This window comes from Girardinichthys multiradiatus, chromosome 18 (assembly GCF_021462225.1).
Source record: "Girardinichthys multiradiatus isolate DD_20200921_A chromosome 18, DD_fGirMul_XY1, whole genome shotgun sequence".
NCBI classification, from domain to species: Eukaryota; Metazoa; Chordata; class Actinopteri; order Cyprinodontiformes; family Goodeidae; genus Girardinichthys; species Girardinichthys multiradiatus.
In genome coordinates this window covers 6,899,521-7,042,076 of record NC_061810.1, presented here as the reverse complement: position 1 = coordinate 7,042,076, position 142,556 = coordinate 6,899,521, and the positions used below count along the sequence as shown (strand labels likewise).

Below are 142,556 nucleotides of genomic sequence, written 5' to 3'. Positions count from 1 at the left end.
GGAGTTCAAGTATCTCGGGGTCTTGTTCATGAGTGAGGGAAGAATGGAGCGGGAGATTGACAGACGGATCAGTGCGGCTGCCGCAGTAATGGGGGCACTGTGCCGGTCCATTGTGGTGAAGAGAGAGCTGAGCCGAAAAGTGACGCTCTCAATTTACCAGTCGGTCTACTTTCCTACCCTCACCTATGGCCATGAACTTTGGGTCCTGACCAAAAGAACGAGATCCTGGATACAAGCGGCTGAAATGAGCTTCCTCCGTAGGGTGGCCGGGCTCTCCCTTGGAGATAGGGTGAGGAGCTCGGCCATCTGGGAGGAGCTCGGAGTAGAGCCGCTGCTCCTCCACATCGAGAGGAGCCAGTTGAGGTGGCTCGGGCATCTATACTGGATGCCTCCTGGACGCCTTCCTCGGGAGGTGTTCCAGGCACGTCCCACTGGGAGGAGGCCCAGGGGACAGTCCAGGACATGCTGGAGGGACTATGTCTCTCGGCTGGCCTGGGAACACCTTCGGCTCCCCCCGGAGGAACTGGGGGAGGTGTCTAGGGAGAGGGACGTCAGCGTGTCTCTGCTGAGTCTACTTCCCCCGTGACCCTGTCCCGGATAAAGTGGAAGACAACGAGTACGAGTACGAGTAAAAGTCTATGCAATTGGATCTGATCCTGACTTTATGACTGAACTGCATTGGAATTGGATTTTGTATGACTGGATATGAATTGAACCTGTTTGAGTTAAAATTCTGTTTGGCGTTAATCTGGATGACAAAATAAATTGAATTTATTTATACTGTATTTAAGATGTTTTGTCCCCAGTACTGGTCTGTGCCATTTTATATCAGTATCTGTTGAAATCCACATGCTGATTTATATTCTTTGTGTCCCAGTGCCCCTTAATCTGCTGTCACACTCCTTGTTTTCACCATGTATGTTGGTATGTCTAAAAGCATTTTTGACATGGGTTTAAATCTGTGTGCAATTATAAAAGATAAAACTCTCTCTTTTATAGAAAGCATATAAAGTATAGTGCTGTGAAAAAGTATTTGCCCCCTTACAGATTAGTTCTGTTGTGCTTTTTTGTACATCTAAATACTTCAGGTCATAGAACTAATTGTAAAATTAAGCAAATGTAATCTGAGTAAATGTAAAAAGCTATTTTTAAAAACTGATTTTATTTATTAAGGAAAAGGAGCTGTCCAAACTAAATTAGTCTGGGAAAATTGTACCACACCTCCCTAAGGTACATCATTAATTAATTGTAATTATGTATATATTTTTTTACTTTTATTTTGTTCAGTTTGTCTAGGTACACCCAGGTCTGATTACTGCTCACCCAGGAGGAAAACCCAAAAGCAGTGCAGACCTCGTTTGCCTCAGTTAAGGTCAGTGTTGAAGATTCAACAAAAAGAACGAAACTGGGGGAAAATAAGATCGATGGGTGAGTTTCTTGGCCAAAACCACTGTTTTAGTCAAGGGTGTCTTCCGTGGATCTCCAACGTGAGATAGACCAAAAAGAAAACACAGGTCCACTCACATTTGAAAACATCGAAATAAAACTAAAGTTTCAGAAAAAGAACAACATTCTCACAGTGGTGATAGTGTGATGGTCTGGTACTTTACTGCTACAGGACCTGGACAACATGCAATAAATTCTGCTCTTTAGCAGAAAATCCTGAAGCAGAATGCCTGACCAACAGGCCTGGGATGTGCAGCAGGACACAATGATCCAAATCACCAGCACATTCACTTCTGAATGGTTAAAAATATGAATGACTCCTGTGGCAGAAGCTTAAACAGGCAATTCTTGTTTGAGAACCATGCAATGTGTCTGAGAATAAACAGTTATCCAAGAAGGGGGCCAAAATTCCTCTATAGTGATATAAAAGACTCACTCCTAGTTATCCCACATGCTTAATGGCAGTTTCACTTTTTTATTTACTTTAGTTATTTTTGTCTGATATTAAAAAGATCTGGAACATTTAAGGGTGGCAAGACAGTAAATAAGGAATGTATAAGGGGCATCACCACACACATTGCTGGATGTAAATCCATCTTAGTTATAAATAAATAAAAAAATCTATTAACCATATTAAAACACTTAGCATAAAATCAGCAACAAGGATGCTTCCGTACAGAAAAAGGACGTGAACTGTTTTTTTCCGTTTTGTATTTTTGCCATAATCCAAATAAAAAAAATGTTATACATTTATTGCCTTCGTCTTTCAAAAATAGCTTCTTGTGATTCTGTGTTTGTGCTGACTTTCATCCTTGTGCACATGTGCAGTATGCATATCTGTGATAATCTGCATTCTTAATGTTTGTATAATTTGCTCGATGTTTGAGAGGCTGCACGTGTGTTTGTTTGTGTGAGTGTGTGTTTGGTGGCATTGGGATTAGGAATCGATTAAGAGGAAATTGGACTGCAGGCTGAGAGGGGCAAGGATGGGGAGGGAGGAAGAAGGGAGGATGGGGGGGCAAGAGAGGCAGGGGTGGTTGAAAGCCAGGCAGCTCAGGCAACAGCGGCCTGTGGCATGATTACAGTGCGCCTCCAAAGCAGGCCGGCCACCAGCTTGTTTGTTTAGGATTAGGGAGAGGAAAGAAATGAATCATATTTCTAAGTCCTGAGTGTGTCTCTGTCTCTATGCTTCACAGTCCATATGCTGCTACTGGGGATTACAGGAGGACGCTGCATCCATCCATCCATCCATCCATCCATCCATCCATCCATCCATCCATCTATCTTTATGACATCAGGCTGTATCCAGACTGAAGATTCATTGCTGCTGTGCAACTGGAGGAAAGGAGAATTACCATGAGCCAATAAAAATAGATGCGTTTATCCTACTTTAATTAAACCTATATTTGCAGTTTACTTTGATGTTTTAGTTCATTTGTGTTACACATTGTCACGGTCAGTAATCTGTATAATCAGTTTTTAGATCTTTAATGAGTTCATATCTGTGTGTGGTATGTCAGGATTATTGGTAACTCTATTGTCTCTCTTGCAGACCTGTAGAGATCCAGAGTTCCTCAAAAAGGCCTGAAGCATCCTTAAAGACTCATTCTATCCATGTCTCCTGACCTTAGGAAATTACTGTTGGCATGCAGATAAAAAATGACCTAAAGACTAAATAGTGTTTGGTCTTTAAGCAATAACTACATTTATTGCAGAAACATAAATGTTGGATCCAACCATGGGAGGAACAACAAAAAGGCTGAATTACACAGAAAAAAAAGAGACTGGTAAAACTCTGAATCCTAGAATGCACAGTATTAACCAGTTTTCATGACAGCTCCCAGCAAGGAGGGGTTTTACAGTTAGAATCCCAGTGACATCATAGACCTACAAAACTCTGGCATGCAGTAATGTTCTTTCTCTTTGCCCACAGCTCACACAAGTTGCATCAGAGGGACACGTGCGTTAACATCTTGATCTCACTGGCTGAGTAAAAGACTGCATCTTCAATAAAACCTTGGATCCAATGTACTTTCTGCCATCTGATTATCCAGTGATTGTATCCTGGCAAAATTAAGACTGGAGCTTTCTTAACCTGTATGTTTGAGTCCCTGCAGGAAAGAATCTGAAAGAATTATAGATTCCCCAAGAAGAGACAGTGTCTCTAAATTTGTCAATGAAGCAGATTTCCCCACTGCCTAAGGAAAAGGGCTTTGAATCTGCAACACGGCACACCGCTCCCGGTTGCGCCAGTTCGAACTGATGCTTGCCCCAGCCGCCACGTCTTCTCTGTTCATTGGGCCTGCTAAACTCAGTGGCCCATCGGACGTATTTCATTCTTCATCAGAACAGGTCACGGTAAGAAGTTGTGTCTGGGCAGAAAAAATAGGTTTAGGATAAAACAATTTAAATATAGTTTATTTCATTTTGTTGTGTTTTGCTTTGTTTGTGGTGCTTAACTGTTTGAACACTAACAGGCCACCAAGCCTGATGAAGACAGATTTGTTTTGTAAAGTTGATGTATGGTAAAGAGTCCAATTTTTGTCAGTGTTTTCCTTTCACCTTCCCTCATTGACCTGCAAAAAATATGTCCATATAGTGCTTAAAATGTGCTAAATTGAGTCTCCGATTTCTGCTGATACTAAAGCTATAGCTCTACTAATGCTAAAATGGTACCCACCATTAGTTCTGCTGTTTACTACACCTTCAGCCCTCATACCTTGGTTGGGACATTGGTCATGGGTTACAACATTAAAGACCATAGAAATCACATTAACCTAATTCCAGCACAGCCAGGAACAAGAAGGGAATAACATCGGACTTCCCATGACGTCACTGTTTGAATAAACAGAACGAGCCGCCCACCCCACAGAAAGATTTGGTTCTTATTCAAAATAATATTTCCTTAAATACTATTTTACTATTTCCTTAATAATATTTCTTTAAATATTATTTAAAAAAATAAAGGCAGCTTACTAAACACCGTTAATTACGTTTGTCTTAACTTTAAAAACACAGAACCCATAAACTGCAAATTACTGCTGTAGCCACGGTGATGCGGTTCCGTTGTCCTTCCTTCAGACCGGGAAAACTGCTCCACTCGGCGACGTAGAGACATGTTCTCTGCTGGGAACACAGTTTGCTTCTCTAGACCTCAGAGAGAAAGTCAAGCCATGCTTGTACGATAATTACCCCGTTCATGAATGAATACCAGATATACAAACAGCAATTAATTCCAACTTAACTTAGTACATATGATCATGTGATTGTATGACACTCTTGGATCCAGTTTGAAGAGCTATGTCTGTTTGCCAGCAAAGAGACATTAGCGCGCTGTGTCTTTCCTTTCAGTTCCAACGGGGAACTGCGTAGAAGAGGTCAGTTTGTTGGCGCATGGAGTTTTTATTCAAACAGTGACGTCACGGGAAGTCCGCTGTTACTTCTGTTCCTGGCTGTGCTGGAAGTAGGTTGTTGCAATTTATTTTGAAAGTTCCAGAAAAGTTCTTACTACACACCACGCCATCTTGTGGGTCCATGACCGATTCAAGCAGCCATCTTAGTAGTCCACCACTACATTCAATCAAAATCAGTCACTGTGATGGGTAGTTAACACAACATTAAAGTGGAACTAAACCCAATGTAAAAGTATAACCCTGCCCCCAGACAAATTTTGAAAAATGCCACCAAAGTGGGTAGTGCCAAGAGACACTGAGGGTCACGGCGTCATGTGGGGATTAGCGGAGGGGTTTACGTGGGGGGGGTCAGGAGGACGAGGGAAAGTGGCAGCTTAATATGACATATTGAAACATAGAAGTTAACACAGTGATGCTGGTAGTTTTGCCACAGATAGATCTTTGAGGTGGAGGATTTTTCACCCCCCTTGTCACAGGAGGTTGAGGGAAGCTTTGTGGAGACCAGCGGGCCTGAGCTTTATCAGTTGGGGCCACTGCCTCAAGGCACAGCAATACCTGAAACCAATGCTGCTGAGGCAGTGGAGGACATAATTGGTCCAGTTTCTGAGTGGTAATATGATCTTAGCAGGATAATTGCTAACAAGGACTAACATTCAAAGTAGTAACAAACTTTTCAAAAGTTTACATTTAAAATTAGATTTATATTATGTCACGTAAAGCATATGATCTAAGGTATAAAGCATAAAATGCTTTGATCAATGCTCACAGCTCCAACTCCTAACTCGCTGCGGGGGTGTCTGAGTGAAATGGTTTTATACCTGAACATGGGGCTGTGACGTAGACACACCGTTTGAACCAATAGGAAGATTCAATTGCAATAGCCTCCGTTCAATCCAAAGTAGGCTGCACTAAGACGGTTTTAGGACAAGTATTGCAGAATTAAGTGATGTAAAACATTGCACAGTAACATAAATATAGCACCCCTTAAGGCCCAATTTATACAGTTTATCTGAAAAACAAAAGTTGATTTGACGTTTAGTTCCACTTTAAGAAACAATTGTCCAAAAGCACATTTATTTCTAATTTGGCAAATAGTTTTTAAAACAATATTTTATTAAAATAATATTTGATTTACCATTCTGATTTGCATCATGAACTCATTGTTTGAACACATAGGCCTACCAATTATTGCTCTTAATGAGTTTTAAAGCTAATTTAGCCTCAAAACAAACTTTGGTTCTTAAAACAGACACATTTACACATGAACTGTAATATCACTGCATATTTGTATTGGTTCTTTGCATTGGTGGGTACAGTTCCACTAATCTGCTAACAGCTAATAGTGGAACAAATTTTTTTTTTAGCAAATTAGCATTTTTGCTAACTTTGGAAACCGTTAGCAGACCATTTAGCTTCTGTAAAATTATGTTTCTAGAGCTGAAGATAGTTTTTTTCAACTTTAAGTCCACTAACACAGTTCACAAGTTTGTTCCTTTCTGTTGTGGTCTCGAAGAGTCCATTAGGCACACTGTTGGCTTACTACGTGAACACGTGGCAAGACGTGCGCATGTCAGCTAGCTGAAGGCAATTTTTTATTGCAGTTTTAACTGTTTAGCGTTAGCAAAGCTAATATTTTATTTAGTGAAATATGGGCTAGCAAAGCTATTTTTTTAGTTAGCACAATTAGTTGGTTTCAGTTTTATTCCTTTGTGTATTTTTTGTACGACACCTATTGTTGCACAACATGAGCATAAAATGTATTTTTTCAGTGCAAAGGAAAACAACATTTCAACATTTAATTGCTAAAAATAGATATATATAAATGTAGAGATAAGTCTGTTGTTTTAGGTCAGAATTTGTGTGTTGTGTATTTAACAATGTTGCTGGTTTATATGCAAGCCCCCATTTCACCAGCATACATCAACATCCTAAACTGCAATATTTTGTAATAAAACTTCTTGAATGTCTCTTTAGGTGTATGTGCATATATTTATATTTTTATATTCTTGACTTGTCCATTTTAGTCACCTGAAAGGTTGTCTTAGATTTCATTGTTTGTGTGCAATCCCAAAACTGTTACATTCCGTTATAGTTTGCAGCCTCCTAAAGGTTTTCTTTCATTATGCTGCCGCCATCATGTTTTGCCATTGGCATGGTGTGTTCAGGGTGATGAGTGGTGTTAATTTTCTGTTACACATAGCATTTTGCTTATGGGCCAGAAAGCTTATTTTTGGTCTAATCTGACCAGAGCACCTTCTTCTACATTCGCTGTTTCCCCTACATGGCTTGTGGTGAACTGCAAACAGGCTGTTTTTAACAATGGCTTTCATGCTGCCACTCTTTCATAAAAGTTAGAGTATTAGACTTGAAAGAGGGTGTCCTTACTTCTTACCATGATTGTTACTGCCTACACTGGCCTCAGCAACCATGAACAGCACAAGGCAAGTCTGAAAACTGACAAAAAATGTATATTACTTTAAGTAACATAAGTAAAAGAGTAGCAAACACCAGTCATCAGAACAAACATCAGCTGACCAGTCCCATTGTTACAAGCTCGGTTGGTTGTGCTACCTTTAATGCTGTACACTCACTCAGACACAGAGGTCAGGGGCAAACCTTTCAACATTATTGTAATACAGCTCAAATACGTTCCTCCGATAAGAGCATTGTGTCGTGATACAAGACCCACTGCACTGGTGCAAGATATCATCTGAACACACATGAGCTAATGGCGTGCTTAAAACCGTTCATCCAGTCCCCTTCTCAAAACCCCTGTGGAGCTGACCCGACAGCCTATCGGTGGCAGGAAAACACAGACAGAAATCCAAAGTAATCTGCCCATCTTTTAAACTTTAGTTTGGGGCTTGCAGAGTGATGGGACTCAGTTTAATGGTTGCTTCTAATCTTTATTTTGTCCACTCTGCCCTGTTTCCTCTCATTTCTGCCTTATACCCACTGAAACCTTTCTATGGATGAGAAAATCCGCTCCCACACTATGGCAATAGACGTTAGGGAAATTGCCCGCAAAAATACTGCCTTGTACAAAGCCTTGCAAAAGTATTCACACCCCAAAACACCAATTTTGGTTATTTATGTGATGGATCAACACATGGTGGTGCATAATTGTGAAGTTGCCTGTTGTCACCAAGAAAAATCTGAAATATTTGGTAAGTATTTGAATTCAACTCTCTTTACTCTGATCCCGCTAAATAATTTCCAGTATAGCCAGTTGTTGAGTCCAGTCCTACTAGAAATATAGATTTAGCCACAACAACCTCTTATTCCGTACAGATGGGCTAATGAGTCTTAGAATATTGAGGTTTTTATAATCCTGAAGTGTAATGGTCAAAAGCTGAATACCTTCAAATGCATGTTAAAGTATCTCATATGTGAATGATCTTATTTTGCTAATTTTGAAAATCAGAAAGCTATAAAATACCCAAACCAAGTTAAATTTTAATAGTGGTCAATGTGTTAGGTAAACCTGTCCTTTTATTCAGCATTATATTTAGATGTTAGAAACCAGCTGGAAGTAGTTTTTTTTTTTTATCTAAACAAACCATTTGTCTGCAATCTGCTCTTTTCTCTAGTCTTAAGAATGTAGAAGAAAAAAAATTATAGAATTGCTTTTTTATTTGCTGACTAGGTCAGCATTGCCACATGCTGTCTTAAAGTCACCCTCTGATTGGTTAATCAGGCCTTCATGACAATTCCTTCCCCAGACCTGCTAGCTCATGAGGCAGCTGACTTCTGAGATTCACAGAGTGAGAGAATAACCACAGAACCAGCAACAAAAAGCCAGCCAACTCACAATCAAATCTGGTGCACTTTGGTTGCAATAAATTATTTTTTTTCTGCACCAAATGCTTTGCTATATTTATCTATTTTTGTGTGAAGGTCTTGCAAAGTCTTTTTTTGTTTGTTTTTCCTACACAACTTCAGTATCAATCATTGAAAAAAGTGAGAAATCACCACATCCAAAGAACTAGACTAGACTCTTTTCTATTCCAAACTCCTTATAAAAATATCAGGTGTTAGAACTCAGAAATGTTGGCAGTGAATATCTTTCCTCTGTGAGAGCAGTAAACTGTCAATAAAAATTAAACCTTTAATCAGGTTGGGTATTCTAATTGTTTACTTTCTTATTCCAAAAACCTTGTCTCTTAGCTCTAGTTGTACTCTTTAGAATTAGTGCTTGTGTCTTTATTTTGTCTTATTTTTGTTCCTTGTTACTTAACTGAGTCATTAGGGAAAAGACAGGCTGATCGACCATAACCATAATCACTGATTATGTATAAATGATTTGATCAATGGTGAATAAATCTTAATTTGAGAAATATACAGTATCTCCTTGCTTCTTTGTTAGAGGCTGCAAATTGTTTGAGATTGTGATAGAGCTTCAACTGACAGAACATACAACCAGAGCTGCAATGGAGTGATCAAATGGTCAATGATCAAAGCAAATGAATGTGTTGCACTGGTCCAGTCAAAGTCCAGACCAACATTCAATTGAGTAACTGTGGCAGGACTTGATAATTGATGCTCAGAGATGTTCTCCATTTAATCAAACTAAGCTTAAACTGTTTTGCAAGAGCAAACAGGCCCAAATTCAGCCTCTAGATGTTCAACACTGATAGAGACATACCAGAAAAGATGTGCAGCTATAATTGCAGCAAAAGGTGTTTCTACAAACATCATTTTTCTTCCACCTTTTAATTATGCATAATTTTGTTTTGGTCTACTGGAAACAGCTCCAATATATCACACAGTGGTTTGTGATTGGCAACAACCACTACTATTAAGCTCATTCATTTAGTGATTTAGAGACAACAGTAAACCCAAAGCTTTAATTAAGTCATTTAATGTCTCATTAGAAACATCATTGCTATCTAGCATGGTAATGTTGGAAATGCTCAAACACAGGAGACAAATGAAATATTCCATGGCAGAAAAATAGGCAGAGAAGAATACAATGCAGAAGATGAACATACAAATGATTAAGAAGCATAAATAGCATTGTGTGCCATCAGTGCTAGTTTTATTGGACGAACCCCTGAGTTTGAAAAGAAAAAGAAGTATAAACGAGAGAAACATGAACAGTAAAAAGTTGGCATTTTTCTAGATTTTAAGGATGACGAAGAGAGAGACAAAGCCAGTTGGGTGATATCAGATGAGATTGCTTTTTCAAGTTTTAATATTTACAAAACCACAACATAAAAATACTTTTATTAGCAACATCCATGTCGGCTGGAGTCATAGTAGCGATAATGATAGTATTAATACTGATAATACTGGCTCAGAACAAATTACCACATTTTTTTGTACTTCAACAAATTCACATTTTTTTAAAGAAACATAGTATTGTTAAAGTCTAATACAAAGAGATGATCAATTAAAGAAAAAATATCGAACACAAAAAAGAGGTGTCACTTCTTTACAAGTTGGAGCAGAGCGAGGCACCGGACACTGTGCAAAAGGGACAGACTGCCCCTTCCCTTTCTCTGGTGCGGTCTTCTCCCCAATCAAGCTGCCCACCAGAGCAGTGATTTCAAGAACTGCTTATCTCAGGTAGCTGAAGAGAGGGGGCGGAATCGGGTGGGGGGGCACCACAATGTGACCATTGTTGTCCACCTTACGTGAAAGTGATCCTATTAAACGAACAATGTACGAGCCATTGTTGTTGGCGTAGATTACTGCCGTGCTCAAAGGCAGCAGGTTTGTACTGCAGTCTCAGGAGGGACTCTTTCCAGAAGGCTCACTGGAAACATTTATGTCCCTGCTTTGTGTTTCTTCTGGGCTAGGGGTTACTCTAACACTGTCACCATGAGAACTCCACAGCTCCTTTCCTGACCAATGCCAGGCCCAGTTCTTAGATTGTTAATCAGGTGACAAATTAAAAGCTTGAGGGGGTAAAGTTTTTGATAAAATGTAGAACTGCTTCTGCTTTTTTCCATTGAAGTCAGGACCAACAAAGAGATGCTTATTTCAGCTAAATTGTGTCAGATTATATAAACAACCAGTAGAGATGATTTTTTTGTTTTTGGATTTTCAGTGTAAGATTCTCATGAAAGAGTTTTAATCAAAGTCGTTTTAACACTCAGGTCTGAATAATTAAGCCTCTATTTACACGACAACGTTGTCTGCTGAAAACAGACAGGGCCTTATATTACACAATATAAGTCTTGTGTTCCTCACATGTGGCCTCACTTGAAGGCTATCTACGCATCCTAAAAAATAAACATGGAAATCCTACATTCAGAAAACTCAAGCATCAACAGATCATTCAACTTCCACACATTTTTTTTTTCTTTTTCTGCAACATTTATTTGAGCTGATTGGTTCCTCAGCTGACGTCACGAATGTCTCTGTGTCCCCAGCTCTGTCTTCTTCTAAAACACCAACAGTAATATGGGGTTATTCACACTACTTCATTTTTGTTTGATTTCCCACTTTCCCCCTCCTCCTGTTGTTAACCCGCTGTGATTTACAAGACCTGGAACTTCCAGGAGTTCTGGTCTTTGTAGTCCAGACAGTCAGCGGCATTGAAATTGAGCTTCCAGGCAGCTTGGTCTTTGTAGTCTAGACAGTCGACGGCTCCGAACCCCAGCGAGGCGGCCGTGTAGCCCTGTGAGGAGAGCGAGGCGGGGGACTGGCTGAGGGGCCCTCCCATCGAGGAGGCCGTTATGGGGCTCAGGGCCCCTCCGGTGCCCGACAGCTGCGGGTGCATGGGGGACAGGTAGGAGCTGCAGTCCAGGCCGGTAAAGTAGGAGGAGGAGCCTGCGTAGCTCTGGCTGTAGGCCGGAGCCTGGGTGTAGGTCATGGGGTAGGTGGTGGTGCGCTGCATGCAGGGGGTGGTGGAGGCTGACAAGGGATCCGGCAGCGGAGAGATGGAGGCTGGGCTCCAGATGGATACGGTGGCACTGGCGGAGCTTGAGCTGGGGGTGATGGCTGTGCCTGGGGGAGGGGGCGGGGGGCTGTAGGGCCCATTGGTTGGGTTGGCACTGGCCTCGGTGGGTGCCTCTCTGGCAGGGGAAGCCTTCTTCTTAGGAGGTCGGGGTTTTGACTGGCCTGTGCTCTGCTGCTGCTGTTGGCGGCATTTGGCACGGCGGTTTTTAAACCAGACCTGCAGAGCAGCAAAGTGAATCAGAGTGGTCAAACATTAATATTATCTCATCCAAAGAGTAAAAATAGGACAGAAATCACAAAAATCTGAGATTGTGAATGCACGTTTCACACGTTGGCCTAAATTGTCCAGTGATGTTACCTGAACTCTAGATTCAGGCAGGTTGATCTTGAGAGCCACCTCCTCCCTCATGAAGATGTCTGGGTAACGAGTTTTGGCAAATAGAGCCTCCAGGATGTCCAGCTGCGCACGCGTGAAGGTGGTGCGTTCCCGACGCTGCTTACGTGGCGTGCCTGAAAAAGATGATTATTATTACTATTATTATTATTATTATTATTGGTTTAGTATTTTACTATAGCTTCTGTAGAAAGGTGAGCAGAATGCCTATATATGTAAAGGCAATTTATTTGCACCAGCTCTTAACAACAAAGACTTGTTAAATTTTGTTGTATTATTAGGTCGATAGACTCAAACACTAAGAAACATTTATATCATCATTATCTTATATAATTTGTAAAAGTATTTCACTAAAAATGTCATGAATCCAATACAAACGCAGATCGTTTCAGTTATTTTGGGGGTTTTTTTTTCATCTTTTCCCTGTTTTTCTATTCCTGGTTTTCGCGTTTTGTATGATGTCAATTTATTTCAATCTCTAGAACATTTTGACATTTATTTGTAATATTTAAAATAAAAGACCTATTTTTTTTATTTCTGTTTTCTCCGTTCTTCATTTTAATTCGATTTGTTGTCTACTCTGTTTGACTCTTCCTGAGACTAATGTTTCAGTAATTATTATATGTTGTTGTTATTATTATTATTATTATTATGTTGCAATTTTTAACTTCTCGAAAGTGTCGTTGAAATAAAAAAAACCCTCGAAGGCAAGAAAAGTTTAAATTGAAACATCATCCAACTTCCCCGATCTTTTCCTTCTTGCTCTGAGAAGCTTCAGTAAGCGGTTCCAGATATTGTTATTTTGAAACTTGTGCGGAGATGACAGATGTTCGCAGATCATCGGAAAAACAAAAGACGCTCATCCACCGATTAAAAGAAAACAATCGTGGATAATTAAAAGCACGTGTGAGAGTGTGTTTTCAGGAAATAGGTTAGATGATTAGAGCAGCAGATTGGAGGTTGTTTTAATTCTGTGTGAGAACAGGCTGCGTTTCCTTTCACACACAGTTTCATTGTTGTGTTTTTGACTCTGTAATTCTCCGGACTGACAGGTCAGGTGAGCACATTTCATGATGGCCGAGGAATCAGACACATATTCAGGTTTATAAAACGGAATATGAGGAAATCATTTACGCACAGTATTTAATTTGTAAACTCCTCTTCCAGGCCTGCGTGTGCATGTCACTCTAGACAGTAAAGTTGAAATATCAAAAAAGAAAATATTTAGTTAATAGGAAAAAATTTTTTTTACTTACTGGGATATCCGACGGCTGCGGAGTGGAGCAGATCCATGCCCGGGCCGGACAGCGTTAACCCGTTCACGGCGTAATGGGGCTGCTTAATGTAGGACATCATGCCTCCTGCCGGCTTTAAAACACTCCCTCACTCTCTCTCTCCTTCTCTCAGGCCGGGGGCCGGCTCTCTGAACTCTTCTCCAAGGGGTGTCTCTCTCTTTCTCTCTTTTTTTCTCTCTCTCTCTCCTGTTTTCCTGTTTTCCTGTTTTTCTTTTTCTGTTGTTTTTCAGTGGCTTTTTAATTGTTTTCTGCCCCTGCCTAACTCTGTGCAGCAGTGGCTCCAACAGTTCTCACCCGACTCGTAAAAGCGCAGCGGACTGGATACGCTCTATGGCCCTTTTGCTCTGATAAAAATAAAACAACAAAAACAAATATACTAGTTGACTAAAACAAGTCCGACCATCTATGTTTCTCCTTCAAACGTCGTGCGTAATGGCAGTGCGCACCAGAAAAGGAGCGGTTGCTCCGCAGAAATTTTTCTGTGCTCTCCTCGGTGCTGATCAGGGGCCCCACGGTTCCTGGTACCTGACAGGAGGAGGAGGATGCGCTGCAGGGTGGACAAGTGAGGCAAGCGAGTAGAGACTGGCTAATTAGAAGAAACTTCTTAACCAAGTAGACTCACAGAGCCCTCCCCTCTTCCTCCTCCCCTCTTCCTCCTCCCCTCTCTCTGTCTTTCTTTCTCTCTCTCTCACGCAAACGCTCTCGCCCATGTAATTTCCAGTGGGTTTAGTTTGGTTGTCTTTTATTTTATTGTAATAATCATTACACATCATTTGTCATTGTAATTTATGTTCATTTGCCTTCTTAAAATTAAATTAAAAGAAAACAACAGGGTTTTAATCCACACACACATGTTGATATGCTGAACAATTAACGCAGAAACGAACGGAAAAAGAAGGAACAACTTAACCTAATAATGTGTTTGTTTGTTTGTTTTTTTTAATTACTGGGATTTTTAAATTGGCCTCCAAAAATAATTGGGCGACCATTCCCTGAGAGCGGAGGCAGGGGTAGAGCAATCGAGAGGCGGAGAAGTGGGACAGGCCGGATTAAAAAGCAGTACAAAGACCCTGTTGTTCAGCGTTTAAATCCTCTTCTGATCCCCAACATGCTCCTTTTGGCCCCTTCATTCATACATTCACCCTAAGCATTAATAATAATAATAATTTCCCAGAGCCAGCCAAAGGCATGAGCAAACTAGGCTGCAGCTTAGGTTAGAGCCTCCAAGTCACTAAGCCCCTCACCCCCGAAGAGAACCGATGTGGTCATGCTGGATGTATTGACTGTGAGGTCCCAAAATAAAGTTCTGTTTAGGATGTCCGACAGTGTCTTGTACATGCTTTAATTTCTTGCACTACTGGTAACAAAAGATCATGCTATGATGGAGATTGCAAAATAACAAACTATTGGATATTGTCTTGGAAATATTGTTGTATTGAGAATAACGAGCATTTTTGGTTTATTGTTTTTTGCCTGAACTCAATGTGATTTCATGGAAAGTTCGGTGTCAGAATCTGATCAAGGAATTTGACTCGGTACACGCTCATTGTATATATATATATATATATATATATATATATATATATATATATATATAAATGGAGATATATTTCCATATATCTCAATTTCCTCCTCCTTTCCGTGTGTGAGCATTTATATTATAAAAACGGCCACAATTAAAAGGGAATTAATTCAAAACAAATGAATCATAGTCACTTTGCAGGGCTGACCAGCTCTGAGATTTATCTCGTTTTATTTGTTTTTGGCGCTTTTTAACCCGTCCTCTACATTTTTCCTCATTTTGTTTCGGAGTCCATGTTTTTTCCCTCCTCTCCTCGGTGCAGGCCTGTATGGTTTTGCTTGTATCATCCTCTGCGGCCAGACAATTTTCCGAGTGTCCAAATCCGATTCTACGCGCTTGTTAATTGAATCGGATTTCTTATAGTTTAAAATCCACACACAGACACACACCCACATAGGCCCGTGTAGCTAGAGCAGAAACTGTATAAGGGGTTTATCTAGCTGTGTAAAGCCAAAGCGGAGATATAAAGACACACTCAGAGCCGCGGGGAGACTCTACCGGTTTGTTTTGAACGTTTCCAAACCTCGGAGAAAATGTCTAGCTGCTGAAGGATGTGTGTGTTTGTGAGTGGGTGGCTGGGTGAACGTGGAGGCTGCATCCCCCCGACGCTGGGGAACCTCCAGTGGAAGCCTCGCTTCTTTCACAGGTAGGCTGTTCTCTGTTTGTTTTCGGACTAACCTAACTGTCGATGAAGTGTCTGAAAAACTCTAAATGGCAAGAAGACAAGAAACGGCGGGAACAGAGAGACCTCCGAGGTGAGCGCGTGGACCTCTCAAGTGCATGCGCACTACAGTGGTCCGCGCGCACTACAGTGTTTCAGTCTCCTCTGACGTAGTTACAGTATGACACTGTTGTACAGAGGCTGAAAACACCGAGCCTTTAAGTGATCTTCTAAGATCCAACTAAACTGTAAAATTATTGCTAACAGCGTCACTTTGCTGTTAACATCTAAAATAATAACAAGGGCAAAACCCTGCAGGCCTAACATTAGGCCCAGCCAGCCCAAGGCATCAGCAAACTAAGCCTGCGCTTAGCCCCTCTGCATGCAGCTCTCATATTGGTCGATAAAGAATGAACCTACTTTTAAATTTACTTTGAAGGGTTTTTGAAATTATGAATTTGAAATATATAAAATACTTCTCAAGCTTAAAACGTGGAGCAATTAACAAAATGTTCAGATTTAAGCTAAATGACAAGGATATTAGTTGTAAAACTCTAAATAGTTCCAGCCATGTCTATAAATGCTGCTGCTCATGACTGTGCTGGGGTCACATTGCCCGTTAACCTCTGGCAGAAGGTCAGTGAATAATTCCCAATTTATCCGTTACTCGTAAGCAGTGCTTATTAGGCACAACCAATTCAATTTGACCCACCGTAATTTTATTTACTTCTTCTTTCCTAATTCTACCAAGTCTTTACTTAAAAGATGTAAAAATTCACCTCAGGGTTAGTAAAGATCAATTAATCAATCAACATTTTGCAAGCGAGAATCATATCTCCTAGGAATAAGCTTCCTCTTGCTGATCTGCAGCACAAAAACATGACCACACTATTTTCAAAACTTAGCATTCTGTCCTGCAGACCATTGTGACTAAATTAAAACTATTATAACCCCTTATTACAATCTAGAGATGTACTTATTGGGTATTTCCATAAAATTATTTCTCATACTCTCTGCTGGAGACACATTACATGCACGTTGTAAGTGTTTGTAGATACATTCGCAGGGAATCTTTCTGCATGGCCTTTGCTTTTGAGTGTGTACATGCAAGAATTAAGCAGATAAAATGGATGGATACTTTATATGAATAACCAATCCCATTCTGGCCCTTCTTCCTGACTTTACAGTCTCTATTAAAATGCAATTGACAGTCAATTATTTTATTATTTATTTTTCCACAATTAATTTACAGCTGTCACCATTAGATGCATATTAGCCTGATACTCTGAGTGCTAAAGATTTAATAAAAATAAAAGGTCAGAGATGAGCTACGAGAAACACATTCTGGCGTCATTTTAAGGAAATTATTCTGATTCACAACTTAATTATAGTGGTATAAAAAAATGAATGAATGAACCCAGCTATAAAACAAGTCGTGATAAATGTGTAATCCTTAAAGGATCAGAAACGAACAGCATTATTTTCAGAAAAAGAAAACGTCGGCGCTGTGGTGGTTGATGGGAACCAGCCTCCCCAGTCAAATTCTGCTTAGGGCCCGATGCAATTTTGGGCCAGGTCTGATTAGACCCTTGTGTTTATAGACTTTCTGCCACTAATTTAGGAGCTAAAAAGTCTGTTTAAAATTTAAAAAAATTTTTTTTTGTGGAAATAAAAAATGTTGAATTTTAAATGACCTCATCAGCAGTGATGTTTTTTTTTTTTTGTTACATAATTTGATTTTGTAGTTTTTTTAAATTAGTGTAACCAAAGGCCAGTCCACTAGTACTGAAAATGTTCTATCTTCATTATAGATAAAGATGCCAGCAAGCTTAGTTTAAAATGCTTATTATAACAAAAATCACTTTAATATCTGTGAATATTAAAATATTTTTTTTTCTAATAAAGGGATAAATGTCAAATGGAAGGAGTCAGATCGCATACATTTTATGGTAAAATATTACCCAATTTCTAAACACAACAAGCTGCCATCAAGCTCACTTAAAGAAGGAGATGAATAGTGATGAAGTTAATTGAAGATATTGATCAGGTTTTATGCAGTTAAGTAATTTCTTTTAATTTTTTTTTTATTGCTTTTGCAAACTTTAATCTTCCCTCTCAGTTTGGCGTAAGACCAGGGCTGAATATTAATCCTCTTTCATCAAGACAGAGTGTTTGAGGCGACTCCTGTACGACAAGTGTTTCTGGGTTGTTGGGAAGGAAATTGCTCCGACATGAAGATCTGCTGGGTAGTTCAAACGCACTAGGACCCAGAGCAGAAGCAAATTAAGGACAAGCATCACATAAGAGGCTTAGTCCATCTAATCTATATTGCTACACACAGACTCACACACATACACACCCACACAGCATTTCATAAACATCCCATTTTGCATGCATGTCCCAAAGGCGAGCATTGCCATTGTGTTTTCATTTAGTTTTTCATTTTCTCCCAACTCTTTTATTCCCCTTTGTTGACCTAAGCTTCCATCTCCCATTGTTGAAGAACTTTTGCCCAGATGCTGCTCGGTTCCTCTCATCCTATTCCATTAGCAGATGGCCTTCGATAAACTAAGAAGCCAGAAGCAAACTCATTTGTGGTAGACAATTATAGCCAGAAAAGCAAAAACACTCAGGAAAGCTTCATTATCTATCCGATGAGCATCTGAGCGATTCATCTGCCTGTTTCGCTGTTAAATCAGTCAAACAATCACTGCAGGCGGATCAACAAATGAAAAAGAGGATTTCAAACTGAAACGAAAATGAAGTTTGACTAAACTCATGGCTGCTGAACAATCATGCTAATGAAATTATCCATCCATCCAGTCTGAACAGACAACTCAATATTCTTTGTTTTTTAGTGTCCCTGGAGAAGATTTACCCATAATTCCCCTTGCTGAAACTGGCTGCAAACTCACTGTCCTCTCTGATACCTGAGTTTGATGCTGATGGTAAGAATTACAGAAGCAGCTACCATGAGGTGTGCCATTCTGAGTCATCTTCGATCAGAAACTCCATCTGAATCTCATCCTCAAACAGCCATTCCCAGCTGTTTGATAGTGTGTTTTTGCATGTCTGTGTGCGCACTGTGTGCTTATGGTGCCTGTGGGAGTGTGTGAGACAGTTACGCGCTCACACACACACGCACGCACTGAGTTCAGCCGATTTATCATAATATGCTTTATCTGAAAAGTAAGTATCTTACCTCGGGATAAAGGGAGGAAAGAGGGGTTTGTGGCCAGATTGACAGAGGAAGGGTGGACAGAGAGAGCCGAGCAGAGCGCTTGCTGTTCTGGAGCGAAGAGCTGGACTTTCAGTTTGATGGCTGGATTGATCCGAACTGAGAAGGTAACTGGGCATGGTGGGATGGGAGGGAAAGGAGCGGGCCACAGCAGTGTGTGTGCGTGAGAGAGTAGATAGGAGACCAATGCTCAGATCAGGCAGAAGGAATGTGGTCTCAGTGTGGGAGACTGGTGGATGTTAAACTGTTACCTGAAGGAAACTAGCTGGGAAGTTGAGGTAGATGGGGTGGGGCAGAAGGAAGGACAATTGGAGATGTGTGATGATAAATCAGGAGAAATAAGTGGGAGAGGGACAGATGGGAAAGGGGGAGTATGGGAGGGGCATTGGGACAGGAATATTCTGAACTGTCTAAGGGTGTCTGCCTTTAATGTAAAGAATATTCACAAAGAAACTCATTTAAACTGATTAATGTGTTAAACTTATTAATGTGTTTCCCAAAGTTATCCCGCTGTTGAGCTTGTACCAGGTTATAAAAGCTACGTGGTTTGTGTATTGGGGTGCGCATTGAGGTCAGTGTGTGTTAACTCCTCATTTAAGAGATGTGAGGATTACCCAGCATGAGTCCAGGCCTCACCATGTGTCTCTCTACACCCTCTCTAGACCCTACGTCTCTTATAGCTGCAGCAGCACAACAGGCCATATGAAATCGAAGTCTCACGCTGCCTATAGGTTATTCTGCTGTTATGGTGCACAGTGCATGCCTGTAGTGTACGGACGTGCATATGCATGGGCTTTTGTTTACGTGGACGTCCATCTGGAGGGATTTAGGCTGTGGAGCAGTCTGTCATGAGTCATGGCTAAAGATAAACTGCTGGTTGTTTATATAATGATGAACTGCATGTAACAGACTATATACAGTTCACTGTATATATGGAACCTGAAGGATCACTGAGTTTTGAGTCTTGTCTCCATGCACCAGCAGAACTGTTACACATCCTCTACCATCACATGTATTAGCCATCATGCTATCAGTCTGGAACTTAGTAGAAAGAACATTCAATTAGAATTTGCATATCCAGAGATCTGGTATTTTTAATAAGTAAGAATATTAAAGAGCTTATTTTTACTGATATATTTATTGATAATTATTGACATTGATAATGATGCAGCGCCTTGTAAATGGACACATTTTCATATTTTGTCCCATTACAACCACACAATTCATCTTATTTTATTTTGTATCTGACAGACCTATCGATACAAAGTAGAGCATTATCATAAAGTGTAAGGAAAGTAATGTACGAGTTTCAAAATGTGTTACAAAAAAAAATCTGAAAGGTTCGGCATGCATTTTTATTCAGCTCACTTCATTTTGATACCAGACTACAGGAAAATAAGAATCATAGCTAAAATGCCACAATACTACTTGGGATCAAAAGCCTGCCTGAAAATATAAGTCTCAAGCTTAGATTTAAAGATGGGTCAGTGGTGGAGCAAAGGTCTAAAAGAAGTTGAAAAGTGGTGAAACATGGTGGTGGCCGTATCATGCTACGGGGATGCTTTTCTTTCAGAGACAGCAAAGCAGGTTAGAATTCATGGGAAAATGAATGGAGATAATTACAGGCCAATCCTGGAAGAACACCTGATAGAAGCTGCAAAAGACTTGAGACTGGGGTGGAGGTTCATCCTCTTAGCAGGTCAACCACCATAAACGTAGAGCTACGATGGAATCATTTAGTTCAAACCATGTTCATGTGCTGGAAGGACACAGTCAAAGTCCAGACCTAAATCCAGCTGAGAATCTGTAGCCAGAGTGGACAATTTTTGTTCACAGAAGCTTTTTATCCAGTCTGACTGAGCGTGAGCTTTTTTGCAAAGAATTAGCAACAATTTCAGTCTTTAGATGAGCAAAGCTGGTAGAGACAGAACCCCAAAAAACTTGCAGCAAAACATGGTTCCTCAAAGTATTGACTGGATACAGATGTATGCTGCACTTTTCAGATTTATATTTTGAAAACAATTTAATATTTTCCATTCACTTCACAGGTGGTCAGTATGTTTTGTTGCTCCATAGAACATCCTAATCAACTACACTGAGGTTTGTGGTTGTAATGTGACAAAATGTGAGGAAAAGGTTCAAGGTGTGAGATTATCTTTGCAAGACACTATATGATCAGTTTCAATGAATTCTGTGTTTAGTGTGAATGCACTTGCTAAATATGTATAACATACATTTTATGTTTTATCCATCAAATTATTATTATGGAAAGTAGTTGAAAGAATCTTTTGATAATAAAGATGTGCATATTTAGGGATCTAAAAATGACAAGTATAATAGCAATTATATTTAACACATTTATAAAATTAAAGCATATACGTACATGTATGTACATGTACTGTAAATGTATATACTCGCATATATGCTGAAACACAACGGGTTAGAGATATATTAATGACATGGTTGAAGCATAATTTTTGCTTTAGTGCATTAAAATAGGGTTTAATGATTTTATTAATATTGTTTTTGAAATCTTTTTGGCGTGTTTGGAATAAACTAATTTCATGTAATGTTTAATTCGGGTGTTTTAAAACCCCAACAGTGTAATTTTTATGGTGCTTTTTAAAGCTTTTAGTAAAATGTTACCATACCTAAAGTCACAGTAAAGACATTTGTGTTGATTTGTAGCTGGGACAACTGATACATTCCTGTTGTAAATCCAAGCATCCTGTAGCTGCCTGCTTCAACACTTCCCAGACTGCTGAATGAATCCCAGCTAGAATGGAGTTTTGTCCCTTCATGTAACCTAATGATGCGAGATCTTCTGTGAGACTCTTTAAAAGAGGACACCCCATCTTTCCATGTGTCTTCTATAAGTTCTCTCACAGTCCTGAGCGTATCGAACCGAGGTGGGAGCTGGGGATCAGTACCATTATGGCTTTATCTAAATAATGTCTAGCAAGCATCTTGATCAATTTCACAGACTGCAGCCCCCCCGGTGCGTGCATGTGTGTGTCCTGCTGTCTTTTAAGGGTAGACAGATTTCTAATCTGCTGCAGACAGCAGCAGGTGGGGTCTGCATGCTATGTGTGCGTGTGTGTGTGTGTGTGTGTGTGTGTGTGTGTGTGTGTGTGTGTGTGTGTGTTTGTTAACTGACATCATTTAGCCCCCCTCTTGATCAATGTCTGGGGTTTTAGCTTGTTAACACCTGTTCATGCCATCATACTCATACACTGCGATAAGGAAGCTAAATAATAATATAATAACAAAATAAAACCTTCTTGAAAAACATTTGTATTATATAAAAAGCATGTGATTCAACCATTCTGGCTGCAAAACCTGATTATTTCCTTCAATTTAAAAGTGCCAATGAACTTTTCAACTCAGCCTAAATGCTTACATGTAGAAAGTTTTACTACAGGATCTCTAAGGAAAGAATCCTTCTAACATGTGACTGTATAAACAGACTTATATTGCAGAAAAACACAGCCATTAAGTACCTGAGGCCAAAGGTCATGCAGGTACTAATGCATGGGCCTCAATGCATTATGAAGACCTCTGCGTGTTTGCATTTGTGCATACCAGAACTCTAGGGTTTAGGAGCATGTGTGTGTGTTGTGTGGCAGGGAAGAGGAGTATTGCTGTTGTAGTTGAGTTTGGGTGCATAATGTTGTACAATAGTTCGAACTTCACCAGCACCAGCAGCATCAGCCCCCTTCCCCCAACCTGAAACCTCACCACCCCATATGTCGGGAGGCAGCAGTAGTAATCATGGAAGTGGAGCAACAGGCCCTGAGCCTCACTAATCCCCGGCCACACTCCGACACGTGCCACACTGATGCAAACACACCCTGCACACACTCACAAATGGCTATTGAATTGAAGACCTGATTTTAATACACACTCACGCATATAAACAATAGACCTGGCAAGCACACTGCAAATGACTCAAACAGAACAGAGTGTTAACTGCAGCACTTTTTTGTAAGGCAAGGTTTAATTGGCACTTGTTGATGAAGAGGACCAGATTTAAGTTGCCTCAATGAGAACACTTTGCCAAACATGCTTCTTGTGATCTGCAGCCACAATTTGCATAGCTGTCCCCAGATTACTCCCTTATCACTCTGCTAACTGTCATTTTAACCCAATTGTTTTAAATGAATGAAACATAGTACATCCATCAATGAAACATCACAGAGTCCTAATTAACCACGAGAAAGCACCTTGCCCCATTGCACACACAAAGGCGCTTGCACTCATGCACTGACTGCGACACGTACACGCACACACCACCTTTTAACTGTGACGCATAAGGAGACAGGGCCACAATGGCTCTCTTATTGTTAATTGGGTGCTTAATCCCAAGGAATGCTTGTGACTAGAACCCGGTGGTGGGTCAGGATCTTGCTCAACACTCTTGTGCACAATGGGCGAGCTGTAAAAGAGATCTGTGATGGAGCGCGTACACCAGCGCACACACAGTCACACGGAAAGGAAAGACCGTGTACCTGAATATTTGCAACATAGAGAGTGCATAAAGAAACACAGGGTCGAGCATAAATGCATGTGCATGTAGACCTGAAAGTGACAAGAAAGTTGGCCTCAAAAACAGTGACCACCCACATATATATGCCAAGGAACCTACTCAATTACACAGAGAAACCCTAAGTTTCTGTTTGTAACTTGGAAGTCAGGTTTTCCAACTACGACGTCAAATTCCAATATCACTGCCATGAGTATAAAAGGTGTTTATAATATAAAAGGTAAATAGCAGTTTGATTAAATAAGCATTAGATATAAATATACGAATTATGATTTAAAATTGTCACGGTTCTGTCACGGTTTACTTGGAATTGGACCCCACAGTGCAGACGAGCAGGCAGCGTGATGGTAAGTGAAAAAAAACAAAAAAACTCACTCGCTACAGGAGGCAAGAACAAAACAAACGGGCAGGCAAGACAGGCATGGCATGATCAAAAAATAAGACACGAGCATGAGAGTGAAAGATGTTTCCGCGAAGACTAACAGAACAGGTGTGAATATATGGCGTGAAGACCAGGTGGAGCAAGGAGACAGATTAACTTGAAGCAGGTGAACTGAATAAACTTAATTAACAGAACAAAACGTGACTGGAGCAAAACAGAGACTCTTGAACACAAACTAGAAAAACATGAAGCAAAAGCATAACCAGATCCGAAAACCAAACTTGACAAAACATGAACAAGATGACAAAACAAAAGCATGACCAGGAAAATAAACAGAAACATGATTGAACAGTGAAAAACATAAGAAAAAACCCCGAAACCAAAAACCAAACAATCCTACATCATGACAAAAATTAAAAATAATAAAAATGTTATATTAAATTACATACAAACCACAGTGCCTCAATTAATCATACAAATAGTGCTGTATAACCTGTTTTTTCGGGTTGTTGCTATAGTCCTTGAAAGTATGAACCTGTGAGAAATACTTTGTTAATAGCTTATTTAGCAATTAGCTTTACAGTTGGTAGGTTTGATGGTTGCTTTCCATGAATCACAGACTGATCAGACTGTTGTGCAACAATTGTTTGGTTTGGCTGTGAATAACTCTTTATAAGTGCCAAAAGCATTTTTTAACAGTTAGTAATTATGATCAAAATGATCAAGTCAGGGCACCAAGCAGCTTTCAGCATCTGTTAGATATTGTTTTATGAATTTCTGCAGTCTTTCAGAGGTGTGGCATTAAAGAACAATAGATAAAGGAGTAAATTTGGGCTCTGGCTTTCTTAATCAGCAAACACTACACACTATGCACACAGAACAAGCACAAATATTCTCTCCAAAGTACAAGAATGTATTAACAAGATACTTTAAATCCAGTTAAAATAATTAACCCAAGAAACACTTTAATTAGGCTAGTAACATGAAAAGAGTAAGGAAAACAAAATACCTGCAAAAAAAAACTAGTAAAAGGGAACAAATAAGAATAAAACTGAAACCAATGAAAAGATGCAGTGATATCATCGTTCAGTGTTGATATGTATGTTTAAGAACCAAAGTTTGTTCTTGAGGACTTTGAAATTAGGCCAAATTAGCTCTGAAGGCTAACAAAGAACAACAGTTTCTATGTGTTCAAACAACCAGTTGACAATGCAAAGCAGAAGGAAAAATAACACACTATTTTCATAAAATAATGTTTCAAAAAGCGTTTGCTGAATTAGTAATCAATAACCTTTTGGACAATTGATTCTTAATGTTGTGTCAACTAGCCGTCACAGTGACTGATTGAATAGCGTGATGGACTACCATGATGCCGATGTGCTACGGCCAATCACAACGCAGACAGAACAAGCTGCATTGTTAACACAGCAGAACTAATGGTGGATACCGTCTTAGCATTAGCAGCTGAGATAACAGAGACAAAATTTAACACGTTTACAAAGATTATGCTGACACATTTTATGCTTCTTAATTAAAGTGGACGAAGGGAAAACAGACAAAATGGACAAGCTCACGTTACTGGGTCATCAGTGTTTAAACCACTTATTGAAACATCTCTAAATAGTTCACCACCAAACGACTGTGGTTCTGCAGGAAGAATAGATGTCTTGCAATTGGAAAGTTGTGAGTTTCCTCCTCTGCCCCATCTCCATGTTCCCCTGAGCAAGGCACTTCACCCCCAGTTGATTACGTATTTCCAGATCTACTTACTGTATGAATGTGTGCAGGTTTGTGAGTGCAAATGCTACAGCAGTGTAAAGCGCTTTGAGTGGTGGGCAGTGAGTTGACCTTGCGGGTTGACCTTGAGAAACTCCTCCAATTCCCCAGGGAGATAGTAAACACACCACTCTGGCCAGACCTAATTATGTGGTCAGTGTCATATAAAACCATATTGCTGCCGGAGCTCAAGTTCCCTTGGGAAAAGGGGATAAAAGCTGTCAACGAGCGGAAGTGTTCCAAGTACGCAGACCTGGCAGCAGAGCGTAGGGAGGCGGGCTGGAAAGCCATCACATGACCCATCAAAGTGGGATGGAGGGGCTTCGTTGGGGTCTCAACTGTTCGCCTGATCAGGAGCAGCATGTCGGACGCCACTAAAAAATTGGCTTAGGAAGCTGAGAAAGGGAGCTTCTGGCTGTGGCTAAGGAGGAAGTATAGGTGGTGAGGACCACATAACACCTAGGGCATCAGCAGAGGGTGGCAGGGAGAAATCCCTGCCAACGCTCCACCACCATGAGGGCTACTAGGGTAAAAGGAGTGAAACATTTATGACCAGTGGTTCCCAGCTGATGACCCTTTTGAGTTCATAAAGGTGTTTGAGGCAGCACACTTGGAAAGGCCCTGGGGGGCTGCATCAAGCAGCAATGCCCAGCAGATACACTATCAGCCAGTGTCCTCATAAGTTCTTATTGGCTGTCCCAGTCTATCAGGGTTGATGTAAACTTTATCAACCACTGGGCAACTTAACTGGTGTAATCAAGGTCACCAGTGTAATTTGTAGTTTTCTCTGTAGGCTTTAAGGTAGTCCACAGTAATTATGTGGAAGTTAAATGAAAGATTATCAAAAATTTTTTGCCCTAAAAGAACCTTGGGGTTTGTTTTGGAGTCAATCTGCAGTTAACGTGTAGCGTGTGGATTCCTGCCCATGATCCACTCTGCCTCATGTTCTCTATAAACTAACCTGTAGAAACATGAGACAGTGTGACAGAACGACGGTTTAACTGTCCAACCAGAGGGGGGGAAATAAACAAACAGACCAAAGAGAAGAAAATTACAAGACAGACTGGTTACAGGTAGATGGGAATGTAGGGTCTCTCTCTCTCTCTCTCTCTGTGTGTGTGTGTGTGTGTGTGTGTGTGTTCTGTAGGAGGTCCAGCCAGGCTGCATCACTGCTGACACAATGCTGCTGGTAAATCCAGCTTAGTGTGTCTAAAACAGGCCTTCAAAATCTGCCACAGGGCACCTAATGCAAGGGCTGCTGTCACCCTCAATCACTCACACACACCTAATCCCCACGCTGTGACCTGACACACACACACATGCATGGGCACACACACACATGGCCAATGCTCTGGGTGCATTCAGCTTGGCAGGCTTGTCCCAGTACCAGGAGACACCTGCCACAGGGTCGACATTTCATGGGGAGGGGGGGTAGGTGGAGGTAGAGGGTAGAGAGACTGTGCTGTGAGGCGGAGTATTAGGACCAGGAGAGGTTTGGGCAAAGGGTGGAGGAGACATGTTGAGGTAGTGATGGAGGTGGAAGCAGTTAGATGAGTGGAGAGTCTGTGAGGTGTGGAGGTTATAGTGTTGCCAGTGGCAAAAGACAGTGGTTTTGGGGGGGGGGGTCAGAGGTGGTCTATGCAGGGGTAAGGTGGCCCTACAGTGAGGGACTAAAGCAGGACAAAAAAAAACTTGAAAGAAGTTTATAAAAATGCTGCATAAGTGGTATTAATGGCATAATATCAAACTTATTCAAGCAACAAACAGGATGAATTAACGACAGATTCATTCAGGCACTGATTTTCTAGTTGCAAGAGTGTAAAATTACATCAACTTTGCCTGACTGCAAAAACTCACACTGATCAATATTATACTGTAAAAAGAAGGTCAACAAAATAAAAAAAAGTCGATTTGATTTTGATTTGTAAAATTTGTTCTAATTTTGATTATCCCATAATCTGAAAGCTTCTTTCATAATTTCACTGAGGCATGCACAAACTTCCCTGATTTTGAAATAATTCCTGTTATAAGTCCGTAAACATTCCAAATGAATTTCTTGAAAATAATGTTTTTAAATATATAACCAATTTAAAACCATCCAACGCGACAAGGCCTCAGTAACATGTGAGGACTTTAAGGAGAACATGAGATAAACTGTTGATTACACCAGCATAATAACGGGATAATTAAATGTAATTACATAGTAGTTGGTAAAACATCTTCAGATTCCATCTGCTGCATACCAGATAAGCATAATGAAAATAACTTTGAACCTTCTCACTCTCTCTGATACTTACTGGGTTTTTTCCTGCATTTGTCTGCTAACAGAACACCTCTAACAGCTTGTTGTGTGTTTTGTGTTTTTTTTAGGTGAGGATAAAAAGTTCAGAATGGCAAAAACTCCGACATCAAGCTGATCTTTTGGCTAATAGCATGGAAACCAAAGGTTTTAGATGATTGTAATGTTTTTTAGCTTTAAAACTCAAATGCAACTGTTGAGCCATGCTGGGTTAAAGAAGGGCACTTTTATATGACAGACAGTGTCTTTTAAGCTGATTTAGTTTTTAACTAAAAAGTGTGACACAAAATCAAATCGGAAAGTCTTGCACCTTTGCATGTTTAATGAGACCAACAGGTCTTCTAGCTGCAGTAGAAAGTTCACAGAGACAGGGCTCCCAAACTAAATCCCACCCGAGTTTGCAAATAAAATGAAGATCTATCCTTGGAATACACCTCTTTTTATTCTGTGAGCCAGTTCTGACAAGGGATGCAGAGTCTGTGCAACTCTAAGCTGATAATGAGGTTAAATGTAACATTATAGTCTAGTTTTCCAGTTATCATTTAATAATGCCAGAGAAAGTGTGAAATATTCATGTTAACAAAGCCAATCAGGAGGTCTTTTATTGTAACCTTTCACATAAACATCCTCAACAAACCAATGAAATGTTAACAATCTTGTCAGTTTTTTCTCCTCTCTGCTGTTAGCCAGTGATTGTGTATTAGCCAGTATCAATGTTAGTCCAGTGCAGCATCTCTGCATCCCTAACTGTGACTACTTTGACAATTTATATTATTATAATTAGTCTTCTGTGACCCTACATTATGTTAGCAAGTGCAAATGGGCTTTTAAAGGTACTCAAGAGATAATAATATAATAAAGATGTTTACCTTGTATGTTAGCCTGTTTTTTAAAGTCCTGTAAAAAGAAATATATATTTGATATCAATAAATTTATTGACTTTTTTTTAACAAAATAAAAGCTTTCCGACATTGCTGTTTTGTCACTGGATTTGTTCATGTTTAAGAAAAGCAGAGATGTTTACAGGTACAGACTGCTGGGGTCAGGTGGACACAGGTACAAGTTTATTCATCTATCCTTGTTAGCACATTGTATTAAATTCAACCCAAGGTGTGCTTAACCTTGATACTTACCCTAAACATATCCATTACCTGTACACACCTAACTAACCCTAACCTTATCCTAAACTCAGTTCGCGCTTTACCCTTAACCACTAACCCTAAAAATGGTGGTGCACCACATTAGCACTGAGCTTTGGTCCCAATAAGGCCCGTCTGTCGTTTGAAGGTAAGTGATTATACCAGAAAAGGTTCTAAAGGGGTACATAAACACACACACACGTAGAAGACTTAGAAGTGTAATTGTTGGCCAGAGTCAAAATAGATGTCTGTAAATAGGCAAGTAAACAAGAATTATGAAAGTGTCAAGAAGCTGACTTTATGCACAACACTGCCACCTGGTGGTCATGTGAATCAGTTCAGCACCTGCTGCAGTTGAGTGGAAAGAGTGAAAAATAAAAGCCGTTGTTTCTCATAAAATACCCCCAAAAAACTGGTGTTTTTAATGCTGTCCTATGTTTCATCTGAAAACACCTTATACTAACTAGTTAGTGTGTACTTATTGTTTGGTTCATGCCTTCACCAGCAGGTTGACTTTAGGATACACTACAAACATTACATATTTTAATTCATCAGGACATTTTCCCTATTTTTATAATTGACCTTTCCATTAATGCGTCTTAATGATCAAAGAAACACAGGACACAATTTGGTCAGCTATCCAGCCGGTTTTATTATGAAGTGTTGTTACAAAGGTGGAAAAAAGTCCCCTGGTTGCCTGAAGAATTTAGAAGAGTAAAAAGATGCAGGACCAGACAAGCTGTCCAAATGATGGGAGTGTTACTGTGGATTTTATTTTTACAACCTCAACGGAGATGTCAGCTAAATCACAGCCAATCTAACCTGCATCGATCAACCCTTTATAACATCGTTTCATTATCAGATGCACATGATCCAAGTTTTGGGACAGAGGGAAGACTGTTCTTCTTTGTCCTCAGATTGTGGTCAGCAGGGCAGGTACGCTGAACATGAAATGCTGTGAAGAATCGCTGATAACATCTGTGAAGGTGCCTCTACTCTCGCTCTGCTATGGCAACAAGGTGGACTTCAATCTCAGCCTCTGTCAGGGTCCTACAGAATGGAGAAGATAAAACACACTGAAATATGGGAAATACAGAGCCTTCCTTGGGTAGTTTTCCACATTTGGTCACGTTAAAACCTCTTTCTTTGATAAACCAGCAGATAGCGGCACATAATTATGAAGTGAACAGTACACCTCAAACAATTAGAATATCGTTAAAAACATTAAGTGCACTCATATATTATATAGATGTATTACACAGAGTGAAACATGTCAAGCCTTGGTTTCTTGTAATTTTGATAATTATGGCTTACAGATTCAGTGCCTCGAAAAATCAATAAAAAGAATATTTAAAACAGGAATGTCAGGCTTCTGAAAGGCAGGTTTCCATGCACTCAATACTTGGTTGGGGCTCCTTTAGCATGAATTACTGCATCAATGCGGCGTGGCATGGAGGCAATCAGCCTGTGGTTCTGCTGAGCTGTAGTGGAAGCTCAGGTTGCTTTAATAGTGACCTGCAGGTCATCTGCCTTGTTGGCTCTGGTGTCCTTCATCTTCCTCTAGACAATACTCAATAGATTCTCCATGATGGTCCTGGTCAGGCCAGTTTGCTGATCAATCAAGCACCATGGTGACCATGGTCATTGGACTAGCTTTGGTACCTTTGGCAGTGTGGACCAGTACCAAGCCCTGCTGGAAATCAGCATCTCCATAAAACCTGTAAGCAGAAGGAAGCCTAAAGTGCTCTAATGCTTCGTGGCTAATGGATAAGTTCACTGTGGACGTCCAGTGGACCAACACCAGCAGATGACAGGGCACCCCAAATCATCACCGAATGTAGAAACTTCATACTGGACGTCAAGCAACATGGATTCTGTGCCTCTCCACTCTCCCTCCAGACTCTGGGACCTTGATTTCCAATTCAAATCTAAACTTTATTTTAATCTGAAAAGAGAACTTTGGACCAGTGAGCAATATGCCAGTTTCTGGTTCAGGAGTAGCTTGACACGAGGAATGTGATGCTTATAGTCCATGAGAAGGATCCATCTGCATAGTGGTTCTTGATGCACTCACTCCAGCCTCAGTCCACTCCTTGTGAAGCTCGTACAAATTCTTGAATGGATGTTGTTTCACAATCCTCTCAATGCTGCAGTTCTAACTGTTTCTGGTACATCTTTTCCCATAACACGTTTTCCTTCCAGTCAACCGTCTATGAATATGCCCAGCTACAGCACTCTGTGAGCAACCAGCTTCTTTAGCAATGACTTCGTGGCTTACCCTTCTTATGGAGGGTGTCAGTGACTGTCTTCTGGATATCTGTCCAGTCAGCAGTCTTCCCCATGACTGTGTAGCTAGTCATCTAGACTGAGACCATTTAGAGGCTCAGGAAACCTTTGCAGATGTTAATTAGATGGCTAATTAAGATGTGACGCCACACGTTTCCAATATTTGCCTTTTAAACTAAATTCTAATTTTCATGCTGCTCAACCGTAGCCTTAAGTTAGTCACCTAATTAGTTAACAGAGTTGACCTGTGTGTAATCTGACCTCTGTTGAACTCCAGCTGTTCTGTGAAGGCCTCAGAGGTTTGTTAGAGAACATTAGAGAACAACCAGTGCCATGAAAACCAAGGAACACAGCAGGCAGGTCAGAGAAAACAATGTGGAGAACTTTAACGCAGGGTGAGGTTATGAAACAATATCTCAGGTGAGAGTGCACGACTGTTAGCTGTGTGCTGCACAAATCTGTGGAGCAACAAGAGAAGCATTGTTGAAAGAAAGCCATAATAAATTTAGTTTGCAGTTTGCCATGTAGGAGACACAACAAACATGTGGAAGAAGGGGTTTGGGTCTGAGGAGACCATAATAGAACATACTGGCCTAAAGAGCAAAACACTTAATCTGCTGGAAAACTAACATTGCATATCACTCTGAACAAACCACGGACCATGGCCACATTTAAACATAGTGGCAGTATCATGCTATGGGGATGCCTTTCTTAAGTCGGGACTGGGAAACTGGTCAAAGTTGACTGGAAGGTGGATGGGGCTGAATACGGGAAGAAAGCCTGTTAGAGGCTGAACAAGACTGGGACAGAGGTTCACCTTCTAGCAGAACAACCCTAAACATTCAGCCAGAGCTACGATGCAATGGTTTAGATCAGGGTACATATGTTAAAATGTCTCAAAATCTGTGGTAGGACAAAACAGACGTCTACAGATGCTTTCCATCCAATCCGACTGAGCTTCAGACGTACAGGCAGACACTTCAGCCTGTAGGGACATAAACTAACTCACTAAGTATTCACTGAGGGGGGCTGAATACAAATGCAGGTCACCTTTTTTGACTTTTATTTGTAAAAGTCAACTAGTGCACTATTCTGTGTTGATCTATCACAGAAAATCCCAATAAAATACGTCACATTTCTGATCAAAATGTGACAAAATGTGAAAATGTTCAAGGAGAACTTTTGTAAGTCAGCCTAAAGGTTTCAGAAATGAGAACTCGAACCGGGTCAGTCCGTTTTTTGTTGTTGTTTTTTTTTACAGGGATTCTCCATTAAAGCAAAGCGTCAGTTACCTGAACTTAGGTTTGTCTTTGGTCACTACCCCGACCTCCAGCTCTGTGGCTTTGAAGTCCAACGACAGCACAGAGGACAGACAGGATATAGCCATCTGCAACAAGCAACACCATTAAAACCACACCAAACAAAGCCATGAAAATGTTGAGATGAAAACACTGGAAATTATTTGGAAGAAGTCAAAATAAATAAAGCATGAAGAAAAGTTCTGTCTGTCTGGGTCTGCTGCAGAGTGATAGAAACTGCACCACTGTGTGTGTTCTGAGGGCATATATGAAGCAAGAACAAAGAGCAACTTGTCCTGATGTAAGACCCGTGAAGTGATGGACCGGCGAACTGTCCGGGTTGATCTCAGACTGTCGCTCTCTCATGCGTACCTGCACAGCCCTGTCGTGGCTCAATTCTGGCTTCTTCTTGAGTTTCTTCTCTAAGTAGCTGTTGGCCTCTGTCTGTTTGGCCCCAACCGCAGTGGCTCTGAAGCCGCAGTAGTACCCTGCCGGGTCACATTTATACAGGACGGGGCCGAGCTGGGGGTCAATAGCCACCAGGATCATACCTAGAGTGTGTGAGAGGACAGAGAGACGATTTTAGAAACACAACAAAGGGACCGGAGGGATTTTTCTAGATAACGCAGCTTGAGGAGAAATAAAAGCCTTCACTCACAGCAGCCTAGTGGCCTCATCTCTGCGTTTTGTGTGTACACCTGGGAAATATCAGCCAGCCTGCGACACAACACGTCCGCCGTGATGTCATAGCCAAACTTATATTTCCATTCTCCAGCCTCCACCCGGGCCCGGTGAACCTGTGAGCGGCTGTCCGCTGCAAAAAAAAACAACAAGCTTGGCCGTTCAACCTCACATCTTTAAAATAAAAATGGATTCAACTTCAGTAGCGCAGAAGATCACTGGGAAATCTAACTGATATATGAACTAAATGTCCCGTGGTGTTAGACTTGTTCTCAGCTCTATCGCAGACATAGCGGTGCATGCTGGGTGATACACACCGTTGTGGCCCGTCATCACACAGCCAATGCGAGGGGTTAGATGGAACATGTTGGTCACAGTGGAGGAGTCCAGCAGCTTGTCCTACAGTCAGAGCACAGCAGTTAAACCCACTTTATTCAGGTCATTCCTCTGTAGGTGCAGACAGATGCATCACTGCTAAAGAAAGAGTAGGCTGGATAATCTACAGAAGTCAGAATTGAATGAGCAGAAGATGGTTGAGTGGCGTGGTAATGTGAGTGTCAGCCTGTTTGTGGTAGCATCTGCTTCATAGACTAGTGTCTTGTTCCAGCTTTTTGCTGACTTGAGTACTGTTTTAGCTTCACTGGCTCTAACTCATCCACACATCCTGTGTGAATTCGGGTCCGATATCCTACCGGTACTTTCTTTTGCGAGACCACCACGACACTGTCCGCCCCTCTGACTCCGACAGATGTCAGCCCACTCTGAGAGATGGCTTTGAAGGCATACTCTGCATGGAATCACACAAGGACACAGTATGAGGAAAGTAAACAGGGTTTGTACACATTTTCCATTTTACAAATCCAAACCACTCCACGTCTGAATTTTCCAGGTACAGTCATGTGAATAAATTAGAACACCCCAGTAAATATTCATTTGTTTATTAGGAACTGTTCACATTTACAGTAGATCTCTCATCAGTTTTTTCTACCAATAAGAAAGTGATTTATTTGCACTTCAGAAAATACAAATCGACCCAGTTTGATTCATTAAAAAGGGTGTCGATAGCTGAGAAAAGCAGGCGTCGGCTGAAATAACTTCAGTCTTGTAGACATCTAACAGTTTCTGTCATCAGTCTGAGGAACGTTTGCCTAACTCCTTCCTTTCAGCTTTGAGATGTCTGAGGGGTTTGACGTGAACTGCCCCCACAGCATCTCAATGACATCAAAACCTGGACTTTGATTCTGCCCACGACTTCACATTTTATCATTTTCAGCCGATAGTCAGCCGATCCATGGTGGACTCACTGGTATTTTTTGGGTCATTGTCACGTTGAAGGGTCTTGGTCTCACATTTTTCTCAATCCTCCTCTGATATGTGGTCAAATTCATAGAGGATTATGTGATGGTGACCTGGACAGGCCCTGCTGCAGCAAATCATCCCCAAACCATGACACTTCCACCTCCATGCGTGGTGTGAGCTTCTTCTCCTGGAACGCTGTATCTGGTTTATGTCAAACACGTCTTCTGCATTGCAGAAGTCCTACAAAGGTTTCCTCCTTGCAGACCTCTCATGAAAGTTAAACCTGATGGTCTCATGCTGACTGCACCGGCTTGCTCTTTTGTAGCAACAGAGCAATGGGCAGCTGTAGGTCTGGTTATATTGTTTTAGGGTTTTTTGGGGGGACTTCTGTCAGCATCTTACAGATCAGGGTGGACTTGCTTAGACGGCCGGACCTGAGCATGGTGGCAGTTGTTTTGAAGGTTCTTCACTAGGAGACTATCAGGCTTTCTGCGGGCGGATAGTTATTTCCTTTCAGCTCTGACCTGCCAATTCTGGTTTTCTGAAACACTAAAGCACTTTGACATATACAAACCCAAATGACTGTCTAATTTCAGCTAACTGGTGCTTTATTGGTTACTGGTGTTAGATTTGGAAGTGTGTGTCTCTATAGCAGGCTTTGCATTAGTTGTGTTTTGCTGTAATATAACCAAAATGGTGTTGAGTGGTTTATTTAAGAAATTTAGACCGGAAAAGGGTGGCTTGTCCTCTTCAGGTTGGAGGGGAGTTCCTGCCTCAAGTGGAGGAGTTTAAGTATCTCGGGGTCTTGTTCACGAGTGAGGGAAGAATGGAGCGGGAGATCGACAGACGGATCGGTGCGGCTGCCACAGTAATGGGGGCGCTGTGCCGGTCCGTTGTCGTGAAGAGAGAGCTGAGCCGAAAAGCGAAGCTCTCAATTTACCGGTCGGTCTACGTTCCTACCCTCACCTATGGCCATGAACTTTGGGTCATGACTGAAAGAACAAGATCCCGGATACAAGCGGCTGAAATGAGCTTCCTCCGTAGGGTGGCTCCCTTAGAGATAGGGTGAGGAGCTCGGCCATTCAGGAGGAGCTCGGAGTAGAGCTGCTGCTCCTCCACATCGAGAGGAGCCAGTTGAGGTGGCTTGGGCATCTATACCGGATGCCTCCTGGACACCTTCCTTGGGAGGTGTTCCAGGCACGTCCCACGGGGAGGAGGCCCAGGGGACAGCCCAGGACACGCTGGAGGGACTATGTCTCTCGGCTGGCCTGGGAACGCCTTGGGCTCCCCCTGGAGGAACTGGAGGAGGTGTTTGGAGAGAGGGACGTCTGGGCGTCTCTGCTGAGTCTGCTGCCCCCGCGACCCGGTCCCGGATAAGCGGAAGACGACGAGTACGAGTATGAGTACGAGATATTCCAAATTTTAAGATATGCTTTTGTGAAAGTATTCATACACACTTGGTTTGACAGATCAACACAAAGTCGTTGAAATTTCAAATCTTGCCACAGATTCAAGGACAGGATTAAGATCTGGACTTTGACTAGGCCATTCTAAGGTTGTTGATTTCAGCCTCTAACAGGTTTTGTCCTGTATTAAGCTCCATCCATGTTCCAAGAAACGCTGCCCTTTTTCCCTGCTGTAGAAACACATCTGCACAGCATAATCTTGCCACCACTGTGTTTCACTGTGGGGACGATGTGTTCAAGGCGATGTGAAATGTTCGTTTTTCCACCACACATATTGTTTGGATTTTATTTAAGGGTTTTAAAATGGAGGGTTCTAAATACAAATGCACACCACACTTTTCAGAAAAAAAAACCCCATTATAATTAAGACCATGAATGATTTTGAAGGGGTGTGAATATTTTTAAAAGCACCGTATGTAAGATAAATAATTAGCAGCATAGATGTTTTTATGCTCTCATTTGTGTGCTTTGGAAATACTAAAAGTAAATTCTATAAGTAAGCGAGAGAACAAAACAGAGCATCCCAAGTTGAAGCTGAACAATTATTTTATCCCGACCAGGTTCTGTGTGGTTGCCAGATCTGAACAGGTAAAGTTATGTATTTAGATGAACTATGGGTCAGGAGGTCGTACGTGAAACGTCGTTTAGGCTCACAGACGCGTCAGCCTCTGGTTCCTGGGCTGACTGAAGCCTCCATACCGAGATGTCCGGCAAGCAAACCTGGCAACCAATGTGCTTTTATGCGAAATTAAACTATTTTAAACGACACATTTAAAGTTATAGGTGCCGACAATAACTTTAGGGTTAAATGAGCCTTTTTAAACAAATCTGCGCCAACTTCATGATGAAGCAACGAGTAAAAGTTAGATGCTAACAGCATTCTGACCCGGGCTAGCTAACAGATTCGCCGTGTTTCTGTGTTATTAACAGTTAACAGCGACTTTATCGCGAAGCGCAGCCACGACAGTATCTGTCTGACATACTGCAACCAGACACAGGTGTTAGTGTCGGCGCAAACACCGGTGACGGGACCTTACCGACTTGGTAGAGTCGGCCCTCAGGTGAAAAAATGGTGATGTGTCGGTCAAAACCAGCGTTGGAGCCGCGGGACATTTTCCTCCTCCGGTCTCACCTCAGATGAACTCAGCGGGGGCCTGAAATGACCTGCGTGGAGGTGGATGGTCGAGAAATCTGGAGTTTTTAGGAGTCAGCAGGAAGGAAACAGCATGCCAGCGCTGCCGCTGAATGAGAAAAGCAGGATTATGGAGTGGACTTCCCTGAGCCTTTTTCTTTTTACTTTCTCTTTCAGTTACATTTCAGAGCCGTTCTCTCTTATTGGGCGGCAGCAGCCAGGAAACGCGGAAGCTAAACAGCTCCGCAGGGCGGCCCCTCTGCTTTTCACCTGCGCATTTAAACTAAAATGGGGCCTTTTTAGGAGGGCCAAACACGAAAGACGAACATAAGGGGAGGAAATGCGACTGTCACTCCCCACGTGGTCTCCTATCTGTGTTTCTGGGGGTCTCCTCTTATTTACACTCCTTTGTCATTCAGTTGCGTTTCCTTAATTTTCTTACTTTCTACATTGTAGATACATAGAGAAGACACCAAAACTATGAAGCAAATGTTTATTATGTATACTTTGGAGTTCTGTGTTAGAAATAACCCAAGACATGTTTTATTCCTTCTATATTTCCTCCTTCTATTCCTTCTTTATTTCTTTAAATCTAAGACATAAAAGCAAATCCTTTGCATTCATTACAGCTTTGCACAGTTTGGACATTCTCTTGATGAGCTTCATGAGGTCACCTAAAATGGTTCTCCAAATAATAAAGAACAGAAATGAATACAGTAAACTAGAGTTTTGGTTAAAAGGTAAAAAAAAAAATGTCTAGTTATGAATAAATGCCAGGTGTAGATCCTTAAATATATCAAGTGAAATGGTACAAAATGTGTATTTGTGTTCTACAAGAAACATGTTATGTCTAAAGTTCACAGAACTCAAAACCAAACAAAAATTGTCAAATAGCATCTACAATCGGGTCTGATGTCCATTTTTGCTATCTAACTGTCAACATTGTTCTCCTGGAGAAGCTCTTTGCCAGACAGTGTCACGGAGTGACATTTTGGACTTTGTTTTATGGTTTCTTGTGATGGTTTATTTTGCTTAGATGTTTCTATTTTGGTTTTTGTATCATGTTTTCTTTTCTCCCTCTTCCGCCTCCTAGTGTTTACTTCTTAAGTTCTTTTATGGTTGTTTTCTTATTACTATGTATGGTTTATTATTATTATTATTGTAATTATTATAGTTCTTGGTCTTCCCTGGATTCTCTAGTTTTATTTCTCTTTAGTATCTTTGCGTTTAATTGTGTTTTATTATTTGTTCCTTTGCACTCTTCTTGTTTACTAGTTTATTTTCTGTTTCCTTTCCAGTTAATTCACTCAGTGTGGTTAGGTTTGTATTCAGGTTTTCTTTATGGGTTCTTTGTTTGTTCTCAGGTTGTTATTGTTGTTCCTTTGTTCCCTCTAGTTTCTCTGTTTACTTTAGTTCATGATTATTCTAGTTTTCTTATTCCCCATTTGATTATTTATCTTTGTCTATAGGTTTGCTTGGTCTGTGTTGCTGTTTATTAGTTACTTTGCTCATCCTCAGTCTTTGTATTTGTTCTGCCTCCTTGTCGCACCTGTTCCCTGTTTTCTCTGATTACCTGCCCTTTGTTATTCCTCAGTATATCAGTTGGTTTTGTGTCATTGTTTGTTGCTGGTTCCTTGTGTTTGTCATACCCTGTTCTCTTCGTGCTGAGTTTTTTCCATGTGCCTGCAGAACCTCTTGTAAGTTTTTGGATCAGGACTTTGTTTGTATCTGCAGTGCCTTGTTTGGTTTCTTTTGAAAACATCTGGAAATAAAGCTCAAATTTTTTACAACATGCTGCTGCCCAGCTCGTCTGCACTTTGGTCCGCCCTCAAACCCCATCATGTCAGACAGGCTTTGTGACCTGGGGTGTTTTCCTGTCTCACTGCACAACAAGGAGCTGCAGTCAAGGCCGCTGCAACATCTCCAAATAACCAGCTGTGGTTTGATGCCCCTGCAAAACCTCAAGCTACATTGTTCCATTGAAAGAAAAAGTTCCAAGATAATGATGGAGGCTCCTCTGCTGTGTTTCCAAGAAAACATCTCCAGTGGGATCTGCTTATCATGCCAAGAATGTTGGAACACATTGTAGTGATCCACCTTTCAGTATCCCTTCCCAAATGCTCCCCTGTAAAGTGCAAACAGGTCAGTTTGTGGCTTTTGAAGACATTTTGTGTTCTTCGTGCCCTTTGCTGGCAGATACTGTCTTCTAGTTAACGGGCTGCATTAAACCTGCATATAATTAAGAGAATTAATTTGCGTCAAGAATCTGTCTGTGTCTTCATTGAAATCTAACCGGACCCTCTGGCTCAGTGCAGGTGAAATTCTTCAGATCTACCACTTGGTTTTCTTTTTTAATTGGCTCACTGAGAGGCCTTGCTTTTATGAAGCGCAGCAATCGTACCATGTTCAATCACAGAATGCCTTTTTGCCTTTGCCCTAAGGAGATCATGGCAGCGTCATTAATGACGGAAAACTACAGATTTATGTGCAGATTTACCCTTTTTAAGGCTATGATCTTAAGGTTTTGAACAACTGATTAGCAGCCTGTTAGAGTACAAATACAGTTTTCAATATTTGGCCTTTCTATATTAGTTCTGTCTCTTGCTGCCGTTTCTTCTTTTTACCTTTTGAAGCTCTGCTTACAACCCAGTTCTCATCCAGCAGCACAGAAGGAGTACTTGTAATATCCACCCAGTTCTGATTTTGATCAACAGTGTATATTAGGGCAGCTATGGACAAACAAGCACTTATAAGCTCTTCTTGGTCCAACTACAGGTCCTTCTCAAAAAATTAGCATATTGTGATAAAGTTCCTTATTTTCCATAATGTCATGATGAAAATGTAACATTCATATATTTTAGATTCATTGCACACTAACTGAAATATTTCAGGTCTTTTATTGTCTTAATATGGATGATTTTGGCATACAGCTCATAAAAACCCAAAATTCCTATCTCACAAAATTAGCATATCATTAATAGGGTCTCTAAACGAGCTATGAACCTAATCATCTGAATCAACAAGTTAACTCTAAACACCTGCAAAAGATTCCTGAGGCCTTTAAAACTCCAGCCTGGTTCATCACTCAAAACCCCAATCATGGGTAAGACTGCCGACCTGACTGCTGTCCAGAAGGCCACTATTGACACCCTCAAGCAAGAGGGTAAGACACAGAAAGAAATTTCTGAACGAATAGGCTGTTCCCAGAGTGCTGTATCAAGGCACCTCAGTGGGAAGTCTGTGGGAAGGAAAAAGTGGCAGAAAACGCTGCACAACGAGAAGAGGTGACCGGACCCTGAGGAAGATTGTGGAGAAGGGCCGATTCCAGACCTTGGGGGACCTGCGGAAGCAGTGGACTGAGTCTGGAGTAGAAACATCCAGAGCCACCGTGCACAGGCGTGTGCAGGAAATGGGCTACAGGTGCCGCATTCCCCAGGTCAAGCCACTTTTGAACCAGAAACAGCGGCAGAAGCGCCTGACCTGGGCTACAGAGAAGCAGCACTGGACTGTTGCTCAGTGGTCCAAAGTACTTTTTTCGGATGAAAGCAAATTCTGCATGTCATTCGGAAATCAAGGTGCCAGAGTCTGGAGGAAGACTGGGGAGAAGGAAATGCCAAAATGCCAGAAGTCCAGTGTCAAGTACCGACAGTCAGTGATGGTCTGGGGTGCCGTGTCAGCTGCTGGTGTTGGTCCACTGTGTTTTATCAAGGGCAGGGTCAATGCAGCTAGCTATCAGGAGATTTTGGAGCACTTCATGCTTCCATCTGCTGAAAAGCTTTATGGAGATGAAGATTTCATTTTTCAGCACGACCTGGCACCTGCTCACAGTGCCAAAACCACTGGTAAATGGTTTACTGACCATGGTATCACTGTGCTCAATTGGCCTGCCAACTCTCCTGACCTGAACCCCATAGAGAATCTGTGGGATATTGTGAAGAGAACGTTGAGAGACTCAAGACCCAACACTCTGGATGAGCTAAAGGCCGCTATCGAAGCATCCTGGGCCTCCATAAGACCTCAGCAGTGCCACAGGCTGATTGCCTCCATGCCACGCCGCATTGAAGCAGTCATTTCTGCCAAAGGATTCCCGACCAAGTATTGAGTGCATAACTGTACATGATTATTTGAAGGTTGACGTTTTTTGTATTAAAAACACTTTTCTTTTATTGGTCGGATGAAATATGCTAATTGTGTGAGATAGGAATTTAGGGTTTTCATGAGCTGTATGCCAAAATCATCCGTATTAAGACAATAAAAGACCTGAAATATTTCAGTTAGTGTGCAATGAATCTAAAATATATGAATGTTAAATTTTCATCATGACATTATGGAAAATAATAAACTTCATCACAATATGCTAATTTTTTGAGAAGGACCTGTATACTACAGATAGATGCAGCTTGTTTTATGACCCATGTTAGAGACTGATGACAGAGTAGGTCCCAACCAGTAGCTCACACAGGATGGTTTGATACACTGTTTATTGACTGACAGGTAGCATAGAGAAGGATACAGCAGGCACAAATAACAGCACTGTGATTGGCCAGTAGAATATCAAATTATATATATGATATCAGTTCCTGGTTTCTTTCATTCAATCAGATAGTTCTCTATGTTCGCCCTCCTTCCTCAACTTCCATAAAAACACATTCTGTTGCTTTTTGCTGGCTTTCAGGGTTACATTTTGTGGAAAAAAAAACTGTTCCCTTCTATAAAAAAAAGGACAATAGTACATTCATTACTCATTTGGAAACAGTTTTCTTTGGAACAGACTATATTAGTACCATCCGTTCATTCTGTGTGTGAATATTTAAAAGGTCACACAACCTGACCGACTATTTTACCAGCGTTTAAACATGCATGTACTGTAATCCTGGCTTTATAAAGACAGAGGGATCATATTAGCTAAAGGAATACCTAATAATAGATTTCGATTACATAATAAAACACACCTGGCTAATTATTGCGTTCACATGTGCTATAATCTGTATTGCATTGTTGCAGCAGGTGGGCCTCCATTGCTAACCCTGTTAATACCTGGACTTTGTGAATGTTTACCCAGTGTCCTCAAGGGGGCGCTGTTGCTCCATGTTTCATGTAACCTTGGCTGAAGGAGCACAAATGTAATATTTACACAAACGGGATGACAGCTACGGAATCAGTGTTATTGTTGCTGACAACACATGGCTTTAGAGTGTCCCTCCACCTTTCTTCGATTGCTCCTTGGCTTGTTGAGAGTGCAAAGCTGAATAAGAACCCCAAGTGACACTTTTAGACCTTTTGAGCTTTGAGTGCATCACATTCTGTCACCGCACCACCAACCACACAAAAGACAAACCTGATTTGGGTGTGCAACATTATAGTTAACTCCGAATTTTGGCTCGTGCCACTTGGGTTCGTCACAAACAGTCTGGTTTTAACAGTGCATGAGCCAAATGAAACACAATCCGTGCTTCTACTGGATCATCATCAAAGAATTGAAGAGGAAGCAATGATCCTTTTCTAAAACAAGCAATGTTGCTGTTAACAGTAAGACAGCATTAACATAGTCATCAGTTATTGCACTAAATATCTACAAATGACCAGCAGGAAGCCGGGACTTTTCCCCAATAAAACACAATTCTAACAATACAGTCAGAATAAAAGAGCAGGGATTTCTAGTATTACGCATTCAAAATAACATTTGAATGAAAGTGCATGAGCTTGTGAAAGTGCAACTAAAGTGAAAAGACCCTGTCTGTCTTACAAATAGCATCTATAAGCACGTAGGTCGAGAAACCAGAGATGGACGTGGACCTGCAGAATCTCCAGAAGACTGTCTCATTCAGCTGAGGAAACTGAGACAGATACTTCCTGGCAATCTAGAAGCAGACATGATCAAACAAAACGCACACTTTCTACTGACATCCACGTACAGATTCACATTTAAAGACGTTTGTCTGAGTGCCGTGATGACTGCGAGGGCTGTTAAACGGGGAATGTGTGATTGTAATGTGTGACCGGAACGGGGGGGGGGGGGCGTCAGCCTGCTCCGTGGGTGTGCTTCTCATCCTCTGCGAAGCTCCCTCAGCTCTGCTGCCACTTTGCGCAGCTCTGCTTCAATCTCCAGGAGCTCCTGGTGGTAGAATGGAGGAGGTAAGAATGAAACATGAGCATTTAATCACTACAGTTCTTTTTAAAAACTCCAGAGTAAAGTTATTATTAGGTAATGCTGAAAGTTAGATGCTGAGTTACAATGTTAGTGAATTAAAGATGCCCCTCTTATTCCACTGATGGCACCTAAGGATGTCTATGACTACAAATCCGTTCTGATACCCAGTTAATTTGGGTTCACATGAATACATGTCAAATAATGTTCTTTTAGTGAATTATCTATGTCTGGAAGTTTAATATTCAGCAAGCTGCTGGGGGGGTGGGGTCTAAAAGTGGTCCTTTCTAGAATTAAATGTTCATAAGGTTTATTGAAAAAAGTCTATAAATCATGCAAAAAATAAACGAAAACCTAAAGACAGCTTCATTTGATTCAGCGTGAATAAATGTAATCCTTTTTTAAGTAATAATAATGTCCAGAAAAGATTTGTATGTTTTTTGTTTTTTTAGTGCCACATTTGATACAGTCAATCATAAAATTCTTTTATGAAGGCTGGAACATGCTGTAGGAATCAGGGAAACAGCACTAGGCTTGTTTAAATCGTATTTGTCTGACAAATTCCAGGTGGTTCATGTAAATGATAAACTATCTTCAAACTCCAGGGTAACTTGTGGAGTACCACAGGGTTCAGTCCTTGGGCCAATATGCTTCCAATAGGTAAAATTATCAGGCAGCATGGGACACATTTTTATTGTTATGCTGATGATACTCAGCTTTACTTATCCATAAATCCTGATGAACCCAACCAGTTAGATAATACAGGCATGTTTGGAAGACATAAAAAACTTGATGACTTTACATTTTTTGCTTCTAAATTCAGACAAGACAGAAGTTGTCGTCTTTGGATCAGAGTCTTTGAAAAAGAAACTGCTTAGTCAATCACTTAACCTGGACGGCATTAAATTGACCTCCGGTAATAAAGTAAAAAACCTTGGTGTTATTTTTGACCAGAACATGTCATTTAAATCCCATATTAAACAGGTTTCTAAGATTTCCTTCTTTCACCTCTTGAACATTGCCAAAATTTGAAATATCCTGTCCAGGAGTGACGCTGAAAAACTAGTCCATGCATTTGTTACTTCAAGGCTGGACTATTGTAATTATTTACTATCAGGATGTCCACAAAATGCAGTTAAAAGCCTTCAGCTGATTTAAAATGCTGCAGCAAGAGTTCTGATGAAAATTAAAAAGATCATATAACTCCTACTTTAGCTTCCCTTCATTGGCTCCCAGTTAAATTCAGTATAGAATTTAAAATTCTCCTCCTCACATATAAAGCCCTTAATGATCTAGCTCCATCATACATCAGAGATCTGATTGTTCCATATGTTCCTAACAGAGCACTTCATTCTCAGACTGCAGGTTTACTGGTGGTTCCTAGAGTTTCTAGAAGTAGAATGGGAGGCAGATCCTTTAGTTATCAGGCTCCTCTCCTGTGGAACCAGCTCCCAGTTTTAGTCCGTGAGGCAGACACCCTGTCTACTTTTAAGGCTACTTTCACTCTTTCTGCTACATTCTCACACTACTCTTTAATTTTGTGTTATTTCCTCATATCAGCTTTTAACTTTATGTTCTTTCTCTGTTTTTTCTCTTTCTAGAAGCTACACCTGGCCTGGCTCTGTATTTAGCTGTGGCACCCTCCTGGAGGGGGACATCGGCCAAGCTGCTCCTGCCAACAACTTAATGCAAACCCTCTACCGATGAAACACTTGGCCCTGTCTTTCACCGTCTCTCCTAGACACCGCTACTGGCTGAGCCTCTACTGTGACTAACTGTACGTGCTCTCTTTCACACTCTAGACTTGAAAGCTGGCTCAGAGTTCATCTGCTTAGCTGTTTGTTTTTTTTTTGTTTATATTTTTTCGGCACTAGCGGCCTTTATTTTTCCATTTTTTGACAGTAGGTAGACAGGAAAGAGGGGTAGAGAAAGGGTGAGACATTCATAAATGTCGCCGGGTCCGGGACTCGAACCCGGGACAGCCGTCATTCGAGGACTGTAGCCTCTGTATATGGTCACGCGCTTTCGCCCCTACACCACCAGCACCGCCTGCTTAGCTGTTTTTATCTCCTAGATGAAGACCCTTCACATTTTACTATAGAAAGTACTACTGGATCAATGCTTCTGCATTCTTTTTGTGTCTCTCAGTTGTGGTAGATGGCCGCTCACACCGAGCCTGGTTCTGGTTCTTTTGGAGGTTTCTTCCTGTTAAAAGGAAGTTTTCCTCTCCACTGTTGCTACATGCATGCTCATTATGGGGGATTGCTGCAAAGTCAATGCAAGTGATTGTCCACTGTCTCTACATGCTCATCCGGGAGGAGTGAATGCTGCAAGTCACTGACTTGATGCAATCTGCTGGGTTTCCTTAGATAGAAAAACCTTTTAACCAATTTGAATAATACATTTAATATGAGTGCACTGTTTCATAGTTAGGATTAATTGGAATATATGTACCTGATTTGAAATCTGTATGATTTGATTTAATTGACTTTGTAAAGTGCCTTGAGACGACATGTGTTGTAAATTGGCGCTGTATAAATAAAACTTAATTGAACTGAATTGCTGCTGTAGTAAGAGATGGCTTTTGCACTGCTTTCCTGGAATATAATATGTTTGTCCATGTCTGTATAATATATTATATGGAATAAATTTTAGGCTAAATTGGACCTTTTGCCTTTGGGATTAGTTGAAAAAATAGAAACATTTAATTCCATAGTATTCAGAAATTATAACCAGTGGTGAAAGTATTTTTAAATTCTTGCCGGTACTTAGGGGCAGAGCTAGAGGGGGGGGGGGGGGGGGGGCTGGGGAGGCATATATGCACATATATATATCTATATATCTCTATCTATCTCTCACTCAAATTAAAATGTATCAATATTTTACTTTACTGCAGGTTGTCTGTATAAGGCAGAAATTAGAATCACTTGACAATTGCCATAATACAAATTCTAACAGTCTATTCAGTAGGACTATCAGCTGTGTACTGTATCCACCTCCTGCACAACACAACTGATGGTCCCAACCCCATTTATAAGGCTTGAAATCCCACTTATTAAACCTGACAGGGCACACCTGTGAAGTGAAAACCATTTCAGGTGACTACCTCTTGAAGCTCATCAACAGAATGCCAAGAGTGTGCAGAGCAGTAATCAAAGCAAAAGGTGGCTACTTTGAAGAACCTAGAATATAAGACATATTTTCAGCTGTTTCACACTTTTTTGTTCAGTATATAATTCCACATGTGTTAATTCATAGTTTTGATGCCTTCAGTGTGAAGCTACAATATTCATGGTCATGAAAATAAAGACAACTCTTTGAATGAGAAGGTGTGTCCAAACTTTTGGTCTGTACTGTGTGTGTGTATATATATATATATATATATATATATATATATATATATATATATATATATATATATACATATATATATATATATATATATATATATACATATATATATATATATATATATATATACATATATACATATATATATATACATATATACATATATATATATATATATACATATATATATACATACATATATACATATATATATACATATATATATATATATATATATATATACATATATACGTATATATATATATATATATATATACATATATACATATATATATATATATATATATATATACATATATACATATATATATACGTATATATATATATATATATATATATACATATATATATATATATATATATATATATATATATATATATATATATATATATTTCAATTGTTAAAGAACTCCCATGTATGAGACAATGATAAACCATTTTCTGATGCATAACTTTTCATCTTCAGTTTCCGTCTTTTCTTTTGAACAAAGAAGTTATTGTTCTCTGCATTGTGGTCAAGTTTCAATTTCATTTAAATAAAAAATTGGAAAGTTTGGTTGTTTTTGCAGTTTTTATTTAAAAGTCTGTAGATGGTAAGTGATTTATTGTTCTGTCCTAATGCAAGCAGCGCTTTTTTATGTCTGTGCACCACCAGTGTAAAATCTCCCAGTCCATTAAATCGAACGCACTGATCTCCTTGGCAACAGCTCTGTTTTGGAGGTAAGCGTGCATGCGCTCTCGTGTACTGTATGTGAAATCTCTGCAGTGTCTTCTTTGTGTGCTCGTGAATTTTTGCAGCTGTAACTGGTTCTGGATGACGGTTTCATAGCAGACAGCTGTTGTTCTCTCTTTCCGGTACTGCGTACCGGCGCAGAATCTTTTAGTGGTACGCAGTACCGGACCGTACCGGCTCACTTTCACCCCTGATTATAACTGACGTTCTGTTTACTCCAACTCACCTCCCCTTCATCCTCTTCAGCTTCCCCTTCATCCTCGTTGTCTTCATCCTCATCCTCTCTAACAAACTCATCATCCTCATCCTCCCCATTTTCATCCTCCTCTTCTTCCTCGTACCTCTCCCTCTCAAACTGCCGTGTGGCCTCATCGCTGGCTTTCTCCATCACTCTCTTCTGCAGCTGCTTTACCTCCGTTGCTTCGTTCTTCTTCTTGACTTCGTCATCCTTCTCTTCGCCCTGTTTGTCCTCAACCTTTTCGTCCGTACTGTCCTCTTTTTGATTTTGACCTGCCACCTTCTGCTTTTCCTCCTCCTGCACCCGTTTCATCTTTCGGACGAGTTCCTCCAGCTCCTCCTGCTTCTCCTTCCTCTCCCTTTTATGCTCTGGCTTACTCCCGTTGTTCTGTTCCCTGAGTAGCTCCTTCAGCTCCTTCTCCACCTTCTCTCTCTCCACCATCAGCTCCACTTCATTCTTTTTCCTCTCTTCCATCCTCTGCTTATCTAAGTCCTCTGCTTTTGTGTCCTCTTTCTCTTTGCTCTGCTTTATCTTCTCCACCACCACCTTTCTTGGCTCTGTTTCATAACTGTCCTGGTTCTCCTTCTCAGCCTTGTATTGCTTCGTTTTCAGCTCCTTCAGCAGCTCTTGGAGCTCTTCGTCATTCTTCTCTTCTTCACTTTTCTTGATGATCTCTTCGGAAAGCAGCCCCTCAAGCTTTTTGGCTTTCTCCTTTTCATCACCATCAGCCTGTGGATCCTCTGTCATCTTCCTCTCTGTGTCATCACCCTCTGTTTTTTCTCCATCATTTCTCTCGTCCCTCTCATCCTCCTCCTCGTCCCTCTGCTCAAACTCGCTCTCATCATCAGCCAGATTGTACTCATCTCTCTTCCTTTCATCCCTCTCCTCTTTCTCCCTCTCTGTAAAAATTGGATTTAGTGTCAGTTCTATTTAGATGTTAACAAAATCAATGACCATAAAATAAGTACATCCATGTTTTGCTTCAGTTATGTGTTGATAAAAACAGGAGTTGTCAGTGTGAATCTGTGCGAACCATCATCAGCCAGCTTCTGCAGCTCCCTGAGAAGACCCTGATGTCTCTGCACCTCATTCAGTTCCTCTGCAACAACAATGGAGCACAAAAACACCAGCACATTGAGAAGAAGGAAGGGAAGACCCTCTTTACACAATATGAGGAATGTGAAAAATATTATTTATTTTGTCACATTTCAACCACAAACCTTAATGTATTTTATTGTGATTCTTTGTGACTGACAAACACAAAGTAGTGGAACAAAAACGCTGCGGTTTCAAAATATTTTACAAAAATAAAATTCTGAAAAGTGTGGCATGCATTTATATGTCGCCTCCTTTACTATGAATCCCCTGCATAAAATCCAATTCAATCAATTCCTTCTGAGGTTGCCGAAATAATTAGAATAGTCCACCTGTGTGTGATTTAATCTTAGTATTTATTCAGCTGTTCTGAGAGGCCTCAGAGAATCCTTTTACAGGACAACTATTAGTTCTGCGGATTATTTTTTCTTTTTCCTTCCACTTCCAACCTATTCACTGCTTTGTGTTGGTCTATCAAACAAAATACAAAAAAAATAAAATACATTGAAGTTCATGGTTGTATGGAAGAATTAGATTGTTATTGCCTGGGACATCTCAGATGTGACACCATGATTAACAGCAGAAGAAAAACAAAATCTGATCTAAGTTTTTCGCAGGTGCTCTTCCCATTTATTCTCTGCTACTGATATTGTGGAGATTAAAGAAAAGATCAAATGGATGTCATACCTGTAAACTGGGACCTGCACTCATGGTGCAACCCGTCTTCATTCAGAGTCTCCTGGATTATACATTCAACCTGTTGGCAACATCCATCAAAAACAGCACAGTTATTACCTTGAGGGGAAAAGGCGACAATGTAAATACAAAGGCTTGATTTCTGACCTTTGCATCCTTAAGTGGTGAGTTAACTGGTCGGCTTCCCACTGCGGAACCAGGGACAGAGACTTGATTAAGTGTTAAATACAAGACAAATCTGTATATTTAGCATTGCATCTAACAGCACCACAGGTGAGCGACGTGTCTAATCCAGCACGAGCGGGGGCGGAGCTGTTCCCTCATTAAGGTGAGTGCAGTTACCCTGGTAAAGAAACACTGCAAAGGAGCTTAACCTTACGTCCCTCTCACTGCGAGATGAAGGCAGCTTTAGCTCACATGTAGTTTTCCCACCAGAACTAAATCAGTCTCCAATCCCTCACCTGCACATAGCATTAAAGGCACACTAATCTACTCCCTCTGTTCATTTTCTAACAGGAAGACAAAACAAACCAAACCCTGAAATTCAGCAAAAGGTACAGCTTAAAAGATTAAAACCACCTCAAACTTTTTATACTTGGACCAAAAAAGCCTGTCTTTCCTGTAGTTTTTAAAAAAGGTCTTGATGAATAGTTCTTTAGAATTTCTGAAGGTCTGTCGAGGTTTTTCAATAAACTAAGGTCCTCCTATGCGAGATTTCTCTTCAGTCTTTCTACAATCACAAAATGTGCAAAATGTGCTTAAAAAGTGCAGGAACAAATAATTTCCAGAACCCTAGTAGTTCTAGAAGATAAACAGTATCTAAAGGGGAAGTCTTTATAAAACAGCAGAAATAAAAATGAATGACTGAAAAGAATTAAAAGTCTGATCTACTGTTTGTGTGATCTGCTGTTCATTTTAAGCTATTAACTCTTTGAAAATCATGTATGGTATTTGTCATGAATCAAACTAAATAAATGTAGTGTAACTGTTTTTTTACTAAGTGATCTGTTAGACACAACACTGGTACATCCCTTGACCTAAGGAGACTTCCTGTATAAAAAAAATAAATAAAAATGTGTAAAGTGAAGTTACGTGGCCTAAGAGCAAAGGTGGCACCAGAAAGGGGGTGGTGGTGGGGCATAGGGAACATCTGCAACCTCGTTAGATTTGCTGGCCACTGCATTGTCCTCCCTAGCCAATCAATCTAATATGCATAAAACAAATTTTTATTAATATAAATGTATAAAAGGAGAGTATAGGCTCCAGTAATTTGTATTAATGAATGTACATTTTAATTTCTCTAGTCCTTTAAGGTGCAGAACCTTTACAAATCTCTCATTCATGTAATGAAACTAGTAAAATCCTCATCTGGCTTTTGGTATTCATGTGCTACCCAGCCACCATCAATTGTTGTTATCTAAAGTAGCATAGACAAACACAGACAGTAACATTAAATCTTAACAATAAAGTTAACATTTTAATCAATCCATCAGGCTGCCAGTATAGTGTTCAATTATGGTCAGCGACATTACTTTATTTTGCTAACAAATTCAATTGCTAAGCCTGGAGCTGCAGCCTCCATCTCCGAGCACTGTTGACAGGGGTGTGGTTACCGTGTAAACAACACAATGCTCGACCAATGATTGATTATGAGGATAACCTATTTGCGCCTGTACCTGCATTTAACCCCTTACTGCCTGAATTTATTAGCAGCTATATAAAAATAAGACATTTGTTTACATGTGTTTACTGTATCAAGAGACACAATGCTAAACAGGACATTTCTTTAAACCATTTTTCTCTATTGAGAACCACTATTCTCAGCTATTTAATCCCTGCCTGGATTCTTTTTTGTATCAGACCCCATTTTTGAAAAAAATTGGTTGTTTCTTATACAAAAACATTATTATAGTTAATGGTTACTTTAAAGCTTCAAGTAGTGATTTCCTGTCATTTATGCAGCAGTAATGATTTTTCAGTGATACAGCTTCTGCCTGTAAGAAACACACTGTAATCGAAATTGTGGCCAGAGACAAACTCTGTATTAGAGGTGGAGCCAAACATTTGACCCCACCCATTTTTGACTTCACCCTAAAAATCTAACTGTCTCCAAGGGTACATGGAATTTGCTGGCTAGATTTGCTTAACCCTAAGCAGATATTACCAGTTTTCTGTAAAACAAACGAAACAGCAGCAGAGTTTTGAATAATTTGTAAGCAACTCCAAAAATACAGCAGCTGGCTTCTTGTTTGAAGCTAATTATCATCATATTTTTGGTTTGCCCAAAAATATTGTTAAAATCTAATTTAATTGCAGTGAACCCTGTATAGTGAGCTGACTGTATCATCTCAGTATTACCTACTATTTCACTAACCTTTCATGCTCAGCCGACTCATGGCACAGGCAAACTTGGCCGCTGCTTACGGCCTCCAGGCAGCCCTCTAGAGACTGCCAAACTTCTCACACAGACTAGATGTCAGTCAGTCATTTTCTACCACTCATTCCATAGTGGGTCGCGGGGGAGCTGGTGCCTATCTCCAGCAGTCTATGGGCGAGAGGCGGGGTACACCCTGGACAGGTCGCCAGTCCATCGCAGGGCCAGACTAGATGTCAAACGTTTAAATTTGTAGTTATGCTTATGAAGCAGGAGCCTACATTTATATTTGTTTTGAATGTTTTTGAAGTTATTTGAAGACTTTAACATTTCTGTTAAGTGAGTGTTAAGTGTATGTCAAAGATCAGGCAAGTGTAATCTGATAAACTGATTAAATTTGGTATTTCATAATCATTTAAACTGCTTGTTTCTGTGCTGGATATACGGTTCTTATACCCTGTGACTGAAAATTAATACAGCCATACATGTTTACCAACAAACCTCATCAAGGGGTTAAATCCACAAAGTGCAAACAACAAAGCTTGGACAGTTCAATAGGCATATTAGTGGTGCTGTGGTCGCTAATGGATTTAGACGGAAATGGGGCCCCAATTCATACATGCGTAGGGCATAATACGGACTTAGGCTGGTCCTGCTTTTATATCTAAACCACAAATAAATTATGTAATAATTACTTACAATGTAACACGTGTTTATGTGTCTTTTACTTGTTATTGTTTTCATAAAAGCCAGTAATTTCGATTAAAATACTGACTAAAAACTATAAATAATCGTACGCCCGTTTAAGGCTCTTTTTATTGGTTAAATTTGAACGCCGTTTAATCAGCGCACTTCAAAGCCGCGTGTCGCTACAGCACGCGCACCTGTGCGGGGCTTTAATTGGTTCTTTAAATGTGCGCTTAAGCTCAGACCTAGACTTTGACTACATGTTAAACAGATCACTGGTTAACACTATTGTCCCGGCAGCCAGTGGTCGTTCAGTGACACACTCTGAAACAGGTTAGATGTATACACACCAGGTTATGTAACGTCGTCCGTTTAAGCGCATTAAGACTAAACCTTCCAGGGTTTTCCGTCATTAGGTGAACAGACCTGGTCTCTGCTCGTTTGTGAACAACATTTCTCTGTTTCCAGCCCTGCCGGTAACAGCTGAGCTGATGCAGCACTGCCTTAGCGTGTAAAACAAGAGGCTTTCATCCAGGGAGATACCAGCTTCTAGCCGCCTTTTCCAGCCTTACCGCCGCCTCACGCTGAGATGCATCCACAGAAACACAGAACAGCTTGTAAATGTGATGAACGCCTACCTCCGACAGCAGCCCAGAGAAAAATCGCGGTTATCAGAATTCCCATAGGATCCGTGAGTGGAGTATCCTGCAGGAGATAACTCTGAAAATGCTGGGCTGGTTCTTCCTCCTACACCCGCTGAGTGAGGTGGAGCCGAGCAGCGGTGTGTGTGTGTGTGTGTGTGTGTGTGTGTGTTGTCAGGTGACCGAGCCCAGCACTGCTGCCAGGAGGTCAGGTGTTCTTCTGCTTTCCAGGTCTTAACAACAGACCCACACAGCCTGCTGTAAATTAAACACAACTGATTACACAGTTCTGTGGCACTGTCCAAACCATCACACTTCCAGCAGACTCGCAGAATTTCCACGAACTGAAGATAAATCTGAGGGCAGAAAACCCTGCAAGCCCAAAGCACGGTGATGCTCATGGCCTTCAGATGACAACTTCCTAAAGCATTGTTAAATTAACAGTGCATCATTTTTCTATTTAATTGCCAAAACAGAAAATTATATTGAAAACGTTTAAATCCCTAAACCTTTTCCTTTTCTTTCAACTAAAGCCCATCCTTTCAGTTTTAGTAGAAAAAAAGTCAATTTAAAAATTCCTTAAAAATGAAAATCATATTACAAAAAATTAAAGTTTATATTACATTAATATTTGGAACAAAGACATTGATTTCTATACATTTTTAGGCCTAATATGCTGTGCATAGTGGGGCTGTCATGGTTGACACGCTTCCTCAATGTCGCATGGAGAACTGGGAAAAAACCGTTGTAGTGGCAAACTGGGGTGGTGGTCCCAAAAAGGAGACCAGACAGTATGTTCCAACTATCAAAGGATCCCACTTCTCAGCCTGCCTGGGAAAGCTTAATCTGGCATGTAACCTTAAAGTAACCTGTAATCTGGCTTTGGAACAGTGGAGCAGATCTTTACCCTCGCATACATGGAAGTCTACTTCTCTGGTCTACATGTGTTTTATGGATCTGGAGAAGGTCCGAGACAGTGTTCCACTAGGTATTTTGTGGGGGTTGCTGGGGACTGTGGGGTTTCTAGGCAACTTTATAAGCAATCCATTCCTTTGTGCTGTGTGGACATTCTCAGCACTAAGTCAAGCTGGTTCCCACTGAAGGTTAGACTCCACCACGACTGCCCCTTGTCACGATACTGTTTGAGGTGTCCGTGGACAGGATGTCTGGTTTGGGAACCTCAGAGTCTCTTCTTTGCTGTTTGCAGATAATGTGTTTCTCTTGGCTTCTTCAGACCACAACCTTCAGCATGCATTGAAGTAGTTCTCAGCTGGGATTAGTCTGTTCTCAAAGTCAGAGGCCAGGATAAAGGTGGACTGCTACCTCAGGCCTGGGGGTCAGTCTGCCTAAAGCGGAGGGGTTTAGGTAAATGGTGTCTTATTTATGAGTAATGGTAGGATAGATTGGCAGATGGAAAGACAAATTGGCACCATGTCTGTAGTAACGCAGGTGCTGATCCAGTCTGCTGTGGTAAAGAAAAAGCCGAGGCAAAAAGCAAAGCTGTTGATTTACCAGTCCATCTATGTTCCAACTCTCACCTATGGCCATGAGATAAGAATTATGACTGAAAGAACAAAATCCTGGAAAGAAGTGGCTGAAATAGGCTTCTTCCATAGGAGAACCTACTCAGCCTTAGAGATAGGGTGAGGAGCTCCGTCATCCGGGGGGAGCTCGATGTAGAATCATTACTCTTCTGCTTCGAGAGGAGTCTTTATTCGGGCATCTGATCACGATGCTTCCAGGACGCCTCCCTTTGGAGGTTTTCTGGGCAGATCCCACTGGGAGGGGACCCAGGGGAAGACCCAGAACCCACTGGAGGGACTATATATCCCTTCTAGCCTGGGATAGTCTTGAGATCCCCCAGAATGAGCTGGAGGCTATCACTAAGAAGAGGGACATCTGGGTTTCCATCCTGGGTCTGTACCCCTGCGACCCGATCTCAGACAAGCGGAAAACAATGGATAGTTGGTGGGATTAGTGTTTTTCTTCATTGATTTCTTGAGAGTGGCCATCGGGCTTAAATAAAGATTTCACAGCTTCTAAAAGTTAACTAAACTTCTATTCTTCAAAAAAAAAAAAAAGACCACTCACGATTCAAGTATGATTTATTTTATTTTAAGAAAACCGACATGCAACAATTCCACTCTCAATATTACCATTTGACATAAGCATTGTTATTTCCGTTTCCTGGTCTCCACCTTGGTTTGTGTTCAGAAGGTATGGTTTTCATCTGGTGTTAGAACCAGGCCTCGGTGGTCGACTGTGCTGGTTTGGCCCGATGTATTTCAGTGGAGTGTACTTTGGCTTCTCAATCACTTCTAGACCCAGATAAGGCTGCAGGACTTGAGGAACATGCACGCTTCCATCCTGAGGACATACACAGTCACCGGGTCAGTCACTTTAATACTGACCGTAGGGGAAAATATTTGCACAAAGAAAAGGCAAAATAAAAGTTTGTGCAGAACACAATTTTCATAAGCAATAAAACACACTGTGCCTTGCGAAAGTATTCTTCTGCCTTCAATGTTGTTTTCATTCTGTCACAACCACAAATTTCAATCGATTTTTTAGAATTTTATGTGATCAACCAACAAATCTGTGCATAATAATGTGCATAGGGCATAGGAGCAAAATGATGCATGGTTTTCCAAGTTAAACAGTGTGGTGTCCTTTTGTATTTAGTCACATTTCCCCTGAATGAAATCCAATTCAACTATTGCCTTCAGATGTAACCTCATAAGTAAACTAAACCTTTAAACATTTTGTCATTAGAACCAAAAACTTCCAAATATGTTGTTGAGGATGTTTGTAACATGTCTCAGAGGTTTGTTAGAGAACATTAGAGAACAAACGGCATTATGAAGACCAAGGAGCACAGCAGGCAGGTCAAGGAGAAAGCTGTGGAGAAGTTTAAAGCAGGGTTAGGTTAGAAAGAAATACTGCAATATTTGAACAGAGCTCTGTTCAATCCAACATTTATCAGTGAATCAGCCAAGAGGCCCTGTGGTAACTCTGGAGGAGCTACAGAGTTCCACAGCTCAGGAGTGAGAATCTGCTGACAGGACAACTATTAGTCATGCACACCACAAATCCAGTCTTTATAGAAAAGTAGAAAAAAGAAGGTCATTGTTAAAAAAAAAGTAAGCCATAACAGCTCATGTTTAAAGTTTGACACAAGTCATGCAAGGAACAGAGCAAAATAGATGTTCTGACCAGATGAGACCAGTGGTGAAATTGCAACACGAAAAACACTTTGTGCCAAAACCCTAATGTTGCACATCACCATGAACACACTACAGTAAGTAAGTTAGGATTTGATACACTGCCAATTTTCCATGTTTTCCCTCTTACAAAGAGTGGAGAGGTCTGTAATCTCCATCGTAGGTAAACTTCATTGCATAAAATGTTTTTGATCACCTATCAACCAGCAAGAATCCCAGCTCTCACAGGCCTGTTAGTTTGGCTTTGAGAAGCCCTCCTATCCTCCACTCATTACCTGTATTAATTGCACCTGTTTCAACTCATTCCCTTTATAAAACACACCTGTCCACGCATTCAGTCAGACTCAAACATCTCCACCATAGGCAAGACCAGAGAACTGTGTAAGGACATCAGGGATAAAATAGTAGACCTGCACAAGGCAGGGATGGGCTACAGGAAAGTAGCCAAGCAGCTTGGTGAGAAGGCGACAATTGCTGGCCCAATTATAAGAAAATGGAAGAAGCTCAAGATGACGCTCAATCTCCCTCAAAACTGAGGCTCCAAGCAAGATGTCACCTCGTGGGGCATCAATGATCATGACGAAGGTGAGGGATCAGCCCAGAACTACACGGCAGGACCTAGTCAATGACCTGAAGAGAACTGGAACCACAGTCTCAAAGAAGACCATCAGTAACACAATACGCCACCATGGATTAAAATCCTGCAGCGCATGCAAGGTCCCCCTGCTCAAGCCACCTGCTCATTTCCAGGCCCGTCTGAAGTTTGCCAATGACCATCTGGATGATCCAGAGGACGAATGGGAGAAGGTCAAGTGGTCTGATGAGACAAAAATAGAATGTGGTGGTCCAAACTCCACTGGTGTTTGGCAGAAGAAGAAGGATGAGTACAACCCCAAGAACACCATCCCTACCATGAAATATGGAGGTGGAAACATCGTTTTTTGGGGATGCTTTTCTGCAAAGAGGACAGGACAACTGGACTGTATTGAAGGGAGGATGGATGGGACCATGTATCAGGAGATCTTAGCCCACGACCTCCTTCCCTCAGTAAGGGCACTGAAGATGGGTCGTGGCTGGGTCTTCCAGCATGACAACGACCCGAAGCACACAGCCAGGGCAACTAAGAAGTGGCTCCGAAAGAAGCATTTCAGGGTCCTGGAGTGGCCTAGTCAGTCTCCAGACCTGAACCCAATCGAACATTTTTGGAGGGAGATGAAGCTTTGTGATGCCTAGCAACAGCCCTGGCACATAAAAGATTAGGGACCTCATGTATGAAGCGTGCTTTGGCACAAAAACCTTGGGGCGCAATGTTTTACGCACAACTCGGCATATACTAAAATGAACGTTGCGTGAAAGTTTTCGTAAATCCACACAAACTTCTGACCTACCATGGAAATTTTCGGGGGCCAAGCAAACATTTTCAATCGACAATAATAAACTACAGAGAAGTAAAACTCACCTAAATACACTGAAATATGACTCCATTAAGTTTTATTTAATTCATGGAGCATCAAACTTGATGTTTTTTCATAACTTTGAGCTTTTATGGTTTAAACCAGAGATGAAACGGAATCACATTTAGCCTCATTCAATAAAGTAACACCTCAGAAAATGATTGAAACAACCTCAGTTGAAAATAAACTGTAAAACTTCCTCTGTTTTAGTCACCTGTAGATGTTAATGCTCATCATAAAATGCATGCGAATCATCTATGGGACACTTTGATTCTCATTGAAAAAGAAAACAGTTTTGGATCAGCAGATTAATTCCTAACAAATCAGGTTTGATGATTCCTAAGCTAGAAAGGCTGGAGATAATCACATGTCCACAAATAGCTGCATAAAGTTGCCTGTAATTGTGGAACAATGGCAGCTTTGGCACAGGTGGAGGATGGAAGAAGTTGGAGGGAGCGTTTTATTCAGAGATTGCACTGACCTGCCGGTTATCAGCTGGATTAGACTGCCATGGACAATTCTTTTGGAGCTTCTGTTGTTACAGCAGGAAACCAGTAGGAAACATGCGTCTCTGGTGCCAGTTCAAGTTCTCACTGCGCTGTGGTCCTTTTAACCAGAGCTTTTCAGAGGAAGCTGACTGACAGGTCTGGTATCTAGCAGTCTTACCTGAACCAGGCCATGCCAGCCATATGGGTCGGCCTCATCCGTATGTTGCTCAGATAAAGAAAGTTCCCCTAAACTGTGGCTCTCATTTGCAGCGAGGAGATAAATTCTTCCACTGAAAGGAACTGGTTTGGACAGTAACAGCACCGCTGCCATGATTATTTGGACACGTGGTGGGTGCCTTCCGGCTACTTATACTACTTTGCATATGCATTTAGGGGCGGAGACCGGGCGGTCCAAGTGCCACTGCGCAGAATTCACCGCAAACTGGGACATATGATGGCTAGGGGCGGTGTCATGTCTACGGATGGTTTCGTACATCAGAATTTTTTTGTGCGCCGCAAGTTTCAGAATTTCTCCCTACCGCAAATTTTTTGTATGAAAGCTGTGCATTCTTTTGTATATGAGGCCCCTGGAGAAGATTTGTATGGAGGAGTGGGCCAAAGTCCCTGCTGCAGTGTCTGCAAATCAGTCAAAAACTGCAGGAAACATCTGACCTCTGTAATTGTTCCTGTACAAAATCCATTTTTTCTATTGTATCAAATACTTATTTCATGTGATAAAATGCTAATTATTTATTTAAATATCGCCCAATGTGATTCTAGATTCAGTCTCTCACAGTTGAAGTGTAGCTATGGTGAAAATTACAGACCTCTCCATTCTTTGTAATTGGAAAAGACTTGCAAAGTCGGCAGTGTGTCAAATACTACTTTCCTCCACTGCATCCCTGTGGTGGCCCATGGTTGTGGCAGTATCATGCTGTGGGGATGCTTTTCATCAGATAATCCTGGAGGGAAACCTTTTTGCATAAGAATGGAGGTTCAACTCCGAGAAGGAAAACAACCCTAAAAATCCAGCCAGAGCCTCAATGTAAGGATCAGGGGTCTCAAACTCAAGCCCTCAGGCAGGTGTCCTGTAACCTTTGGATGATGAAACAGGACTCTGGAAGTTGACTGAGGGTTGAAGAAGTAATTCAGTCATCTAATTATCCAGACCTAAAGCTATTTGGTAATCTTTGAAATTGAATGTTTCTAGACACTCTGCCATTTTGTAAAAGAATGTGTGAAGCTTTCAGTCTCGAGATTGAAAGAGAAATACCCTAACAGACCTGCAGCTGAAACTGCATCAAAGCTGATTCTGTCGAGTTTAATAAAAAGTTACTCTCCACTTTATTTGTTAAACAAAATAGAAACCCTGTTTTCTTTTCCTCCTGGTGGTTTCAAACTTCTTCCATTTACTGATGATGGAGGGCACTGTGCTCACTGGGACCTTCAAAGCAGCAGAAATGTTTTCTGTCCCCAGATTTGGGCCTTGAGATAAATCATATTTCTGAGGTCTACTTCTCTGACTTCATACTGGGTTTTTGCTCCGACATGCACCATCAGCTGTCGGACCTGATATAGACAGGTGTGGGTCTTGCCAGATCCTGTCCCATCACCTGCATTTACCACAGACTGACTCCAGTTAAGCTGTTGAAACATCTCATGGATGATCAGTGGAAACAATTTCCAGTTTTAAATGCTGTCAATAGTTAAGTAGTTGTGATTTCTTTATTTTTTATATATTTTCAGAAAAAAAACTTTTAAAACATTGCCATTATGGGGTGTTATATATAATGTTTTGAGGCAAAATGTATTTAAACCATTAGGGTTAAGGCTGTAACACACGTACCCAACAACGTTTCCATTCTTAAGAATCTGTCAAACACTGGAAATCTGATTCTGTATTCCACATGTTCTCATTTTCAACATGCAAGGGTGAGCAGGTTGTGCCTTACCTTGGTCTGGTGAGTTTCCAGGATGGAAATAATCATTCGAGGAATTGCACATGCTGTAGCGTTCACCTAGGTTAAAGAGAAATAAAAAACTATAGCTTTCTGGTGTAATGCAAAGCAGCAGGAGCGTACAGCAGTGATCTGCAGTCTTACTGTGTGGGCGTACTGCAGGCTGCCGTCCTCCCTCTCATACAGGATGTTGAGGCGTCTGCTCTGATAGTCTGTACAGTTGGATGCACTGGAAATCTAAGAAACAAGAAAGAGCTCCTCAAAAATCTGCCTGATCAACGTCAACAGTCGCTCAGGGGAGCAGCTGCTTGTGTTTAACTCAGCAGATCATGGCGGACCTCTCCATAGCTGTTCCTCCCTGGCATCCACGCTTCGATGTCATACTTCCTGTATGCTGGAGGACCCAGCTCCTGAGTGGGCATGTCCAGCACTCTAAAAGAAAAAAAAAAAGAAACATAAAAATCAAACCAAGGCTCAAGTGAATGTCATGAAAATTCATAGCAGGGTTTGACCATATTAAATAAAGAACTCCAGACCTTTTTTCTGATGGCAGAAATCGAAAACAAATACAAGTAGTTTATTTTTTACTTTTCTTATTTGCCACTTTGGGAGAACTATCTATGTTGGGGCTGCACAACGGCTGGTTCAAACAGCTTATGCCTGGTTCACACGGCATGATTTTTATGCCGATTTTCAAGCAGATCTTCCCCTTCTGACACACCGCGATCTTCATAACGGCTCTTAAGATAATCTTATGAGATATTCCTGCTGTGTGTGGTGCGTTAAGAGTGATCTAGTCTGATCGGAAGGACGTCGGAACCGCTCCGACCTTAAATTGGGGATATTCAACAAGTTGGATTTTCTTAGCCCGACATCCTGCTGTTTCCTGAGGTCAAACGAACACGGAGCCTGTTGAACGTGACGTATAGCTAATCAGAAAACGAGGTGACAGCAACACAGAGAGGAATTACTCTGAACTCACGCTTGATCTCGAGAGATATTGCGAGATTTCCCATCTGACATCTGAATGTTCATAAGTGACATCAGTTTGTGTGTGATGTGTTGTTCTTGCTGTGTGGCTAGACAGCACACACTGTAGGACCAAACCTGTTACATCTACGATTTTTTTTTTATTGTCACATGGGGGGTCTCTCAGGTTTTGAAAATCAACTGATAATTTTAAATTCCTGGCGTGTGAACAGGTCCTACAACCAGATATTCAGTGACCTATAATTTGACAGCTGCCCGTTAGACCACCTCTGCAGTACGATGCAAAACTCTATATAAACCTATTAAAAGTATAGAGCGCTCCTGGAGCTCAACCAGTTTACAAAAGCCTCAGAAACTAATTCCAACTGTAGGAGTAGACGCACCAAAGAGAAGCGTGCTTTTTAAAAATAAACTAATGGTGGCAATATCTGATATCTACAGGTCCTTCTCAAAATATTAGCATATTGTGATAAAGTTCATTATTTTCCATAATGTCATGATGAAAATTTAACATTCATATATTTTAGATTCATTGCACACTAACTGAAATATTTCAGGTCTTTTATTGTCTTAATACGGATGATTTTGGCATACAGCTCATGAAAACCCAAAATTCCTATCTCACAAAATTAGCATATTTCATCCGACCAATAAATGAAAAGTGTTTTTAATACAAAAAACATCAAATAATCATGTACAGTTATGCACTCAATACTTGGTCGGGAATCCATTTGCAGAAATGACTGCTTCAATGCGGCGTGGCATGGAGGCAATCAGCCTGTGGCACTGCTGAGGTCTTATGGAGGCCCAGGATGCTTCGATAGTGGCCTTTAGCTCATCCAGAGTGTTGGGTCTTGAGTCTCTCAACGTTCTCTTCACAATATCCCACAGATTCTCTATGGGGTTCAGGTCAGGAGAGTTGGCAGGCCAATTGAGCACAGTGATACCATGGTCAGTAAACCATTTACCAGTGGTTTTGGCACTGTGAGCAGGTGCCAGGTCGTGCTGAAAAATGAAATCTTCATTTCCATAAAGCTTTTCAGCAGATGGAAGCATGAAGTGCTCCAAAATCTCCTGATAGCTAGCTGCATTGACCCTGCCCTTGATAAAACACAGTGGACCAACACCAGCAGCTGACACGGCACCCCAGACCATCACTGACTGTGGGTACTTGACACTGGACTTCTGGCATTTTGACATTTCCTTCTCCCCAGTCTTCCTCCAGAGTCTGGCACCTTGATTTCCGAATGACATGCAGAATTTGCTTTCATCCGAAAAAAGTACTTTGGACCACTGAGCAACAGTCCAGTGCTGCTTCTTTGTAGCCCAGGTCAGGCGCTTCTGCTGCTGTTTCTGGTTCAAAAGTGGCTTGACCTGAGGAATTCGGCACCTGTAGCCCATTTCCTGCACACGCCTGTACACGGTGGGTCTGGATGTTTCTACTCCAGACTCAGTCCACTGCTTCCGCAGGTCCCCCAAGGTCTGGAATCGGCCCTTCTCCACAATCTTCCTCAGGGTCCGGTCACCTCTTCTCGTTGTGCAGCGTTTTCTGCCACACTTTTTCCTTCCCACAGACTTCCCACTGAGGTGCCTTGATACAGCACTCTGGGAACAGCCTATTCGTTCAGAAATTTCTTTGTGTGTCTTACCCTCTTGCTTGAGGGTGTCAATAGTGGCCTTCTGGACAGCATCAGGTCGGCAGTCTTACCCATGATTGGGGTTTTGAGTGATGAACCAGGCTGGGAGTTTTAAAGGCCTCAGGAATTTTTTGCAGGTGTTTAGAGTTAACTCGTTGATTCAGATGATTAGGTTCATAGCTCGTTTAGAGACCCTTTTAATGATATGCTAATTTTGTGAGATAGGAATTTTGGGTTTTCATGAGCTGTATGCCAAAATCATCCGTATTAAGACAATAAAAGACCTGAAATATTTCAGTTAGTGTGCAATAAATCTAAAATATATGAATGTTAAATTTTCATCATGACATTATGGAAAATAATGAACTTTATCACAATATGCTAATATTTTGAGAAGGACCTGTATAGTATCTACAGTGCCTTGCAAAAGTACTCGGCCCTCTCTAACTGGTCAACCTCTTGCCACATTTCAGGCTTCAAACATAAAGATATAAAATTCTAATTTTTTGTGAAGAATCAACAACAAGTGGGACACAATCGTGAAGTGGAATGAAATTTATTGGATGTGTCAAACTTTTTTAACAAATAAAAAACTGAAAAGTGGGGCGTGCAATATTATTCAACCCCTTTACTTTCAGTGCAGCAAACTCACTCCAGAAGTTCAGTGAGGATCTCTGAATGATCCAATGTTGTCCCAAATGACTGATGATGATAAATAGAATCCACCTGTGTGTAATCAAGTCTCTGTATAAATGCACCTGCTCTGTGATAGTCTCAGGGTTCTGTTCAAAGCGCAGAGAGCATCATGAAGATCAAGGAACACACCAGGCAGGAGATACTGTTATGGAGAAGTTTAAAGCTGGATTTGGATACAAAAAGATTTCCCAAGCTTTAAACATTCCAGGGAGCACTGTGCAAGCACTCATATTGAAATGGAAGGAGTATCAGACCACTGCAAATCTACCAAGACCCGGCCGTCCCTCAAAACATTCATCTCGAACAAGGAAAAGACTGATCAGAGATGCAGCCAAGAGGTCCATGATCACTCTGGATGAACTGCAGAGATCTACAGCTGAGGTGGGAGAGTCTGTCCATAGGACAACAATCAGCCGTACACTGCACAAATCTGGCCTTTATGGAAGAGTGGCAAGAAGAAAGCCATTTCTCAAAGATATCCATAAAAAGTCTCGTTTAAAGTTTGCCACAAGCCACCTGGGAGACACACCAAACATGTGGAAGAAGGTGGTCTGGTCAGATGAAACCAAAATCAAACTGTTTGGCCACAATGCAAAACGATATGTTTGGTGTAATAGCAACACAGCTCATCACCCTGAACACACCATCTCCACTGTCAAATATGGTGGTGGCAGCATCATGGTTTGGGCCTGCTTTTCATCAGCAGGGACAGGTAAGATGGTCAAAATTGATGGGAAGATGGATGGGGCCAAATACAGGACCATTCTGGAAGAAAACCTGTTGGAGTCTGCAAGAGGACTGAGACTGGGACGGAGATTTATCTTCCAACAAGACAATGATCCAAAACATAAAGCCAAATCTACAATGGAATGGTTCACAAATAAACGTATCCAAGTGTTGGAATGGCCAAGTCAAAGTCCAGACCTGAATCTAATCGAGAATCTGTGGAAAGAGCTGAAGACTGCTGTTCACGAACGCTCTCCATCCAACCTCACTGAGCTGCAGCTGTTTTGCAAGGAAGAATGGGCAAGAATTTCAGTCTCTCCATGTGCAAAACTGATAGAGACAAACCCCAAGCGACGTGCAGCTGTAATTGACCTTTCGCAAAACCCCGCCCCCAAACGGTCCTTGTCCAATCACACATCATTAGCATTTCTAGCTATGTAAGCTAGGTCCGACATTCCCCAAGATGGTGAAGCGATGCACTTATGGTTTTTGTAAATCAGACAGTAGGTATCCCAAGAGTTTGTCTGGGGGAGTTGTGTTTTTTCCCTTCCCAAAGCCGAAAACACAACTGGAGCAGTGCCTACAATGGATAAAACGATGTGGAAGGCCTCACTCCCAGCTGAATATCTCGAAAATTAACAAGCATATGTACGTCTGCTCAAAGGTAAGGCAAGTATTGTCCTGCTCTAGAGGTGATAATATCACGGTTAAGAATAATATTTGTTAATATTGTGTATTATTTAGGATATTGTTGCCAGAAGATTACCCTCTTACGTTTAGTAAGTCCATTACCTAACTTTGGTAAATGTCTAAGTAGATGTTCACTGTCGTGTTGGCTCTTAATGCTGGTAACCCACTAACGTTATGTTTTTTCAGTTTAACTACATAAAAGTAATTAGCTAACTAACATTTAATGTTAGCCTCCTAACAAGCAACTTGAAATCATTTTGTTTTCATCTTTCATTTAGCATTTCCTGAATGGGAAGCCCACCCCTGAGTATCCCAACCCTGTAGTTGCTGTACAAGTGCTGAACCAGACTGGGGAGCAGCTCGGAGCCTGTTGAAAGCCACCCAAACATCGGTAGGGCTACATGCTAATATTTTATTTGAAAAAAGGGTTGCACTGACCAGTTAGGTAGAATGAGCAGTGAATGCTTATAAGTTGCACTTCTCATTACACCACTTTGAAGAGCAACTTGAGACCGGTATGCTTTAGCCTCGAGAATTGTTGTGTCCCCTTCATTACGTATTGTAATATTTTGAATATAACCCTCCACGGCATATTGTAACCCCTTTTGCCCCGATCTGGAGGATATCGCGCAAGTATTGCTCCAAAACGAGTCACTAACACGCACTGGTAAAGAAGCTATTCCTGTCATGACATGCGCTAACACTCCGTCGGCTACAGAAAGCTTGACGGGCGTAGTAACAGTAACTAAGGGGGCGGGGCTTTTGCGAAAGGTCAATTGCAGCAAAGGGTGGCGCTACAAAAGTATTAACGCAAGGGGGCCGAATAATATTGCACGCCCCACTTTTCAGTTTTTTATTTGTTAAAAAAGTTTGACATCCAATAAATTTCATTCCACTTCACGATTGTGTCCCACTTCTTGTTGTTGATTCTTCACAAAAAATTCAAATTTTATATCTTTATGTTTGAAGCCTGAAATGTGGCAAGAGGTTGACCAGTTCAAGGGGGCCAAGAACTTTCGCAAGACACTGTACATCTATAGTAATTCACATCTATCATTTCTACTTACTAAAGCCCCTTTAGTAAGTAGAAATGGGGGTTTAGATATGTCATGCTGGATTACAAGCCTTTCTGGGTATATTATTATATATCTGGGTAGTGTTTGTTCAATTTAAAACACAACCCATGTTTATACTAATGAAAAGGACATATTTTTCAGTGGAGTTAAGAAGGTTTAATATGTTTTCTGCCATTTTAAGGTTATTTTTCAGTTAAGGTTCCATAAGACAAAAAATCTAATGCAAGACTTTGTTTTCATCTTAAATGTGATCCTAGACAATCAGTTGTTTCCTAACCTGTAGTGTAGTTCCAAGGCAGAAAACATCTCCTTCTGCAAGGAAACAAACTCCTCCAGCAGCTGAGAGCTTTCCTCTCCCGTCTCATCAGCTGTCACTCCAAACATCTCCACCTGAAGTAAAACCGAATGGGATAGCGATGGAGCTTTTGGGCTTAGTAAGATGCAAATGTTTTATATCCGCATTTCGACTGGATCATTCCGCAGCATCATTTTAAATCTTCATCCAGGTAAAATCTCTTGTGTGTTTGACCTTATTGAAGTGATGAACTCTGTAAAGTCCCCAAGTCTCTCTCCCGGTATCCGTCTCTGCCCTGTAGCAGGTGCTGCTGCACACAGTCCTGCAGTGAGACGACATGCTGGGTCAGTTACAGTTATGAGTCGCTCCATCTGCAGCAAAAGAAGGAGTCAGGAGAGCTTCTAACCTGACAGGCAGGTCCTTGCAGTTTACTGCGTGATCCATGAAATAGCCTGGGGGAATACAGACAGCAAATACAGTAATACTGATTTATGCAGAAACCCTGTTATAGCAGTTCAATAAAAGGACTCCATTATTGTTGTGCTCATAAGGAGCCGTATCTGTTCAATAGCATCAAGAAATTGATGTGTGTTGTGACAATGTAAAGGAGAGAAAAGTCTCACCTGCCACCCCGACCTCTCCTGTCCCAGCAAGATTGAGGTCTGGGAAACGTGCTGGGTCCAGCGAGTAGACCTGAGAGCGTTGGGCGTTTGGCTGCATCCCACAACCCTCCTGGAGGTAGTTTATAAACAATGAAAGAACAGAAGACATTACTTCCAGATGTTACCGTATTTTCCGCACTATAAGGCGCACCGGATTATAAGGCGCACCTTCAATGAATGGCCAATTTTAGAACTGTTTTCATATATAGGGCGCACCGGATTATAAGGCGCATAGAATAGAAGCTACTGCAGTCAAACGTTTAACTGGGGTTGCGTTATGCATCCACTAGATGGAGCTGTGCTAAAGAGAATGTCAACAAAACAGTCAGATAAGTCAGTCAGTCAAACTTTATTAATACACTACAAACCAGCGTTCTGATAACTCCATTCACTCTCATGGTAAGGTCTCCTCTACACAGAATTCTATTGAATAGAGCCAACCGCACGTTAGGAGTCTATGAAGTTGAAGTTGAAATCAAACGTTAGTTAAAACGTGAAAGGGAACTTTTCCCTGATTCAGTAAACACGTAAAAGAAAGTTTGATGCACTAAATTAAACGTTAGTACATTCAAACGTTATACACACACAAGTGGTGTTGGACTAGGAGTAAGCACAGTACAGGTGTTTACCGCTATTACTTCGGCGACGCCCCTGACTACGGTAGCCGTAATGCTGCAAGCGGTGCGGCTTTGTAGTTTACCAGTCGTAGTGAAACATTTTGACAGAGCGCCGTGTACAACCAGTATGGATCAACCAATTAACCAATGGATCCATATATAAGGCGCTCCGGATTACAAGGCGCACTGTCATTTTTTGAGAAAATTAAAGGTTTTTAAGTGCGCCTTATAGTACGGAAAATACGGTACTACAATCCTGGTTAGAAAACCATAGCAGGTTGGACCACAAAAAGTTATTTCTGTGGAATTCTCTACTGACAACTATGACAGAAATTCAACAATAAAGAGAAAAGATGGTGGCAGCTTCATGCTGTATGAGTGCTGGAAGTGACAGGTGGAAGTAACAGATAACAGAAGTATGATGGCATCATGAAGGACCAGTCGGGATGTCCTGATCAGGATATTTAGCTTTGATCAGAGCCATTTTAAGATAAGGCTTGCAGACACAAAGTCCCGGCTGGATACCGAGTCCTGGTTGGATTCCAAGTCCTGGCTGGATACCAAGTCCCGGTTGGATTCCGAGTCCTGGTTGGATTCCGAGTCACGGCTGGATACCGAGTCCCGGTCGAATTCCAAGTCCTGGTTGGATTCCAAGTCCTGGCCGGATACCAAGTCCCGGTTGGATTCCAAGTCCTGGTTGGATTCCAAGTCCTGGCTGGATACCAAGTCCCGGTTGGATTCCGAGTCCTGGTTGGATTCCGAGTCACGGCTGCATACCGAGTCCCGGTCGAATTCTGAGTCCCGGCTGGACACCGAGTCCCAGTCGGATTCCGAGTCCCGGCTGGATACCGAGTCCCGGCTGGATACCGAATCCCGGTTGGATTTCCGAGTCCCATCTGGATTCCGAGTCCCGGTCGGATTCCGAGTCCCGGCCGGATTCCGAGTCCCAGCTGGATTCCGAGTCCCGGCTAGATACCGAGTCCTGGCTAGATACCGAATCCCGGTCGGATTCTTCCATCAAATCACTGAATGTATGTGCTTGAAAGTCAACAGGTTGAAAGTCCAGTAAAATAACAAACAACATATCGGTATTACAGGGTCCGCATTTATATTCTGACTGTGTCTAAATTAACTTAGTCATCAATAAATGGCAATAAGAGGTTTGTGGAAGTGCTAGGCTAATTTTAGCATGTTCAACCTCTCTTTTGATTATACTCCCTAATTGGGCTGGCCTTTTTTTTTTAATGAAAGGTCATTGTCTCAAAACTTATATGAAAAGTTGTTCCCATGCTTCATAAAATTACCTCTTTTTGCTTTGAAGGTTGTAAAATGTAATGAGTTAATTTATGTAAAAAACAACACAAGAGGATGAAAAAGCAAACCAACAATAATCATAAACGAAGCAACGATGAGTGTAAAAAAACAACTACTTACAAACTGACTAAAAATCTGTCAAATAGACAAGTACTCCAAATAGTGATTTACTTGAAAAACAATGTTCAAGCACTGTGCGCAGAACAACCTACACGACACAGGCAGGACGCTGCACCAGCCAAGACAGTCTCTATTTAACTGTGAACCTTCTTGTAAAGTTGTTAGAAAAGACCCAGATTCATTAGGTCAACAAAAAAATGTGGAAAGCCCATAAATCAGTTTTGCAAAAATAAGGCCAAGACTTTTCAAAACTGGCTCGTCTAGCTGAAGCTCAGGGGACAAAGGTTACATAGACCTAGAAATCATTTTAAAGCAATCTGACAACCAATTAAAATGTATCTTTAATGCGAACTGACAAGTAGAAATACATAGAAAACAAGTTACAATTTGTTTAATTACTATGTTAGTCCACTTGTGTCAGTTGTAAGAGGTGAAGACTACATTCATGGTCTTGATACTGTTCCAAATTAGTTTATAGCTTATCTTAAGTATCACTTAGAATGTGATCTTTTTCCACCAGCATTACTGCAATTGATGGTTAATGTGTGATCATTAGGCTCATACTGCAGGCATTAAGTAATATTTAACTACTGTGGCTCAGAGAGGTGATACTCACAAACACCGCCCCCTTCATCATGTCCGGAACAACCATGGGAATGAAGCCCTGCGGCAGAGGAAGGGAAGTCAGCTTTCACTCTGTTTTTCATGTTGTAATATAATAACTCATTATCCTTTTGCATAAATCGCAAGTGGTGTTACCAAACACGATCATACCCGTTGCTGCAGCGTGTCTAGGGCAAAGTTCTGGAGTGCAGTTTGAAGTCTGGCCCCCGCTCCCCTCAAATAGTAGGACCGGTGGCCAGAGACGTGAGACAGATGCCTGCAGTAGATGACAGACGGACTATAAACACTCTCACTTATGTGTTACACGTGTATTAAGCACATTAGGTGGATGTGAAAACACATAAGGTGGATTTACCTTACCTCTGCCTGATGAGGCCCAACTCCTCCCCGAGCTCAACATGGCCTCTGGGCTTAAAGTCAAAAGCTGCAAACAAAGCAGGCCAATTTACTATAATAAAAAGCATGAGATTAAAGTATGTAAAGCCATTTAATCAACAAATCACATCACTCACCTGCCTTCTGTCCAATAAACTCCACCACCCTAGCCTGGCTCTCATCTCCAACTGGCTTATAAACAACAATGAAAGGGAAATTTAACCCTGCAGACTTTGGCTGCAAACCAAACTTTCTTTAGAAATGCTTGGGATTAGTTTGTTAAGTGCCTGTGTGTCCTCACCACATCAGGGTGTGTGTTGTTGGGCAGTCTGAGCGCTCGGCTGTAGTGCTCCTGGTCTAGTTCACCGTCTATAAGGTAGAGCTGGTTTAGTCTGGTGCGGATGTCGCGGCCCCTCTGCAGAGCCTGGGTGTACTCTGGAAGCTGCAGGAGAAACAACTTAGTCAGACATAAGAGATGAAATATACAGGGATTGGACAATGAAACTGAAACACCTGGTTTTAGACCACAATAATTTATTAGTATGGTGTAGGGCCTCCTTTTGCGGCCAATACAGCGTCAATTCGTCTTGGGAATGACATATACAAGTCCTGCACAGTGGTCAGAGGGATTTTAAGTCATTCTTCTTGCAGGATAGTGGCCAGATCACTACATGATACTGGTGGAGGAAAACGTTTCCTGACTCGTTCCTCCAAAACACCCCAAAGTGGCTCAATAATATTTAGATCTGGTGACTGTGCAGGCCATGGGAGATGTTCAACTTCACTTTCATGTTCATCAAACCAATCTTTCACCAGTCTTGCTGTGTGTATTGGTGCATTGTCATCCTGATACACGGCACCGCCTTCAGGATACAATGTTTGAACCATTGGATGCACATGGTCCTCAAGAATGGTTCGGTGGTCCTTGGCAGTGACGCGCCCATCTAGCACAAGTATTGGGCCAAGGGAATACCATGATATGGCAGCCCAAACCATCACTGATCCACCCCCATGCTTCACTCTGGGCATGCAACAGTCTGGGTGGTACGCTTCTTTGGGGCTTCTCCACACCGTAACTCTCCCAGATGTGGAGAAAACAGTAAAGGTGGACTCATCAGAGAACAATACATGTTTCACATTGTCCACAGCCCAATATTTGCGCTCCTTGCACCATTGAAACCAACGTTTGGCATTGGTATGAATGACCAAAGGTTTGGCTATAGCAGCCCGGCCGTATATATTGACCCTGTGGAGCTCCCAACGGACAGTTCTGGTGGAAACAGGAGAGTTGAGGTGCACATTTAATTCTGCTGTGATTTAGGCAGCCGTGGTTTTATGTTTTTTGGATACAATCCGGGTTAGCACCTGAACATCCCTTTCAGACAGCTTCCTCTTGCGTCCACAGTTAATCCTGTTGGATGTGGTTCTTCCTTCTTGGTGGTATGTTGACATTACCCTGGATACCGTGGCTCTTGATACATCACAAAGACTTGCTGTCTTGGTCACAGATGCGCCAGCAAGACGTGCACCAACAATTTGTCCTCTTTTGAACTCTGGTATGTCACCCATAATGTTGTGTGCATTTCAATATTTTGAGCAAAACTGTGCTCTTACCCTGCTAATTGAACCTTCACACTCTGCTCTTACTGGTGCAATGTGCAATCAATGAAGACTGGCTACCAGGCTGGTCCAATTTAGCCATGAAACCTCCCACACTAAAATGACAGGTGTTTGAGTTTCATTGTCCAACCCCTATATATATTCACCCCAATCGGGTCATTTAGAGTAAACAGAAGAGTTTGGGTCCAGAGGTTGCACTTACATTAGCGAGTGCCTTCTTGTCTCTTTGGTTCTGTGGAAATAATTATTAGAAATTTTAGAGACTCAACTTTATGATCCTATCAAGAAGGACAAAATAACAGTTAAATCCAATATTTATTATGCTTTTTTTAATGATATAAAACACATTTTGCTGCTAACTGATGAGTTACTGAATGAGTGTTCATCACATCTGCAACCTGAAATGTTTTATGATTTAGCTATAAGCTCCAGTGTTTTTGTTCATTGCAAGTCAAGTTGTATAAAAGTGGATTAGAATTAACATGGCTTGTTTGTGAAAGGTTGCTGTTAGTAGTGTCATTTCTTTGCTTTGTCTTGTTGCATTGACCCAGTCGGACAACATTAAATGGCACGTGGTGTACCGGGGGATCAATGCATTGTGATTCAATGAGTTGATAGTAGATTTCCACAGGTGCAGACCCACCACACAGACACCGGTAAACATCCAGGAAACTGACATTAAGATAGTGGACTCTTAGAAGTACCTGGGTGTTCACCTGAACAATAAACTGGACTGGAGTCACACCATTTATGCTCTTTACGGGAAAGGTCAGAGCAGACTCTACTTGCTGAGGACACTGGGGTCTTTTTGAGTGTGTGGAACGCTCCTGAAGATGTTTATTGACTCTGTAGTGACATCAGCCATCTTCTATCATGTTGTATGATGGAGCAGCAGCTTATCTACAGCTGAGAGGAAGCAGTTAATTAAGCTCACCAGGAAGGCCAGCTTTGTTCTAGAATGCCCCATTGACTCAGTGCAGGTGGTGGTGCAGAGACAGAAGGCAAAAACAACAACGCGGCTGGACAATGTCTCCCACCCCATGCATCCAGCGGTTGCAAAACTGTAGAGTTCCTTCAGTTACAGAATGCTTCATCCTAGGTGCACAAAGAAGCAATATCCCAGGTCCTTCCTCCCAGCAGCTCTAAGACTTTATGACCATCACTGCCGCCAACAAACTCAAACACAATAAGCTGTTGAGATTGCTGTTGCTTATGTACAGTTTTTCCACTTCTTATAAACAAGCCATTGTTGTTTTTTATAAACAAACATACCTATACAATACATACCGTATTGTACATTTGGTGATATTTCCCTACTCAGTTGCACATTTCTTTATTCTTATTCATTCTTAATAACTGTACGGTATGATTTTGTTATGTTGTAAATTAGTCCCTACAGTCTCTTATTCTTAGTTCTTGTTATTTCATTTTACCTTTGTGTGTATCTGCATGCTTCCATTTGCCTGTCACTTTGTTGCTGGTACACCTGAATTTACCCCACTGAAGGACAATAAAGGATCTTTCTATTCTATTCTGTTGTAAAACATGTATGTATATATTTGAGCCTGTGTGGTTGAGAGAAAATACTTGCCAAAAAATGTCTAACTATTGCAAAAGTAACCTCACCACAAGTGTTTTGACAGTCTCACTGATGCGTCTTTTCTTCTCTTCCAGCTCAGAAATTTCTGTCCTCACTGCTTGGAGCTCCTGCCACACACGTACCTAGGGCCAATTGAACACATTGTATGAAGTGAAAACTCAGCCAGTGTCATATGAACAAGGCTGCTTTCTGCATAAGAGAACATTTTTACAGTTTAAATGACGGGTTTACGGCCGCTGCCTTACAATTTTCCTGACATCGTCCCCTCGCAGGTCTCCCTTCCTGCTCTCCACGTTAGAGATGACATTGTCGGTCTCCTCACACACCGCTCTCATGTCCAGCTCGGGCCTGTCGCTGTAGCCTTCACGGACATGCTCGTACAGACTGCTCCGGGCTCCGTGCCAGAGGCGATGCGGGACAACACCGCTGCTCCTCCGCCTTGAGGACAACTGTCTCCCTATCGGCTGTAACACTGCCAGAGCGACGCCTCTAACTCTTGAAACCATGCAGGTCGCCATGTTTCTCAAGTAGGCGATGCTGCATTCAAGGAACAACGGAATGTTCTGCTTTACTCAGCCAAGGGTTCTGTTAGGTTCTTTTAGCACTCATTTACGTTTACGAGTTCGTATAAGGATGCAAACTTAAAAACGGGGGAATAAATTAAAATAGTAATTCATAGTGTATGTTTTCTTATCTTTATTCTATTTCTGTATTCACAGATTTGTATAAAGTCGAGCCTTACTTAACATTCAAATAAACATTAAAAAAAAGTTAAAATAAATAGGTACCTAACTAATGTAAAAGTAAAAAAAAAAAAAAAGACAACCCAGGGAAGACAGGAGTTAATCACATGGCATCTAAATAACATTTCCAAACTGAGATTTTTGTATTTATTTACCAGTCAAGTTTCTCTATCTTGTATGTTAGGGACAAAACAGTCTTACTTTAAGAAGTCAAACTCTGGAAGGCTATCCATGTGTGTTTTGGTAAATAGTTTTTTTCAGCAAAAACCTGTAGTCAAAAACAAAAACGTGTTTTTATTTGTTTGTCTTCACATCCAAAATATCAAACAGAAATTACAACCATTTATTTATCTGAAAATAACTTTAAGTTTGGTTTGGTTTTCTGTTTCATATTTAAAATTTTTTAAAAACATACAGTTCTACAGAAAAGAAACAAAGAATTACCCATTGGTTTATATTTTTAGAAAGGTACCTAATTATGCAACCATCAAATACTGTTACAATAAAGAAGGTGCTGTTTCGTCTGTATGCCTCAAAAGTGTAGTTTCACCTTTTTTTAACCACAAAACAAAACACAAATAAATGAAGGTATGGTAAGGTAAGTTTATACAGCGCTTTTCAGTAACGAGACACTCAAAGCGCTGTACATACAATTACAATACAATCACAAAGAAAATAAACACAGATAGAGACACAGAAAAACAAATCAAATGATACCACAATCCTAAGAAATCTAAAAATCTATGAATCCTTCTGAGAAATCTAAAAATCTCTGGCCAACATTACAATGATACAAATAACATTAATAATCCTTTGGGTTTTACTGGTAAGAGCTGGTTCTAAGCCAATCTATCTAAAGAGGTAATTATATCATTATGTCCTCTATGTAAGGGAAAGCATCTTGTGCTAAGAGAGAAAGATCCTTGGGTTCGCTGGTATAATACAGTTGTAGTCCCATAATAACAGTCATTTGCATCCATTGAAATTTAACTAAGAAATCACTGAGATCTAACTGAGTAAGCTGCATGAGTCACTGGTGTAAAAACAGCTTTTGTTCAAATTTTTAAGAAACTTGTATTATTTTCCTTTCACTGGTAAATCTAAAAATCTATGAAAAGGAGAAGAAATGAAGAAATGAAATCCACATTTAGGTAAAAATAAGGAGCATGGGAAAGCAACACACATAAGCAAAGATTTTGCAGGGGCATGGTGGACTCGTGAGGGTGCCAATATTTAAGTATGATCATGTGTGCAAAGAATTAGACTGTCAACACTGATGGAGGTGCCATTGTCCTTGAAAAAGAGATGGAAGTTTTATCAAACGGCCATACAGTTCAGTTCACAGAGCGTCATATTTACAGAACATCCAGGAGAAATGTTTTGATAAGAAGCCTGTGAAGGCCGTATCGGGGCGCCTGAATTAAACAAACAATAAATGTTTTGGTTCAGGCAGGCTGTGATTTTCCGCCTGTCTTCAAAGTCTTACTGGCATTCTCAATTTCAAATCCAAATAGCCAAATTTCTGGTACTTTCAGTAGATCCTGAGCATACTCTCCAAGATTAAATCATATCACCTTTGAGTCCGAGAAACGCAGCCAGCCTGCGATTCTGTTCAAGGATCGCATCCAGCTTGTGATTCTGCTCTCTTAACATATCAGTCTGAGTGCTGAGAGCTCTAAAGATCCTTTCAAACATCCCAGGCAGCTTTGGAGTGCTTTGAACAGCTGCCAATGTTTTATGAATCTTTCGATAAGCCAGGTAACCGCCAACTCCAAAAAGCAGAAATCCTGTTATCAGAAATCCAATTATGTACAAATCTTCCACGTCCTCGACTGACATTGTTGTCAGGAACACAATCTTCCACTGCTGCCAGGAATCCATTGCGTATCCGGAGAAGAACGTCCCGTCTGGACAGGAGGGTTCCCCTTTACCCTGTCTTCCCGTCGAGAAAATTTGATCGATTGCGTTGAGAGACCAGCTGACCAAATCCATAATGACCAAATTAGGAGGATATGCGAATAGAGGCTCTAAGAAGAACATAGACAAAAAGCTGAAGCAAGGCAAAAAATGGGGGAGGGTCAAGGAGAGAGTGGAAAAGCGTCTGACCCCACCGAGAGCAGAAGAGAAAGGGAAATGAATAAGAATGATAGAATAAACATAAATATATTTGCAACACTTTTAGGAGTTTAGGTGAGTAAATTAATACTTTTTTTAAACTGGCGCAATTTTAATGCATTGGGGAGTTCAATAATAAAAATACCCATCTATTTTTAGGTGTGACGTAACGGAATGAAGAGTAGACTTTGGTAACACATCTTGAGATGGGGCAACGCACTGTGTGGTGGTAGGGAGGACCTCCCCTATCCTGAGGCTATTTGCCTCAGTTGCTGCATTTCTTCTCCCCTTTCTCGCTCGGTATTTAAAATTGTTAATAAAGGCAGCTTATCTTCAGGTGCAGAGGTGCAACTGTTTCTTTTACGTTGACATTGATTTTGTTTTTTGTTATGAAAAAAAAATATAGTTAAATTTCCACTTATTCGTTTTTACCATAAAAATGAAAGATTGTATTTTAATATACTATTAGAGGTCCGCCTCCTATTTTATATTTTGTTTCTGTTATTGAAATATCTGACTGAAAACTTTCCGTATCTGCTTTGAATGTACCACGGATGCGGAAGTCAGATAGGAAACAATTCAGCAAAACAATATAAAAATAAATTGGGAAGGCTTTTTAAAAAAAAATACAGATTGTACTGTAGATGTCACATAAGGCTTGCTATAAATAAATATTTCTTCTCTTTTGTTTAACTTTTTCTGTTTGACAGGAAACGGATCATCAACACGAGGCAAGCTCAGCCAATCAGATTGAGCGGCAGTCGGACGTTGTGGTAATCCGGTTCAGACACGAGAAGAGCGACCAGCGGAAGCTCAACTCCGAGCTCCGTTTCTAGCCACAAAAACTCCACATTTCACCGCTTCACTTCCCAGCTGGAGGGGCGGGGGACACCGTTTCAGTGAACGGATATGCGTTACAAACACTCATCTTTAAATAGGAGTCGAAGAGTTTCTTGTTGAGGCAGACAAGTCGGTCTGTTGGTGGGGATGGCGTTACACCGGGCTCCATGAGCAGAAACTAGCCTAACGAGGCTGCACTGCAGGCCGGGACGAGCGGTTCGGTTGAGCCCGGAGGACCGAGGAAATTCAAATGCTCCCAGGTTTACTTTAACACGCCAGTTTTTTCTTTACACTCGGTCTGCTCCGAAAAACCTCTTTATTTTTTCTGCTGAGAGTGGCCCAGACAGCTTTCACGGTGGAAACAAGAAGGAGAGCAAAGGTACCTAAAGCAGTAAACCGATGCTACAACAGGAGCGTCTTTTACAGCCAGACTTAAATAAATATAAACAGATAAGCTGGATAAATCATTAAGAAACAACATATAAGTAAATCAAAAAAAAAAAATGTCATTAGTGTAAATGATGATGACCAGAATAAAGCACAATTTCAGGGTTTCCATGCCGTGTCTGCTCCTCAGATGAACGCTGTGCGGGGGGGCACAGTCACCTGGCGTCCCCAGCCATGGCAGGACGGGGACGGGGGAGGAGGAGAGCCTCTCTCAGACAGCGACTCAGAGGAGGAAGACTTCCCTGATGACAGCACCACCCCACTGGGGGACTACATTACCCATGGTGAGGAGTTCTCTGTCTTTGCCTGTTTGTCTCTCCTTCCATCCCTGCCTGCCTTTTTAATTTCTGTATCCCTTTGTGTTTTAGGTTTAAAGCAGCTCCTGGATGCTCAGCAGCTGTGTGATGTTACACTGCTTGTTGAAGGAAAAAAGTTCATGTGTCACAGGTACAGATGGGTGATCCCTATGCATGGGTCCGTTACCTGTAAAATGTTCAATGCTATTGCTACTACAGTACTCGTACTCATCGTCTTCCGCTTATCCGGGACCGGGTCGCGGGGGCAGCAGACTCAGCACAGACGACCCTCTCTCCAGACACCTCCTCCAGCTCCTCTGGAGGGAGCCCAAGGCGTGTCCAGGCCAGCCGGGAGACATAGTCCCTCCAGCGTGTCCTGGGTCGTCCCCTGGGCCTCCTCCCGGTGGGATGTGCCTGGAACACCTCCCGAGGAAGGCGTCCAGGAGGCATCCGGTATAGATGCCCGAGCCACCTCAACTGGCTCCTCTCGATGTGGAGGAGCAGCGGCTCTACTCCGAGTCCCTCCAGGATGGCCGAGCTCCTCACCCTATCTCTAAGGGAGAGCCCGGCCACCCTACAGAGGAAGCTCATTTCAGCCGCTTGTATCCGGGATCTCGTTCTTTCGGTCATGACCCAAAGTTCATGGCCATAGGTGAGGTTAGGAACGTAGACCGACCGGTAAATTGAGAGCTTCGCTTTTCGGCTCAGCTCTCTCTTCATCATAACGGACCGGCACAGCGCCCCCATTACTGTGGCAGCCGCACCGATCCGTCTGTCGATCTCCCGCTCCATTCTTCCCTCACTCGTGAACAAGACCCCGAGATACTTAAACTCCTCCACTTGAGGCAGGAACTCCCCTCCAACCTGAAGAGGACAAGCCACCCTTTTCTGGTCGAGTACCATGGCCCCGGACTTGGAGGAGCTGATCCTCATCCCAGCCACTTCACACTCGGCTGCGAACCGCCACAGCGCATGCTGTAGGTCTTGGCTAGAGGGGGCCAGCAGGACCACGTCATCTGCAAAAAGAAGAGACGAAATCCACTGGTCCCCAAACCAGACCCCCTCGGTGACTTCAGCCTGGGTGATGAAAGAGTCCAACCCCGAGTCCCCAGCCTCTGTTTCCACCACGGAATGCGTGATGGCAGGATTGAGGAGATCCTCGAAGTACTCCTTCCACCGCCCCATAATGTCCTCAGTCGAGGTCAGCAGTCTCCCACCCCCACTATAAACAGTGTTGGTGAAGCACTGCTTCCCCCTCCTGAGGCGCCGGACGGTTTGCCAGAATCGCTTCGAGGCCAACCGGTAGTCCTTCTACATGGCCTCACCGAACTCCTCCCAGGCCCGAGTTTTTGCCTCTGCCACAGCCCGGGCTGCAGCCCGCTTGGCCTCACGGTACCAGTCAGCCGCCTCAGGAGTCCCACAAGCCAACCACAGCCGATAGGACTCCTTCTTCAGCTTGACAGCATCCCTTACTGCTGGTGTCCACCACCGGGTTCTGCTACTACAGTTTAAAGTACTATTAGTGAGGGCCTAAGAGTTTTTTCAGTTGAATGCATTATAGGGCAATGCACCCCTCCCCCAACTGTTGCTGCACACCGCTTGTCAGTTGGCTCAAGGAAGGTTTTCCCTCGTTATATGAAAGACAAACTCAGCTATGGAATTTAATGTAGAAATATTTATTTAGAAATAATCCTTTTAAAACTACGAGCAAAATGTCTGTAAAGCTGCAGGCTGGCTACCCCAGCAGATAGCTCAACTAAAAGGGTATAATATGCAGCACAAAGGTATTTGATAACTACTACTAAATGCAGAGAGTATTAATCCTAGTCCTATTAATTCTTTTAAGGTGGAGTTTTAAAATAAAAACACCAATACAAATAATATTATTTCAAGCGTTATGATCAATGTTTTACTCTATTTTAGCAGCAGTGGGAATAATGGCTGCTTTTGTGATTTAAACACATTAGATCAGTTTGTTTTAAGTTTTTGTTTAAATCTGTGATGCTGTTGCATTTTTGCTCCAGGTTATCTTATCATGTGAATCATAATATCCATGCCTAGCAACAAAGTAATTAAATAAGAAATTTTGACCACTAACTAAACACAAAAAATGTTGTTTGTGATGAATATGTCGCTCCCTTAGAGTCCTGTTAGCAGCTGTGAGTCCATACTTCCGGGCGATGTTCACCAGCCCTCTGGTGGAGTCTCGCCTCAGTGAGATCCGTCTGGAGGAAGTAACACCGTCTGTCATGGAGACCGTCATCCAGTTTGTGTACACAGGTGAGGCAGGTCTCTCTCTGGAGACGGCGGAGGACTTGTTTGTCGCCGCCAACCGGCTTCAGGTCATGCCCCTCCAGGACCTGTGCTCCAGGTAAGGTTCATAGTGTCAGGAATTAGACTCAACGGTTCAGGTGTCCATACCCTTTTCAGTTTTTTTATTTTATTTTTTTACTGCAATGTAACAGACAACATGAAATGGCTTATAATTGTGAAGTGGAAGGAAAATAAGACATGGTCTTCAACCACTAAAAGTTTTGCCCATTCTTCTTTGCAAAACAGCTCCAGCTCAGTCTGGTTAAATGGAAAGCATCTGGAAACCAACTTTCAAATCGTTCCCAATTAGAATTAGGTCTGGATTTTGACTGGGCCATTCTAAGACGAATGAACTTTGACCTAAACCATTCCATGTTATGAATGATGTGGCCACTGTTGCTAATATGGCATTAAACTTTATTTAACTAACTCCTTTGAGTTCAATTATGGACTACTTTATGTTGGTCAATCACAAAACATTCCAGTAAAATATATTGAATGTTTTGGTTGTAGTGTGACAAGATGTGGAAGATCAAGAGGAGTAAATACTTCTGCAAGGCACTGTGTGTAGACATTATGCATTTGTTTTTCATAAACCATCCTGTTTTATTGATCTTGTTTCTAATCTCCCCAGGTTTCTGTTCGAGCACCTCTCGGTGGAGAACTGCCTGGGGATGTACTCCCTGGCTCGCTCCCATCATGACCAGCTGCTTCTGCGGGCCTCCCTGCGACTGGTTGCGCAGCACTTCCCCCGGGTGGCGCGGCAGAAAGACTTCCTCCTGCTCGACCACGGCACTTTGGGCAGCCTGCTGAGCTCTGACCGTCTCGGGGTGGACTCCGAGGCTGAGGTTTACGATGCGGCTCGCCGCTGGGCAGAGCACCAACCTTTGGATCGCTATGCCCACATGCCAGCGCTGCTGCACCACCTGCGCCCAGGGCTACTGTCCCAGGAAGAGAGCCGACGCTTGAGCCAGGAGCTGGGGCCCGCTGCGGCTGGAGAGGGCCTTGGGGGGCCTCTGAGACCAAGGGAGGGCATGTTTGAAAAAAAGATCGTCTGTGTGGACTTGACACCCAGGGAAGATGAAAATATAGCTTTGAAGGAGTACACAGTGGACTGCTTTGATCCTCGGACAGGGAAGTGGGAGAAGCTAGCTGCACTGTGTTCTCTGGTGAGTCCAGGGTGCACGGCTGTGGGCGACAGGCTGTTTGTAGCAGGGGGGATCCTCCGGACAGGCTCTGTATCTGCCGGCGTGCATGAATACGATGCTGTGTTGGACAGATGGATAGAAAGGCCTGGGATGGCCCAGCCACGCGCTATGCTGGGCCTGCTCGGTTGCGGAGAGTCCCTCTATGCCCTGGGTGGCTGTAACCGCTCTGCTCTGTTGGACTCCAGTGAAGTGCTGGATCTGACTACACTTCAGTGGGGTCCCGGGCCTCGGCTCCCGCTTCCTCTGCGAGCCTTTGCCTGCGCGGCTCTACGTGGACGCCTTTACCTCTTGGGTGGAACTACGCTAGAACAGAACAGGGCTGTAGTGCATTCAGGTGTGCTTATTTATCACACTCTGACCGACTGCTGGACACGGGTAGCGCTGGACTCTGGCACTACCTGCCTCGCTGGAGGCGTGGCAGTGAGAGGAGGAGTCTGTGCAATCGGAGGATACATGAGGGATACCACAAAGTTCCTGGACGGGAATTACACCAATCTGGAGACTTTAGACGCTACCGGCCGCGTTCTATTTTTCCGAGAGGGCAGGGGGTCAGGGGTGGAGAGGGAGGTGACTGGTGGAGGTGTGATGGTCAGTGCGGAGCAACGGGGGGCTGCCTGTGGTGGAAGTGACCGAGCTCCGAGTCCTGTTGTCTTCCCAGGATTGCCTCGGCGGATAGCTGCAGGCGGTGTAGCTAGGTGGAAGAGGAGGATTTATGTGCTGGGCGGAGAAAATGGGTCGCGCTTCTACGACAGCGTGTACTGCTGGAAACCTGGCTGGCGCAGCTGGGTGCAGAGACGGGAAAAACTTCCTGGAGAGACTGGGGGGGTCAGCCAGTTTGGGTGTACCACTCTTAAATTCCCCAAAAAGCACATCCTGTCCAGACTGAGACTAGCCAAAGAAAACTGCAAGAAGCCCAACGACTAATTCGACAGCAGGGCGTGACCACGACCTTGGCGGCCTTTCATTGGCTGCTAATTGATCTCATGCAATGTTGTTTTTAAAATAATTTAAAGCAGAATATCTACTTTTATACAACATGTGCGCAGCCACCACGCAGGCCTATAACAGATTAGATCCTTTAAAATGGATTATCTCTAAGAGTCTGACGAACAGTAAAGTCGGCCACCTGAATGTTTCCTAGTCCACCGTTTATCAAAGGAATAAAATCCTTTCAGAGAAGAAGAAATGTTTTCTCAAAATGTGACGCTGTTTCTGGCTTTTTGCTCTTATGTTTTTAAAGCTATTTAAAAATCACTAATGCTGTAAATATTTTTTTTTCTCATCACGTTGTTTAGACACAAGTGTACTGAAATGTTTCATGACGTGTTAAAACTGATCGTCCCCTCTGCGCCTGTGATGTGCTGCGACACTGCAGTTAAGGGCTACACAAATCAACTTCATAGAGAAATATGTAAGACAGAAATTTTTGAAAACCATTTTCTTGTACTTGGTCAATGAACATGACGCCGTGTTCATCGCCATTCAGTTCAGGCAAGAGTTGGAAATGAATTGTTTCAATAGTAAGTACCCGTGTAAAGATTTTAAGTGGAAATTTCACAGAACAGCGCTCTCTACTGGAGGATCTCAGGCTACTTTGGACTTGTAATGAGGTTAGCATCCCTTAAAGTTGAGCATTCATTAGCTAGAAAGCTGCTCAAAGATGGTAGGAGCTGTTTATATCAGAACAAAATGTGTTGTTCTACACATGGTTGTTTTTCAGTTTTTCCATTTGTTCCTGATTAAGAAAATTATTGAAGTGTTTTACATTAGAACTGTGAAGCAGAAGGAAAATGATACATGGCTTTCAAAATATTTTTACAAATAAAACTCTGAAAAGGGCAATAAACGATTGTATTCAGCCCCCTTTAATTTCCCTAAATAAAATTTATTTATTATTGGCTATAAGCAATGCACTCCACATATCTCATCTTTATGGAACAGTAGTTAGATGGAAGCCATCCTTTTTGCTGCTCTGCGCAAGTTATGCAGCGGACACAGCAAAACTTTATGGCCTCCAGGCAGAACGCTATATGGAGCAGAAAACGAACAAAACACATAACCTGGAAACATGGTGGTTGCTGTGCAGCATCATGCTTTCATACTTTTTTTAAACAGTAGGGACAGGGAGGCTGGTCAGAGTGGACAGGAGGACGGATGGTGCTAAATGCAGGGTAGTCCTGGAGGAAAAACTTAGGTCGACCTTAAACACAGAGCCAGAGAGCTACAATGGAGTGGTTTAGATCCAAGTATTTTCATGTGTTCGAATGGCCCAGTCAAAGTTCAAATTTAGATGCACAGATCCTCTTCATCCATTCTGCGTTTGAGCTATTTGACAAAGAAGAATGAGCAAAACATTTTAGTCTTTTGATGTCCAAAACTGGTGGAGACAAACCTCAGAAGACATACAGCTGTAGTTAGAGCAGAAAGTGATGCAAATATGTGCTTCTTCATGTTGTCGCTTGAAATCCCAGTTTGTCGATAAATGTTAACAGAAGAGATACTGAAATCCTTTATATTCTCAACCCACATTTGAGAATGTCAATACTTTTCTTTAATAGAGCAACTTCCATACAAAGTACAGGAAATGAGCACACAAACCATCAACAATCACACCAGAAAATGTTACGCTGAGGAAATATAATCTAAGGTCGTCTTAAATGTGGAAGTGAGGAAAGGCCAGTAGAAATAGTGCTGCTGTGTCCTTTCGCTCCCTTAAAGTTTATAGTGGAGTTCTGGGTTTCGTTTGTCTTTCTGTTCGGTTTCAAATAATCGTAAGCATGAGAGCTCATTAAGAAACAGGCTCAGGAAGCATAGCCATCTGCAGTTTGGGGGTTGGACCGAGGAAAAGGATGCAAACCCAAAAACACCAAGTCAGAAACGCCTTCTGTAGAAAAAAGCACAGAACTAATGTGAGCAGAAACAGCTTTTATGCACTGGAAGGTGAAGACTGCACAGTGTTAGGGTGTGGTCAGTATCTATACTACCTAAACCTGTGAGGAGCTGCTGCTCTGTTGGTATGTGGAATTGTTTGATTAGTTTGAGCTTTAGAGGAGAAGAAGAAAATTGGTAAATTCAATCAGGAGTTTCCTCCTCCCATAGTCCAAAGACATGCCTGTTAGGTTAATTGGTCACTCTAAATTGCCCTTAGCTGTGTGAATGAGTGTGTGCTTGGTTGTTTATGTGTTGCCCTGCGATGGACTGGCGACCTTTCCAGGGTGGACTGACTGACTGAGTTTCTGAAACATCTCAGAAAATGAGAAAATCACGAGATGAGAGTACCTTGATTTAGCGATACAACACAGATGACAGTGTTATTGGAAGCTTGTTAAAGGACACATGGACCCCAATGTTCCTCACAGCTGGACCATTTGTCTTCAGTACCTGAGTGCAGCATCTTGGCTGCAGAAAAGCAGATTTCAAACAAGAAACTCATTAGGCTTTGATATGTTTTCCACTGTGTTTACATTCTGAGCAGATACAGCTGAACTGTTCACCATCAATGACTTGGAAAGCACCGTTAAAATGATGAGGTATGTCTGGAAAGTTGATCTTGTGCTTTATGTAGAACCATTTGGTATCCTTGTGTCTAAACCTGCATCTTTCTTCAGCCTGAGAGCCAGGTGAGGCGTCACGTTCAGCCACAGGACTGCTGTTACCGACCCAATGTGACATCACACTTGATTTTTTAAATGTCGTTAAATCACCCAGGTTTGTGAAGGTCTTTGCACTGCAGTGTGAACATTCTGTAAGCTGCTGCATTTTGCTAAAAAATTAACCTGTCCATTAATTATAACTGTGAGACACATCCGTGGTTTGTTCCACCATCCTTCCATCTTTTCACACGTGAAACTCCACAGAAGGTCCACCAGCCAGCAGGGGTAAATTATCAGAATGTGTGATGTTCACGAAATGGTTTATGTCTGAGTTGCTCAACAAACCGCCAGAAAAAGATGAAGCAGGGGACAAATTTACATGTTTGGTCCGGGTCTTTATTTATGTACACAACAGATTTTTTTTTTTTTTTTTTTTTTGGTGGGCCCATCATTTTAAATCTCAGTTTTCACCTAGAATAAAAATGTTTCTTATTTTGGTTGTCCAGATAAACGGTCTGGCATGTTTACTGGGATTGTTTTCATTTGTACAGCACTGGGTATGAATGTTATAAAAAATCTGAGCCTATAATGATCCCTTTGACCTGTTCGTGGAATAATCTGACAATAAACAACTTTAGTGCATTTTAAAAACAAGAACTGGATGAACAAGTCTGAATTTGTGGTGGGTTTTCTCCATTTCACACAGGGTCACATATAAACACACACCTGCACTAATATTTGATTAGATCTTTGGAAATTACACCTTTATTGTTTACCAATGGATATTTGACCACTCTTCTTGTCTAAATCAGTGGAGTTAATTTAAATGGGTCAGTTCCCAGATAAGGACATGGCTTTTAAACATAGTCCACAAATGTCGTACAGGTTTGAGGACAGAACTATTCCAGAAAGTTCATATTAGCCTGTTTTCTCCATTGCCAAACCAGTTTCCATGTGTGTTTGGGATCATTATCTTGTTGGAACACCCAAAAGGTTCAACCGCTAAGCTGTTGAACTCATTAAAAATTAAATATTTAGCAGTACTCCGCCTTAATTTTTCCAAACACTTTCTGTGAAGCACCAGTACGTTTGGTAGGAGAAACGTCCCACAGCATGATGCCTAAAAATTGTGGCTGGAAACCAACCTGCCAAGAAACGTGGTTAAATATTGAACGCCAGAAACTTGTTTATTCCCACCAATAAACATATGATTGAACTCCGACCTTTGGAGCAACATTTATCCAAATACTAGTGGGGGTGTGGTGAAATTATATTTACCTTCTAACAGATTTACTTTGTTCTAAAAAGCTTTCGAATAATGACTTAATATAAGAAAAAGTAAAGCTTTCCAAACCAACCTGGCTCAATGTGAAGAAGTAATAGCTCCCAAAAGCTAATCACTTGTGCCACCCTCGGTGACAACATCTGCCATCAGGCGTTGTTTATACCTGATAATAAGTTTTTCATATCACTAGAGGAATTTAGACCCATTCTTCTTTTTTTTAATTCAGCCACATTACAGAGTTTTCAGACAAATTGCTTGCTTATTGTTCTGCCACAGCAGCAGCAAATGGTTTAAGTGTGCACCTTGACTAGGCCACTCCAAAAACTTTAATTTACTTATTTAGCCATTCAGCGATGGAATGCTGGCGTACTTTGGATCACTGTCACGAACACAAGTGAGTTCGAACTCAGGGTCACGAAATGATGGCGGGTCATTCTCCTTCAGGATTTTCTGAAGGAGAATGACCCGCCTAGAGAGCAGGATTCACGGTTCTATCAATTACAACAAGTTGTCCAGGTCCTAAGGCAGCAAAGCAGACCCCAACCATCACACTGCCAGCACCATGTTCTTTTTCTGAAATGGTAGTTTTACACCAGATCTAACAGGAAACACACCTTCCTAAAAGTTTCTCCTGTGACTCCTGAGTCCACAGAATATTTTCCTAAAATGAATGCGGTTCATCGTAAATCATGAACTCTTTTTGGTCAGCAGAGTTTTTCACCTGGGAACTCTCCCATGGAGGCCATTCTTGCTTTTGTATTGTTGAATCTTGATTACTGACCTTAACTGAGATAAATGCAGTGCTTTAGATGCTCTACTGGGTTCTTTTGTGACCTCCTGGACAATTTGGCAATATACTCTTAGAGTAATTTCACAAGGCAGACCACTCCTGGGAAGGATCTCCACTGTTCCACATGTTCTCCATTTTTGGATAATGACTGTCATTGTGGTTTCTTAGAATCTAGAAATCTTAGAATGGGCTTTGTAAACATTTCCAAACTGATAAATGTAAAAAGTTTACTTGTCATCTGTTATTGAATTTCTTTAGATTGGGTCACGGTGTGCTTTTTGGGATCTTTTATCCGACTTCATGTGGTCTGACAGGTTGTGTTCAGGTGATTTCTTGATTCTACAGGTCAGACAGTGATCCTGCCTGAATACAGCGAATAAAATTTAAACCAAAAATGGGGTTAATCACATCTAGTTCTTGATTTAACAAGGGCTGGAACTGTACTTTACAAATGGCCAGACTGATTTAACAAATTGTTTTCCCTCAATAAATGAAATCATTATTTGGACACTGGATTTCGTGTTTACTCGGGTAATCTTTCCCTGATGCTGAATATTAATGATCATTAAACCATTAAAGGCCCGGCTGATTATGTAGCCTGTTTGTGGCTTTTTCTAAAAATACACTTTTTGACAGACAGAATTGTTTGATAATTAGAAGAAGAAATAGGCATTAAGGTCATTCAGTGTTTGCTAAATGGCTGACAGAGCAAAAAAAAGGAAAAACACCTACATTTCCCTTTAATTTTGTACAGCTGGGCTGAAAGACTGAAAGAAGCAGATGTGACATAAACAGGGAAGAGAGCTTGAAAAAGTAATCCAAAAACAACACAGTTAGATTACCAGTAGACTGCTTTTTAATGGTTGGGTGTTAATAATTACTTTAATAAATAAACTGCTGAATCGACATATTAGCACGTCTGACCAAAGTTCCCAGTTAAACTGACCAACTTGAACTTTCCTGCACAGCTCTGTCATTACATCCGTGTGTAAACGTGGATGAAACCCATCAGGCTTCCCGGGAAGCTGCAGATGCTGTTAAAACTGGTAAAGTTATAGTTTTGACTAAAAGAAGTGATGGAGAAACCCTTTACAGAGAAAGTGACTATCAACAATGCAGCAGACATCACTGTCATCGCTGGATATTTTCTCATGGTCATCAGCGTTGGCGTTTGGGTGAGTCTTTCAGACTTTGTGCCAGAACTTTAAGAAGTCAGGGAAGAATATGTCGATATCACGTATGAACTGGAAAACTCATAACATCCCTGTGTGCACCAGGCCATGTTTCGGACCAATCGTGGGACGGTGGGGGGATATTTTCTGGCAGGACGCTCCATGGCTTGGTGGTCGGTGAGTTTAGAGGGCAACAGAACGTCTGAAGAAAAGTTTTAAATCAATCTGAGTTTGTTTGTTAGAAAAATAATAATGAACAGAAGAGCTGAAGGGTGATTATAGTGTGAAACGTCCCTGTATCTTGTGCAGAATGAGTTCTGTGAAAATGAAATTTGCAGTGTTTTGGACTGTTTAAGAACTGAGTGTGTGTTTTTGTTACAGGTCGGTGCCTCCCTGTTTGCCAGTAATATTGGGAGTGGTCACTTTGTGGGCCTGGCAGGAACAGGGGCAGCAGGGGGCATCGCTGTGGGAGGCTTCGAGTGGAATGTAAGTAGTGTAGCTGAAAACATCCTGCTCTGGTGGAGCATAAAGAGCCTTAAAAAAGTCTTCATACCCCTGAAACCTTTTCACATTCTGTTACAATACAACCAATAAAACACTGAAGTTATTGGGATTTTGTGTGATTTACCAACACAAAATAGGGCATAATTGGAGTTGGAGGAAGAGGGTAGTGTGATTTAATCGAAGCGTAAATGCAAACGTTCTATGAAGGCCTCAGAGGTTTGTCAGAGAACATCAGAAAACAAACAGCATGAGAAAGACCAGGGAAAACAGAGACAAGTCAAAGTTCAAAGCAGGATATACAACTATTAAAACAGGAACTCCAATCGGGCCTGTATTGAAGAGTGGCAACAAGGAAGCCATTGTTGTAAGAAAAACACAGCGGTGGGAGCATCATGCTGTGGGGATATTTCTTTTCAGCATGGATGGGGATTTTTATTTAAAGAAAATGTTGGAAGCCATGAATCGTTTTCTTTTCATTTGAAAAGAAATGATGCACTTCTTGGTTTTTATCTATCACATAAAATCCCAACAAACAACAATAGGGTTTGCGGGTGTAACGTAACAAAATGTGAAAACGTTAAGGTGAAGTGAATGGCATTGGGAAGCCAATGCAGCAGACCCACATGAGTAAGATGGAGATAGTGTCATGTTATTTTGTGCTGTTGCTTTAATATATCAGGCTCTGTTCATCGTGCTGCTACTGGGCTGGCTGTTTGTACCCGTCTACCTCACAGCCGGGGTAAGAAGTTTGGGTCGTGCACTCATTTCCATTATCATCCCAAAACTTACCCCATGGTTCACTGTTGTGACGGGATGATGCACTGTGTTAGGTGATCACGATGCCGCAGTACCTGAAGAAGAGGTTCGGCGGGACCAGGATCAGCCTCTACCTGTCCATTATCTCTCTGTTCCTCTACATTTTCACCAAGATCTCAGTGAGTCATGCTCTCCGACGAGTAAAACCTCACATATGGTGTTTCTTCTTCACGTCTTTTCTTTTCTTCTCTTCAGGTGGATATGTTTTCTGGAGCCGTCTTTATCCAGCAGGCGTTAGGCTGGAATATCTACGTGTCTGTCATTGCCCTTCTGTTGATCACAGCCTTGTACACGGTCACAGGTATGTGTGCAGGGACAGGACTGCGTGTGCTGTCCAAAGGTATTTTACACATGAAGTGCTGAGCTCAGCTTGGAGGACAGTTTTAGATGACTCCAGCATGGTCATAGTTTCAACCCCTCTACCGTTATCACCACCCCAAGGAGAAATGTGCAAAATAAAATAAAATAATCGCACATCAGAACAACATTATCTCACACTAAAAACCATAGAAAAATCCAACCTTTAATTTTGAGTCTATTTATTAAGTGAAGAAAAAATCATGCTTAGAAAGTATGACTTATCCCCTCTTCAGAATGAGATCAGCAGGCATATGCAGCATTTGGAATCAAACCATAAAAAAAAAAACGGCGTAAAACAAATGATAAAAATGCGTGATGTGTTTGTCAGTCAGCATAAGTATGCAACATTGGGAAGGAATTTGGTCTGTTTTACTGGGATTACACAGAGCCTGCTTTTCATCAGTAGTGTGGTACAGTGGGAAAACCATCTGCTGTGAAGAAGACACCCTTTGGACAATTCAGCTTCTTGTCACAATAAAAACAACTCTAGTAAGAAAGACCAAGATGGTCACTGATGAGTCCTGTGGATGAGTCAGCTTACCCCACAGCTTTACTGTAGGATTTAGTTCTGTAGGGAGGTTTCTACAGAAAAATGTTGACTTTATATCTGGTGAACCAGTTCTGTGTTGATTTCCCCACAGTTGTGGGTCATTGTTCCTTATAAAGCATGGATGGTTCTAGACAGGGGCCAACAGGGGCCAGTGCCCCTGTAGAACTGGTCCTGGTCCCTGTATTGAAGACACAATAATAAATCAATTACTTATGATGATGAGCGCTGGCACAGACACCGTAACTGATTGGTCCCGTGGACCAATTTAATTTTTTACCTTTACAGTTTAACTTAAACAGATGCTAAGGATCACAGTTTCCATCTGCTTGATTAGGGCTCTCCAACCTGCAGCTCCAGGGCCACAAGTGGCTCACTTAATATATGAAATGATGAAATACTGCCCTGTTTTTGTTGCATTCTTTTGTTCTGTGCCCGCATGAAAACACACTGACCCAACCCTGGCCCCCCTGGCAAATTTGATCTAGAACCACCACTGTTGGTTCTAGATCAAATTGTTCCACTGTTCCCCTCCTTGAACCGCCACCATAACGTGGTAGAGGGGTTTGAGTGCTCGAATGATCTTAGAGGCTATGTTGTCTGGGGCTTAAATGCCCCTCGTAGGGTCTCCCATGGCAAACAGGCTCTAGGTGACGGGTCAGACAAAGAGCGGTTCAACAACCCCTCATGACGACTACAAAATTGAGGCACGTGACGTCGCCCGGTACGGCGGAGCCGGGGTCCCACCTTGGAGCCAGTCCTGGGGTTGGGATTCGTCGGAGAGCGCCTGGTGGCTGGGTTGCTCCTCGCGGGACCCGGCCGGGCCAAGCCTGAACGAGAGACGCAAGACCATCTCCCAGTGGGCCCACCACCTGCAGGGGGAACCGTGAGGGACCGGTGCAAAGAGGATTGGGCGGCAGACGAAGGTGGAGACCTCGGCAGCCCGATCCCCGGATGCTTAGGGAGGTGGAATGTCACCTCGCTGGGGGGGAAGGAGCCTGAGCTTGTGCGGGAGGTTGAGAGATATCAACTAGAAATAGTCGGGGTCGCCTCCACGCACAGCGTGGGCTCTGGAACCCATCTCCTCGAGAGGGGCTGGACTCTCTTCTACTCTGGAGTGGCCCGCGGGGAGAGGAGGCGGGCTGGGGTGGGTTTACTTGTCGTCCCCCCCAGCTCAGCCGTCTTGTGTTGGGGTTTACCCCAGTGGATGCGCCTTCGGGTTGGGGAGAGGTCTCTGACTATCATTTCAGCCTACGGGCCGAGCGGTAGTGCGGAGTACCCGGCCTTCTTGGCGTCCCTGTCGGGGGTGCTGGATAGTGCCCCAACTGGGGACTCCATTATTCTGCTGGGGGACTTCAACGCCCACGTGGGAAACGACAGTGACACCTGGAGAGGCGTGATCAGGAGGAATGGCCTCCCCGATCTGAATCTGAGCGGTGTTTTGTTATTGGACTTCTGTGTTAGTCACGGACTGTCTATAATGAACACCATGTTCAAACATAAGGGTGTCCATCAGTGCACTTGGCACCAGGATACCCTAGGCAGGAGGTCAATGATCGACTTTGTTGTCGTATCATCAGACCTTCGGCCGCATGTTTTTGGACACTCGGGTGAAGAGAGGGGCTGAGCTGTCCACTGGTGAATTGGATCCGCTGGGGCAGGAGAAAGCCGGACAGACTTGGCAGGCCCAAGCGCATAGTGAGGGTCTGCTGGGAACATCTGGTGGACCCCTTGGCCAGGGATGTATTCAACTCTCACCTCCGGGATAGCTTTGACCAGATTCCGAGGGATGTTGGAGACTATTTATTGTCGATGGTGCTACCTGTAGCTGCGGCCGTAAGGTCTGTGGTGCCTGTCGCGGCGGCAATCCCCGAACCCGGTGGTGGACACCGGCAGTAAGGGACGCTGTCAAGCTGAAGAAGGAGTCCTATCAGCTGTGGTTGGCTTGTGGGACTCCTGAGGCGGCTGACGAGTACCGTGGGGCCAAGCGTGCCGTGGCCCGGGCGGTGGCAGAGGCAAAAACTCGGACCTGGGAGGAGTTCGGTGAGGCCATGGAGAAGGACTAGTGGTTGGCCCCAAAGCGATTTTGGCAAACCGTCCGGTGCCTCAGGAGGGGGAAGCAGTGCTTCGCCAACACTGTTTACAGTGGGTGTGGAAAGCTGCTGACCTCGACTGGGGACATTATCGGCCAGTGGAAGGAATACTTCGAGGATCTCCTCAATCCTGCCATCACGCATTCCCTGGTGGAAACAGAGGCTGGGGACTCGGGGTTGGACTCTTTCATCACCCAGGCTGAAGTCAACGAGGTGGTTAAAAAGCTCCGCGGTGGCAGGGCTTCGGGGTTGGATGAGATCCGCCCTGAGTACCTCAAGTCTTTGGATGTTGTGGGGCTGTCATGGTTGACACGCCTCTTCAACATTGTGTGGCGGACGGGGACAGTGCCTTTGGATTGGCAGACTGGGGTGGTGGTCGTCCCCAACATAAGAAGGGTGACCGGAGGGTGTGTTCCAACTACAAGGGGATCACACTCCTCAGCCTCCCTGGTAAGGCCTACGCCAGGGTATTGGAGAGGAGAGTCCGGCCGATAGTCGAACCCCGGCTTCAGGAGGAGTAGTGTGGTTTTCGTCCCGGCAGTGGAACACTGGACCAGCTCTATACCCTCTACAGGGTACTCGAGGGTTCATGGGAGTTTTCCCAACCAGTCCACATGTGTTTTGTGGACCTGGAGAAAGCATTCGACTGTGTCCCTCGTGATGCCCTGTGGGGGGTGCTCCAGGAGTATGGAATCGGGGGCCCTTTACTAGGGGCCATCCGATCTCTGTACAAGCGGAGCAGGAGTTTGGTTCGCATTGCCGGCACTAAGTCGGACCTGTTCCCGGTGCATGTTGGACTCCGGCAGGGCTGCCCTTTGTCACCGGTCCTGTTCATAACTTTTATGGACAGGATTTCTAGACGCAGCCAAGGGCCGGAGGGGGTCTGGTTTGGGGACCAGTGGATTTCGTCTCTTCTTTTTGCGGATGACGTGGTCCTGCTGGCCCCCTCTAGCCAAGACCTACAGCATGCGCTGTGGCGGTTCGCAGCCAAGTGTGAAGCGGCTGGGATGAGGATCAGCTCCTCCAAGTCCGAGGCCATGGTACTCGACCGGAAAAGGGTGGCTTGTCCTCTTCAGGTTGGAGGGGAGTTCCTGCCTCAAGTGGAGGAGTTTAAGTATCTCCGGGTCTTGTTCACGAGTGAGGGAAGAATGGAGTGGGAGATCGACAGACGGATCGGTGCGGCTGCCACAGTAATAGGGGCGCTGTGCCGGTCCGTTGTGGTGAAGAGAGAGCTGAGCCGAAAAGCGAAGCTCTCGATTTACTGGTCGGTCTACGTTCCTACCCTCACCTATGGCCATGAACTTTGGGTCATGACCAAAAGAACGAGATCCCGGATACAAGCGGCGGAAATGAGCTTCCTCCGTAGGGTGGCCGGGCACTCCGTTAGAGATAGGGTGAGGAGCCCGGCCATCCGGGAGGGGCTTGGAGTAGAGCTGCTGCTCCTCCACATTGAGAGGAGCCAGTTGAGGTGGCTCGGGCATCTATACCGGATGCCTCCTGGACGCCTTCCTCGGGATGTGTTCCAGGCACGTCCCACCGGAAGGAGGCCCAGGGGAAGGCCCAGGACACGCTGGAGGGACTACGTCTCTTGGCTGGCCTGGGAACGCCTTGGGCTCCCCCCGGAGGAGCTGGAGGAGGAGTCTGGGGAGAGGGACGTCTGGGTGTCTCTGCTGAGTCTGCTGCCCCCGCGACCCGGTCCCGGATAAGCGGAAGATGACGAGTACGAGTACGAGTACCACCACTGTTATTAAGACTTAATGATGACCCATTTTCTGTCCACCCAACCATGGAGTCCTGCACCCATATGTCCTGTGATCAGGGCCTAGTGATGGTGCCCCATACTAAGCTGAAAACAAAAAGAGACAGAGCTTTCTGTTCAGTGGCTCTGAGTTTTATTAATTTCTCTTGCATGCAATGTTGGCTCTTGAGCTATTATTCAAGTTTACTGCGAAGCACTTTGGGATTGTTATATCTTGAAAGATGCTATATGAATGAAATTGTATTGACTTACTGATGGAGGCAACACGATTTCTATTTAGAATCTGGTGTATTTTAATTATTCCTGATGCCAAGCACTTTCTCAGGGCCTTTGGAAGTGGAACATGCCCACAGCAGCACAGATCCCCCACCATACTTAACAATGGAACCACTTTCATTTCTCTCATCACTCCATCTAATAGTTGTTATGGAAACGTAGTTGCAACGAGCTTTGGAGATTTGGTCATGATCTGCCATTTTGGACTTTGTTTTGGTTTTGTTTGTTTTGACTTAGCAGTTTATGTAGGTTTATTTACTCCTGAGTTGTGCTTAGTTTTGTTAGTTCTTCCTCCTGGCCTTAGACCCCTTTTGTTATTATTTATCCAGTTGCTTGTTCCCCTTAATATTAGTTGTTCCTTCCCCAGCCTTGCCTTACAGTATAGTTCCCTCTTGATTAGTTTTTGTAGTAATAGTTCTCTTCATTTATCCCTCATGTTTTAGTTCCTGTCAGTCAGTTATATTCTGTTATTCAGTAAGTCTGGTTATTTACGTAGTCCCTTCCACGTCCTTAGATTTAGTTCTTCCTAGAGTTACTTCTTACGTCAGCTTATGTTTAGGTGTCTTTTCCCTGTTCCTCCCAGTTTGGTTAATGTTAGTTTCCCCTCCTGTCTCTGCTTTCCTAGCTCCAGTCACCATAGCCACCTCCATTAACTCAGTTCCCTCACCTGGCCAGCACACCTGTAAGCATTCATCTGATTACTACGCCTCTCGTTCCCATTGTTTCACCATTCACCTTCCCTGTATATAAGCTTACCGGTTTCATTTGTTCCCCGTCGCCTCGTCCTGCAAGTTACCTGCCAGATATCTGCTATCACCTGTCATGCTCCTGCTTTACTCCATTATCCACATCAGTCTAGTTCCTGTTCTGTTTCAGTGTCCTGTAGGTCTTGTTTTCTGCTTCCTGCTCTACTGGCCGAGTATCCTGTGCTGTTCAAACCTCATAAATAAATATGGATCAAAACCTTACCTTCTGGCTCCCGAGTATCTCCCTGCCAGCTGGTCCGACCCAAACCCATTCCCTGACAGATTTCTTTTCACCTTCTTTACTATCCAGTTCAAGGTGTGGAACAGCAGGATAACTGTTTTACACAGCTCCTATTGAGATCTGTCTTTTTGTTGAAAGTTATTATTTCTTAACATGGAAGCATGATAAGAAATAATAACCCCCCACCCCAACAAATAAATATGCTCAAATTAAAGGTTGGATTTTTCTACGTTTTTCAGCTTGAGATTATGTCATCAATGAACAATGATTAAAGTTTTATGGCTTTTTATACATTTTTACTAGGAATAATTAGAACTGTGTGAGTATTATGCATCCTTCTTGCACGTCTTCAGCTGGAGGGAAACAAACCGCTCCAACACATTGTCAGACTACACTTTGAAGCCTCTCCATGTCATTTTCTTTGTGTATGTTCTCTCAGGTGGCCTTGCAGCTTTAATGTACACGGACACTTTTCAGACGTTTGTCATCATCGCTGGGGCCTGCGTCCTTACCGGTTTCTGTAAGTAAAAACCTTCCACCGGGTCTCAGTGAAGTTCCTCTTAGGGTTTTCAAACTACGCAGTTCATGTTTTCAGGCTGTTGAGGCCTGGGTTTGGATCTATCAGCAGAAAGGAAAGCAGGAAAGAATTTAACCAGGGGTGTAATCACTGATTTACCAGAGGAGGCAAACTGGCTGCTGACATTGCACAAGCAGGTGAAACAACAGCAGCCCCACTGTGTTTTTACTGTAAATAAGGTGAATGCACTGGTAGAAGTGTTGAAGATACATCCTATTGTAGATTAAAGACAAATCCTGAGAAGAAAAGCTGCAGAGGAGTCAACCTTCTGAGATGTTTGCCAAGTGGTGATCACTTTAACGGTTTGTTCTGATGAAGCAGATGATTCACACCTTTAGTTAGGACACCCTAACACAACAACAGAGCTCTGAATAGACAGTAATGAAACTACATATGCAACTACAGAAAGTCGAACAAACACCAAGATGGCTTTTCTCAGACTTTTTTTCACTTGTCGTCTTCAGCCTTTGCTGAAATCGGAGGCTACAGCGCCCTGCTTACCAAATACAGCTCTGCCATACCAAGTAATTTCTCCTCCTTGGACACCCAGCGCTATAACATCTCCTCCCAGTGTTACACCCCAAGACAGGACGCCTTCAGCCTGCTGAGAGACTCGACGGCAGGGGACCTTCCCTGGCCCGGCGTGGTGTTTGGGATGACAATAGGAGGGATCTGGTACTGGTGCTCTGATCAGGTGAGCATCACAGTGCTTCGTACAACTTGTTCCTGAGATACTGTTTAAGTAAAAAGTGCACATAGCAAAGCCTTGATTATTTCCACAAATGGCTAAAGTGGTTTTTTTAAGGAGTAACTAGAAAAACTATTGTAACATATGCTTCTTTCTTGAGGTTTTTGATATTAATGTGCAGTAGTGGTCAGACGTTTACATCCACTCATCGTCTGTATTAATGTCATATTAATTTAGGTTTTAATGATAAACATGGGGTTGCATGGTGGCACAGTTGATAGCTCTGTTGCCTTGCAACAATAATCTTTCTAAATTGCCCTTAGGTATGAGTATGTGTCCATGGTTGTTTGTCACCAGTCCAGGGTGTACCCTGCCTCTTGCCCAATGACAGAGATAGTAGTTTTGAACGGTTCTTTTAATGGGGTGGTATAAATATGCAACAAACAACTTCAATAGATTTAAATTTATTATGGATGTCCTCTATTTGAGTGCATACACACACTCCCAGTAACATTTGGTTGAATATACCTTAGCAGGAGAAACCACAGACTTTTTGTTGCCGTCAACAAGCTTCTGGCATACTTCTGGCCACATATTTAACACTTTTTCTTATGTTAAAGCTCATTTAAATTGGTTGGCATCTTGGCATCGACCCAGCTTTCAGGCGCTGTCCACATATTTTTAATAGGGTTGAGGTCAGGTCCGCCTGAAGTTAGTCTGTTTTAGCCAATCCGAAACCAGTTTTTATGTGAGTTTTTAATCACTATCAGGTTGGAACATCACCAATGTTCAAGCCTATAACAAACAGGAAGATTTGCTGTCCACGTTGAAGCAAACATTAACACGGACGGGGAGGTTTCTTCCTCTCCAAATTCGACACCTTTCAGCGTGACTGGTATTTGGCTACAATGACAAAAGTGTCAGGCATGGTGGTGGCAGGATCATGCTTAGAGTCTCTTTTGCTACCAGTGGTAGTGGTGCTTTGCACAAAATCGATTATATAATGACAAAAGGAGAACTACCACCAGCGAATCTTTTAGCCTTACCACAAATTAACAGCTGAGCACCTGAAACGCTGGTGTTCCAACAGGATGATGATCCTGAACACTTGTGAAAACTGGTTTGAGAATGAAAAAAACATTAAGATTTTGCAATGGCCCTGGTCTCAGCTCTATTAAAAAATGAAGGACCAAACACAAAAGCTGGATCTGTACCAGGAAACCAACCAATTCTAATGAATTGTATCAACTCTGACAGGAAAAATGGCAACACCTCCTCCTCTCACAATTATGTCAGAAGCTTGTTGGTGGCTACAAAAAGTGTGTGGTTTCTCTGCAGTTTGTTAAGGGACATTTATTTAAATAATCTATTGAACCTTTCTGTGGGATTCTGGACCCGTCTGAATAGAGCTGAAGAAATCCACAATACATTCAAATTTCTGCACCAAATTCTGTTTTAAAAAAATCATTGAGGTGGTTTGTTGTATTATCATTTTGAACTGAAGAAAGAACGGTTCTAAGAAGTAATAAAAAGCTTAAAATAATGAGTGTATGTAAACTTCTGTCTGGTGCTGTAAATGCACACAAAACAGCAATAGCCTCCTGTAAAAATGGAGCTAAACCGAGGCTCTCATTGCTTCACACTTGCTGTCGTTATGCATCAGCCTGTGGCATTAGACTACAGCTATGGTGAGGCACTGTAACAGATATTAGCTCTACATTAAATAATAATAATTTAGACTTTATTGATCTCACAGCGAGAAGGTCCTGGGTTCGACACCCGGCCGGGGGTCTTTCTGCATGGAGTTTGCATGTTCTCCCCGTGCATGCATGGCTGGGTACTCCAGCTTCCTCCCACAGTCCAAAGACATGCCTGTGAGGTTAATTGGTCTTGCTAAATTCCCCTTAGGTGTGTGAATGAGTGTGTGCGTGGTTGTTTGTGTGTTGCCCTGCAATGGACTGGCAACCTGTTCAGGGTGTATCCCGCCTCCCGCCCATAGACTGCTGGAGATAGGCACCAGCATCCCCGGGACCCACTATGGAAGAAGCGGTAGAAAATGACTGACAGACTGATCTCAAAATGCAGAAATTGTCTTCTGGATTTAATCCATCTTAACCCATCCTTAAGGAGCAGAGGGCTGTCATTGTGCGGTGCCCAGGGAGCATCCAGGGGCTCGGGGAACCACAGTGGCAGGCTGTGGTACTCGAACCAGGGTATTTGTGGCCTCTCCAGAATAAAAAGGCCCTGCTCTCTAACCACTAGGCCACCATTTCCCCCCCATCATACCACCATAGAATTAATCGAACCAGCAGCCAATCCTAAAATGATTCATTGGTCTAGTTCTTTAGCTTTCTTAAGTAGAACAAGAAACACAGTCTCTGTGGATGACACGTATTTACTGGGTGAAGCTTATCAATCTTTAGGCCTTCAGGTGTATGTGAACTGTTCTCGTCATGCTAGACCTTTGTGCCTGACACTGTGCACAACCAGAGGTGGAGGAGATAGGTAGTGACACACCCTGAGGCTTGCATACACTACAACACTTTCAGTGGTTACAAATTTGTAGAACTTAAGATTCAGGCACTGAAATGCATTTTCAGGGACTATTGCTTCAGGGTAATCAGTCATGTGGAAAAAAGTACATCCTCTTTCACCTCTCAGGTTTTATAGATCATGGTGTTTAAAGTGATCCTCAGCAGTACTTAAAATTACACAAATACAACCACAGAAAACAAGCCTAAAATATCTACTTTCCACCATCATACCTGCCTCACTTGGGAGGTTTGTTCCGATGTGGGGTTTGGTTTTCAACAAAGGTAGGACCATGCAGAACATCTCTCTAATGTTGTTTAGTCTTGAGGTTCACTCAGATGCAGGTTTGCAGCTCAGAGGCATCCCCCCAGGTTCTGTTTTCTGAAAGAACTGGCAGGCGTTTACCCATCCAGGTATGACTGGAAACTGTCATAAATGTTTTCCACTTTGTTCACACAGCAGAATTAAAATCCAAATAGTAAAAAAATGCCATGTAGCCAATAACAGAACAACAGGCTGCAGGCGTTGTTTGTTCTTGCTGACATCTTTCTTCTGTATTTATTTTTTACTTCTCACATATTGCTTGTGCCTTTCACAAAGCCTGCCTAATTACACGCTTTGTGCATTCCTGTGTTGATACATGGTGGTGGCAGCATCATGCTGTGGGGATGATTTTCTTCAGCAGGGACAGGAAATATAGTCAGAATTGCTGAGAACATGGGTGGAGCTAAATTGAGGCTAATCCTGGAAGGAAACCTGTTTGAGGCTCCAAAGGACTGTTGGGACATCAACCCTAAACACTCAGCCAAGGAGCTACAATAGAATGCCTTAGATGAAAGCATTTTCATGTGTTAAAATGGCCCAGTAAAGTCCAGATTTAAATCCAATTGGGAAATTGTGGCAAGAATTGAAAACTCAATTTAATTCCAAAAAGTTTAGGTTTTTTATTTAAAAACTGAATCCAAAGTTGTCACAAAGACATGAGTGTTTTCCCCCTGTTTGTCCATGTCTCCAGGTGATTGTCCAGAGGTGCCTTGCAGCTCGAAGTCTTACCCATGTGAAGGCTGGCTGCATCGTGTGTGGCTACCTCAAGCTGCTTCCTATGTTCCTCATGGTGTTCCCCGGCATGATCAGCAGGATCCTCTACCCAGGTAAGTCCCGCAGGTAACCCTTACCCCTAAAACCTGTCTGAACGCAGTTTTTTAATCTAAGAAATCTATGAAATCCAGCTCTATCATTTTGATTCACTAGTTTTATTTTGTTTTGTAGAGGGATGAGAATATATAAATACTCCCAGTTAGTAGTTCTATCTCAGGAAACATCTTTAGATGATTGCTACTGATGAGACACTTCATCACAGTTGACCACAGCTGACTTGCTGCAGACATGCAGCATAAGTTTGTGTAAATGTGTGTTTCGGTCTCTCTGTAGATGATGTCGGCTGTGTGGTCCCTGAGATCTGTAAGCAGGTTTGTGGGACCGAAGTGGGCTGCTCTAACATTGCTTACCCTAAGCTGGTGGTTACAATCATGCCCAGTGGTAAGAATGCTCAGAGGTTTACATACTCATTTTTGTCAAGAATGTTATGTTCATTTTGGGCTTTTGATGATGCTTTGCAACTCTTCGTTTTCGGGATGAAATTGTTATACCACAAACAACTTCAGCGATTTTCGATACATTATGATTTTCTCTCATTTAAACGTGATCAGAAGTAGACAGGCTCAAATATATACATACAACCAGACTTATATTTGCCTCAGTAAGTCCCTGAAACCACACGCTTTTTGTATCTATCAAGAAAAGCAGCTAGTAGAGTTCATTTCAACTGGTCGGTTTCCTAGAAGTGCCCAGCTTCTCATCATACTTCATACATTTTCAGTCGCAATGAGGTCCAGGTCCCTCCAGAGGATTGATGTTAGCCTACTTTATCCATTTCAGTTGGTTTTCTGACCCAAACTCTCACATGAAAGACAGCTGGTTAGGATGTTCCTGAACAACATATAAACCAGCAAGGCTCCAATCTCCCATGAAGTGGAAGCTGCGGGAACACCAGTGTCACTGTCCACCAGTGGAACAGGTTCAATGTTAATGTGGATGGAGAAAATCCACAATAAATTCAAGCTTATGCACCCAGTTCTTGTTTTCTAAAACAAATTATTAAGTTAAAGATGTTGAACATTGTTTAACACCCTGGAAAACGAATGGTTCTAACGCACCAGTAAAAGCCCAGAAATGATGAGGACATTCAAACCTACAATGAGTGTGTGTGTGTGTGTGAACTATTGATTGAAACTTCCTGCTGTTCTTTTTCATGTTTCACTCTGAATGCGTGTCTGTCTTTGTCCAGGTCTGCGGGGCCTGATGCTGGCCGTGATGCTGGCTGCTCTCATGTCTTCTTTGGCCTCCATCTTTAACAGCAGCAGCACGCTGTTCACCATGGACATCTGGACCCGCATCAGACCACTGGCCAACGAAAGAGAGCTCATTGTTGTAGGCCGGTAAATGGATCATAAAATGGACAGCAACATTTATTATTTGTACACAAAGGGCTTTTCGTGCAAAAACGAAAGGCATACACCTTGTCTCTCTGACTGTTAATATGATTCTTCTGGTCACATCAGGTTTTGTCCAGTTACAGTGCCTTGCAAAGCTGTCATAACCCTTTAAGTTTTCCACATCAGGAACACATACTTCTATGTACTTTTGTTTTTTAGATTTTATGTGATAGACCAACCAATTAGAGTATAATTGTGAACCTAAAGGACAGATAATGCATGGCTTTCAAAGATGAGACCCAAATTGAACTTTTTGGCCTGTATGCAAAGTGCTATTTGTGGTGGAAACACAGTACATGATGCTGATTCAACCAAGATAAAACATGGTGGTGGCAGCATCATGCTGTGGGCTTGGTTTTCTTCAGCAGGGACTGTGAAGCTGGTCAGAGTTAATGGAAAGATAGATGGAGCTAAATACTTTAAAAAGTTGCAGCTGTAACTCCAGTGAAGCATGGTTCTACAAAGTACTGACTTGGGGACAGCATGTGAATTTATGACATAAAATTATGAACACACACACACACACACACACCCACACGCACACACACACACACACATATGTACGTACAAAATGTGAAAACACTCCATGGTTACTGTTGCAAGGCCATGTATCCATTGGTTACAATACTGAAAGTATAATTGCTAGCAGATTGCCCAGATCTTATATTCCTCCGCTCTTCAGTGTCTGGGTTCTGTGTATCGTGGTCATCAGCATCTGCTGGATCCCTGTTGTTCAGGCAGCCCAGAGTGGTCAACTGTTTGACTACATCCAGTCAGTCTCCAGCTATCTGTCTCCACCCATTGCCTCGGTTTTTCTGCTGGCTGTGTTTGTCAAGAGGGTCAACGAAATGGTAAGAAAGCATCTTCTGGTATTAGTGTATTGAAATCAACTACACTATGTTGGTTTTTCTCTTACATTAACCTGCAGGGAGCTTTTTGGGGCCTGATTGGTGGTCTGGCAATGGGTCTGTGTCGGATGTTGCTTGAATTCTGGTTTGGTACTGGCAGCTGTATTTTCCCCTCTCAGTGTCCCTTCCTGATCTGTGGCATCCACTACTTACACTTCGCCATCATCCTCTTTTCCTGCACATCGGTGCTGGTGTTGCTCGTCAGTTTCTGCACAGAGCCCATCGAAGATAAACATGTAAGGGTTTGAAGATTTGAAAGCCTGGGTCAGACTGCAGAAAAGTACTGAAGAGGTCTCATCCAGATATTGCAAAATAGAAACGGAAGAAACAAAATCTTATTGGTTTGTTTCTTTCAGCTCTATCGTCTGGTGTTCAGTCTTCGTCACTCTAAAGAGGAGAGGAAAGATCTGGACTGGGAGCAGCAAGAAAGAACTAGAACAGCCCGTAAGGAGGCCGAGGAGAAGATGAGAGAGAAGGCTAATGCAGTTACAGGTGGGCAGGAAAGGAAATAACACTAAGACACAGAAAATAAACTAACAAAAATATTTTTTTCCTTTCAGAAGCTGAGGGTGATAAAAAGTCTGGAATCTGTCGCCTGGTTGGTGGATTCTGTGGACTGAGTGGAGACCAGCAGACTCAGGATGAAGGAGCAGCTGAGGACTCAGAGCCACAGATGCCAGACATCAGTGAGGAGCCAGTGTGGAAGTACACTGTGGATTCTAACGCTCTCGTGATGATGGCCGTGGCAGTTTTTATGTGGGGATACTTTGCTTGACTGAATCCGTTTGTTCCCAGCTGAGAAAATGATGTGCTGTTGTGTGATCCAATTCACTTTACTCGTTTTAGCATTAGTCAGTCTCCAAAGGACTGTGATATCTCAAATAAAACAGCCATCTGCTGACACTGTTTGGTCATTGCACCAAAGTAAGTTCTTTTTCAGACTTCCAGCGCCTTGTTGAATTATTCACGTCGACCAGGAATCTGCAACCTTTACCATCCAAAGGAGCAATTTTTCTATCAGTCCACCTATATACATCTTGTTTAGAGCCCAAAATGTTACACAACAACTTATTTTTTATACATATATGCTGTAGGAAATTTGCTATTTTTAAAGAAACTCCATTTAATATATATTTTAGGTTTTAGAATTAATAAAAACATATAACATTTGCAAAAAAGAAGATAGATACTTTTTTTCCCTATAGGATGATAGGTTTCCAACCTAATGACAAGACAAATAGATCTAAAAATATATTACTGCTACCTTTAGTCAATTCCATTATTCAATACAATTATTTCATAAGAAAATCTGCTAAAACCTGCATTTGTGTATCATATCTATATTAAAAAACATTAGTTTTTTCTTTATCATGTTTAGCCAAAGTTACTAAGAGACATCGTGGGAGGTCAAAAAGGGCCACTCCGGAGCCACAAGTTGCAGAATTGACCCCTGACACAGCTCTTGTTGGTCTGTGTTAGGGGTCAAATAGATCATAGTTTCATTGGTGTACATTGCAACAAAGATATTATATAGTCACTGAATATATATAGTTTTACAACAATTGTCAATCATTTAGGTTTTCCTTGCTTAGACCTTTGGCTTTAATACCACCATTTCTTTTTTAGCTTTGCTCTAAAACTTAGCTTACCTTTTTCCTTGGTAACATTTATTCCATAATGGTCTGGTAAGACCTACACATATATTAAGGTAAATTAAGGCTATTGTGCTTATGAATGAAAGTGAAGTCGGACCATTCATTATATACCGTACGTGCCTATAACCCTCGGACCTTAGATTGTTTTAGAAAGAGATGGTGAACAGAAACTTAGTGACTCCCAAATGTTGGGCATGTAGTTTCATCGTGAAATGAAGGAAAAATCCTTTGTGGCTTTCTAAATTTTTTTACTGATAAAAATCTGAAAAGTGGAATGAACATTTGGATTCAGTGGTCTTGACACATGAATAAAACCCAGAGTAAACTATTACTTTTAGAATTTACCTAATTAGTAAATAAAGAGTTTGCCTGTGTCTAATCAAATCTCCATATAAATCCAGCTGTTCAGTGAAGGTCTGAGGTTTGCTAGAGAACAAACATGAAGACCCAGGTGACAGGTCAGGGAGAAAGTTATTTAAACCAAGCTTTAAATCTCTTACACAGTATGGAACAAGAAACGAACCAAGGTGTGGCCACCTAAACCTGAATGCTGGACAGGGAAAGCATTAGTCGGGGAAGTAGCCACGAGGCTTGTAGATCCTTTGGAGATGTAAAGAAAACCTTTAGCAGTTTCCAACAAGTCATGTTGGGGACACAGAAAACAGTTTGGAAGATGGTGTTCTGGCCACAGGAGACCCAAATTAATCTTTTAGCCTTTCAAAATGAAATGTGGGTTGGATGACCAACACTGAACATCACCCTGAACACACCACCATCATTGTAAAACAAGGTGGTGGTAGAATAATGCTGTGGGGATATGTTGATCACAGAGACTCAAGGAAAAGTTGGTATACGTACTATAGCAAGGGCCTGTAACGTTGGTCACAAGCGAACCACAACCTCATAAGGGGTTAAAATTCCTTCCCTCCATTCCTCTAGCTTTAATGATCACATCCGTAATCAGATTTGAATGCCATTACAGTATCTGGTTACACTCTGATCCAATCAGTCACTCCTAAAGGTGTGAACGAGAGACTGCGCAAGAACGTTTAGGTAGCCCATAAATGTGTTTATAAAGTTTCTCCAACATATTAAAACTTTGGTCTACAAGAAATCAATACAAGCTTTAAGTGGCCTGAAACCATCTAGCTACAGCCTCCTCACCACAAAGAAAAAACAGCTTATATTGCTCATTATAAACAACACACTGACCAGGTCATGATTCAGATTTCCAGTTTTAATCATCACTTCTGTTTTTATTTAAGCAGATATTTCCCATTAGCATTGTACACATCTGCAACCTACAGAGTTCTCCCATGACTACCCAACCATCTTCCCATCTCCATGCAGAGTTTCAGCATCATTCATCACATCAGTTCTTCAATGTCCAGTCTGTCAGTATGCAGGGGTCGGGGTGGTCAGGGAGGTTAAAAGCGAAGGAGAGAAGGTACGGATAAATAGATTCCATTTTTTATTGCCCATCCCCCAAGATTGAAGAGTCAGAGCCATCAGCAGGCACTGTTCTTGTACTTACAATATTGTAAGTGGGTCCAGTGGAGCTGAATGGAGTGTGTGGAGCATTGGAAAACGATCCACTAATGCGGTTCTGTGCAACGTTCATTATTTGTTTAGGCCATCCGTGAGGTATCTGACGCCTCAGTCTCCAGAAGGGTGGGTAAGAGGTAGGGGGCTTTTAAGGCTGGAATCTGGTATAGAGAGTTTTTGGTGTTTGTGTTGGATATTTGAACACATTTCAAAGTATGAATGATGGCTCTGTTGAGGTGAAGGGAAGGAAGAGGGCTTAAAACAAAGGTGGAGTAATTAAAAAAAAGAAAGAAAACCTTGCCGCTTCAGTAGGATGACAGACTGATACAAGAACACAATCCTCATGAATAAAAGCAAATACAACAGCAAACATTCAGACACAAAAACCCAATAAAAACAGCCAAACAAAATAAACAAAAATGGCAAAACAAGCAAAAACCAATCAAACCATACAAAGTGACATCAGGCCTTTCCAAAGTGACATCTAGTTTCTCTTTTTAAATCCCATTCAAGTCCGTCTCCCATAATTCTCTGTAAACCAGACAGTACTCAAGACAGTGGCTCCTATTTATGGCAGGTCAGCAAGGTCAGGGTCCGCTCTGAAACGTCAAAGAGGCGGGTCTCTGAGACCGCTTGTACGTGCAGACTGGGCCCACCCAGAACCCGATTCAGAATGAACATCAGTGACGAGCAGTAAGTTCAGCAGCATCATCAGGGGACTGATCAACCTAATACAACATTACAGCACATTCAGAACAGAGAAATGCATGGTGCAGGACAGCTACAAATGGCATCTTGTACAACGGAAAAAAAGAAAAATCAAGTTTGCTTTATACAATCACATTTCTGTAGTAACTCTACACATTCTGCACTGAAAGGTTTTATATGTCCCTTGAAGCCCCTCTGTACAGCTAAGGTGGATGCTTGTGACAACACAGAATGCAGGACAAGTGTTGGGAGCTGAAAGCACGCTGGTGGGCATTACATTTCTATACGTCACTTTATGAATGCTAATCTCAATCCAAAACACTGCAACGTTTTCACATAAATCGCCTACTGTAACATCCATGTGCATATTTAGACAGAACCCCCCCCCCCCCAATGACTAAGAGGCAGAGACGAGACTGACAGCAGCAGGAGAGGACCCCAACCCTGGTATACAAACTTATTAGCCACTCCAGAGCACATCAGGGGAGAGAAGGATTATGAAGGAGTTGGAAAGAAAAAAAGGCAAGGAGTGTGAAGCTCCTCTTCCTTCTTAGCTTCTCAACCTCCCTCTACCGAGAGAAAGAATGAGAAAGAAGGTGAGGAGAAAAGCAAACAGTCTAGGAGTGCTGATTCCTCCCTGTTGCCCTCTCTGTACCCTGGTTCTCAGACCAGTGATGGAGAGACAGGAGGTGGTATGCATTATGAGATGAGAGTCGGTATGTGCGAGGCAGACTCGCCCCCTCTACCTGGCCTCCTCCCTCCTTTCTTCCCTCTTGGTGCGGATGGGCTGGGAGCCATCGGCAGGCTGCTGCACCCAGTTGTTGTCGTGAAGCCCAACCCGGCAGCCTGGAGTGTCCTTGTCAGTACGCCGGCAGCACATCCAGTAGGAACGTCCATAAGGCAGGTCGTGGTGGTAAGGTTTGGGGTGCCAGCGGCACAAAGAAACGTCCCCGCGCTCATATTGACGCTTGCACTGTTTGCAGGGGTCGTCCCTGTAGAGGGGATCTTGGTTCCAGCGTGAGTCCACTGCCCGCACCCCGTAGGTCTCGATCAGTGCCTTGAAGTAGTGACAGGTGCACTTGAGGGCTGCCAGGGAGCGAGTGGGCAGATAGCTGAAGATGTTCACCATAATGTGGTCTGGGAGCAGCAGCATGTACTGTCTGGGTTCGAGGAGTCGCTGGATCTGAAAGCGGATCTCCAGGAAGTCATGGGACACGTGGCGGTAAAGGCGACACAACGAAGGATCCGAACAGTCCTCCCCGACACCAGGAGAGTCTGGTCGTGTCGCCCTCTCCCCTGAGCCCACTGCCACCCCTGCCCCAGGACTGTTGTTGTTGGCGCAGTCCAAAGAGCACACTCCTGTCCCACTGCCAGAGGTCTTCGCTGTTACATCCTCCTCTGGTCCCCTAGGAGACTGAAGGAAAAAGAGCTGTCCGGGAGGGGGGTCGTCTGATGATGGGTCAGTCGAGCTTCCAACACCACTGCCTCCCCCTGTAGGCATTGAGAAACACACAGTCTCCTCCTGCACATTCTCTGTGCTGTCCTTGCCGTAGAAGACGCATTGGTCCACAGCACCCGTCACCACCACCTCCACATGGAACCCAGTCACTCGTTCCCTCCCCACACCTGCAGCTTTCTTCTCCCCTGTGGAGAGCTCCTGGGTGGGGTCCGGGCCGCTGCAGGTCGACTTGTCTTGATCGTCTGGTTTGGGAGTGGAAGCTGTGGCAGCAAGCAGCAGACTACTGGGATCTCTTGATGACGGACTGACGAGCTGGTACAAGTCACAGGTGATTTTCTCTTTGGACCTGGCAGCTGCCTGGTTACTTCCACCACCACAGCTCATAAACATACAGCGGGACCGGCCATCTGGCTCCAGCTGCAAACGTGGGTCCATATTCGAGACTCTGAAAGCTATCCTGACCTCCCCGTGGCTGTGGTTGGGTGGTGGTGGTGGCGTTACAGTGTCTCCTCTCTTGTGCTCTCCATCTCCGCCTTGATTACTCGAGTGTACTCCAGATCCACGACCCATATGGAGACGATTCTCTAGGGTTTGAGACTCGAAGTGCGCAATGGCCTGAGCTACCCTGCACGACTCCTGCTGCTCCTCGAGCTCCTGGTCCGTCTGGATTGGAGATGATGGCTTTTGGGATTCTCTAGAGGCCTGACTGTCTGAGTTGTTTGATTCAAACAGCATAGGAGATGGGTCAGACACTGTACCCCGGAGCAGAGTGTGCTGGCTGGGGGTGAAGCCCTGACTGTGAGTGGTGGTAAGCGACTGGTGGTGGTGCTGGTTTCCATGAACAGCCACAATGCCCTGAAGGGCCATGGCGGTCCTCTGCTCCACCAAGGCAACCATCTCTGCCACAGAAAGTAGATCCGTCTCATTCACACCCAGTGGTAGCTCATCGTTGCTTGGAGGTCCAATGCAGGTGTTAGGAGTTGGAGCTTGGGAGCGTGTGGGAGGGTCGTAAGATGAGCACCGCCTCCGTCTTTTGGCTTTACTGCAATCTGTTGCCCAGTTACCTTTAACCTGTGGAAATCAGAAAACGAACAAGAAGTCACACAATTTTATGGACATTCTGCTGTTCTTGATCATTGCCATGGTGAAATCATCTACAATACTGTCCATTTCCATAATCATGAGATTGGGCAACTTTCCCTGAGCTTCAGGACCTTAGTCATTAAGCTCTATGTCATAAAGGTTGCTGGACATGATCAAATACATTTAAATACCAGTTTTAATGCATGGATCCTGAAATTCAAGCAGAACTCTGGGATTTCAAGATGCAGGCATAAAATTAGCAAACTGATATATTGTATTACTGACATTTGAGCAGAATTATCAGGAACGCTGGAATTCAGGAAGAAAGTCATACACCACAGTCAGCTTCTCACCTTCATGGCACTTGGTCTGGGCTGGCCTGCTCCACTGAATTGATGTGCAACAAAGAAGGCAATCTTCTCCTTTGTGTTCCCTGGTTTTATAACATACCAGGTGTCCAACAGCACACGCCCATCTTGCACCTGAGACTCTGTATTGGGTGGTGAGGGCGGAGCAGAAGGGGGCTGAGAGGCCTGAGTCTGTGTCATGGAGCTAGATTCAAGCTCAGGTTCAGGTGGCGTGTTCTCCGACCCCACATCCTCCTCCTCCTTTCCCTCCTTAACCCCAACTATCATCCCTACATCTTCACTTTCTTCTGGCGTCCTCCTGGCACCTTGAGAGAGCTCAGCCTTGCAGACAGAGGGGGATCCTGCTCCGCTGGCACCTCCACTGCTGCCCCCCGAGCCCGGACTCCGAGCTTTGTTCTGGGAGTAGGTGCCGAAGGGGCGAGGGCACCACAGCCGGATGTGGGAGAAGGTGTCTCGGTCCATCAGGATGAGGACCACCGCGGCATATCTGCATCTATGCTGGCCAGCAGACACCAGGAGCTCTCATTGTTCCAGTTGCCACCACACTGGCAATAAGACCAACACCGGGCAAGGAACCTGCATTAAGAGTACAGACAGAGGTTAAATACTGCAGGGTGGGGGAGTGAGAAAATGGCATAGTGATAAAACTATACATATGCTTAGAAGGGCAGATACACAAAACTCATCAACACTAGGATTAAATTAGAAGATCATTAACTAATTGGAACTGTACTGAATAGTTGCCCTGAGGTAAACCCACGGACCAACCACCAGTGTTTAGACGAGAGAGCATCCTACTCTAATGGACAACAATCACAAACCCTGTTCTTCAAATTTAATCAGCAGTTACATTTGCTTCTGTCCAACAAGACCCCCACTCTGAGGCCTCCAGATTAAATTAAAGGGACTGCATTTCAGGTTTCAAGATGAAAGGGGTGAAATATGGAACACAAAAGTACCAAATGGATCCTCCTCACCCTCTCTCTGCATCTCAGCATTTCAAAGAGGACTTGACTTAATAGGAGGCAACACAGGGAGGAGCATCCAGGCATACGCTGGACCTATTATTAGAAAGCAGCAGCAGTGGGTGGGCTAGAAGTGATACTGTGGTTGCTATCCTCACCTCTTTCTCACTCTCAAACAGACTATACAACAGAAAAGGCAGGGTGAGCTTTTTGTCCACCCAGCATCCTTTGCTTCTATAGCAAAGCCAGCAGCTGGCCATGCCAGGAACGTGCCAGCATGCTTCAGGACAGGCAAGAGGGGCAGTAGAGCAACATGTTTGGGTCACTGAAAACATGTCTGCAATTACTGTAAATGATGCCATTTGCCCCCAAGACGCTCTACAGAACATTTTACAAGCCCTTCAAATAAAAATACAACAATCCAGGACAAAGTCGCCATTTAAACATTTAATGACAAATCTGTATCGACTATACAGGTCCTTCTCAAAATATTAGCATATTGTGATAAAGTTCATTATTTTCCATAATGTCATGATGAAAATTTAACATTCATATATTTTAGATTCATTGCACACTAACTGAAATATTTCAGGTCTTTTATTGTCTTAATACGGATAATTTTGGCATACAGCTCATGAAAACCCAAAATTCCTATCTCACAAAATTAGCATATTTCATCCGACCAATAAAAGAAAAATGTTTTTAATACAAAAAACGTCAACCTTCAAATAATCATGTACAGTTATGCACTCAATACTTGGTCGGGAATCCTTTGGCAGAAATGACTGCTTCAATGCGGCGTGGCATGGAGGCAATCAACCTGTGGCACTGCTGAGGTCTTATGGAGGCCCAGGATGCTTCGATAGCGGCCTTTAGCTCATCCAGAGTGTTGGGTCTTGAGTCTCTCAACGTTCTCTTCACAATATCCCACAGATTCTCTATGGGGTTCAGGTCAGGAGAGTTGGCAGGCCAATTGAGCACAGTGATACCATGGTCAGTAAACCATTTACCAGTGGTTTTGGCACTGTGAGCAGGTGCCAGGTCGTGCTGAAAAATGAAATCTTCATCTCCATAAAGCTTTTCAGCAGATGGAAGCATGAAGTGCTCCAAAATCTCCTGATAGCTAGCTGCATTGACCCTGCCCTTGATAAAACACAGTGGACCAACACCAGCAGCTGACACGGCACCCCAGACCATCACTGACTGTGGGTACTTGATACTGGACTTCTGGCATTTTGGCATTTCCTTCTCCCCAGTCTTCCTCCAGACTCTGGCACCTTGATTTCTGAATGACATGCAGAATTTGCTTTCATCCGAAAAAAGTACTTTGGACCACTGTGCAACAGTCCAGTGCTGCTTCTCTGTAGCTCAGGTCTGGGGAATGCGGCACCTGTAGCCCATTTCCTGCACACGCCTGTGTACGGTGGCTCTGGATGTTTCTACTCCAGACTCAGTCCACTGCTTCCGCAGGTCCCCCAAGGTCTGGAATCGGCCCTTCTCCACAATCTTCCTCAGGGTCTGGTCACCTCTTCTCGTTGTGCAGCGTTTTCTGCCACACTTTTTCCTTCCCACAGACTTCCCACTGAGGTGCCTTGATACAGCACTCTGGGAACAGCCTATTCGTACAGAAATTTCTTTCTGTGTCTTACCCTCTTGCTTGAGGGTGTCAATAGTGGCCTTCTGGACAGCAGTCAGGTCGGCAGTCTTACCCATGATTGGGGTTTTGAGTAATGAACCAGGCTGGGAGTTTTAAAGGCCTCAGGAATCTTTTGCAGGTGTTTAGAGTTAACTCGTTGATTCAGATGATTAGGTTCATAGCTCGTTTAGAGACCCTTTTAATGATATGCTAATTTTGTGAGATAGGAATTTTGGGTTTTCATGAGCTGTATGCCAAAATCATCCGTATTAAGACAATAAAAGACCTGAAATATTTCAGTTAGTGTGCAATAAATCTAAAATATATGAATGTTAAATTTTCATCATGACATTATGGAAAATAATGAACTTTATCACAATATGCTAATATTTTGAGAAGGACCTGTATTTCAGAAAACACTCCTGACAATGATACCTTACAAACTACCGCGAGGAAAGACACTGTTTATATCTTACATAGATTTTCTGACGTGAGGTTCTGTTTAGTGATTGCCGGTGAGCTCCCTTACCTGTGGCAGAAGGTGGTCATATCACTGAGAGCTTGTTCGACACTTGTGCATTAATTTCAGAGTGGAGGAAGATGACAACAAGATCAGTGTCTCTATGTGGAGCTGTATTTATCTGCCTCGTCGGCCTATTTGGTGAGCAGGGTTCTCACCAGTGCATTTCAGCGCATGTGCTGAGTCTGTTCCCGCTTCCTTTCACCCTATGACTCTGTGCAACCGCTAACACTAAAGCTTTCCAAAATCATGTATAAACGGCATCATATCATGGCGGACCTGCAGAAGAAAATCTCTTCTTGTATCCCCCCCACGCTCATAAAAATTCCTGGTGAGAACCGAACCCTGGTGAGTCCGCCATCAAAGGTTTCAAACTACATTGTCAACCTGCAGACCTGGAAAGGACAGGAGCATGGCATTAAACCATGTGCACAACTGACGCAAAATCCAAATGTTTACTCCGTTTACAGCGGAGCTGGAACGGACTGAGGAGTTATTACACACCAACCTGCCTCATACCCCACTGATGTGAACGTTTTTGGCTTACGCTGGTTAAAAATGCTGAGGATACCAGATGTCTGACTAGCCGTTAGCTTCCGCCACTCATATACCACAAGCTCAGAGTGATTTAACATATTTCTACTACCGGTAAGGAAACCATTAAAGAGAATAACTTAGCAGAATCTCACCATTAAATATTCTATACAAACCCTTTAAAAAGTGCAAAATAAGACTATTTAAACTCACTAGGTCAGAGAACAAAAGTATACTGTCTGGGTTTGTCACTGTTTTCTTTGTTTTTTACTGTGCTTTCACACCAAACCTTTGGAAGGCTTTGTACCGTGTCAGAGTTCGGTTTCTGGAGCGGATCATGCCAGTGTGAACCCATCCCGGACCCTGAAACGGACCAGAGGACCATACCCTGGCACCGTTACAACTGCCATTTCGGCACAGTTTATCCGGACCCTGGAGTGGTTTGCTTGCAGTGTGAATGCATGTCGGTCAACATACCAAACGCAGGAAGAGAGGATGTAATGCAAGAGCAGCGCATTAGAGTAGAAGAACTAAGAAAGAGTTTGAAAATGTCTCATGGGGCTGCATAAAGTAGTGAAGAGGTGGAGGAGCACAACTACATTTAAAATCAAAGTAGCAACAGAAACCCCAATGAGACCGACTTTGTTCTTCATGCTTTTTTTTTTCTTCTTGATCAGCGCAATACTGCCCCGAAACAATGTGCTGCAACTGCATGGCTTTAGTTTAGCTAAAAGGTGTGAATCTTGTCGATCCCTGGACCGGACCATCATTGTGAATGCGCCCTAATTCTCTTCTAAGAGAGTAAACGTATAAAATGATTAAATGATGCAAGTCAAGACCAAAATAATTACTTCGTTTAAGCCTTTTAGATGTCTGAACTTGAGCAGTCCATTTTCCTTACATCTGATGGGTCAGTTAGATGTGAATCATTTTACTACCGGTCCTACCCCATTAGCAAACCAAACTGAAATAGGCCTTGTTTCAACTTAAATACAAAGTTACAGTCAAAATAACATTATTCAAGGTTGCTGCTAGCAGCAAATAAGTTCACCTGACAAACCAACATCATTTATTGGTACAGTAAACTTCAGAGCAGCATTATACAAGCTTGTTTTATTTTCTACTACAGATAGTTCCCATTTGACATCAGCAGGATCCCCTCTGTATAGTCGCAGCAGGAATGAACCACTGTTCCCGAAACTGGATTGGGTGAGATGATACATTTATTCAAAATGACTTCAATATAGGAGTCTGTAATATGGCAAAAATTAACAAAAAAAACATAACAGACCTTTGTTGTTCTGACCAGATGTTCTTCATTTGGTGCTTGTGTCACTTACATCTAAGCCTTTATGTACAACATCTTAAACTGTTTCACCAAACTCTAAACCAAAAGTAAACGGTACCACCAGAAGCTGCTTTCTGAAGCTACAGAAAAAAGAAATTTATACTGACACGTCTGAGCAAAAGGACAGAACCACAGACCAAGACAAAAGTGCTCTCTAGACAATAGTACAATCTCTGCTTTGGTACACCATCGATACGCTCCAGACTTTCTTGATCCGTTTTCAGAGCTCCTACGCATCTTTTATCGCAAGACTCAAGACTTTTGTGTTGCATCTGTTATAAAACTCTGGACATTTAAGTACAAAGTAATAACTTTGAACCTACTCAAGTAAAACCTTTCTGTAGGTTCCACAAATACTGAAACAGCACAATGTTGAAAGAGGTAACTGGACCAACTTAGAACAGCTCAGTTTCAAAATCTATAATTTTAATTGTACAAAAAGGACAATCAGAGAATCTTCAGGAAGTGCAGCAGCTGAAACCGTTCCATCTGAGTGAGTCTAGAAACCTGAAGCGAGACATGCAATATAAATGAACCTATTCTAAAATCCTATAAAACATCTATACAATCTGGAGCAAGTCTTTAAAAAGTTTGTCATCATCTACTTTGTTTTTTATATTATTATTTACTTTGCAATTTAAAAGTCTCAGATGAGTAAGCACATCACATTCAAGCATGCAACGGAAAAACACCAAAACTTTCAGAACAAGCAGATGGGAACGTGGAAAGAAAAGGTTGTGGGACGCATCTCAGCAGCTACACAATATCTGAGCTCCGTGTTGCCACCTGTACACGTGCAGCAGACGCCTTCAGGACCTAGAAGACGAGCAGAGTTGCTGTGTACATCCTATTAAATAGCGTTTTTTTCATCAAAGAAACTCTCATTCTTAAACCAGTTTGGTTTGCCTGAATAACATGGTTCTCAGGTTAGACAGACACTACAGGAAAGGCTACACACTATCAGAAAAACACGATGCGTGATAATGTTGGTCAATTTAATGATGACAATATGACTTAAAATAAATACTCCATTTTTAGCAATAGGATCAGAATTCTATATTTTCCTGATATCATGCAGCTCCACCTAATACCCTCTTCAAACACTTTCTGCTGCTTTAAACAAACATTATGTAATATATTACTGGCATACAGAACATGAATGTCTTGTACTGGTATAAATCAAGCAGTTCTCTGCCATATTTAGATGACAATACATTTGCTATATATTATTGTGCCTCCCTACCATGCGATTAAAAAGTGTCTCATTACATGATGGCTCAGTGATAACAGCACGAGGTGGATCAGAGGCTAAGGGGGGTGGGGTGTGTGTGTGTTAACTTCTGACCTCCCATTGCAAACCGACACCTTTCAGATGATGAAGAGGTGTAAAGAGCATGTTTAGATTGCAGATTGAAAAGATGATGTGAAAGAGGGGAGTGGTGGGACAGGACTGATAAAACAATGAAGCTTTGTCTTTTAGAATTCATACATTTAATTTGGAAGTTATGCGTTTACATAGGAGACGTCAAACTTTATTACGAACGATTTTACAAATTGTACGAATTAGAGCTGGTACACTGATTGTGATGCAACAAATATATCATCCGATTATCAGTATATGCAGTGGTAATATCACATTGGGCTGTTTGGAAAGCAGCATTTGCTGACCTACAGGTACTCCTTAAAAAGAAGAAGGAAATATTTCAAGCGTTATTTTCTTGTCATTGGCGTACAAATAATAAAAACCCAAAATGTATTGCTTCAAATCATTATCACACTAGATTATTACATAAATCAATAAAAAGTTATATTTTAAAACAGAAATGTCACTTCTAAAAGGCATGTTCATTTCCATGCTTTCAATAATTGTTTGGGGCTCCTTTAGCATGAATTACTGCATCAATGCGACGTGGCATGGTGAATGGATCAGCCTGTGGTTCTGCTGAGGTAGCAGTGGAAGCTCAAGTTGCTTTGACAACAGCCTTCAAACCATCTGCCTTGTTGGGACTGGTGTTCTTCATCTTCCTCTTGACAATACTCCACAGATTCTCTTTGGGGTTCAGGACAGGACAGTTTGCTGACCAATCAAGCCCAGTAACACCATGGTCATTGAAACAGCTTTTGGTAGTGTGGACTGGTACCAAGTGTAGTCCATGTGTAGGTTTCATCTGTGCATAGTGGTTCTTGATGCACTGAATCCAGCCTTAGTTAACTCCTTGTGAAGCTCATCCAGCTTGAAGAGAGAATCCCCACAAAGCTGCGGTTATCCTTGTTGCTGGTGCATCTTTCCCTGCCACACCTCTACCAACTACCACCCTATCGACCCTCTATAAATATGCCTAGATACAGCACTCTGAGCAACCAGCTTCTTTAGAAATGACTTTGTGTCTTATCCTCTTTGTTGAGGGCGTTAGTGACTGTCTTCCGGACATCTGTCCAGTCAGCAGTCTTCTCCATGACTGTGTAGCCACTGACTTAGACTGACACCATTTAGAGGCTCAGGAAACCTTTCCAGATGATTTGAGGTACTTAGCTGATTAGGGTGTTGATATCAGGTGTTAAGAAAATTTTACGTTTTCACAGTATTGAAATTTTTTGGGTTTTTATTATCAGCAATCATAATCATCCAAATTACAAGAAATAGAGGCTTGTAATATTTTACTCTGTGTAATGAATCTATGCGAGTTTCTCTTTCTGAAAGTAGTGACACAAAATTATTGAACGTTTTCCAAGATATTCTCTTTCTATGGGAAATACGTGTATATGTTCCAAATAAGGCATTTATGCTTTGCAAGCCAATAATATTTTCAACCTGCCAGTTTCTCACTGTATTAGATACCCAGATCTGACACAGATTATAGTGCCTCAGCCAAGATGCTGAAGGTTACAGAGTGCTGGAAGCATGTGGAGTGAGAGAAAATGCCTATCCTCCCATGATAAATACTCAACATTTGCATTGCATGATTTCCTAACATAGTGCAAACCTTGAACCAACAGATCTACAAGAACAATGTGTTTATTAGTTCAGTGGCAGGTCTGTTGGATCTGAAGCTTTGTTTTGCATTTTAACTTCCTGACATTTTTTGATCTTGTGAATAAAAGGTTCATTTTCTGTGAGTAGACACTAATTATTAGTGAATCACAGTTCCGTCTCAAGGTAAACAAAGTAAAAAAAAAAAAAAAAAGTATTTTTATTCTCCAACCTTGACTCGGTACAATGCTCCAGATAGATTCTCCAAAAATGAGGAAAAACTAAATTTACAACCATGAAAATATTCACACAGTCTTATAATTAAGAAGGTGCCATTTAATAAATGATGGCCATATTTAGGAGGATGTTCAAGCCGGCCGTTTTCAGTTTTGGCCATTTTGATGCCCAATCAGCACACTTCCAAACGGGTCACTTGGTCTTTTTGGTGTAAGACATTACATGGGTGGTGCTTTATAAGTTGAAGTAATGGATTGGCTGAGAGAGGCGCAAAAAGCAAACAGCGCCAACACAGTGTGGGGCAACAATATAAATGCTTCCTCTATAATCACACAGCAACAAGTCTGCTAAGAGCAGACAGATTATACTGTACTGAGGCTGAAGAGCCTTTTAACTGCTTTCTTTTCAGCCACTGGACTAGTCATAACTAGTTTCATTCTCCACCTCCTCCTTATCCACCTCGATTACCACAGATCCATCCAATGCATTACTCCTTTCATCAAGGGCAAACAGAGCCAGAGGGGAACTACAGGCTTTTGCTTTTCTGTGAAATTATAGTAGGGAGATAATGTTAGTAAGAGCATTTGAGTGAAAACATGGAAAGAAACAAGATTCTGGTACAGTTATGTTGTATGTTTCAATAAGAAAACAGAGAACGCGAAAACCTCTCATCTCTGTTCTCAGACAAACATGACTAAATAATGGCACAAAACAGCCTAAAAGCCAGAAGTTATTAAAAACACCACTTAAGATTACAGATGAACTTAGTTTCAACAATGAAATGTCACCTGGCAACATAAACCTTGAAGAATCAGAGGTAGCATTTTTACTGTGAAATCAGACCGCCGGCTAATTCAAATAAATGAGCTGGTCTGTATATTAATCTCCATTATAAGAAATAAGTCAGGCTGCATGATGTCAAAAAACCTTGCGATGACAATATCAGTTGCCTATTTAGGGTTACTACACTCAGTAGGGAGAACAGAGCAACACGGTGTTCCTACATACTGCTGGTCAGCTGGCTGATGAAGGCTACTACACTTCTCTCACATTTCCAGGTGTAAGACAGCCATGGTGTGGAAACTAAAAGAACGCCACCCATCAGCAGCCAACCACAGCCTTTACCTGAATTAATAACCAGCTAATATCAGATGAAGTACTCGTGTTATTCTCTTTTGTCTGTAATACTTCACACAACTCAAAGTTAGATCTAAGAGATGAGGCACATTTATACATGATTGTTTTGCATCATTTACTCCTCCACAGAATTCCTGCAAATAAGGCAACAACCTACTCCATGAAATCCTGTCCAAACTCGGTGGCAGCCACCGGTGTTATAGTGACTCTACAGCCCACAGACGACATCGTCGGGTACCCAACTCGTCTGACAATCTGTCAGGAGAGAATGAAGAGTTTTCTGAACATTTCCAGAACTTAACTCGCTCCACACACTGACACATGGAGGCATGCAGTTCGCCAAGTTTGCAGACTCGTCAACCAGGACAGCCCAAAGTACAGATTCATATTATTCAGTAAGGGTTAGAGTTGGGGTTAGGGGTACATAAAAGGTGAACTCAAACTAAACAGTGTGTATTTAAATCAAACGGGATGTGGTAATTGGATCAGAGAATCGATAGGAGGTTCTGTTATCTAGTCTACGTCATTAAAGTTAATCAATAATACAGAGTACAACATTCCTCTGCTGTACTGAAGACTGGGGAGATGTTTCTGTGATTGCAAAATAGTCATGGGACACAGAGGAGCTTCCTCTCAACCATCAAAAATCAGTGAATAACAGTAGGAGTAACAAGGTGACAACATGCAGAACAAGTTCTAGCCAGCTGTCTGCACAGTGAATGCCAATAAGAGTTTAAAGTTTGTACTTTTTTTCCCATCCTGATGTTAGGTTTCCAAAAATGTCCCATGAATTACAATAATAAATGACTTTTAAAAGGATCAACTGGATCCATTTAGTTTAAAGCAAATTTCCAGGGTTCCCGAACAGTTTCCATGTCAGAATTACTTCTGTTACCACACTCAAAGTTGAGAGATTTTTCAGTCAATTTCCGGTGGGTGGTCCAGATCCAGACCCAAACGTCTTACTCAGACAAAGATTAGAAGAGAGAGCAACAGTTCATACCCCCATGCTTTCAATCCTGTGTAGAAACCCTGGATTTGAGTTAAACACCATCACTTCCTGTAGAGTAATCATCCTCTGCTTACTGTTTTCACTTTGCTGGGCAGGTGTGTTCGACAACTGGACTATAACCTCAGGGAACACTCATAATGTTTACAGGTTAGATAAGGGAATTATGAAATTAATTTCTAAATGTTTGACGTCACACTTCAGGCTGTAAGGTCATGGGGCTCAAAACATCTCTGGTGAATAAGAACCAAATGGTTAAAGCATAAAACAACTCGCTGGTTATATGATCACGTGTCTAGGCATTTCATTCTTTTTCAATTGGATTACTGCAGCCAGAAACCCACAAACCACGCTGACACAACCCGTAAAACACATGCAGAAAAGTTTCTCTCTGCATGTGTCCGACGACTGTGTAACCGATGAGCACCCAGCAGGCTAGCTGTTTTGCACTGCCAACAGAACAATAGAGTGGAGTGCATTACTCCAGCAGTCAGCTCAGGAACATGCGTGAACACCTGGGAACCCGAGCGGCTGATTGGCCGGCACGGCTGCATGTGTTCGTTCTGAAATGTCGTCACAGGTCGGGACTGGGACGCAAGCTTCGATAAGACATCCACCAAGACCACTGAGTCAGCACAGGGCTCTGTTCTACTGACCATCTGAAAGGAGGCTCAATCACACACTGTCTGAAGAAACAGCATCAAACGGTTCAACAGCACTAAGGTTAGACACTGTGACCTAAACTGGTTTTCCTACGAGTTAGACTCATTCATTTAGGCAAGTGTTTAGGTACACAGACCTCTCATTACAACCACAACTTATAATACACAGCAAACAGGAGTCTGTTTGTGGCCCTGAATAGGCCGATCATCATAGTGTTTAACATCCTTATATAGAGCTCCTATGACTGACATTCATGTATTAAAATATACGATCCATAGGTGATTTCACAGAGTACAAGGCTTTTAAAAAGCACACTGCAAATTCTGCTTGTGTGCATTTTGATTGATGACATCCCAAAAAAGGCACAAGAACTAAGCGTACCAGCTAATACTAATTAACACAAAAAAATACGTAAATAAGTACGGGACGAGCAACAGGTTCTGAAGCAGGGGTGGGTGGTACGGCTCAAATATAGCACAAGTTTTTATGCAGTAAAATCAGAAGCTTATCACGATTTCCCTACATACACTCATAGCTTTGGAAGAAAGAAAAATAAAACGGCATAACTCACGGCAAAGAGCATTTCTAACCTTGTTCTCATCAGTTCACACAATTTTGCCAACTTGTGTCAAGCGCATTTGACAATTAAGATATTTGATTTCTTAAAACAAAGAAAACCATACCTTTCATCGTTGCCACTTTATACAACAGTAGGAACATTTTTAATCATGACTATTGTGTAAAAATTAATTGCAGTTCTCATTTTTACTTCAGCATCAATATCACCATTGTTACTGGTAGTAGTTGCCATATTTTCCTCATTCCATCACACTCTGACCAACACACTGAGAATGCCTTCTGTATTAAAGGATGTCTCCCAGGGATGAACTACAGCTATGAAACAAACATTCACACTGTTGTCTTTTATGGTTATATTATTTTCAACTAAATATACTCATGCTTTACTACTACCTGGATAATCAGTAAAACCAGAGGGGAATTTGTAAGTTTTTTTTCTAAATAGAATGAAAACTCAACTTTGTGCCTGAGCAAAAGCATAAACTTGTAATTCATAGAATGTATTTTATAGACAATTTCAATACTTCTCAGTCTTGGCATCTCTCCAACATTTTCTAAACCTCAATGATCCAAGATCGTCATACCATTCATTCCTACTTTGAAGCATTCCAGTCACAAGGGATTCAATTTCAGGCTTCCCGACTCTGATGACAACCTGACGACTGATGGGTTGTTTTTTTTTTCCTCACATCTTCCCTCAGGCGTCAACTGAAATGATGGCGGTTGTATTGCCGGTGCAAGCATGGTGGGACTAACTGGTAGAACTGGGCTCATAAGTTTGTCTGGCAATGATTTCCGGGTAGTAGCAGTTGATCCACAGGTTCTTCAAGAAGTACTGTTGCAACTTAAAACGTGATCCAAGTCCCGTTGCACAGGCCAACGATCCATTGAAAACAGGACTGTTTTTCCATTTTTGTTAACACAGTTATGTGTTAATGACTATGTTTTAATTACTATGTTTATGACTATGTTTTAATTACAATCTCCGTGCACACAACACTAGTAGAAATGTGAAAACTGTGCAATTTCCCTGCCACGCCACTAGTAGGCAGTACGTTGTTAAAAAACAACATGCTCATGTGTACAAACACTCCCCGTTTAAAACAAAAATGGGATAAAACTATTTGCACTTTGTTGGAGAACCATCGATTCAAAAGAGTCAGCAGCACAAACAGTACTCCACAATCCGGTATTGTTGACATCTCCTTCTGTAGTTTTTAAACTGGTCGACATTCTTTATACTGTGCTTGTGTGCATTAATTTCTACTTATTGCAGTCATACTGTCCATGAGCCAGGGCTTCCCCATACAGGAAGATTCAGTTTTTCCTGTCTACATGAAAACGCCTCTCGGGATGTTTTCAAAACGTTACAACATGGAACCAGTTCTCAAATTGTGCCATTTTCACAGAAAAGGAACAGCGTACAAGAACTGTCGAAATGCAAACAAACTCTTCTGTTTTCAACAAAAAACATTCGTCATGTAAACAGGGCCTAAAATGAATGTACTGACCAACCCATAAAAACAACAATGCAGCATTATGTTGAACAACAACCGCATCGAATGTAAATAAACACAAATGAGGGTATGATTTAGTTAAAAACGTAAATAAAGAGGTCATACAAGACAAATAAAAGCGGACAGACTAAACAGAGCCTTGTGTGATGTCGCCTAAGATGTGTGTGCTTGGAAGGTTGGTTTTGGGAGGGTAGGTTTCATCTTGAATAAATGATTAATTCCAACAAATCAAATGGAACAGCGGACCATACAGGTGTTGTTTTATGGATTAGCTCGGCTGATTTTACAGATAAAGTCCGGCAAGCAGCTTTAATCTACTGTAGAAGCAGCTGTTTGATTGCAGAGAACCTCACCGAGATCTTCTCCAACATGTCCCAGATGTTTTCTTGGAAAGAACCACACACAGACATTGGCTTTTAAATGTGTAACTGTGAATAACAAATATGTCAGACTATAATCATGGCTGTGACTGAAGTTTCTTACTCCAAAACGAAGGCCCGCAGTTCACTAAAGCATTTATTTAGGTAAATGTTTCAACTTGCCAAAATATCGTCAGAACAAGTTGAAGCAATTGCTAACGCTGCCATGACAACCACGAGGTGGAATGGGACCAAAACACAATAAAGGAGCAAGAAGGCAGCCAAAACAACAAACATTAAAATTTAAATGTCTTTAACCAACTACTAGCTAGTCAAGCAGTTAGCTAACAGAGCGTCGCTGGAACATAAATGTCCACCGGACTATAAGTTAAACAGAAACTAGTGATCTAGAGTACTTTATTTACACACATCTGTTCAACTCAGCTCTTTTACACGAGGATCAATTTAGGTGTAAAGTAATAAAGTTGTAGTCGAACAAACAGATCCCTTCAGAGCTAACGAGCTAGCACAACTTACCTGCACAATAATATGACTCTGCTAGCAAGCTTCGATAAATGACATTTTACTTGTTGTTGTGGGAGTAAAGATACCTTTTGGGTTGTTCTCCACAGAAACCCCGCGTTGAGCAGAAGGTAGATGACAAGTCCTTGTTCGCTGTGTTTTCCTTCAGCCAAACTAGTCAAATACAGGTGACACGAGTTGACTATCCGAGTCCGCGTAGCTAGGCTAACCCATTAGCAGGCTAACGTCGACAATAGCCCACAGCTACTTTCTGTTTTATCAACCTTGCTTAGTGCTGGCCACTATCGCAGCATTTCAGCCTGTCAGTTTCCTTAAAATAGTCCACTTGACCGCACGCTAAATCAGGTCGCCCAGCTATCGCTCTCCCGCTGTCTATTCAGAAGTGTCACGGGCTTTCACAGTATGTTCTCAGTGATACCAAAATAATCTGTGTTAAAACGGCGAGAGGAGGAAGGCCATCTTGTTGACAAGCAGCTGCACAAGTCCCGCAGCCAATAGCAGCGCAGAGTCGGTGGTGTGCCCATATATGGTGTGTGCTCAGCGCCCTCCCTCTCCACTGCCCCACAGACGCCACACCGGCCACACTGACACCCCAACACCTAAAGGTCACGGTGTCAAAGACAGGTGGCAAAACTCAAAGCGTATCACGGCGTATGTTCATTCTCCATAGATTTTATATGTTATTACGCAGACAGACACTTTAATTAGACTTTTATTGTTTCATCAACACTATACAGGGTTTCTCCAATACTTATACCCCTGTTAATTATCCAGGTTTAAAATTATACTATGTTTAAGTACTTTTTGAAAAAATGTCAGCATTCATTCTTCTTCTGTGGTCTTTGAGCATGCCTCATCTTGGTGAAGTAATAGAAGCCCATACAAGTTTTCCTTTCTTAAGATCCACAAATTTTGATTCAGATTTCACCCCAAACCATTTGTTTTTCTCTTGATGAAGACACCCTTTTCACGTGGATGTTTGCTTGATCTTACTGCAATGCTGGAAAAAATGAACTCTTCTCAATTTCTATTTTTTTTCAAACAACTGAAGGTTTTGGATAAAAATTGACTCTGGAACTATTCCTAATTTGTTTAAAAAGAACTTCCATCTGATGCAGAGTTATCCCATGCATGATGCTGCCACTACCATGTTTCACTGTGAGTATGGTGTTCTTTTGATGATACTCAGCACAGTTTTTTTTCTGTCTAACAAACGTTTTGGAGTGTGGCTACAGCAGACAGTAACACAATACTCTTCAAGGTTTTGGGAGGCCTGGATGTTTTACCACTTAGTCCAGACATCCGAAGAATACAGAAGAATGTTGTTGTTGTTGAAACAGAAACCCAAACACCATTAAGCAGAAATTGCTGCAGCTTTTTAATGTTGCTGTGGTCTCTGGGTTCTTGGCAGTCTCCCTGACCACTTTGCCTTTTTTTAAATCAAGTTTGGATTAAAAAAAATCCTATTTTCCCCTATTTTTCTGTAATTATCAGTAACTATCTGCACATTACCATGGAGCATAATCCTCCATCCCCAACAGATCCGTTTCTGTTTTTCAGTTGAGTTGAAAAGGATATGTGCTACTTTAAAGATGGAAAAGGTATCAAAATGATTCATCATGGTCTTGATTTTTATAGCACAAAAGCCTTGAATTTTACTGGGGTGTGCACACTTTGACCAATATTTGTTTTTTTGTTTTTCCGAAAATTGAAGAATTTTTTCATATTTTGTCACATTTTCCAACCTGTTCCTTCATTATGTCGTAACATCATGTTGTAACATTTCCCACTGCCACTGAAACCAATAGTGTTGAGTCAAGTTTCTCCTGTTTAGTTTTTGACACATTGTATTTCAGAACAAGCACACAGAGATTTGCAACGGTCATTAATGTTTCATAAAATTTCCCACCGAAAATTTTGACACCTGCTGCTGCTTTTTAGTTTGTTAATGGCAGTCTTTCAGCATCAGCTGTGAATTACTCATCTATATCTGGCTAGCTACTTATTAATTCTATCTTTGGCTTGTTACAGCATAAGAAATAGATGTAAGAAGTGGTCATGTTATGGTATGTTTTGCACAACTCCATCACAAAAAGAGTTGGATGGAAGCCAAAGTCTTAATGTCTGTCTACCAGAGGGCCACATGCCACTTCACTGTGTGCTCACACTACGTCACTGCATGCTGGAAATGATATTTTTCCATATACAGCACCTTCCAAAAGTATTCTGACAACATTCAGTCACATTTAACAACCTTCTGTGTGTTTTATTGGGATTTTTTGTGACAACCCACAGAAAGTAGTGCATAACTGTGGGGTGGAAGGAAAATGATAGATGGGTTTTTATAGACCCTTATAAATAAATTCTGAAAAGTGTGGCATGCATTTGTATTCAGCAGCTTTGAATCCAACACTTTGAGGACCACGTATGGCTGCAAGTCTTTTTGAGTTTGTTTCTAGCAGGTCTGCGCATCCAGACACTGAGTCCTTTTTCTGTTTACGTTGCAACATATCTCAAGCTAAGAAAGATCAAATGGAGAGCATCTTTGGACATTTACTGCCAAGTCGAGCTTCAGACTCTTGATTTGACCAGGTTTTAAATTTGACAAGTTCAAACAAATGGGTATTCATTGATCTAAACTATTTTGCTGTAGCTATGGGTCAATGTTTAAGTTCAAAGGACACCACTCCTAGACTCAAATCTTTTGCATTCATTTCATTTCCAGGGTCATCTTGCATTCAGCTTCATTGATCTTCCCTTCAACTTTTCTTGCTGAAGAAAAGCATTCCCGCAGCATGATGCTTCTACTACCATGTTTCACAGTGGGGGTGGTGTGTTCAAGGTGACAGTATTTGACCACATAACGTTTTGTATGTTGGTCAAAAAATAAAAATTTTTGTTCATTGACCAGAGCACCTTTCCCCACATACTTGCTATGTCTCCTACATTGTCAAAGTTGAAATGGTACTTAAAGGCTAAAGGCTTTCTTCAATTTGCATTTTCAGTGAAGACCAGATTTATTGATTGCACGATTAATAGTTGTCTTGTCATCAAATTCTCCCACCTGAGCTGTGGATTTCTGCAGCTCCTCCTGGGTAACCATGGACCTCTTGGCTGATTCTCCTTTTATTTATGAGAATATTTTAAAGTCATACCTGATTTCCCTTTCACGTCTCGGTTATCTGCTGCTTTGTATGTTTACTTTTTTAAATAACACTTGAATGCATCTAATGCACACACATTGTATTTCAATGCATTCTTCAATGCAGCAAAACGAAATAAGGTAAACTATGTGTGGATGCTTGTGGGCTGCACAGTGGCGCAGTTGGTAGGCATGTTGCCTTGCAACAAAAAGGTCCTGGATTCGATTCCCCAGGAGAAAACTTTCTGCATGTGTGGGTTCTCTCCGGGTATTCTGCACATCCAAAAACAGGACTGTTAGGTTAATTGGTTTCTCTAAAACCTATTTATTGGTTTTAGAGATTGATTAATCTACACCCAAAGCAACATACTGAATTTTTACACTATTACTTCCTTTTTTATATAGCTTGTGTAGCTATTTCTAAATACTAAAAATATATATTTACAGGAGTAATGATAAGTGACAAATTTTGTAATTTTGTAGGACTGCGCAAACCACAACCCACGATGCATCTAGTGATTATTAGATACATTCACCTTTAGTTTGACCACTCTTAAGTTATTTTCAAGGACAAATAGTCTCCAAAACAGCTCCTAACTTTAAAATTTCCTGCTACAGTTCTGGATTTTTATTACACCATATCCTATGAACCTAAAACATTTTCCCATCATAAATTATTTCACATCATAAGTGTCTCTTGTCTCTGGATTCAGAACTCATCTCCATCACGCTCAGTAATGGGTCTCCTCAAAGTTGTGTGTTAGGTCCATTGCTGCTCTTGTAGTTAACACACAACTATGGATCCACACACGAGGCAGAACTGGTCATTACGTTTGAAGTACTGGGTCTGAATTATACAAATGAAGAATCTATGTACAAGTGGGAAGTCAAACAGCAAGAGGCCTGTTGTAGAGATATCCTTCCCAGTCTCTCTACTCTGCCACGTAAAAACCGTCCAGAAAAACAGAAAAAATATAAATTATGGCAGATTTTAGAGAGATGGAGGGACATGATGGTAATACCAGGAAGCTTGTGAAAAATAACCCTGCGCATCTCTCGTTTGGTAACTGCATCTCAAAGCACGTGTAAGTAGTGTAGTAACCCTCCTCCGAAAAGATAACACCTCTTCACCCTCAGTGGTGGTTTTTTTCTGCTTTGACCCGCCCTTGGTTAAACACGATTGGCCAATTAGTTCCAGCTGCGGTTCTGTCATCCACTATTTTGTGCTATTATTGGTCAAAGTTTTATACCTGTCGTTTCGTAAGCAAAAGCCCGCCCATCTAAAACCATGATTGGACCTTAGTTCAATCTGTTATCGGTTAACTTCCGGGTGTCGTGTGTCGTTGTAAAACAGACTCCAAAGAGCTGCTGAAAGGGCATCCACCGAGAGAAGACTGGAGAACGATTCTGTTCAATAACAGTGAGTCCCAGGCAGGGTGTAACAGTGCAGCGTTTTTCACCGAGACTATAGAACCTCGGATTTAACTTTGTAGCCGCTAGCTTGTCGTTTTTAGCACCGTTCAGTTGCAGCTCCGTAGGTTGGCTCGAGTTCATCCAGGAGATAAACACCGAACACAGAGCTCGTTATAATGTTCCTGGATGTTTACGATGATGATGAGTATTGGCAAAGAATTTTAATTCACCAGTATGAGATAAACACGTGGGTGTGACGCATGTCTAGTAACTTGTTTACAAAGATAAAGCCAAGGTTAAACCTCCAGCAAGGGTTTGCATTTCTATGTTAAAAGCCTCTAATTTTGATTGATAAATATTTCTCTTGTACTTAAAATTGTATGGTCCTTCCAGTCTAGGTTAAATCTGGTAAAGAACTTTGTCTGATCTGTTTGGCCATTTCAAACCATCCTACCTTATGTCATTCGCCCCCTTCTGTGTGTCTGAAGTGATGCTGTCAGAGGTCCTGCAGGTGCTGCGTGGGGCTGGTAAAGTGGGCTCTGCGCTGGTCACCACCCAGGGAGAGCAGCTCAGATTAATGGCCTGCAACTCCTCTGTGGGTGCAGGCCTCAAAGCTGCTCAGGATGTGGCCGAAGGGCTGGTGGCCACTTTTATGGGCAGCACCGATAAGGTGAGTGTAATAAGCTGTCAATGACTTTGGGACAGAAGGAAGGTTTCACTGAACGGTCTAAATGCTGCCTGTGATGTTTTTGTGTGCGCACTGAAGTCTATAAAGGAAGACGTGTTTCCGGATGCAGAAGGCTGGGAGAATATGGACCCAGATGAAGCAGCCAAATGGGCGGTGGGATCCGAGTTCGCCCCTGGAGCTGCAGAGCAAAGCCATGGAGGAGTAGGACCGACTGCAGGAATGCATACAGGTATTATCATGCCAAGTTTATGGCACTGAGGGAATCTCAAAAAAGCTTGCTAAACATTTAAACCATGTATTTATAAGGGAAATTGTACAGCGATAAATGGGCAAAAACTAAGAAATGTGCCAAGTTTAAGTACTTGTATACATATGCATGTTTGTTTTGAACTTGATCTAAATACCATATTTTAATGCAGAAAATTAGTCATACTTTTATTAATACTGGACAACATAATGTACCAAATAGATGAGTTTGAGTCCCTGTGTTATCCATTAATTACTAAATGACTGCCCCTCTCCTCTTTAATGGAGATCTGACACTGGAAACCAGCAAACCGCAGGGCAACTTTCCTTTTCACTGTTCTCACAATGTTTTCAGCTGTATTTCAGGATGCATGGACTATTATTTCCACTGGCAGTGACTTTGAGCAAGTTTCTTTGAAAATGATGTAGTTATTCTTTTTCTCACTTTAGAATAGGCCTGAACCAGTTGAAAACGTCTCAATAGTTTGAGAACCTTAGGTAAAAATGTCATTGTTTGCCAGAATCATGTAAGCCTGAAGATCAAGGCCACTCAGTGTGGATGTTCAGTCTTGTCTGCTCCACAAAGATACATTTTTGTGTTTAATCACCCTGGCCATTTTGCTGTAGAGTGGTAGCGGGCCTTTCCCCAGAGACTCAGCCTTTCATGGTTTTTCTTCCAGTGGTTTTACTCTCCTGCTGCCAGCATGGTGTTGAAATATTACTGACAAGTACTTGGTGAACATAAACTCTCTGTTCCTCGTCTTTATGAGCCTTTAAATGTCCATCAATGCGTAGTGCAGCATGTTCTTTTTTCTGTGGAAGGAACATGCATCAGTTTGTTACAGGCTGATTACAGGCTAAACAAGCAGAGGGACCAAAGTTATCACCTTCATTTGTGGATCTGTACTATAAAACATTCCTGTTTCCTCCTATGTCTGGAACTCTTCCTGGTCCAGGCACGGCTCCAGGTGGAACAGGCTGGCCAGGACAGAACACGTGCTTCCTGCACACACTCCACAGCCGTCAGCACTTCTCCTGCCAGAGGAGGTCTGTCCACGACACGGTGGTAGCCAAACTCACGCCAGAGGACATCAAGAAAGCCAGGGAGGCAAAACAAGCCCTGGTAAAACCAGTCAGACAGAAGGTTGGTTTAAAAACTGCCTACACTGTAGATCGCTTTGATGTTCCGCTGCACAGTTTGTAGCGTTCGGTATTTATACAGGAAAAGCTTTATCTGAGCATGCTGCTTATGAGGGAGATGATTCACTGCATGTTCTGTGCAGAACGTTTTCTCCTGGGGAGTTCTGTAATATGAAAGTACCAATGTCCTAGAGTAATGTTGGAGAGGAGTAGTACTGTTGAGCAGTAAATCTGTATTATATTGGCTTTTTTTTTATAAGGATGTTTAGTTTATCAGAGAACGCTGCGTGTGTTTCTGCCTCTTGGACGAATTCACTCACATTATTTAGCCATAATTACACTATTATGGATTACTAGTAAAAACAGTTTTCTCCACCTTTTTCAGCTGAGTGAACGTGCCAAGGAGAGGAAGGTTCCTTCAACAAGAATCAGCCGGCTCGTTAATTTTGGTGGTAAGACTGACATGTTTGGATTCGTGTTGCGTTTTCTGTTTTGGCCCCTAGAAAGGGATGGAAAGAGATGCTGTTCTTTGTTTTCCTTCTGAACTTTTAATCATAATGTTTAGATGCTACGTAAAATCTAAATAAAGCCAGAATTCCTCTGTACAGAGCCTTCCAAACATAATCCTTCCCCTTAAACTGTTTCTCATTCTGTCACAGTAAATCCACAAATTTCAATGTGTTTTCATGGGATTTTATGTGAAAGTAGTCTATTATTGTGGAGTACAAAATGTATTTAAAAAAAATGTAATAATTAGAAGCCTGAAAAGTGGGCTGTGCATTTGTATTCAGCCCCTCTAATTCAATACTTTGTAGAAGCCATTTTTCGTTGCAATTACAGCTAAAAGGTCTATATCTCTATCGGCTTTGCACACAGAGACTGAAATCACTTTCTATTTTTCCCGGCAAAACAGTTATGATCAGTCAGATTGAATTGGGAGCTTCTCCAAACTTCACTTTTCAAGTCATGCCACAGATTCACAGTTTGGCTTTTGGTCTACATTTTGACTGAACCATTCTGACACATAAATATGCTTTAATCCAAACCGTTCCATTGCAGTTCTGGCTGGTTACTTAGAGTAGTTGTCCTGCTAGAAGATGAACCCTCAACATAGTCTCATGTCTTTTGCAGCCTCTAACAGGATTTTTCTGATCAGCTTCCCTGCCCCTGCTGAACAAAAACACCACCACAGTATGATGCTGCCACCACCATGCACTACCATGGTGTGTTCAGGGTGATGTGCAGTGCTCGTTTCCCACCACACATAGTGTTTTGATATCCTCCACATGGAAACATTGTCAGCAGGAGCAAGACGTGAGTTTATAGAAGACTGTAGCTGTAAGTGTCGAGTGAGTTTTATATGGGAAGAAACTTGTGCCATCAGAAACTGAATTTGAATTTCTCAGACTGAATCAATATTTGTGGAATTTGAAATGAAATGAATTGGTTTGAAACTGAATTCATTTGCTCTGAAAATGTATTTTGTTGAACTGAAAATTCAGTTTCAGTACTTTTTACTTTCAGTTCTAAAATTCAGTTTTTTGTGTCACACATCCGGGTCCTTGAAGCCACAGTTTAATCAAACACAGATTCACCGATTCACGGATGTCATTCACTATTGCTGCGTCCAAATTGAGGGGCTGCATTCTTTGAAGGACGCATTTGTTGGCCGATTACGTCATTGTGAGGCAATGAAGTCTACAGCTTCGCAGGCTCCTCCAAATAGGGCCGACAAATGCGTCCTTCTTTTCCCCAGGTATGAAGGATGGGTCCGGTGTATCCTTCGTGGTCCACCCTATCCCATGATTCATTGCGAGTCAAAGTAGATTGTGCTAACGGAAGTAGCAAAGCCTGAAGGAGAGGGAAAAGCTGTGAACAAAGTTGGATATATTGCGCTTTCTGTGAAACAAAATGAACTTGTTTTTAGACTAGGATGTAGCTGTGTAAACCTGAAATATCTGCTCGGTTTATCGAGATTTCGCTTAATTCCACACGTGCTCCGACGTGTTCTGAGACATCCGCTTCTGCTGCCCTGACACCGGGCTCACAGCCGGCGCACAGCTGACCGGGGGGTTGAGGTGTAATGAACCCCGAGAGAACAGCTGACTCCCGGCATGTTGTTTTCAAGCTCCTGCTGGGTTTCCCCAATGGATGGAAGTTAAACACAGATATAATTCATTCAGATGATATCTAATGTTGATGTTTGGTTCTTTTATTTTTATGCTCTACAAATAAACTGATTTAAACGTTGTTCCTAAAGTTAATATGTTAGTGTTTAAATTGTTACATTTTTACAAATAGATTTTCACATTTTTTTATCTATAAACACAAACCTTTAACAATTTAAATGGCTGAATAATGAACAAGATTATAAAACAAGAAAATAAGCCATTAGGGCTCCATTTGTTTGGCTTCACAGCTCTGTGCTTCACGCTTTCACTGTTGCTAGGCAACATAAGTTACGCTGAGGTAAAGGCAGGGGAAACGCAGACCGACGTAACACCGGCCGCACCATGCTGATCTGGCATGTTTAGCTAATAGCTACAGGTAGCATAAGTGTTGCTGTTTGACCATCATTTGTTTACATGATTTCTTATAGATGCTCACGTGAGTTGGTGATGGACATCCGCTAAGCTCATGTAGCTGCACTGCTGCAGCTCAACATGCCGTAAAGGAAGTTGAACCTGATGTGAAACGTAAATCGATGAATCTGTGTTTGAAAGCTATCCTCAAGGACCCTGATGTGTGACACAAAAACTCAATTTTAGAACAGAAAGTGAAAGAAGGCAAACTGAATTTTCAAAACAACGAAATACATTTTCAATGCAAGTTTAAAACCACTAAATTCAGTTTTCAAACCAATAAATTCAGCTTCAAACCGTTAAATTCAGTTTCAAATTAATGCATTTAATTTTAAATTACACAAATACAGATTCAGTCTGACAAATTCTAATTCAGTTTCTGATGGCACAAGTTTCTTCCCATAGTTTTAGCTTCAGAGACCAATGGTAAAGCTTTGGGCGTTCTAGGTGACATAAAAAATATATTTTATTTATATTACATGACATTGATTTTAATATACATCAATGAAATCTAGATCAACAACCGCCCAATTTTAAATGACTCTGAATGGCGTCGGAGATTAAAAATCAGGACATCAATACTTGCAGTATACATAGTCTACACATTGTATTACTATATAATGTATATTCCTGTAGACAAAAGCTGGCAAAGTGCTGCCCATGCTTGATGACAAACAAGTGCTAGTAAAGTTTCTTTCCAGATTTTAAAAACCTTTGTAAAGAATATTTGAAGTATGCTTGTACTCTTCAGACAGAAACATCAGGTGCACTTTCTTGATGCAGCTTTTAAATGTTCTTGAGTATAAAATGTCGTTTCTTCGTGCTGCAGGACTGGCTGTCGGACTGGGCATTGGTGCCATTGCAGAGGTGGCCAAACAGTCACTGGGAGGGAAGCAAAAAGGAGGTGAAGACATTCTCACTTCTCTGTGTGGCCTTCTCTCTGTCGTGGGACATTTCACAGATTCAGCAGATTAATGGAAAGCAGTTGGGCTGGTGTTGGTTCTAGCAGTTTAACAAGCCTTAGATCTGTTTATCAATCACTCAGAGTTGAGCTTTGTGGGAGCCGCAGCTTTCTTTCAGGTCATACTTAAAAAATAACAGTTAAATTGTTGAGTGCCATATGTTTTTAGTATGTGGTTTCTAATATATCTCACATGAAGGTTTGTCTGTTCCTGTGGTGTCTGCAGACATGAGTGCCCTGATGGACTCACCCTTCCTGTCGGAGGCCAACGCTGAGAGAATCGTCAACACGCTGTGTAAGGTTCGTGGAGCAGCTCTGAAGATAGGCCAGATGCTCAGCATACAAGGTACCCACCTTCACAGCTTCACTGTGAAAATCTGCTCATGTGTCCTCACAGTCAGAGAGTCGTCTTCCAACCTCGCATGTTTTCCTTGTTCTTAGACAACTCCTTCATCAACCCTCAGCTGCAGAAGATCTTTGAGAGAGTCCGGCAGAGCGCAGATTTCATGCCCACGTGGCAGATGAACGTAAGCACGATCTGTCCCTGGCACAGATGTACATGGACTGATGAATCAAGTGAATCATATGTGTTTCTGACTGAGTAGAAAGTCCTGGAGGAGGAACTCGGGCCAGGATGGAGAGAGAAGCTCTCATCATTTGAAGACAAACCGTTTGCTGCAGCCTCCATCGGACAGGTGCATCATGGGGTGTTGAAGGATGGAAGAGAGATTGCCATGAAGATCCAGGTAGGGAACAGTTCACACACAGATGCAATATTTTTTCCCTCCTGTGTTTGCCTTATTTAAACTATTTTATTCTCATATCCATCCCAGTACCCTGGAGTAGCAGAGAGCATCCAAAGTGACATAGACAACCTGATGTCAGTGCTGAGGATGAGTGTGGCGCTGCCAGAAGGTAATGGCTGCATGGTTATTTGGTCCGCTTGTCTTCACTGGGCCTCCACAAACCTTAAAGTTATGTGTCCGTTCAGCCTGAATGCTGCTAAAAACGTCTGAGAACAGAAAGCAATCATTCATTATAAAAGGAAAACGCAGATAAAATGGAACACGGTCACCCTGCCAGACTGTCAGTGTTTAAAACTCTCATTGAGATTACGTTTAATTGACAGATAGCCTCAGCTCCGGTCTTACACAACCTCTTAGGTGAACCGTTCTGATGAACAGGAACACATTGAGTCCAGCAGGTCCAGTAAACAGAGCAGGCGTGGTGGCCACTCTTGGTCTGCTTGGACTGGGGCTCGGACGCATCAGGCGCCCGGAGTTGCCATTTCAAAAGCCATCTTCTTCATGGCAGTGAAAGGCCCCATGGCTGGGTCCAACACATGTTATTCTCCATTGAAAATGACTGTAGTCCATAATTTATCCAGATTCTTTCTCCCATTTTCAACTAACATTCACGGTACTAATTGCTTTTATTTCCTGGAGATTCCTATAAACGGTGGACATTACTTTAAATCCTGCATTTGGAATATAAACATTATCAGGACTTTCAGAAAGTCCTTTTTAAATTCCTGAACAGCAAAATGATTTATTAAACATGTTCATTTTTAGATGTGTGTAAATTGCTCAAAGACCCAGGATTTAATAAGTAGAAAATGCAGTTTAACCTACTCGCCCAGCCCTGAAAACCAACATCAAGCTTATTAGAGGTGAGATCAAATGGGCAGCGACTAAATCTTTTAATAAGTAAGCTGTTTAGTCACATACTTGGGAGGCTCTGGATCAAGTTGCCCCTTTCCCAGTTCATCCACCTATTTCTACTCAGTTCTTACATTTTATCCCTTCCTACTTTCATTTCAGACCTTTGAACATAGCCATTGTCTTAGGATTTCATTATTTTTATGAATTAAAAAGATAAATAATCCTAAAGATTCTCAGATCTCATGCTTTAATGGAATTAACTTAATTAAATTAATGCTGAGGAAATTTATATTTCAAACAAATGTGGTTCTCCGTCCGAGTTGAGCCAGTTGACCCTTATCAAACATGACGGCTTATGACCATCGATGCAAATAAAATAGCTGGGCGACCTCCTAACTGTAGGTGTTGCTTTTTGGCGTCACATGACCACAATTCCTTACAGTAGAATATGACAAGATGATAAAGTTAATTAAATTCATCACTTTTCAAAGTCGGTATGAAAGGAACCAGACATATCCTGAAGATAAAAAGTTCCTTTTTGCACAAGAAAACTCGAGCACAACAAGACCTAAAGTGCAGATGCACCATGGCGACATGGTGAAACAACCAGCACGCTGCGTAGGAACGTAGAGAGCATCACGCCAAAGCTGAATCTTTTACCACTCGGTGACAGGTTCTTCGAAACATCCCGTTTCTTTCTGAACTTCCTCCTGGACCTTAAAACGACCACCAAAGTTCTTACATGCAGAGAAAAACTTAAAATAAAGCATTTTCCTTCTCTTGGTTTGAGCTTATCGACTGAAGTGAAATGGTAAAACTAAAATAACTTTATGTAAAAGACTTTTTATTTCTAATTGATTGTCATAGTTACAATTGACCATGAGGTGGTGCTATAGTTGTAGATAGTGCCAGCTGTCTAGCAATACTCTATGGTTTTATTGGGTTTGATCCCCTTTAACCTTTTTATATGTGAAACTAAGAGAACCTAAAAGAGTCCAGAGACCTTCTCTACAGCTCCACACACATCATTTGAAACTCCATGTTAAACCATGAGGTTAAGCTGAGTTTTGCACCATTTGTTCACAGGTCTGTTTGCAGACAGCAGCTTGGAAGTTCTCCAGAAAGAGCTGGCGTGGGAGTGCGACTATAAGAGGGAAGCAGAGTGCGCCAAGAAGTTCAGGTAACTGTATACGTCTTTAGCCACAAACCGCTTTGGTAGCACACAGACTGTATATGATGCCAAGGAAAACCACATTTACGGACCCTGCTGTGACTATGCAGCTACTGTTAAGTTAAAGAGTGGTTTTGCTGTCACAATTGGAGTCTGAGTGCTTTATCACTGGTTTAACATGATTTCCATTCTGTGAATCATTGAACAGACTTTTCATTTTCTCTATAACTGGAAAATGTGTGTCTGGCCTCTAGATCACTGCTGCAGGGAGACCCGTCTTTCCAGGTCCCAGAGGTAATCGATGAGTTGTCAGCACGCAGGGTGCTATCCATGGAACTGGTGCAAGGAGTTCCTCTGGATCGCTGCATAGACTTGGATCAGGAAACAAGGAATCAGGTACAGTTTGACTCAAGAACCACATGGATGCTAGGTATTGTGGTTGAGGATTTGTACTTTTCTTTTTTTGCCAAAATGTAAAATATTAGCAAGGTTACAGTGATCACTAGGATCTCTACATTTGCTTTTTGCATGTCAACAAAGAGGTAATCTGAACATATTCTGCCCTCTAATCGATGAGGTAACTTTTTTCAAAAGCTGTTTTTTAATCGAAGTTGTGATTTGTTAAATCAGAAATCAGTTTTATTTACATAGCTCCCGTTAACAATGTGTCATCTTGATGCATTTATGAGAAATTTGGTTCCATTTAAGTTCTTATTATACAGAAATGCATCAATCAAATTAATACCAATGTAATCCAGTCCTACAGACAGATTAGATTCAGTCACACACAGATTAGTATGCTGCTAAATGAATAAGAAACATGTTAAGTCTAATTCAGTTTATGATGCAAATAATGCAAAATGATCTATGTAAGGAAGCCCAGCCAATTACATTGAGTCATTCTACACCAGCATGCAGCAGATATTTCAGAATAACGAAGTCAGACTGCAAACTCAAACCTTTTTCAATACGCAGTTATCTTTTTCTAGACTTATGCAGACCTGGAAAATTTCAGACCAGCACATTTCAGACTTTTCCAGTGTTTTTAAGGTTTTGTAGGAATCCTGCTTAAAGTATATGCTTTAGGAAATCAATGACAAATAATGTTGAATCTACTTCTTCAGTAAATATGTTAAAGAATGTAGAAACATTTATTTTAAACTTTTGAAATAATTTGACACATTTGTATAAATATTTTTTTTTTCTCCTAAGGCTTTTGTAAAATCGTCTTTGAAAATCGTTGACACTGACATTTCAGATCGCTCCAGAGATTAAACACTTTGCTGCGTTGCCTCGTGACAGATAACCATCGGAACGATATAGAAATAAATCCATTATCTGGTCACTGCAGATCTGTTTCAACATCCTGCAGTTGTGTCTGAGGGAGCTGTTTGAGTTCAAGTTCATGCAGACCGATCCAAACTGGGCCAACTTCTTTTACAACTCTGAAACCAACAAGGTGAGGAATCTGCATGTTTACTACAAAGGAACTTGTTAAACTTGACCTGCTCTGATATCCTCATCCTATGCACCATGATTCCTAACCCTGATCTTCTCTGCAGGTCATCCTCTTAGACTTTGGGGCATGCAGAGGTTACCCAGAAACTTTCACAGATGACTACATCCAGGTATGTTGACTGTTTTGAGTCTCATTGCATGATTTATGACGGAAGAATTGCCGCGAATAATTCAACAGTGAAGATTTCTGGGATAACATGGCGACAGTGGTGGGGGTTCGTCCTGTAACCTGTGGGTTGCCGGTTCATTTCCCCGCTATGTCTGTCTCAGTTGCTTCACCCGCCTTACCTGCTGATGGTGGTCAGAGGGCTCGGTGGCACCTGTGTATAGCAGCCTCACATCTGACAGTCTGCCCCAAGGCAGACTGCCACAGCTGCCCTGTACCTGCCCAGGGCATCTGCCCACTGTCAGTATGTGAATGTGTGTACGAATGGGTGGATGACTGATTATAATGTAAAGCGCTTTGGGATCTGTGTGGACTTGATAATGTGTTATACAAGTGCAGGCCATTTACTATTTACCATTTGGCTACCCAGAAACCTCATCCATGGAAATTTGCGGCTGCTAACTGCACAAATAGTTGTTTCTGTTTCCCAATGATTGATTTTATGTGTCCAGGTGGTTTATGCAGCCTCTGTTGGCGATCGGGACACTGTTCTGTCCAAATCTACAGATCTGAAGTTCCTGACAGGCTTTGAGACCAAGGTGGGGTATTCTGCTGAGCTCGTTTATTCGTTCTATCTAATCTGGCTTTTCTTATTTGTACTCTCTGTTTTTGATGTTATTTCCTTCTTTTCTAACTTTATTCATCAGTGTATTACTGAATGATTCCTGTGGAAAAAATAACTATTATTAAGATACAGCACCTGAGTGCCGCTTTGTGTAATTTAATCTCAGTGTAAATCAGAGGTTTGTTGGAGAGCATTAGTGAAAAAACAGCATCTGGAATGCTTTAGATCCAAGCATATTCATGTCTTGGAATGGCCTACTCAAAGTCCAGACTGAAATCAATCTGAGGATTTGTGGCAAAACATGAAAACTGATGTTCATAGATGCAGTCAGTCCAATCTTAATGAGCTTAAACTAATTTGCAAAGGTGAATGGGCAAAGATGTCGGTGTAGAGGTACAAATCCGGTAGAGTCCAAAAGACTTGCCGCTGTGGTTCTACATTTTTCACATATCCTACTTTTTTGTTGGTCTTCCACATAAAATACAATAAATTACATCAAAGTTTGTTGCTCAACCTTAATGTTGCTTCTTGTTTACAATCAGGCCTTTAAGGATGCCCATGTTGAGGCCGTGATGATCCTTGGCGAAGCCTTCGCGTCTGCCGGGCCCTTTGACTTCAGCACACAGAACACCACGCAGCGCATCCAGAACCTCCTCCCCATCATGCTCCGCTATCGCCTCACTCCTCCCCCCGAGGAGTCCTACTCTCTCCACCGCAAGATGGCCGGCTCCTTCCTGATTTGCTCCAAGCTGAAGGCCAGCATACCCTGCAGGGACATGTTCCTGGACGTGTACAGCGCTTACATGCAGAGGAGGCAGACCGAGAGGATGGCACAGACCAGTGCCTAGACAAGCCGAGGGACGAGTGTTCCTGCCCTAAAGAAGCAAGGAACGGGGTGCTGAAAATCTGAGTTGGAAACATTGGACTGGACTCTGTCATCTATCTTCAGTATTGTGGAGATACAATGTGACCAATCTAGATCAGGTGCAACTAAGCTCCTGTAAAGACAACGATATTAGAAACTGTTGTAATGATACGCTGATTTATTATTAAAAAGTAAGATAAAAATGACTCATTTTGAGGCCTGAAAGCCTTTCAATGGCTAAACTGTGCAAAACCACCAACACAACTCCACACATTCTCTGAAGGATATGTAATGTGTTTGTCATGGCTTGAATAAGAAAAGAGGATCATTTAAAATAATTTGACAGCAGGGTCATTCATATTTCAGAACAAAACTAGAAGGTCTTCAGTCTGCACTGCTAATGATAGTCTCTCCAGAGAATATCTGATGCTGCCAAGGGCTTTTCTTTGTTGGAGGATGAGTCGGTGAACAAAGCTGTCACTTAAATGTGATGCCCGCCAGACTAGATGAGCAGATTATCAGAGGAATTAGACAGTCTAATGGAACCCTGGACATTAATGGCCCTGCATTAAAAAAGTCTACTTGGCATAAAACTCCTATGTGCTTATTTTAAACACATCACCACCATTGTCTCTGGAAAGCATATTTTCTTGCATGCTTTCTTTTCTATTAATAAAATGTAGGACTTTTATTGTGTCTTAAGTGTTGCCTTTTCTTTTTTGCAGTTGTTGGCCTCAAAAGCCTGAAAGCCAAGGTTTTCCTTCTCCCCGGATTGATCTTTCTATTTCAGCTTTTAGATCCGTCTGTGGAAACGTCACTAACTGGAGGCCATGTTTGACCCCACTGTTTTCCTGCAATTGTCTTGTATCGACATGCATAATTATAGGCTTAGATACTTAAGCCTTGAGATAATGGAGGCATTGATGGGTCAATGCCAGGTCACTGTCCAATCAAGCCATTATGAACTGTTAAAAGGAATACTGGAGGGTATTATTGCTGCATTTGATTTGTTTTGGAAGCAAGAGCTCAGATCCGGGAATAACGTCACACTACCATGTTCTCGTCAGGAACCAGTGGGATTTGCCAGTTGTGCTACTATTATTGGCAAACAAATACCATATATACCATATATATATATATATATATATATACATATATGGTATTTGAGGTGTAATTGAGACAATATTCTCACCAGATGTCAGCAACAACTCATCTAGTTCACATGTGCAAAGAGGAAAGAGATCATAGATGTCAATAAATTCTAAGGTTTTTCTTAAGCTGCTCAGGGAGCTCTAACTTCAGGGCCTGGTGTTGTGTTTCCAGTTGGGAACTTGACAAAAACCTCAGAGTACAAAGAGAACATGCCAGGAATATTAGCCATTGAAATCATTTACATTTTAATCAAACGTGCTGTCATATGGAAAGATCAGGACACCCTGTGACAGCCTTCTAATATATTTGGGCATATGGATATTTCATATCAATTTTTAACAATGCTTAAACATTTAAGTGGTATAAAGAAAAATTTAAAAAAAGTCATTTAAAAATATCTGTATTGGGAACAGTCCACTGGTGAGGAATAAATTGGGACACCCCCAGATTTGTCGATGGCTAAAATCACATACAGTCATATAGGACATAGATTTTGTCCCTGGTTTTCAGGTGCATCCCTTATTATTGTTATCATTATTAAAAGAATAGTAGACATTTTTGGCATAAACCAAATGCAGCATTCCTGGGTAAGTAACTTCTTACCAGCATGACGGTAGAGGTATCTTGGTTTGGAGATGCTTTGCTGTGGCAGGACCTTGCCAGCATTGAAACCATCACGTATCAGAGAGTCCTTAAGGAAAATTTGAGAACTTCTGTAAAAGAAAATGAAGCAGAACTGGAGCCCGCAACATGACAGAGATCCAAAACATACTAGTAGCTTCACTAAGGACTGGCTGGGAAGAAATGGAAAGTCAAAGCTCAGATATTGATCTCACTAAAATGTTGCAGGGTGATGTGAAACGGGCTTTAAATGCAAGAAACCCCTCAAACATCGGACAGCTGAAAGTAAAGAGTGGAGCAAACCTTCTTCAGACTGATGTCAGAGACAGGTTGATGGCTACAAGAAGCATCTCGCCGAAGATATTTCAACCAAAGGGGGCAGCACCTGCTATTAGGGGGAAGGTTGTCCTACCTTACTTCTTTATTGATATATTGTCCTTAATGTGTAAAATAAAGGTACATTTTGTTGTTTAACTGCAATTATTTACTTTCTTTTCCAAAGATAAACAAAAGACATTAGACATATATGGGAAGATAATATGTGAAGATTTATTAACGAATAAATTTTTCTACAAGACTGTTTAAGTTTGAAAATATTAGCCTCAGCAACAGTTAAATTCAAACATTAGCAATATTAGTTTGGTTCCAACTTCTACCTAAATATTCGGATTTAACTGAAGTTGTTGGCAGAAGAGAACAGTAAGGTGTATGTGTTTATATGGGTTGTTTTATGAATGAACATATCGACTTATAAGATTTTTGGTTTAGAAGGTTTTTGTACTTGAGCAAGAACTGAAGAACTGACTTGCATCCATCTTTCACTAGTTTTACCACAGTGCTAATGCTAAGGTCAAACATGCTAGAAACATGCTAGCAAGCTGAGTTTCTACACACTGAGGCAGTTGTTGCTCAAAAAAACAGGCGGATCATAGCTGTGGTTGTCAGGGAAACAGTTTGTATGCCACCTCTTATTAGTATTTTATCAACCTTTTATACTTTAATCACAAACCAATTCATGTTTTTGGTTTCTTTGGACATGGAG

General features: G+C 42.0%; 8 protein-coding genes and 1 long non-coding RNA gene across 12 annotated transcripts; 4 read left to right on the top strand and 5 right to left on the bottom strand.

Annotated features, from left to right (window-relative positions):
* Positions 1-9,704: 9,704 nt before the first annotated feature.
* Positions 9,705-13,558, bottom strand: LOC124883558 (homeobox protein otx5-like). Its single transcript, XM_047390711.1, has 3 exons — positions 13,416-13,558; positions 12,124-12,275; positions 9,705-11,982 (listed from the first exon to the last, which is right to left on the bottom strand). The coding sequence occupies exons 1-3, from the start codon at positions 13,513-13,515 to the stop codon at positions 11,344-11,346; spliced, it is 891 nt and encodes a 296-aa protein (XP_047246667.1). The 5' UTR covers positions 13,516-13,558; the 3' UTR covers positions 9,705-11,343.
* A 5,112-nt stretch (positions 13,559-18,670) lies between these two features.
* Positions 18,671-28,909, top strand: LOC124883632. Its single transcript, XR_007042258.1, has 2 exons — positions 18,671-19,042; positions 28,007-28,909. It is a non-coding gene; the product is annotated as an uncharacterized LOC124883632 (long non-coding RNA).
* Positions 28,910-29,701: 792 nt separating this feature from the next.
* Positions 29,702-37,565, bottom strand: psma6l (proteasome 20S subunit alpha 6, like). Its single transcript, XM_047390650.1, has 7 exons — positions 37,142-37,565; positions 34,032-34,126; positions 33,657-33,738; positions 33,317-33,472; positions 33,031-33,209; positions 32,653-32,747; positions 29,702-30,124 (listed from the first exon to the last, which is right to left on the bottom strand). The coding sequence occupies exons 1-7, from the start codon at positions 37,215-37,217 to the stop codon at positions 30,067-30,069; spliced, it is 741 nt and encodes a 246-aa protein (XP_047246606.1). The 5' UTR covers positions 37,218-37,565; the 3' UTR covers positions 29,702-30,066.
* A 4,135-nt stretch (positions 37,566-41,700) lies between these two features.
* On the bottom strand, positions 41,701-53,400 carry LOC124883540 (DNA ligase 1). The gene is made up of 6 exons (XM_047390673.1): positions 53,218-53,400; positions 49,666-49,706; positions 49,510-49,579; positions 48,761-48,826; positions 47,716-48,626; positions 41,701-43,351 (listed from the first exon to the last, which is right to left on the bottom strand). The coding sequence occupies exons 1-6, from the start codon at positions 53,261-53,263 to the stop codon at positions 43,283-43,285; spliced, it is 1,203 nt and encodes a 400-aa protein (XP_047246629.1). The 5' UTR covers positions 53,264-53,400; the 3' UTR covers positions 41,701-43,282.
* Positions 53,401-55,313: 1,913 nt separating this feature from the next.
* On the bottom strand, positions 55,314-77,250 carry sars2 (seryl-tRNA synthetase 2, mitochondrial). Its single transcript, XM_047391603.1, has 17 exons — positions 77,134-77,250; positions 73,629-73,949; positions 73,410-73,505; positions 71,986-72,015; positions 70,465-70,605; positions 70,301-70,355; positions 70,149-70,212; positions 69,939-70,044; positions 69,781-69,828; positions 67,075-67,183; positions 66,858-66,903; positions 66,686-66,773; positions 66,434-66,546; positions 60,680-60,773; positions 60,486-60,578; positions 60,336-60,401; positions 55,314-55,587 (listed from the first exon to the last, which is right to left on the bottom strand). Exons 1-17 carry the CDS (start codon positions 77,248-77,250, stop codon positions 55,447-55,449), a joined length of 1,728 nt encoding a protein of 575 aa, XP_047247559.1. The 3' UTR covers positions 55,314-55,446.
* Positions 76,983-85,592, top strand: si:dkey-260j18.2 (uncharacterized protein LOC325231 homolog). Of its 2 annotated transcripts, none has more exons than XM_047392229.1 (5): positions 76,983-77,460; positions 77,659-77,812; positions 77,897-77,975; positions 79,968-80,195; positions 80,772-85,592. In XM_047392229.1, exons 2-5 carry the CDS (start codon positions 77,659-77,661, stop codon positions 82,267-82,269), a joined length of 1,959 nt encoding a protein of 652 aa, XP_047248185.1. In that variant the 5' UTR covers positions 76,983-77,460; the 3' UTR covers positions 82,270-85,592. The 2 variants fall into 2 exon arrangements, with proteins under 2 accessions (XP_047248185.1, XP_047248186.1); XM_047392230.1 differs by having other exon boundaries at positions 77,632-77,812.
* A 2,398-nt stretch (positions 85,593-87,990) lies between these two features.
* slc5a2 (solute carrier family 5 member 2) lies at positions 87,991-103,688 on the top strand. Of its 2 annotated transcripts, none has more exons than XM_047390864.1 (15): positions 87,991-88,188; positions 88,291-88,362; positions 88,567-88,671; positions 89,369-89,428; positions 89,520-89,624; positions 89,701-89,806; positions 95,967-96,047; positions 96,569-96,798; positions 100,340-100,475; positions 100,756-100,863; positions 101,672-101,822; positions 102,562-102,730; positions 102,808-103,023; positions 103,144-103,279; positions 103,351-103,688. In XM_047390864.1, exons 1-15 carry the CDS (start codon positions 88,090-88,092, stop codon positions 103,560-103,562), a joined length of 1,986 nt encoding a protein of 661 aa, XP_047246820.1. In that variant the 5' UTR covers positions 87,991-88,089; the 3' UTR covers positions 103,563-103,688. The 2 variants fall into 2 exon arrangements, with proteins under 2 accessions (XP_047246820.1, XP_047246819.1); XM_047390863.1 differs by having other exon boundaries at positions 103,348-103,688.
* Positions 103,689-105,664: 1,976 nt separating this feature from the next.
* On the bottom strand, positions 105,665-124,109 carry fbxo46 (F-box protein 46). 2 transcript variants are annotated; one of them, XM_047391874.1, is made up of 4 exons: positions 123,692-124,109; positions 123,075-123,106; positions 109,591-110,181; positions 105,665-109,225 (listed from the first exon to the last, which is right to left on the bottom strand). In XM_047391874.1, the coding sequence occupies exons 3-4, from the start codon at positions 110,065-110,067 to the stop codon at positions 107,438-107,440; spliced, it is 2,265 nt and encodes a 754-aa protein (XP_047247830.1). In that variant the 5' UTR covers positions 110,068-110,181; positions 123,075-123,106; positions 123,692-124,109; the 3' UTR covers positions 105,665-107,437. The 2 variants fall into 2 exon arrangements, with proteins under 2 accessions (XP_047247830.1, XP_047247829.1); XM_047391873.1 differs by lacking the exon at positions 123,075-123,106.
* Positions 124,110-128,044: 3,935 nt separating this feature from the next.
* coq8b (coenzyme Q8B) lies at positions 128,045-140,432 on the top strand. Its single transcript, XM_047392794.1, has 16 exons — positions 128,045-128,185; positions 128,667-128,848; positions 128,945-129,095; positions 130,069-130,256; positions 130,638-130,704; positions 133,664-133,738; positions 134,022-134,141; positions 134,237-134,322; positions 134,401-134,541; positions 134,629-134,710; positions 136,543-136,636; positions 136,882-137,023; positions 137,979-138,086; positions 138,190-138,255; positions 138,764-138,850; positions 139,419-140,432. Coding segments are annotated over exons 1-16 (1,896 nt in total). The 5' UTR covers positions 128,045-128,184; the 3' UTR covers positions 139,725-140,432.
* Positions 140,433-142,556: the final 2,124 nt, after the last annotated feature.

Bases quoted from the DNA above. Each gene is read 5' to 3' on its own strand.
- LOC124883558 (XM_047390711.1), bottom strand. From the start codon at position 13,515: ATGATGTCCTACATTAAGCAGCCCCATTACGCCGTGAACGGGTTAACG. The intron at 12,276-13,415 runs GTAAGTAAAAAA...CATCTTTTTCAG, and splicing joins CGCAGCCGTCGGATATCCCA to GCACGCCACGTAAGCAGCGT. The intron at 11,983-12,123 runs GTAACATCACTG...GCTGCTCTGCAG, and splicing joins TGCCTGAATCTAGAGTTCAG to GTCTGGTTTAAAAACCGCCG.
- psma6l (XM_047390650.1), bottom strand. From the start codon at position 37,217: ATGTCCCGCGGCTCCAACGCTGGTTTTGACCGACACATCACCATTTTT. The intron at 32,748-33,030 runs GTACGCATGAGA...TGCTTGTTGCAG, and splicing joins GCCACGACAGGGCTGTGCAG to ATGGCTATATCCTGTCTGTC. The intron at 30,125-32,652 runs GTAACTGACGCT...TCCATTCTGTAG, and splicing joins AAAGACAAACCTAAGTTCAG to GACCCTGACAGAGGCTGAGA.
- LOC124883540 (XM_047390673.1), bottom strand. From the start codon at position 53,263: ATGGGAATTCTGATAACCGCGATTTTTCTCTGGGCTGCTGTCGGAG. The intron at 48,827-49,509 runs GTATGACATCCA...TTGTTGTTGCAG, and splicing joins GTGCAGGTCCCAGTTTACAG to AGGAACTGAATGAGGTGCAG. The intron at 48,627-48,760 runs GTTCGCACAGAT...CAATTTTTACAG, and splicing joins GCAGAAGCTGGCTGATGATG to AGAGGGAGAAAGAGGAGAGG.
- sars2 (XM_047391603.1), bottom strand. From the start codon at position 77,250: ATGGAGCCCGGTGTAACGCCATCCCCACCAACAGACCGACTTGTCTGC. The intron at 69,829-69,938 runs GTATGATCGTGT...CCTCTGCCGCAG, and splicing joins TAGACACGCTGCAGCAACGG to GGCTTCATTCCCATGGTTGT. The intron at 60,774-66,433 runs GTTAGGAAACAA...TTTTTCTTTTAG, and splicing joins GCCTTGGAACTACACTACAG to AGTGCTGGACATGCCCACTC.
- si:dkey-260j18.2 (XM_047392229.1), top strand. From the start codon at position 77,659: ATGAACGCTGTGCGGGGGGGCACAGTCACCTGGCGTCCCCAGCCATGG. The intron at 77,976-79,967 runs GTACAGATGGGT...TCGCTCCCTTAG, and splicing joins AAAAAGTTCATGTGTCACAG to AGTCCTGTTAGCAGCTGTGA. The intron at 80,196-80,771 runs GTAAGGTTCATA...TAATCTCCCCAG, and splicing joins CTCCAGGACCTGTGCTCCAG to GTTTCTGTTCGAGCACCTCT.
- slc5a2 (XM_047390863.1), top strand. From the start codon at position 88,090: ATGGAGAAACCCTTTACAGAGAAAGTGACTATCAACAATGCAGCAGAC. The intron at 89,807-95,966 runs GTATGTGTGCAG...ATGTTCTCTCAG, and splicing joins AGCCTTGTACACGGTCACAG to GTGGCCTTGCAGCTTTAATG. The intron at 103,024-103,143 runs GTAAGGGTTTGA...TGTTTCTTTCAG, and splicing joins AGCCCATCGAAGATAAACAT to CTCTATCGTCTGGTGTTCAG.
- fbxo46 (XM_047391874.1), bottom strand. From the start codon at position 110,067: ATGGACCGAGACACCTTCTCCCACATCCGGCTGTGGTGCCCTCGCCCC. The intron at 109,226-109,590 runs GTGAGAAGCTGA...TGATTTCCACAG, and splicing joins CCAGACCAAGTGCCATGAAG to GTTAAAGGTAACTGGGCAAC.
- coq8b (XM_047392794.1), top strand. The intron at 129,096-130,068 runs GTATTATCATGC...TTCCTGGTCCAG, and splicing joins GACTGCAGGAATGCATACAG to GCACGGCTCCAGGTGGAACA. The intron at 130,705-133,663 runs GTAAGACTGACA...TTCGTGCTGCAG, and splicing joins CCGGCTCGTTAATTTTGGTG to GACTGGCTGTCGGACTGGGC.